Below are 144,179 nucleotides of genomic sequence, written 5' to 3'. Positions count from 1 at the left end.
TGTCATTATTCCTGGGCCTCAGTATCCCCCTCACAGCAGTGACCCCTGTAATGTCATTATTCCTGGGCCTCAGTGTCCCCCTCACAGCAGTGACCTCTGTAATGTCATTATTCCCGGGCCTCAGTGTCCCCCTCACAGCAGTGACCCCCTGTAATGTCATTATTCCCTGGCCTCAGTGTCCACCTCACAGCAGTGACCGCTGTAATGTCATTTTCGCGAGCCTCAGTGTCCCCCTCACAGCAGTGACCTCTGTAATGTCATTATTCCCTGGCCTCAGTGTTCCCCCCACAGCAGTGACCCCTGTAATGTCATTATTCATGGGCCTCATTGTCTCCCTCACAGCAGTGATCCCTGTAATGTCATTATTCCTGGGCCTCAGTGTCCCCCTCACATCAGTGACCTCTGTAATGTCATTATTCCTGGGCCTCAGTGTCCCCCTCACAGCAGAGACCCCTGTAATGTCATTATTCCCTGGCCTCAGTGTCCCCCTCACAACAGTGACCCCTGTAATGTCATTATTCCCGAGCCTCAGTGTCCCCCTCACAGCAGTGACCCCTGTAATGTCATTACTCCTGAGCCTCAGTGTCCCCCTCACAACAGTGACCCCTGTAATGTCATTATTCCTGGGCCTCAGTGTCCCCCTCACAGCAGTGACCCCTGTAGTGTCATTACTCCCTGGCCTCAGTGTCCCCCTCACAGCAGTGACCCCTGTAATGTCATTATTCCCTGGCCTCAGTGTCCCGCTCACAGCAGTGACCTCTGTAATCTCATTATTCCCTGGCCTCAGTGTTCCCCCCACAGCAGTGATTCCTATAATGTCATTATTCCTGGGCCTCAGTGTCCCCCTCACAGCAGTGACCTCTGTAATGTCATTATTCCCTGGCCTTAGTGTCCCCCTCACAGCAGTGACCTCTGTAATGTCATTATTCCTGGGCCTCAGTGTCCCCCTCACAGCAGTGACCTCTGTAATGTCATTATTCCCTGGCCTCAGTGTTCCCCCCACAGCAGTGACCCCTGTAATGTCATTATTCCTGGGCCTCAGTGTCCCCCTCACATCAGTGACCTCTGTAATGTCATTATTCCTGGGCCTCAGTATCCCCCTCACAGCAGTGACCCTGTAATGTCATTATTCCTGGGCCTCAGTGTCCCCCTCACAGCAGTGACCCCCTGTAATGTCATTATTCCCTGGCCTCAGTGTCCCCCTCACAGCAGTGACCCCTGTACTGTCATTTTCCCGAGCCTCAGTGTCCCCCTCACAGCAGTGACCTCTGTAATGTCATTATTCCCTGGCCTCAGTGTTCCCCCCACAGCAGTGACCCCTGTAATGTCATTATTCATGGGCCTCAGTGTCTCCCTCACAGCAGTGACCCCTGTAATGTCATTATTCCTGGGCCTCAGTGTCCCCCTCACATCAGTGACCTCTGTAATGTCATTATTCCTGGGCCTCAGTGTCCCCCTCACAGCAGTGACCCCTGTAATGTCATTATTCCCTGGCCTCAGTGTCCCCCTCACAGCAGTGATCCCTGTAATGTCATTATTCCCTGGCCTGTGCCCCCTCACAGCAGTGACCTCTGTAATGTCATTATTCCCGAGCCTCAGTGTCCCCCTCACAGCAGTGACCCCTGTAATGTCATTATTCCTGGGCCTCAGTGTCCCCCTCACAACAGTGACCCCTGTAATGTCATTATTCCTGGGCCTCAGTGTCCCCCTCACAGCAGTGACCCCTGTAGTGTTATTATTCCCTGGCCTCAGTGTTCCTCCACAGCAGTGACCCCTGTAATGTCATTATTCCTGGGCCTCAGTGTCCCCCTCACAGCAGTGACCCCTGTAATGTCATTATTCCCGAGCCTCAGTGCCCCCCTCACAGCAGTGACCCCTGTAATGTAATTATTCCATGGCCTCAGTGTTCCCCCCACAGCAGTGACCCCTGCAATGTCATTATTCCTGGGCCTCAGTGTCCCCCTCACAGCAGTGACCCCTGTAATGTCATTATTCCCGAGCCTCAGTGTCCCCTGTAATGTCATTATTCCCTGGCCTCAGTGACCCCCTCACAGCAGTGACCTCTGTAATCTCATTATTCCCTGGCCTCAGTGTTCCCCCCACACCAGTGATCCCTATAATGTCATTATTCCTGGGCCTCAGTGTCCCCCTCACAGCAGTGACCCCTGTAATGTCATTATTCCCTGGCCTCAGTGTCCCCCTCACAGCAGTGACCTCTGTAATCTCATTATTCCCTGGCCTCAGTGTTCCCCCCACAGCAGTGATCCCTATAATGTCATTATTCCTGGGCCTCAGTGTCCCTCTCACAGCAGTGACCCCTGTAATGTCATTATTCCTGGGCCTCAGTGTCCCCCTCACAGCAGTGACCTCTGTAATGTCATTATTCCCTGGCCTCAGTGTCCCCCTCACAGCAGTGACCCCTGTAATGTCATTATTCCCTGGCCTTAGTGTCCCCCTCACAACAGTGACCTCTGTAATGTCATTATTCCTGGGCCTCAGTGTCCCTCTCACAGCAGTGACCTCTGTAATGTCATTATTCCCTGGCCTCAGTGTTCCCCCCACAGCAGTGACCCCTGTAATGTCATTATTCCTGGGCCTCAGTGTCCCCCTCACAGCAGTGACCTCTGTAATGTCATTATTCCTGGGCCTCAGTGTCCCCCTCACAGCAGTGACCCCTGTAATGTCATTATTCCCTGGCCTCAGTGTTCCCCTCACAGCAGTGACCCCTGTAATGTCATTATTCCCTGGCCTGAGTGCCCCCCTCAAAGCAGTGACCCCTGTAATGTCATTATTCCCTGGCCTCAGTGTCCCACCTCTTTGCAGTGACCCCTGTAATGTCATTATTCCCTAACCTCAGTATCCCCCTCACAGCAGTGACCCCTGTAATGTCATTATTCCATGGCCTGTGTCCCCCTCACAGCAGTGACCCCCTGTAATGTCATTATTCCCTGGCCTCAGTGTCCCCCTCACAGCAGAGACCCCTGTAATGTCATTATTTCCGAGCCTCAGTGTCCCCCTCACAGCAGTGACCCCTGTAATGTCATTATTCTTGGGCTTCAGTGTCCCTCTCACAGCAGTGACCTCTGTAAAGTCATTATTCCCTGGCCTTAGTGTCCCCCTCACAGCAGTGACCCCTGTAATGTCATTTTCCCGAGCCTCAGTGACCCCCTCACAGCAGTGACCTCTGTAATGTCATTATTCCCTGGCCTCAGTGTTCCCCCCACAGCAGTGACCCCTGTAATGTCATTATTCATGGGCCTCAGTGTCTCCCTCACGGCAGTGACCCCTGTAATGTCATTATTCCTGTGCCTCAGTGTCCCCCTCACATCAGTGACCTCTGTAATGTCATTATTCCTGGGCCTCAGTATCCCCCTCACAGCAGTGACCCCTGTAATGTCATTATTCCTGGGCCTCAGTGTCCCCCTCACAGCAGTGACCTCTGTAATGTCATTATTCCCGGGCCTCAGTGTCCCCCTCACAGCAGTGACCCCCTGTAATGTCATTATTCCCTGGCCTCAGTGTCCCCCTCACAGCAGTGACCCCTGTAATGTCATTTTCCCGAGCCTCAGTGTCCCCCTCACAGCAGTGACCTCTGTAATGTCATTATTCCCTGGCCTCAGTGTTCCCCCCACAGCAGTGACCCCTGTAATGTCATTATTCATGGGCCTCAGTGTCTCCCTCACAGCAGTGACCCCTGTAATGTCATTATTCCTGGGCCTCAGTGTCCCCCTCACATCAGTGACCTCTGTAATGTCATTATTCCTGGGCCTCAGTGTCCCCCTCACAGCAGTGACCCCTGTAATGTCATTATTCCCTGGCCTCAGTGTCCCCCTCACAGCAGTGATCCCTGTAATGTCATTATTCCCTGGCCTGTGCCCCCTCACAGCAGTGACCTCTGTAATGTCATTATTCCCGAGCCTCAGTGTCCCCCTCACAGCAGTGACCCCTGTAATGTCATTATTCCTGGGCCTCAGTGTCCCCCTCACAACAGTGACCCCTGTAATGTCATTATTCCTGGGCCTCAGTGTCCCCCTCACAGCAGTGACCCCTGTAGTGTCATTATTCCCTGGCCTCAGTGTTCCCCCACAGCAGTGACTCCTGTAATGTCATTATTCCTGGGCCTCAGTGTCCCCCTCACAGCAGTGACCCCTGTAATGTCATTATTCCCGAGCCTCAGTGCCCCCCTCACAGCAGTGACCCCTGTAATGTAATTATTCCATGGCCTCAGTGTTCCCCCCACAGCAGTGACCCCTGCAATGTCATTATTCCTGGGCCTCAGTGTCCCCCTCACAGCAGTGACCCCTGTAATGTCATTATTCCCGAGCCTCAGTGTCCCCTGTAATGTCATTATTCCCTGGCCTCAGTGACCCCCTCACAGCAGTGACCTCTGTAATCTCATTATTCCCTGGCCTCAGTGTTCCCCCCACACCAGTGATCCCTATAATGTCATTATTCCTGGGCCTCAGTGTCCCCCTCACAGCAGTGACCCCTGTAATGTCATTATTCCCTGGCCTCAGTGTCCCCCTCACAGCAGTGACCTCTGTAATCTCATTATTCCCTGGCCTCAGTGTTCCCCCCACAGCAGTGATCCCTATAATGTCATTATTCCTGGGCCTCAGTGTCCCTCTCACAGCAGTGACCCCTGTAATGTCATTATTCCTGGGCCTCAGTGTCCCCCTCACAGCAGTGACCTCTGTAATGTCATTATTCCCTGGCCTCAGTGTCCCCCTCACAGCAGTGACCCCTGTAATGTCATTATTCCCTGGCCTTAGTGTCCCCCTCACAACAGTGACCTCTGTAATGTCATTATTCCTGGGCCTCAGTGTCCCTCTCACAGCAGTGACCTCTGTAATGTCATTATTCCCTGGCCTCAGTGTTCCCCCCACAGCAGTGACCCCTGTAATGTCATTATTCCTGGGCCTCAGTGTCCCCCTCACAGCAGTGACCTCTGTAATGTCATTATTCCTGGGCCTCAGTGTCCCCCTCACAGCAGTGACCCCTGTAATGTCATTATTCCCTGGCCTCAGTGTTCCCCTCACAGCAGTGACCCCTGTAATGTCATTATTCCCTGGCCTGAGTGTCCCCCTCAAAGCAGTGACCCCTGTAATGTCATTATTCCCTGGCCTCAGTGTCCCCCCTCTTTGCAGTGACCCCTGTAATGTCATTATTCCCTAACCTCAGTATCCCCCTCACAGCAGTGACCCCTGTAATGTCATTATTCCATGGCCTGTGTCCCACTCACAGCAGTGACCCCCTGTAATGTCATTATTCCCTGGCCTCAGTGTCCCCCTCACAGCAGTGACCCCTGTAATGTCATTATTTCCGAGCCTCAGTGTCCCCCTCACAGCAGTGACCCCTGTAATGTCATTATTCCTGGGCTTCAGTGTCCCTCTCACAGCCGTGACCTCTGTAATGTCATTATTCCCTGGCCTCAGTGCCCCCCTCACAGCAGTGACCCCTGTAATGTCATTATCCCCTGGCCTCAGTGTCCCCCCTCTTTGCAGTGACCCCTGTAATGTCATTATTCCCTGGCCTCAGTGTCCCCCTCACAGCAGTGACCCCTGTAATGTCATTATTCCCGAGCCTCAGTGCCCCCCTCACAGCAGTGACCCCTGTAATGTAATTATTCCCTGGCCTCAGTGTTCCCCCCACAGCAGTGACCTCTGTAATGTCATTATTCCTGGGGCTCAGTGTCCCCCTCACAGCAGTGACCTCTGTAATGTCATCATTCCCTGGCCTCAGTGTTCCCCCCACAGCAGTGACCCCTGTAATGTCATTATACCTGGGCTTCAGTGTCTCCCTCACAGCAGTGACCCCTGTAATGTCATTATTCCTGGGCCTCAGTGTCCCCCTCACAGCAGTGACCTCTGTAGTGTCATTATTCCTGGGCCTCAGTGTCCCCCTCACAGCAGTGACCCCTGTAATGTCATTATTCCCTGGCCTCAGTGTTCCCCTCACAGCAGTGACCCCTGTAATGTCATTATTCCCTGGCCTGAGTGTCCCCCTCAAAGCAGTGACCCCTGTAATGTCATTATTCCCTGGCCTCAGTGTCCCCCCTCTTTGCAGTGACCCCTGTAATGTCATTATTCCCTAACCTCAGTATCCCCCTCACAGCAGTGACCCCTGTAATGTCATTATTCCCAGGCCTCAGTGTCCCCCTCACAGCAGTGACCCCTGTAATGTCATTATTCCATGGCCTGTGTCCCCCTCACAGCAGTGACCTCTGTAATGTCATTATTCCAGAGCCTCAGTGTCCCCCTCACACCAGTGACCTCTGTAATGTCATTATTCCCGGGCCTCAGTGTCCCCCTCACAGCAGTGACCCCCTGTAATGTCATTATTCCCTGGCCTCAGTGTCCCCCTCACAGCAGTGACCCCTGTAATGCCATTATTCCCGAGCCTCAGTGTCCCCCTCACAGCAGTGACCCCTGTAATGTCATTATTCCTGGGCTTCAGTGTCCCTCTCACAGCAGTGACCTCTGTAATGTCATTATTCCCTGGCCTCAGTGCCCCCCTCACAGCAGTGACCCCTGTAATGTCATTATTCCCTGGCCTCAGTGTCCCCCCTCTTTGCAGTGACCCCTGTAATGTCATTATTCCCTGGCCTCAGTGTCCCCCTCACAGCAGTGACCCCTGTAATGTCATTATTCCCTGGCCTCAGTGTCCCCCTCACAGCAGTGACCCCTGTAATGTCATTATTCCCTGGCCTGTGTCCCCCTCACAGCAGTGACCTCTGTATGTCATTATTCCCGAGCCTCAGTGTCCCCCTCACAGCAGTGACCCCTGTAATGTCATTATTCCTGGGCCTCAGTGTCCCCCTCACAGCAGTGACCCCTGTAATGTCATTACTCCCTGGCCTCAGTGTCCCCCTCACAGCAATGACCCCTGTAATGTAATTATTCCCTGGCCTCAGTGTCCCCCTAACAGCAGTGACCTCTGTAATGTCATTATTCCTGGGCCTCAGTGCCCCCCTCACAGCAGTGACCCCTGTAATGTCATTATTCCTGGGCCTCAGTGTCCCCCTCACAGCAGTGACCTCTGTAATGTCATTATTCCCGAGCCTCAGTGTCCCCCTCACAGCAGTGACCCCTGTAATGTAATTATTCCCTGGCCTGTGTCCCCCTCACAGCAGTGACCTCTGTAATGTCATTATTCCCGAGCCTCAGTGTCCCCATCACAGCAGTGACCTCTGTAATGTCATTATTCCTGGGCCTGAATGTCCCCCTCTTTGCAGTGACCCCTGTAATGTCATTATTCCCTGGCCTCAGTGTCCCCCCTCTTTGCAGTGACCCCTGTAATGTCATTATTCCCTGGCCTCAGTGTCCCACTCACAGCAGTGACCCCTGTAATGTCATTATTCCCTGGCCTCAGTGTCCCCCTCACATCAGTGACCCCTGTAATGTCATTATTCCCTGGCCTGTGTCCCCCTCACAGCAGTGACCCCTGTAATGTAATTATTCCTGGGCCTCAGTGTCCCCCTCACAACAGTGACCCATGTAATGTCATTATTCCTGGGCCTCAGTGTCCCCCTCACAGCAGTGACCCCTGTAGTGTCATTACTCCCTGGCCTCAGTGTCCCCCTCACAGCAGTGACCCCTGTAATGTCATTATTCCCTGGCCTCAGTGTTCCCCCCACAGCAGTGTCCCCTGTAATGTCATTATTCCTGGGCCTCAGTGTCCCCCTCACAGCAGTGACCCTTGTAATGTCATTATTCCCGAGCCTCAGTGCCTCCCTCACAGCAGTGACCCCTGTAATGTCATTATTCCCTGGCCACAGTGTCCCCCTCACAGCAGTGACCCCTGTAATGTCATTATTCCCTGTCCTCAGTGTCCCCCTCACAGCAGTGACACCTGTAATGTCATTATTCCCTGGCCTCAGTGTCCCCCCTCTTTGCAGTGACCCCTGCAATGTCATTATTCCCTGGCCTCAGTGTCCCCCTCACAGCAGTGACCCCTGTAATGTCATTATTCCTGGGCCTCAGTGTCCCCCTCACAGCAGTGACACCTGTAGTGTCATTACTCCCTGGCCTCAGTGTCCCCCTCACAGCAGTGACCCCTGTAATGTCATTATTCCCTGGCCTCAGTGTTCCCCCCACAGCAGTGACCCCTGTAATGTCATTATTCCTGGGCCTCAGTGTCCCCCTCACAGCAGTGACCCCTGTAATGTCATTATTCCCGAGCCTCAGTGCCCCCCTCACAGCAGTGACCCCTGTAATGTAATTAGACTGCAGAGACCCGTGTGTCGTAACCAGTGCCTTCCCCCGTCCCACCACTCCGTAATAAAAGATACCAACAATCCTGGATGGGTTGAACAGGTCGGTCACAGTTTTATTAATTGCAAAGTAGAGAAGGGCAATTACACATCGCGACGCACTCATTGCTGAAGGCCCCAGCCGACGACCGCTGGGCCAGCAAGCCGATGAGAGGTTACGAACCTTTGCCCCCCTCTACCTACCGCCACTGTGACGTATATAAAAGAACATCAAAATCTTTTTTTTTTTTTTTTAAATTTAAAATTCAAAACATTTTAACAGTAATTGCACAGGACATTTATCAATTTATAAGGGAGGGAGGGTGGGACAACAGCTTCCAAGGGTCAACCGGGGAGAAAGAGGGAGAACCTGGCCCGGTCACTGGAATTTAACCCCTGAGGGTGTGGCCTGACTCACCTCCTCTCCCCGGTTGGTCCGCTGGGCGTCCCAATCATGACCTCACCTGGGGAGGTAGTGGGAGGGGGGAATTGGGCACTGCACTGATTTCCCCTCTAGCTATCCCTTAGGGGCTCTGCAGTCAGAGGCACGTTCCTTATACAGTGCCGTGCCTACCAGACTGCAGAGACCCGTGTGTCGTAACCAGTGCCTTCCCCCGTCCCACCACTCCGTAATAAAAGATACCAACAATCCTGGATGGGTTGAACAGGTCGGTCACAGTTTTATTAATTGCAAAGTAGAGAAGGGCAATTACACATCGCGACGCACTCATTGCTGAAGGCCCCAGCCGACGACCGCTGGGCCAGCAAGCCGATGAGAGGTTACGAACCTTTGCCCCCCTCTACCTACCGCCACGGAGGATCATGTGTATGACCTACACAAGACTCCGACCCCCACACAACATCATTAGAGCCTGTTCAACACCATCCCGCAAACCCTCCAAGAATATGTCCAGTCCGCTGTCCGTGAGGTGGATGCCATCTGGTCTCAGCAAAGCAAAATTGTTCCCTTCTAACTCCTGGTGTCGAACCACAATGCCGTAATTTTCTCTCACAAACTTCGACATCTTTGTGTTAATCCTTTTTCTTGCGTTTTCGATGGCTTTTACGTCCTTAGCTCCGTGCCAGACCGCTCGAGGTATTATCTCTGACCACACCACCACCATATCTGGTAATAAACAGACAAACCGCTCGATGTCCGTTGACATTACTGTGTACAGCTCGGCCCCTTTCCGCTTGCCCAAATCATTGCCTCCGGCATGTAGCACCGGAACCACCGGCCCCTTGGCCTTCTTAGCGATGTCGACCAACTCCGGGAAGATCTGACGCCACCGAAGCCCTCTGACGCCTCTCCAGTTGACTTCCAAATTCGGGAAGCCAAAATTGGTTCCCCCCGTCCTGAGTTTGGCCCTTTTGCACGCCCAGTAGACAAAAGAATGCCCCACTACCCAAACTGTGGGCTTAAAGCTGCCTGGAAGAGACAAGAAGTGTTAGAGCAGGTCTGGTCTTATGTATCTTGCAAAGCATGCGGATTTCCAGCGGCCCATTCTCTGCACCTCGACTTCCGATACCCCCGCTCTAGCTGCTTCGGTCGCCGCCCCTATTCGGAATGAATGTGTCCCATATTCCTTTGGAGCCACGCCGAGTGCCTCTAGGCACTGTCTAAAAATCGCTTGAAATTGATATTTAGTAAGAGGGGACCCGTCGGTGTGTGAAAGGAGGAATCTACCCGGATGTCTTACTAGCGCATAGTTTTTAACTATTTTTACGGGGCATATAGGGCCGCCTGACGCCTTGACCAATACCCATGTCCCCCTCCCGGTGGGGTCGCACTTGGATCTCCGTACTCTAATGCGCAGAGCTTCGCTGCATATGACGAGGTCTTCATTGATTAAGCCGCCTATTGATGCTGTTTTTGACTGGGGCACTAATTCGCTGATGCGAAGTGCCCCGAAGAAGGCGATTGCGAACGCTGCGGATATCAGCGTTGCCTCGTATTGTGATTTGCACACCGATGAAGAAATTGCAATTATGTCGGCCAGCAGCCTTAAGGAAACTGGGCGTCGGCATTCCTGACTAGGTTGCAACCTTCTCCAGCCTTTAACGGCTTGTTTGATGAAAAAATATTTGGTTACGTCCACCCACCCCAGCAGCTGAAAGAAGAATGCTATTCCCGACAGATGACGTTGCGCTAATGTCCCTGACGCACCTCCCTGCCTGAGCTTTTCTAAAAGTTCTACTAGGACGTCGCATCTCGTCCGGTTGCACCTATCGACTGGTCTTCCTTGCGTTAGCGAGCACCACTCCTCCCACGCCTTACCGTAAACCTGCCAAGTCGCCGGTGTCACCGAAGCGCGGATCAAGGGCATCAATGATTGGCCACCATGTCCAAGAGAGAAGGAGGACACCGCAGGCCCGACGTTCGCGCCCTGGGGAGGAAGAGTTTGAATGCCTGCCAATCGGAAGATAACAAAGAGTTAACAATTTTATCATCGACAGTCGCCGTAAATCTGGCCCGGCACCAGATGTTGTGCTTCAGGCATAATAGTGCTAGGCGGCGCAACAGCGCGAGTACCGGCTGAGAAGAAGAGGACATGCTGTTTAGGGCTTTTGCTGTTCTCAGCTGTTTTGTTGTAAATCTGATGTTTGTATTTTCCAATTGGGCACCCCATAGCTCGACTGATGTTACTATTGCCAAAATTTCCACCAGTGCTGGGTCACGGCCCCATGCGGCCGTGGTCCATAGTTCAGGCCATTGGCCTTTGCACCACTGGTTTTTGTATATCGCCGCGAAACCATCAGTAATATTTCCACCAACCATCAAGTCTAAATCTTTGCTTGGCGTCTCCTGCGCCATAACGCATGTATGCCCATTGTAGGACTCCAGGAATGTCCTCCAGACCAGCAAGTCTGCCTTCAGGGAACGGTTTAGCCTAATTCTGTGGCTCGGCTGGGCTATGCCCTTGGTTGCCAGTGATAGTCGGCGTGAAAACGCTCTGCCCGCCGGCATTACACGACAGGCAAAGTTGAGCAATCCTAGCAGGGACTGCATCTGCTGCAGGGTAACTTTTTTTGCTTCGTAGCAATTTTTAACCATTTGCAGAGTTTTTTGCAGCTTATCAGCTGGTAATCGAAACACCATTGCATTGGTGTCTATTTCAATACCGAGGAAAGGCAAAACGTTACAAGGGCCGACTGTTTTATCCGGTGAAAGTGGTACCCCAAATTTTTTGGCTAAAAACTTAAACTTTTGGAGAAGAAAGGAGCAGAGTCTGGAGTCCCCGGGACCGACGAACAAAAAATCGTCGAGGTAGTGAATCGTTGAGTTGCTACCAGTTTCGTATCGTAATACCCAGTCTAGGAAGGTGCTGAAAAGCTCGAAGTAATGACAGGAAATGGAGCAGCCCATTGGTAGGCACATATCAAAGTAAAATAGCCTGTCCACCTCACAGCCTAATAAATGAAAACATTCCGGGTGAACGGGCAAAAGGCGGAAGGCTGACTCTATGTCGGATTTCGCCAGCAGGGCACCGGGCCCGGCTGCGCGCACGAGCTCGACCGCCCTGTCAAAAGAAGAGTAGGTTACGGACGAGTCTTCCGCGGGTATTGCGTCGTTAACCGATGCGCCTTTTGGGTAGGAAAGGTGATGTATTAGCCGATATTTTCCTGGCTCCTTTTTGGGAACAATACCTAAAGGCGAGATTCTGAGATTTTTAAATGGCAACGAACTAAAAGGTCCCGCCATCCTGCCCAGCTCAACTTCTTTTTGGATTTTTTGCTGTAAAATATCAGGGAATTCGCGTGCCGATTTTAAATTATTTGCAATAGTTGGCGAGGGGCTGGGTTTGAAAGGGATATAAAAACCGTGTTTAAAACCGAAATATAGTTGCTCTGCCGCTTCTTTATTGGGATAACGGCTTAGCCATGGGCCCATTGCGGTTACGTTCACCGGGGTTAGACCTCGCAGGTGCTCTATTTGACTGGCGGGTACATCTGGCCGCAGGGTGTCCTCCTCCGCAGGAGGAGCATTCGTGTCTATATTTACAGGACCCTTGGAAACGGCAGTATCCATCGTTAAACAGTAAGCAGGCCCCAGGTCCGCGTGCGACCACTGTGTTCTGGCCTGCTGCTGTTGAGTGATAAGTGGTCGCTGCCGAAAAGGGGGGCTGCTTTTGGGACAACATCAGTCGTAACCAAACGTCCGTCGCTTTCACCCCCCAGCCCAAGTCTGGTTGCATGGCCAACCGCCTGCGGAACTCCTCGTCGTACCGTTTCCATGCCGCCCCGCTGTGACACTTATATGAATTATATATTAGATCTTGGTAAATAAATAATTCGGAACAACGTTCAGGGTGCTTTTGGCCCATTATACATCCGAGAACCGCGAAGGCCTGGAGCCAGTTATTCATTGTTTGAGCTATTATTGGTTTGCTCCTATCTTGCAACCGCTCGCCAGTCCTCCTTTCCTTGTCTACGGACTGTTGGTCGGCCGATATCAGTGACCATATATCCACATAACCATTTTCCCAAATTTTTTGCTTTGTCTCCAAGTCAACATGCGCTCCCAGTGGGGTAACTCCACAGAAAAATGCATCCTTGTGCAGACTAGCTGCTTGGGTGGTGCTAGCATCAGTTGGTACGCCTGGGCGTGTCAACTGCTGAACTAGGGTCTTAATAGCGGCCGCCAGCTCGCTTTCTCCCACATTTTGCATTGTAGAATGCTCACCAACATCAAAGAACTCACCGCTGTCAGATGCCGGCCGAGTGTCTCCGGACGGAGGTACTCTGGCTCCTGCCGTGGCGCTGTCCTGGTGCTGGCCGCCCGCCCAGGAGGATGAAGATGGCAGGCCAGCAGCCAGCGCCGTGGCACGGGGATGTATTCTCGTCTGGTGCCGAGCGTCCCCTGGAGAGGGAGGTGCTCCGGCGTCAGTTGTCTCCATGGTTTGGTGCTGGCTGGTGGACCGGGGAGGTACGTATGGTGTGTCTCCCTGTGCGTCAGGCCAGGACGGAGCTCGGTGCTGGCTGGTGGACCGGGGAGGTACGTATGGCATGTCTCCCCGTGCGTCAGCCAATGAAGGAGCACGTGACGGATGAGATCTGTCGTGTGCTCGATGATGAGAGGCTATTGGGGCTCCGATCTCTGCCTGGTCGGTAACAGGGGGTGTCAGTGTCTGTTCCCACCGGGTACCCGCTCTGGGTGTCCGGTGAGACCGCCGTCTTTCGGCGTGTGACCGATACCGCCCGTTGTGACTCCCCGATGTTTCTGAACCGGTTGTGGATGGCGAACGCCATCTGGAGGAGCGGGATCTGTGGTGGCTCCTGCGTGAGTGGTGTCGGCGTCTGGAGTGGGAATGGCGACAGCTAGAGGGACAGCGGGAACGGTGGTGGGAATCTACTGATGAGGGTGAGGACGATCTGCGGCATCTATGTCTGCGATCGCCCTGTCTAGGGGTTGTGTTAGGTGCATTCACCTCGGGAGTAAGGGGGACGTTATCTTGGCCACGGGGCGTGAGTGGCGGTGCAGGGGGTAGAGACGGGGAAGGTGCAGAGACTATTAGGCTGGAACCGCAGGGTGAGCGCAACAGGGCGGGGACTGATAGGAAACTGTCTGCAATTAGCGTTTGGGAGCATGGGGGTGTTGGCGGCGCGTAATATATTGCAGCTGTGTTAGTGTTTGGTGCGACTGTGTGCGTGTTTGGTGCGTACATTCCTGGCTGCGGAGCGTGCTGGCTGGTCTGAATAGACCAGGCATCGCGCTCCGCGGCCGTGTTCGTGGCTCTGGCCCCCGACCGCCGCCCGCCTCCCCGCACAGGTAACGCTGATGTGCCTGCTGGGGGGACGCGGTGGGCCAGGGGTGGGCTGGCCAGAGGTCCAAAGTGAGGGACCTGGCTCGGGGAGCTTGTGAGGGCCGTGTTTGAGGCGCCCCCCCGGCCAATTTGGCGGGTTGGGGCCCCGCCGCTGTTAGTGGGCGGTGCTTGGCAGTCCCAAGCCGGCATCAGGGAGAGGGGATTCCCTGACGCTGCTGGGGACCTGCGGTATGCCTGGGCCGGCTGCCCCCCGGTCCCCCTAAGCGGCTGGCGCGCCACCGAGGGGACCGAGGCGGCGGGCGGCCCCCTGCTTGCTCCTGCACTGGAGGAAGTGGGGCCGGAAGTGGGCGTGTCCTGCCCGGCCCGCACTGCACTATGGGAGGCAGGGCGGGCCTGCATAACATGGGAGGGCGGCGGATGATGTGCTAAACGCGCCGGGCCCCGGGTTTCAGAGCGGGGACAGGAAGTGCCCGGGGCCCGGACGCGATCGGCATATGGAGCCGGCACCCGGCACCGGCGGGCAGCGGCGCCAGGGGCAAGCGCCGAGACCTCCGCCGCGCATCCCGGCGCCACACGTGGGGCAGAAGCACGGCGACCTGGCAGCGCCGGCTCCCCCCCAACACGTAGGCGCACGGGAGGACGGGAGGACCACCCCGAACGTCTGCCCTGGGGCGCCGCTGCGGCCCGGTCAGCCGGAGCGCCAGGGGCTAGCAGCTGGAGCCCCGAAGGACCGGAGTCTGCAGCCACAATGAGCTGGTGAGTGGGGGTCAGCAGCGCCGGGGAGACAGGAGAGGACGGGGCCCCAGGAGGGGGGATAAGCCGGGACGGAGCCCTGGGGGAGGACGGAGAGGCCAGGGGGTGAGAAGAGGACGAGGCCCCAGGAGGGGGGATGTGCAGGGATGGAGCCCAGGGGGACGACGGGGAGGCCTGAGGGGATGCCAGGGGGTGAGGAGAGGGCACAGGAAGGTGAGCACCCAAACCAGGATTAGGGGATCGCGACCATTGCTCACCTTCCTGTGCAGCTCCTTGCTGTAGGGCCTCGGTCGCAGGGGCAGCCATGGTGGTCAGGAGATCAGGGACAACAACAGCTTCCAAGGGTCAACCGGGGAGAAAGAGGGAGAACCTGGCCCGGTCACTGGAATTTAACCCCTGAGGGTGTGGCCTGACTCACCTCCTCTCCCCGGTTGGTCCGCTGGGCGTCCCAATCATGACCTCACCTGGGGAGGTAGTGGGAGGGGGGAATTGGGCACTGCACTGATTTCCCCTCTAGCTATCCCTTAGGGGCTCTGCAGTCAGAGGCACGTTCCTTATACAGTGCCGTGCCTACCATTCCATGGCCTCAGTGTTCCCCCCACAGCAGTGACCCCTGTAATGTCATTATTCCTGGGCCTCAGTGTCCCCCTCACAGCAGTGACCCCTGTAATGTCATTATTCCCGAGCCTCAGTGTCCCCTGTAATGTCATTATTCCCTGGCCTCAGTGTCCCCCTCACAGCAGTGACCTCTGTAATCTCATTATTCCCTGGCCTCAGTGTTCCCCCCACAGCAGTGATACCTATAATGTCATTATTCCTGGGCCTCAGTGTCCCCCTCACGGCAGTGACCCCTGTAATGTCATTATTCCCTGGCCTCAGTGTCCCCCTCACAGCAGTGACCTCTGTAATCTCATTATTCCCTGGCCTCAGTGTTCCCTCCACAGCAGTGATCCCTATGTCATTATTCCTGCGCCTCAGTGTCCCCCTCACAGCAGTGATCCCTGTAATGTCATTATTCCTGGGCCTCAGTGTCCCCCTCACAGCAGTGACCTCTGTAATGTCATTATTCCCTGGCCTCAGTGTCCCCCTCACAGCAGTGACCCCTGTAATGTCATTATTCCCTGGCCTTAGTGTCCCTCTCACAGCAGTGACCTCTGTAATGTCATTATTCCTGGGCCTCAGTGTCCCCCTCACAACAGTGACCCCTGTAATGTCATTATTCGATGGCCTCAGTGTTCCCCCCACAGCAATGACCCCTGTAATGTCATTATTCCTGGGCCTCAGTGTCCCCCTCACAGCAGTGACCCCTGTAATGTCATTATTCCCGAGCCTCAGTGTCCCCTGTAATGTCATTATTCCCTGGCTTCAGTGTTCCCCTCACAGCAGTGACCTCTGTAATCTCATTATTCCCTGGCCTCAGTGTTCCCCCCACAGCAGTGATCCCTATGATGTCATTATTCCTGGGCCTCAGTGTCCCCCTCACAGCAGTGACCCCTGTAATGTCATTATTCCCTGGCCTCAGTGTCCCCCTCACAGCAGTGACCTCTGTAATCTCATTATTCCCTGGCCTCAGTGTTCCCCCCACAGCAGTGATCCCTATAATGTCATTATTGCTGCGCCTCAGTGTCCCCCTCACAGCAGTGATCCCTGTAATTTCATTATTCCTGGGCCTCAGTGTCCCCCTCACAGCAGTGACCTCTGTAATGTCATTATTCCCTGGCCTCAGTGTCCCCCTCACAGCAGTGACCCCTGTAATGTCATTATTCCCTGGCCTTAGTGTCCCCCTCACAGCAGTGACCTCTGTAATGTCATTATTACTGGGCCTCAGTGTCCCCCTCACAGCAGTGACCTCTGTAATGTCATTATTCCCTGGCCTCAGTGTTCCCCTCACAGCAGTGACCCCTGTAATGTCATCATTCCTGGGCCTCAGTGTCCCCCTCACAGCAGTGACCCCTGTAATGTCATTATTCCCTGGCCTCAGTGTCCCCCTCACAGCAGTGACCCCTGTAATGTCATTATTCCCGAGCCTCAGTGTCCCCCTCACAGCAGTGACCTCTGTAATGTCATTATTCCCTGGACTCACTGTCCCCCCTCTTTGCAGTGACCCCTATAATGTCATTATTCCCTGGCCTCAGTGTCCCCCCTCTTTGCAGTGACCCCTGTAATGTCATTATTCCCTGGCCTCAGTGTCCCCCCTCTTTGCAGTGACCCCTGCAATGTCATTATTCTTTGGCCTCAGTGTCCCCCTCACAGCAGTGACCCCTGTAATGTCATTATTCCCTGGCCTCAGTGTCCCCCTCACAGCAGTGACCCCTGTAATGTCATTATTCCCTGGCCTCAGTGTCCCCCTCACAGCAGTGACCCCTGTAATGTCATTATTCCCTGGCCTCAGTGTCCCCCCTCTTTGCAGTGACCCCTGCAATGTCATTATTCCCTGGCCTCAGTGTCCCCCTCACAGCAGTGACCCCTGTAATGTCATTATTCCTGGGCCTCAGTGTCCCCCTCACAGCAGTGATCCCTGTAGTGTCATTACTCCCTGGCCTCAGTGTCCCCCTCACAGCAGTGACCCCTGTAATGTCATTATTCCCTGGCCTCAGTGTTCCCCCCACAGCAGTGACCCCTGTAATGTCATTATTCCTGGGCCTCAGTGTCCCCCTCACAGCAGTGAACCCTGTAATGTCATTATTCCCGAGCCTCAGTGCCCCCTCACAGCAGTGACCCCTGTAATGTCATTATTCCCGAGCCTCAGTGTCCCCTGTAATGTCATTATTCCCTGGCCTCAGTGTCCCCCTCACAGCAGTGACCTCTGTAATCTCATTATTTCCTGGCCTCAGTGTTCCCCTCACAGCAGTGATCCCTATAATGTCATTATTCCTGGGCTTCAGTGTCCCCCTCACAGCAGTGACCCCTGTAATGTCATTATTCCCTGGCCTCAGTGTCCCCCTCACAGCAGTGACCTCTGTAATCTCATTATTCCCTGGCCTCAGTGTTCCCCCCACAGCAGTGATCCCTGTAATGTCATTATTCCTGGGCCTCAGTGTCCCCCTCACAGCAGTGACCTCTGTAATGTCATTATTCCCTGGCCTCAGTGTTCCCCCCACAGCAGTGACCCCTGTAATGTCATTATTCCTGGGCCTCAGTGTCCCCCTCACAGCAGTGACCCCTGTAATGTCATTATTCCCTGGCCTCAGTGTTCCCCCCACAGCAGTGACCCCTGTAATGTCATTATTCCTGGGCCTCAGTGTCCCCCTCACAGCAGTGACCCCTGTAATGTCATTATTCCCGAGCCTCAGTGTCCCCTGTAATGTCATTATTCCCTGGCCTCAGTGTCCCCCTCACAGCAGTGACCTCTGTAATCTCATTATTCCCTGGCCTCAGTGTTCCCCCCACAGCAGTGATCCCTATCATGTCATTATATCTGGGCCTCAGTGTCCCCCTCACAGCAGTGACCCCTGTAATGTCATTATTCCCTGGCCTCAGTGTCCCCCTCACAGCAGTGACCTCTGTAATCTCATTATTCCCTGGCCTCAGTGTTCCCCCCACAGCAGTGATCCCTATAATGTCATTATTCCTGGGCCTCAGTGTCCCCCTCACAGCAGTGACCACTGTAATGTCATTATTCCTGGGCCTCAGTGTCCCCCTCACAGCAGTGACCCCTGTAATGTCATTATTCTCTGGCCTCAGTGTCCCCCTCACAGCAGTGACCCCTGTAATGTCATTATTCCCTGGCCTTAGTGTCCCCCTCACAGCAGTGACCTCTGTAATGTCATTATTCCTGGGCCTCAGTGTCCCCCTCACAGCAGTGACCTCTGTAATGTCATTATTCCTGTGCCTCAGTGTCCCCCTCACAGCAGTGACCCCTGTAATGTCATTATTCCCTGGCCTCAGTGTTCCCCTCACAGCAGTGACCCCTGTAATGTCATTATTCCTGGGCCTCAGCGTCCCCCTCACAGCAGTGACCCCCTGTAATGTCATTATTCCCTGGCCTCAGTGTCCCTCTCACAGCAGTGACCCCTGTAATGTCATTATTCCCGAGCCTCAGTTTCCCCCTCACAGCAGTGATCCTTGTAATGTCATTATTCCTGGGCTTCAGTGTCCCTCTCACAGCAGTGACCTCTGTAATGTCATTATTCCCTGGCTTCAGTGTCCCCCCTCTTTGCAGTGACCCCTGTAATGTCATTATTCCTGGGCCTCAGTGTCCCCCTCGCAGCAGTGACCCCTGTAATGTCATTATTCCCTGGCCTCAGTGTCCCCCTCACAGCAGTGACCCCTGTAATGTCATTATTCCCGAGCCTCAGTGTCCCCCTCACAGCAGTGACCTCTGTAATGTCATTATTCCCTGGCCTCAGTGTCCCCCCTCTTTGCAGTGACCCCTATAATGTCATTATTCCCTGGCCTCAGTGTCCCCCCTCTTTGCAGTGACCCCTGTAATGTCATTATTCCCTGGCCTCAGTGTCCCCCCTCTTTGCAGTGACCCCTGCAATGTCATTATTCCCTGGCCTCAGTGTCCCCCTCACAGCAGTGACCCCTGTAATGTCATTATTCCCTGGCCACAGTGTCCCCCTCACAGCAGTGACCCCTGTAATGTCATTATTCCCTGGCCTCAGTGTCCCCCTCACAGCAGTGACACCTGTAATGTCATTATTCCCTGGCCTCAGTGTCCCCCCTCTTTGCAGTGACTGCTGCAATGTCATTATTCCCTGGCCTCAGTGTCCCCCTCACAGCAGTGACCCCTGTAATGTCATTATTCCTGGGCCTCAGTGTCCCCCTCACAGCAGTGACCCCTGTAATGTCATTATTCCCGAGCCTCAGTGCCCCCCTCACAGCAGTGACCCCTGTAATGTAATTATTCCATGGCCTCAGTGTTCCCCCCACAGCAGTGACCCCTGTAATGTCATTATTCCTGGGCCTCAGTGTCCCCCTCACAGCAGTGACCCCTGTAATGTCATTATTCCCGAGCCTCAGTGTCCTCTGTAATGTCATTATTCCCTGGCCTCAGTGTCCCCCTCACAGCAGTGACCTCTGTAATCTCATTATTCCCTGGCCTCAGTGTTCCCCCCACAGCAGTGATACCTATAATGTCATTATTCCTGGGCCTCAGTGTCCCCCTCACAGCAGTGACCCCTGTAATGTCATTATTCCCTGGCCTCAGTGTTCCCCCCACAGCAGTGATCCCTATGTCATTATTCCTGCGCCTCAGTGTCCCCCTCACAGCAGTGATCCCTGTAATGTCATTATTCCTGGGCCTCAGTGTCCCCCTCACAGCAGTGACCTCTGTAATGTCATTATTGCCTGGCCTCAGTGTCCCCCTCACAGCAGTGACCCCTGTAATGTCATTATTCCCTGGCCTTAGTGTCCCCCTCACAGCAGTGACCTCTGTAATGTCATTAATCCTGGGCCTCAGTGTCCCCCTCACAGCAGTGACCCCTGTAATGTAATTATTCCATGGCCTCAGTGTTCCCCCCACAGCAGTGACCCCTGTAATGTCATTATTCCTGGGCCTCAGTGTCCCCCTCACAGCAGTGACCCCTGTAATGTCATTATTCCCGAGCCTCAGTGTCCCCTGTAATGTCATTATTCCCTGGCTTCAGTGTCCCCCTCACAGCAGTGACCTCTGTAATCTCATTATTCCCTGGCCTCAGTGTTCCCCCCACAGCAGTGATCCCTATAATGTCATTATTCCTGGGCCTCAGTGTCCCCCTCACAGCAGTGACCCCTGTAATGTCATTATTCCCTGGCCTCAGTGTCCCCCTCACAGCAGTGACCTCTGTAATCTCATTATTCCCTGGCCTCAGTGTTCCCCCCACAGCAGTGATCCCTATAATGTCATTATTGCTGCGCCTCAGTGTCCCCCTCACAGCAGTGATCCCTGTAATTTCATTATTCCTGGGCCTCAGTGTCCCCCTCACAGCAGTGACCTCTGTAATGTCATTATTCCCTGGCCTCAGTGTCCCCCTCACAGCAGTGACCCCTGTAATGTCATTATTCCCTGGCCTTAGTGTCCCCCTCACAGCAGTGACCTCTGTAATGTCATTATTCCTGGGCCTCAGTGTCCCCCTCACAGCAGTGACATCTGTAATGTCATTATTCCCTGGCCTCAGTGTTCCCCTCACAGCAGTGACCCCTGTAATGTCATTATTCCTGGGCCTCAGTGTCCCCCTCACAGCAGTGACCCCTGTAATGTCATTATTCCCTGGCCTCAGTGTCCCCCTCACAGCAGTGACCCCTGTAATGTCATTATTCCCGAGCCTCAGTGTCCCCCTCACAGCAGTGACCTCTGTAATGTCATTATTCCCTGGCCTCACTGTCCCCCCTCTTTGCAGTGACCCCTATAATGTCATTATTCCCTGGCCTCAGTGTCCCCCCTCTTTGCAGTGACCCCTGTAATGTCATTATTCCCTGGCCTCAGTGTCCCCCCTCTTTGCAGTGACCCCTGCAATGTCATTATTCCTTGGCCTCAGTGTCCCCCTCACAGCAGTGACCCCTGTAATGTCATTATTCCCTGGCCTCAGTGTCCCCCTCACAGCAGTGACCCCTGTAATGTCATTATTCCCTGGCCTCAGTGTCCCCCTCACAGCAGTGACCCCTGTAATGTCATTATTCCCTGGCCTCAGTGTCCCCCCTCTTTGCAGTGACCCCTGCAATGTCATTATTCCCTGGCCTCAGTGTCCCCCTCACAGCAGTGACCCCTGTAATGTCATTATTCCTGGGCCTCAGTGTCCCCCTCACAGCAGTGACCCCTGTAGTGTCATTACTCCCTGGCCTCAGTGTCCCCCTCACAGCAGTGACCCCTGTAATGTCATTATTCCCTGGCCTCAGTGTTCCCCCCACAGCAGTGACCCCTGTAATGTCATTATTCCTGGGCCTCAGTGTCCCCCTCACAGCAGTGACCCCTGTAATGTCATTATTCCCGAGCCTCAGTGCCTCCCTCACAGCAGTGACCCCTGTAATGTCATTATTCCCGAGCCTCAGTGTCCCCTGTAATGTCATTATTCCCTGGCCTCAGTGTCCCCCTCACAGCAGTGACCTCTGTAATCTCATTATTCCCTGGCCTCAGTGTTCCCCTCACAGCAGTGATCCCTATAATGTCATTATTCCTGGGCCTCAGTGTCCCCCTCACAGCAGTGACCCCTGTAATGTCATTATTCCCTGGCCTCAGTGTCCCCCTCACAGCAGTGACCTCTGTAATCTCATTATTCCCTGGCCTCAGTGTTCCCCCCACAGCAGTGATCCCTATAATGTCATTATTCCTGCGCCTCAGTGTCCCCCTCACAGCAGTGATCCCTGTAATGTCATTATTCCTGGGCCTCAGTGTCCCCCTCACAGCAGTGACCTCTGTAATGTCATTATTCCCTGGCCTCAGTGTCCCCCTCACAGCAGTGACCCCTGTAATGTCATTATTCCCTGGCCTCAGTGTCCCCCTCACAGCAGTGACCCCTGTAATGTCATTATTCCCTGGCCTCAGTGTCCCCATCACAGCAGTGACCCCTGTAATGTCATTATTCCCTGGCCTCAGTGTCCCCCTCACAGCAGTGACCTCTGTAATGTCATTAATCCTGGGCCTCAGTGTCCCCCTCACAGCAGTGACCTCTGTAATGTCATTATTCCCTGGCCTCAGTGTTCCCCCCACAGCAGTGACCCCTGTAATGTCATTATTCCTGGGCCTCAGTGTCCCCCTCACAGCAGTGACCCCTGTAATGTCATTATTCCCGAGCCTCAGTGCCCCCCTCACAGCAGTGACCCCTGTAATGTAATTATTCCATGGCCTCAGTGTTCCCCCCACAGCAGTGACCCCTGTAATGTCATTATTCCTGGGCCTCAGTGTCCCCCTCACAGCAGTGACCCCTGTAATGTCATTATTCCCGAGCCTCAGTGTCCCCTGTAATGTCATTATTCCCTGGCCTCAGTGTCCCCCTCACAGCAGTGACCTCTGTAATCTCATTATTCCCTGGCCTCAGTGTTCCCCCCACAGCAGTGATCCCTATAATGTCATTATTCCTGGGCCTCAGTGTCCCCCTCACAGCAGTGATCCCTGTAATGTCATTAATCCTGGGCCTCAGTGTCCCCCTCACAGCAGTGACCTCTGTAATGTCATTATTCCCTGGCCTCAGTGTCCCCCTCACAGCAGTGACCCCTGTAATGTCATTATTCCCTGGCCTTAGTGTCCCCCTCATAGCAGTGACCTCTGTAATGTCATTATTCCCTGGCCTCAGTGTTCCCCCCACAGCAGTGACCCCTGTAATGTCATTATTCCTAAGCCTCAGTGTCTCCCTCACAGCAGTGACCCCTGTAATATCATTTTTCCTGGGCCTCAGTGTCCCCCTCACAGCAGTGACCTCTGTAATGTCATTATTCCTGGGCCTCAGTGTCCCCCTCACAGCAGTGACCCCTGTAATGTCATTATTCCCTGGCCTCAGTGTTCCCCTCACAGCAGTGACCCCTGTAATGTCATTATTCCTGGGCCTCAGTGTCCCCCTCACAGCAGTGACCTCTGTAATGTCATTATTCCCGGGCCTCAGTGTCCCTCTCACAGCAGTGACCCCCTGTAATGTCATTATTCCCTGGCCTCAGTTTCCCCCTCACAGCAGTGACCTCTGTAATGTCATTATTCCCGAGCCTCAGTGTCCCCTGTAATGTCATTATTCCCTGGCCTCAGTGTCCCCCTCACAGCAGTGACCTCTGTAATCTCATTATTCCCTGGCCTCAGTGTTCCCCCCACAGCAGTGATCCCTATAATGTCATTATTCCTGGGCCTCAGTGTCCCCCTCACAGCAGTGACCCTTGTAATGTCATTATTCCCTGGCCTCAGTGTCCCCCTCACAGCAGTGACCTCTGTAATCTCATTATTCCCTGGCCTCAGTGTTCCCCCCACAGCAGTGATCCCTATAATGTCATTATTCCAGAGCCTCAGTGTCCCCCTCACACCAGTGACCCCTGTATTGTCATTATTCCTGGGCTTCAGTGTCCCTCTCACAGCAGTGACCTCTGTAATGTCATTATTCCCTGGCCTCAGTGTCCCCCCTCTTTGCAGTGACCCCTGTAATGTCATTATTCCCTGGCCTCAGTGTCCCCCTCACAGCAGTGACCCCTGTAATGTCATTATTCCTGGGCCTCAGTGTCTCCCTCGCAGCAGTGACCCCAGTAATGTCATTATTCCCTGGCCTCAGTGTCCCCCTCACAGCAGTGACCTCTGTAATGTCATTATTCCCTGGCCTCAGTGTCCTCCCTCTTTGCAGTGACCCCTGTAATGTCATTATTCCCGGGCCTCAGTGTCCCCCCTCTTTGCAGTGACCCCTGTAATGTCATTATTCCCTGGCCTCAGTGTCCCCCTCACAGCAGTGACCCCTGTAATGTCATTATTCCCTGGCCTCAGTGTCCCACTCACAGCAGTGACCCCTGTAATGTCATTATTCCCTGGCCTCAGTGTCCCACTCACAGCAGTGACCCCTGTAATGTCATTATTCCCTGGCCTCAGTGTGCCCCTCACAGCAGTGACCCCTGTAATGTCATTATTCCTGGGCCTCAGTGCCTTCCTCGCAGCAGTGACCCCTGTAATGTCATTATTCCCTGGCCTCAGTGTCCCCCTCACAGCAGTGACCTCTGTAATGTCATTATTCCCTGGCCTCAGTGTCCTCCTCGCAGCAGTGACCCCTGTAATGTCATTATTCCCTGGCCTCAGTGTCCCCCTCACAGCAGTGACCCCTGTAATGTCATTATTCCCTGGCCTCAGTGTCCCCCTCACAGCAGTGACCTCTGTAATGTCATTATTCCCGAGCCTCAGTGTCCCCCTCACAGCAGTGACCTCTGTAATGTCATTATTCCCTGGCCTCAGTGTCCCCCCTCTTTGCAGTGACCCCTGTAATGTCATTATTCCCTGGCCTCAGTGTCCCCCTCACAGCAGTGACCCCTGTAATGTCATTATTCCCGAGCCTCAGTGTCCCCTCATAGCAATGACCCCTGTAATGTCATTATTCCCTGGCCTCAGTGTCCCCCTCACAGCAGTGACCTCTGTAATGTCATTATTTTCTGGCCTCAGTGTCCCCCCTCTTTGCAGTGACCTCTGTAATGTCATTATTCCCGGGCCTCAGTGTCCCTCTCACAGCAGTGACCCCCTGTAATGTCATTATTCCCTGGCCTCAGTTTCCCCCTCACAGCAGTGACCTCTGTAATGTCATTATTCCCGAGCCTCAGTGTCCCCTGTAATGTCATTATTCCCTGGCCTCAGTGTCCCCCTCACAGCAGTGACCTCTGTAATCTCATTATTCCCTGGCCTCAGTGTTCCCCCCACAGCAGTGATCCCTATAATGTCATTATTCCTGGGCCTCAGTGTCCCCCTCACAGCAGTGACCCTTGTAATGTCATTATTCCCTGGCCTCAGTGTCCCCCTCACAGCAGTGACCTCTGTAATCTCATTATTCCCTGGCCTCAGTGTTCCCCCCACAGCAGTGATCCCTATAATGTCATTATTCCAGAGCCTCAGTGTCCCCCTCACACCAGTGACCCCTGTATTGTCATTATTCCTGGGCTTCAGTGTCCCTCTCACAGCAGTGACCTCTGTAATGTCATTATTCCCTGGCCTCAGTGTCCCCCCTCTTTGCAGTGACCCCTGTAATGTCATTATTCCCTGGCCTCAGTGTCCCCCTCACAGCAGTGACCCCTGTAATGTCATTATTCCTGGGCCTCAGTGTCTCCCTCGCAGCAGTGACCCCAGTAATGTCATTATTCCCTGGCCTCAGTGTCCCCCTCACAGCAGTGACCTCTGTAATGTCATTATTCCCTGGCCTCAGTGTCCTCCCTCTTTGCAGTGACCCCTGTAATGTCATTATTCCCGGGCCTCAGTGTCCCCCCTCTTTGCAGTGACCCCTGTAATGTCATTATTCCCTGGCCTCAGTGTCCCCCTCACAGCAGTGACCCCTGTAATGTCATTATTCCCTGGCCTCAGTGTCCCACTCACAGCAGTGACCCCTGTAATGTCATTATTCCCTGGCCTCAGTGTCCCACTCACAGCAGTGACCCCTGTAATGTCATTATTCCCTGGCCTCAGTGTGCCCCTCACAGCAGTGACCCCTGTAATGTCATTATTCCTGGGCCTCAGTGCCTTCCTCGCAGCAGTGACCCCTGTAATGTCATTATTCCCTGGCCTCAGTGTCCCCCTCACAGCAGTGACCTCTGTAATGTCATTATTCCCTGGCCTCAGTGTCCTCCTCGCAGCAGTGACCCCTGTAATGTCATTATTCCCTGGCCTCAGTGTCCCCCTCACAGCAGTGACCCCTGTAATGTCATTATTCCCTGGCCTCAGTGTCCCCCTCACAGCAGTGACCTCTGTAATGTCATTATTCCCGAGCCTCAGTGTCCCCCTCACAGCAGTGACCTCTGTAATGTCATTATTCCCTGGCCTCAGTGTCCCCCCTCTTTGCAGTGACCCCTGTAATGTCATTATTCCCTGGCCTCAGTGTCCCCCTCACAGCAGTGACCCCTGTAATGTCATTATTCCCGAGCCTCAGTGTCCCCTCATAGCAATGACCCCTGTAATGTCATTATTCCCTGGCCTCAGTGTCCCCCTCACAGCAGTGACCTCTGTAATGTCATTATTTTCTGGCCTCAGTGTCCCCCCTCTTTGCAGTGACCTCTGTAATGTCATTATTCCCTAGCCTCAGTGTCCTCCCTCTTTGCAGTGACCCCTGTAATGTCATTATTGCCTGGCCTCAGTGTCCTCCCTCTTTGCAGTGACCTCTGTAATGTCATTATTCCCTGGCCTCAGTGTCCTCCCTCTTTGCAGTGACCCCTGTAATGTCATTATTGCCTGGCCTCAGTGTCCTCCCTCTTTGCAGTGACCTCTGTAATGTCATTATTCCCTGGCCTCAGTGTCCTCCCTCTTTGCAGTGACCCCAGTAATGTCATTATTCCCTGGCCTCAGTGTCCCCCTCACAGCAGTGACCTCTGTAATGTCATTATTCCCTGGCCTCAGTGTCCTCCCTCTTTGCAGTGACCCCTGTAATGTCATTATTCCCGGGCCTCAGTGTCCCCCCTCTTTGCAGTGACCCCTGTAATGTCATTATTCCCTGGCCTCAGTGTCCCCCTCACAGCAGTGACCCCTGTAATGTCATTATTCCCTGGCCTCAGTGTCCCACTCACAGCAGTGACCCCTGTAATGTCATTATTCCCTGGCCTCAGTGTCCCACTCACAGCAGTGACCCCTGTAATGTCATTATTCCCTGGCCTCAGTGTGCCCCTCACAGCAGTGACCCCTGTAATGTCATTATTCCTGGGCCTCAGTGTCCTCCTCGCAGCAGTGACCCCTGTAATGTCATTATTCCCTGGCCTCAGTGTCCCCCTCACAGCAGTGACCTCTGTAATGTCATTATTCCCTGGCCTCAGTGTCCTCCTCGCAGCAGTGACCCCTGTAATGTCATTATTCCCTGGCCTCAGTGTCCCCCTCACAGCAGTGACCCCTGTAATGTCATTATTCCCTGGCCTCAGTGTCCCCCTTACAGCAGTGACCTCTGTAATGTCATTATTCCCGAGCCTCAGTGTCCCCCTCACAGCAGTGACCTCTGTAATGTCATTATTCCCTGGCCTCAGTGTCCCCCCTCTTTGCAGTGACCCCTGTAATGTCATTATTCCCTGGCCTCAGTGTCCCCCTCACAGCAGTGACCCCTGTAATGTCATTATTCCCGAGCCTCAGTGTCCCCTCATAGCAATGACCCCTGTAATGTCATTATTCCCTGGCCTCAGTGTCCCCCTCACAGCAGTGACCTCTGTAATGTCATTATTTTCTGGCCTCAGTGTCCCCCCTCTTTGCAGTGACCTCTGTAATGTCATTATTCCCTAGCCTCAGTGTCCTCCCTCTTTGCAGTGACCCCTGTAATGTCATTATTGCCTGGCCTCAGTGTCCTCCCTCTTTGCAGTGACCTCTGTAATGTCATTATTCCCTGGCCTCAGTGTCCTCCCTCTTTGCAGTGACCCCTGTAATGTCATTATTCCCTGGCCTCAGTGTCCCCCTCACAGCAGTGACCTCTGTAATGTCATTATTTTCTGGCCTCAGTGTCCTCCCTCTTTGCACTGACCCCTGTAATGTCATTATTCCCGGGCCTCAGTGTCCCCCCTCTTTGCAGTGACCCCTGTAATGTCATTATTCCCTGGCCTCAGTGTCCCCCTCACAGCAGTGACCCCTGTAATGTCATTATTCCCGAGCCTCAGTGTCCTCCCTCTTTGCAGTGACCTCTGTAATGTCATTATTCCCTGGCCTCAGTGTCCTTCCTCTTTGCAGTGACCCCTGTAATGTCATTATTGCCTGGCCTCAGTGTCCTCCCTCTTTGCAGTGACCTCTGTAATGTCATTATTCCCTGGCCTCAGTGTCCTCCCTCTTTGCAGTGACCTCTGTAATGTCATTATTCCCTGGCCTCAATGTCCCCCCTCTTTGCAGTGACCCCTGTAATGTCATTATTCCCTGGCCTCAGTGTCCCCCTCACAGCAGTGACCTCTGTAATGTCATTATTCCCTGGCCTCAGTGTCCCCCTCACAGCAGTGACCCCTGTAATGTCATTATTTCCTGGCCTCAGTGTCCCCCTCACAGCAGTGACCCCTGTAATGTCATTATTTCCTGGCCTCAGTGTCCTCCCTCTTTGCAGTGACCCTCTGTAATGTCATTATTCCCTGGCCTCAGTGTCCCCCTCACAGCAGTGACCTCTGTAATGTCATTATTCCTGGGCCTCAGTGCCCCCCTCACAGCAGTGACCCCTGTAATGTCATTATTTCCTGGCCTCAGTGTCCTCCCTCTTTGCAGTGACCCTCTGTAATGTCATTATTCCCTGGCCTCAGTGTCCCCCTCACAGCAGTGACCTCTGCAATGTCATTATTCCCTGGCCTCAGTGTCCCCCCTCTTTGCAGTGACCCCTGTAATGTCATTATTCCCTGGCCTCAGTGTCCCCCCTCTTTGCAGCGACCTCTGTAATGTCATTATTCCCTGGCCTCAGTGTCCCCCTCACAGCAGTGACCCCTGTAATGTCATTATTCCCTGGCCTCAGTGTCCCCCCTTTTTGCAGTGACCTCTGTAATGTCATTATTCCCTGGCCTCAGTGTCCCCCCTCTTTGCAGTGACCCCTGTAATGTCATTATTCCCTGGCCTCAGTGTCCCCCTCACAGCAGTGACCCCTGTAATGTCATTATTCCCGAGCCTCAGTGTCCTCCCTCTTTGCAGTGACCTCTGTAATGTCATTATTCCCTGGCCTCAGTGTCCTTCCTTTTTGCAGTGACCCCTGTAATGTCATTATTGCCTGGCCTCAGTGTCCTCCCTCTTTGCAGTGACCTCTGTAATGTCATTATTTCCTGGCCTCAGTGTCCTCCCTCTTTGCAGTGACCTCTGTAATGTCATTATTCCCTGGCCTCAATGTCCCCCCTCTTTGCAGTGACCCCTGTAATGTCATTATTCCCTGGCCTCAGTGTCCCCCTCACAGCAGTGACCTCTGTAATGTCATTATTCCCTGGCCTCAGTGTCCCCCTCACAGCAGTGACCCCTGTAATGTCATTATTTCCTGGCCTCAGTGTTCCCCTCACAGCAGTGACCCCTGTAATGTCATTATTTCCTGGCCTCAGTGTCCTCCCTCTTTGCAGTGACCCTCTGTAATGTCATTATTCCCTGGCCTCAGTGTCCCCCTCACAGCAGTGACCTCTGTAATGTCATTATTCCTGGGCCTCAGTGCCCCCCTCACAGCAGTGACCCCTGTAATGTCATTATTTCCTGGCCTCAGTGTCCTCCCTCTTTGCAGTGACCCTCTGTAATGTCATTATTCCCTGGCCTCAGTGTCCCCCTCACAGCAGTGACCTCTGTAATGTCATTATTCCCTGGCCTCAGTGTCCCCCCTCTTTGCAGTGACCCCTGTAATGTCATTATTCCCTGGCCTCAGTGTCCCCCCTCTTTGCAGCGACCTCTGTAATGTCATTATTCCCTGGCCTCAGTGTCCCCCTCACAGCAGTGACCCCTGTAATGTCATTATTCCCTGGCCTCAGTGTCCCCCCTTTTTGCAGTGACCTCTGTAATGTCATTATTGCCTGGCCTCAGTGTCCTCCCTCTTTGCAGTGACCTCTGTAATGTCATTATTCCCTGGCCTCAGTGTCCTCCCTCTTTGCAGTGACCTCTGTAATGTCATTATTCCCTGGCCTCAATGTCCCCCCTCTTTGCAGTGACCCCTGTAATGTCATTATTCCCTGGCCTCAGTGTCCCCCTCACAGCAGTGACCTCTGTAATGTCATTATTCCCTGGCCTCAGTGTCCCCCTCACAGCAGTGACCCCTGTAATGTCATTATTTCCTGGCCTCAGTGTCCCCCTCACAGCAGTGACCCCTGTAATGTCATTATTTCCTGGCCTCAGTGTCCTCCCTCTTTGCAGTGACCCTCTGTAATGTCATTATTCCCTGGCCTCAGTGTCCCCCTCACAGCAGTGACCTCTGTAATGTCATTATTCCTGGGCCTCAGTGCCCCCCTCACAGCAGTGACCCCTGTAATGTCATTATTTCCTGGCCTCAGTGTCCTCCCTCTTTGCAGTGACCCTCTGTAATGTCATTATTCCCTGGCCTCAGTGTCCCCCTCACAGCAGTGACCTCTGTAATGTCATTATTCCCTGGCCTCAGTGTCCCCCCTCTTTGCAGTGACCCCTGTAATGTCATTATTCCCTGGCCTCAGTGTCCCCCCTCTTTGCAGCGACCTCTGTAATGTCATTATTCCCTGGCCTCAGTGTCCCCCTCACAGCAGTGACCCCTGTAATGTCATTATTCCCTGGCCTCAGTGTCCCCCCTTTTTGCAGTGACCCCTGTAATGTCATTATTCCCTGGCCTCAGTGTCCCCCCTCTTTGCAGCGACCTCTGTAATGTCATTATTCCCTGGCCTCAGTGTCCCCCTCACAGCAGTGACCCCTGTAATGTCATTATTCCCTGGCCTCAGTGTCCCCCCTCTTTGCAGCGACCTCTGTAATGTCATTTTCCCTGGCCTCAGTGTCCCCCTCACAGCAGTGACCCCTGTAATGTCATTATTCCCTGGCCTCAGTGTCCCCCTCACAGCAGTGACCCTCTGTAATGTCATTATTCCCTGGCCTCAGTGTCCCCCTCACAACAGTGACCTCTGTAATGTCATTATTCCTGGGCCTCAGTGCCCCCCTCACAGCAGTGACCCCTGTAATGTCATTATTTCCTGGCCTCAGTGTCCTCCCTCTTTGCAGTGACCCTCTGTAATGTCATTATTCCCTGGCCTCAGTGTCCCCCTCACAGCAGTGACCTCTGTAATGTCATTATTCCCTGGCCTCAGTGTCCCCCCTCTTTGCAGTGACCCCTGTAATGTCATTATTCCCTGGCCTCAGTGTCCGCCCTTTTTGCAGTGACCCCACTCCAGCCACTTCTGTCATGAGGAGACTAGAATGGAGTGTATGAGGAGCTCCTATGTCGGCTCCATCCTAGTGCTGTCAGTGCTGAGCCGTGTACACTGGTGGAGACCCTCACTAGTATGCACTGTGCAGACATGACGGTCAGCCTGCCGTCTCCCCAGCACCTGTGCCAGCCGGGCTAATGTGCAGCATAAGGAATAGACCCCGGATCCTCAGACGTCCCCATCCTTGGATCCATGTTTGTGTAGCGCGCTCCTAGCTCTGCAGGGATCTTTGCCTCCGAGAAGATGGCGGCCAGCACTTCCGGGATGTCTGGCAACTACTCGCTATAGCGATGTCCCAGGAAGCACAGATATGTCATCAAACACCGCCGGCCACAACAGGAGCCTGAGAAACGGCGCTAGAGCGTGCTGTCTGCATGTGATGTGCCTGCAGAGTGAACGGGAGGACGCGGCCATGTCGTGATAACTGGAAAGCATCAAGGCAAGTATGAGGGAGCGACGACTGACTGCCTGTCCTTCCTACGGAATGTCTGTCTCCATATGCCCCACTGGGTACGTACATGGCATCATGGAGAAGGTTCACAGCATAGAGGGCACATAACTGCCCATTAATTAGCACTGATGGCCTCATTGCAAATAAGGTTGTCATGGCAACGCCTATGGGCTGCTGCAGACAGCTGGAGATGTCATGTCTGGCCCCTGCTATAGTAAGATGGGGCAGAGCTGGCTATGGAAGGGTGAGGGTAGCTGTGGGCAGGGGAGTACAAAGAAAAAACGTATTTATTTGTGTACAAATGTATATGTACGTGTGTGGCAGTATGTGTATATATATATATATATATATAATGTGTACACACACACACACCCGTTGTCCACTGGAGAGGAAAGGCAAAAAAAAAAGAATCCGTTTCACGGCAGATGGATGTGTAGTTGTGGTAAAATGTTGCTGAATATCCGTAGCTGTGTCACGCAGTGGTTTATTTGTGCCATGTGAGTGACTTGTTACTTCTCGCTTCTTGATTTAAGTGGTTGTCGCCTTATTTAGAGGGGAAAAATTGTAAAGTGCTTGTAAAAACAAGTGATCTGGCAATTTATTTGTTATTAAAGAGGTGGTCCACTGCTTGTTAATTGATGACTTTTGCGTAGGATAGGTCATCAATGTCTGATTAGTTGGGGTCTGACACCCAGCACCCCCACTGATCAGCAGATATCGGTGTTGGCAGACGCTGGCCGGATTTATTTATTTGTGGAGCTGGCCGTATTATGATAGTGGCTGATTCTAGGTTCTGCACATTCGCCTCCAAATTAATAAGAGGCGGATGTGTAGTACCCTGCTGCGGCCACCATCAGATGACGGAGCAGCTCCACAAGTATTTTCAGCGACCACCGACACCTATAACAACTGAACAGCGGGGAGGCCGGTTGTCGGACCTCGACCGATTAGACATTGATGACCTATACTGAAGATAGGTCATCAATGAAAAAGTAGTGGACAACTTCTTTAACCCCTTCCCGACCCATGACGCCACGTAGGCGTCATGAAAGTCGGTGCCAATCCGACCCATGACGCCTATGTGGCGTCATGGAAAGATTGCGTCCCTGCAGATCGGGTGAAAGGGTTAACTCCCATTTCACCCGATCTGCAGGGACAGGGGGAGTGGTAGTTTAGCCCAGGGGGGGGGTGGCTTCACCCCCTCGTGGCTACGATCGCTCTGATTGGCAGTTTCACTTTCAACAGCCAATCAGAGCGATTTGTAATATTTCACCTATTATAACGGGTGAAATATTACAATCCAGCCATGGCCGATGCTGAAATATCATCGGCCATGGCTGGAAATACTAATGTGCCCCCACCCCACCACACCGATCAGCCCCCCGATCTGGCCGGTACACTGCTCCGGCTCCCCTCCGTCCAGTGCTCCGCTCCCCCCCCGTGCTCTTGTCCGCTCCCCCCGTGCTCCAATCACCCCCCCGTGCTCCAATCACCCCCCCTGCACTCCGATCCACCCCCCCCGGTGCTCCGTTCCACCCCCCCGTGCTCCGTTCCACGCCCCCCGTGCTCCGTTCCACCCCTCCCGCGCTCCGATTCCCCCCCCCGTGCTCCGATCCCCCCCCCGTGTTCCCCCCCCCACCCCATCATACTTACCGATCCAGCCGGGGTCCCGTCCGTCTTCTCCCTGGGCGCCGCCATCTTCCAAAATGGCGGGCGCATGCGCAGTGCGCCCGCCGAATCTGCCTGCCGGCAGATTCGTTCCAAAGTGCATTTTGATCACTGAGATATAATCTATCTCAGTGATCAAAATAAAAAAATAATAAATGACCACCCCCCCTTTGTCACCCCCATAGGTAGGGACAATAAAAAAATAGACATTTTTTTTTTCCACTAATGTTAGAATAGGGTTAGGGGTAGGGGTAGGGTTAGAGGTAGGGTTAGGGTTTCGGTATGTGCACACGTATTCTGGTCCTCTGCGGATTTTTCCGCTGCGGATTTGATAAATCCGCAGTGCTAAACCGCTGCGGATTTATGGCGGATTTACCATGTTTTTTTCTGCGCATTTCACTGCGGTTTTACAACTGCGATTTTCTATTGGAGCAGTTGTAAAACCGCTGCGGAATCCGCACAAAGAAGTGACATGCTGCGGAATGTAAACCGCTGCGTTTCCGTGCAGTTTTTCCGCAGCATGTGTACAGCGATTTTTGTTTCCCGTAGGTTTACATTGAACTGTAAACTCATGGGAAACTGCTGCGGATCCGCAGCGTTTTCCGCAGCGTGTGCACATACCTTTAGAATTAGGCTATGTGCACACGGTGCGGATTTGGCTGCGGATTCGCAGCAGTGTTCCATCAGGTTTACAGTACCATGTAAACATATGAAAAACCAAATCCGCTGTCCCCATGGTGCGGAAAATACCACGCGGAAACGCTGCGTTGTATTTTCCGTAGTATGTCAATTCTTTGTGCGGATTCCGCAGCGTTTTACACCTGTTCCTCAATAGGAATCCGCAGGTGAAATCCGCACAAAAAACACTGGAAATCCGCGGAAAATCCGCAGGTAAAACGCAGTGCCTTTTACCCGCGGATTTTTCAAAAATGGTGCGGAAATATCTCACACGAATCCGCAAAGTGGGCACATAGCCTTAGGGTTAGGGTTGGAGTTAGGGTTGTGGTTAGGGTTGTGATTAGGGTTATGGCTACAGTTGGGATTAGGGTTAGGGGTGTGGGGGGGTTAGTGTTGGAGGTAGAATTGAGGGGTTACCACTGTTTAGGCACATCAGGGGTCTCCAAACGCAACATGGCGCCACCATTGATTCCAGCCAATCTCGTATTCAAAAAGTCAAATGGTGCTCCCTCACTTCCGAGCCCTGACGTGTGCCCAAACAGTGGTTTACCCCCACATATGGGGTACCAGCATACTCAGGACAAACTGCGCAACAATTACTGGGGTCCAATTTCTCCTGTTACCCTTGTGAATCTAAAAAAATGCTTGCTAAAACATAATTTTTGAGGAAAGAAAAATGATTTTTTATTTTCACGGCTCTGCGTTGTAAACGTCTGTGAAGCACTTGGGGGTTCAAAGTGCTCACCACATATCTAGATAAGTTTCTTGGGGGGTCTAGTTTCTAAAATGGGGTCACTTGTGGGGGTTTCTACTGTTTAGGCACACCAGGGGCTCTGCAAACGCAACGTGACACCCGCAGACCATTCCATCAAAGTCTGCATTTCAAAAGTCACTACTTCCCTTCTGAGCCCCGACGTGTGCCCAAACAGTGGTTTACCCCCACTCATGGGGTATCAGCGTACTCAGGAGAAACTGGACAACAACTTTTGGGGTCCAATTTCTCCTGTAACCCTTGGGAAAATAAAAAATTCTGGGCTAAATAATTATTTTTGAGGAAAGAAAACGTATTTATTATTTTCACGGCTCTGCATTATAAACTTCTATGAAGCACTTGGGGGTTCAAAGTGCTCACCACACATCTAGATAAGTTCCTTTCGGGGTCTAGTTTCCAAAATGGGGTCACTTGTGGGGGGTTTCTACTGTTTAGGCACATCGGGGGCTCTGCAAACGCAACGTGACGCCCGCAGAGCATTCCATCAAAGTCTGCATTTCAAAACGTCACTACTTCAATTCCAAGCCCCGGCATGTGCCCAAACAGTAGTTTACCCCCACATATGGGGTATCACCGTACTCAGGAGAAACTGGACAACAAATATTGGGGTCAAATTTCTCCTGTTACCCTTGGGAAAATTAAAAAATTCTGGGCTAAATAATTATTTTTGAGGAAAGAAAACGTATTTATTATTTTCACGGCTCTGCATTATAAACTTCTATGAAGCGCTTGGGGGTTCAAAGTGCTCACCACACATCTAGATAAGTTCCTTTGGGGGTCTAGTTTCCAAAATGGGGTCACTTGTGGGGGGTTTCTACTGTTAAGCCACATCAGGGGCTCTGCAAACGCAACGTGATGCCCACAAAGCATTCCATCAAAGTCTGCATTTCAAAACGTCACTACTTCACTTCCGAGCCCCGGTATGTGCCCAAACAGTGATTTACCCCCACATATGGGGTATCAGCGTACTCAGGAGAAACTGGACAACAACTTTTTGGGTCAAATTTCTCCTGTTACCCTTGGGAAAATAAAAAATTGCAGGCTAAAAGATCATTTTTGAGAAAATAATTTTTTATTTTTATTTTCATGGCTCTGCGTTATAAACTTCTGTGAAGCACTTGGGGGTTCAAAGTCCTCACCACACATCTAGATTAGTTCCTTTGGGGGTCTAGTTTCCAAAATGGTGTCATTTCTGGGGGATCTCCAATGTTTAGGCACACAGGGGCTCTCCAAACGTGACATGGTGTCCGCTAATGATTGGAGCTAATTTTCCATTTAAAAAGCCAAATGGCGTGCCATCCCTTCCGAGCCCTGCCGTGCGCCCAAACAGTGGTTTACCCCCACATATGGGGTATCAGCGTACTCAGGACAAACTGGACAACAATATTTGGGGTCCAATTTCTCCTATTATCCTTGGCAAATTAGGAAATTCCAGGCTAAAAAATCATTTTTGAGGAAAGAAAAATTATTTTTTATTTTCATGGCTCTGCGTTATAAACTTCTGTGAAGCACCTGGGGGTTTAAAGTGCTCAATATGCATCTAGATAAGTTCCTTGGGGGGTCTAGTTTCCAAAATGGGGTCACTTGTGGGGGAGCTCCAATGTTTAGGCACACAGGGGCTCTCCAAACGCGACATGGTGTCCGCTAACAATTGGAGCTAATTTTCCATTCAAAAAGTCAAATGGCGCGCCTTCCCTTCCGAGCCCTGCCGTGTGCCCAAACAGTGGTTTACCCCCACATATGAGGTATCGGCGTACTCGGGAGAAATTGCCCAACAAATTTTATGATCCATTTTATCCTACTGCCCATGTGAAAATGAAAAAATTGAGGCGAAAATAATTTTTTTGTGAAAAAAAAGTACTTTTTCATTTTTACAGACCAATTTGTGAAGCACCTGAGGGTTTAAAGTGCTCACTAGGCATCTAAATAAGTTCCTTGGGGGGTCTAGTTTCCAAAATGGGGTCACTTGTGGGGGAGCGCCAATGTTTAGGCACACAGGAGCTATCCAAACGCGACATGGTGTCCGCTAACGATGGAAATAATTTTTCATTCAAAAAGTCAAATGGCGCTCTTTCCCTTCCGAGCCTTACCATGTGCCCAAACAGTGGTTTACCCCCACATGTGAGGTATTGGTGTACTCAGGAGAAATTGCCCAACACATTTTAGGATCCATTTTATCCTGTTGCCTATGTGAAAATGAAAAAATTGAGGCTAAAAGAATTTTTTTGTGAAAAAAAAGTACTTTTTCATATTTACGGATCAATTTGTGAAGCACCTGGGGGTTCAAAGTGCTCACTATGCATCTAGATAAGTTCCTTGGGGCGTCTAGTTTCCAAAATGGGGTCACTTGTGGGGGAGCTCCAATTTTTAGGCACACAAATTGGACAACAACTTTCGTGGTTCAGTTTCTCCTTTTACCATTGGGAAAATAAAAAAATTGTTGCTGAAAAATCATTTTTGTGACTAAAAAGTTAAATGTTCATTTTTTCCTTCCATGTTGCTTCTGCTGCTGTGAAGCACCTGAAGGGTTAATAAACTTCTTGAATGTGGTTTTGAGTACCTTGAGGGGTGCAGTTTTTAGAATGGTGTCACTTTTGGGTATTTTCAGCCATATAGACCCCTCAAACTGACTTCAAATGTGAGGTGGTCCCTAAAAAAATGGTTTTGTAAATTTCGTTGTAAAAATGACAAATCGCTGGTCAAATTTTAACCCTTATAACTTCCTAACAAAAAAAATTTTGTTTCCAAAATTGTGCTGATGTAAAGTAAACATGTGGGAAATGTTATTTATTAACTATTTTGTGTCACATATCTCTCTGGTTTAACAGAATAAAAATTCAAAATGTGAAAATTGCGAAATTTTCGAAATTTTCGCCAAATTTCCGTTTTTATCACAAATAAACGCAGAATTTATTGACCTAAATTTACCACTAACATGAAGCCCAATATGTCACGAAAAAACAATCTCAGAACCGCTAGGATCCGTTGAAGCGTTCCTGAGTTATTACCTCATAAAGGGACACTGGTCAGAATTGCAAAAAACGGCAAGGTCTTTAAGGTCAAAATAGGCTGGGTCATGAAGGGGTTAAAGCCCCTTTTCTTTCTTAAGAACATTGGTATTTCTCCTTCGCCTCATTGATGGACACAGCCCGTGGGTGTATGCTGCTGCCACTAGGAGGCTGACACTAAGTTAACACAAAAAAGTTAGCTCCTCCCCTGCAGTATACACCCTCCTGCTGGCTCCCAGAGAACCAGTTTTTGCTTATTGTCCGTAGGAGACACACAGGTCTGGTCTTCAGACCAAAAGATCTTTATTTTATTTTTACAAATTTTTACTTTTTTCCAATTGGAATGAAGGGGCGATGGATCCTTTCAAGGTTCTGATCTCCCCAGACCATCAACAGGCAAGCACAGAGAGTGTCGCCTCTCCGTATCCTCTCCTGCGACGTGGGACGCCAGGCCTGGGCTGAATTTTTTTTTTGGGCAACGGGTCCCTTCTAGGGCACCGATCTCCCCACGCCCCTAACGGACGAGCACATGGAATGTCGCCTCCATGTATCCTCTTCCGCAGCCAGGCCTAATGCTGGACATTTAGCCCTGTCCATCCTAGGAGATTTAACTCCTTGGCTTTTTTTTTGGCATCCGAGCAGCCCCCCACTGCACCACCACTGTTAAAGCGGATGGTACAAGGAGAAGGACGGTCCTTCTCCACCTCCCTTCTAAAGGTATGGTGGATTGAGGGTTTTTTCCCCCTTACCCAGGAACCGTCCAAACCAGCAGCAGCACAGTAGGACTTCAGCAAGCTGCCACGTATCGTGTGTTTTTTTTTTTTTTGTTTTTTTTTCATTCTGAGCATGCGTGAAAGGATTTTCTAGTACTTGAAAAAAACACAAATCTCTCTCTCTCTCTCTCTCCCTCTCTCTCTCTCTCCCTCTCCCTCTCCCTCTCCCTCTCCCTCTCCTCTCCCTCTCCCTCTCCCTCCCTCTCCCTCTCCCTCTCCCTCTCCCTCTCCCTCTCCCTCTCCCTCTCCCTCTCCCTCTCCCTCTCCTTCTCCCTCTCCCTCTCCCTCTCCCTCTCCCTCTCCCTCTCCCTCTCCCTCTCCTCTCCCTCTCCCTCTCCCTCCTCCCTCTCCCTCTCCCTCTCTCTCTCTATCTCTCTCTCTCTCTCTCTCTCTCTCTCTCTCTCTCTCTCTCTCTCTCTCTCTCTTCCCCCCCCCCGACGGATCCGGTCCGTGTACTGGATGCGTTACATCCGTTTGCCAATCTTTTAACAACATCCGTTGAAACGACGCATTCTGACGGCCGCCTGCTGACCGAAGTGTGAAGGAAGCCTAAGACATCTAAAAGTCTATCAAGACTATGGCTATAATTTTTACTTCATGCTCCTCCTGCCAGTCTGCGTTTCTTAAGGCTCTGAGTTTGCCGCTCTGCAATGCCTGTGACCCTGACTGCGCTCAGGAGCCCTTCACCGCCACCAAGCCCAGTGTACCTCGTCACTGTCCAATCCATGGCTTCGCTGGCCAAAGCGATTGAATCCCTCCGTGATCCTTCGGGGGACCGGAGCGTTTGCAGGACTGATGTAGACAGATCCTCCCCAAGCCGGGAGTAATCGGTTAGCAGGGGCTGAAAGCACTCTAGAAGCCGTCGGGCACGTAGAAAACGGATCAGTAGCACGTCTCCTGAGCAGACACTTGCGTTGTCTCTTCAGAGCCCTGTTTCTTGCTCTCCCTCTCCAGAGGTCAGTAGCGAACGCGAATCTGAGTGTGAATCTGATGGTTCCTTAGATCCGGATTCGCCAGATTTTCAGAAAACAGTGGATTTGCTGATTGAGGCTGTCAACCAAGCTTTAAAGGTTGAGGAAGATTCCGACTCTGCTCTAGATCAAACCGTGTCCTTTAGGCTATGTGCCCACATTGCAGAATTTTCCTAATCAAAGCCGGACTCCCCTTGCCAGGAAATACACTTGCGTTTTTTTCATGTATTTGTGATGTTTTTCTCACGTTTTTTTCATGCTTTTTTTTTTTCCATGCGTCCAAATACAATTCTATAGCGGCAAAATCGCCGTGATTCCTCAAAATTAATGAACATGCTGTGTTTTTTTCCGCGATGCGTTTCCGCTGCGGAAAAAAATCGCAGCATGGGCACAAAACTGCGGAATGCCATAAAAATGATGGGATGCGTTTTGTAAGCGTTTTTTAAGCGTTTCCGCAGCAGAAAAACGCTTTAAAAAAAAAAAAAAAAGCAACGTGGGCACATAGCCTTAAAGGGAACCTGTCACCCCCGTTTTTTCAGTATGAGATAAAAATACTGTTAAATAGGGCCTGAGCTGTGCGTTACTATAGTGTATTTTGTGTACCCTGATTCCCCACTTATGCTGCCGAAATAACTTACCAAAGTCGTCGTTTTTGCCTGTCAATCAGGCTGGTCTGGTCATATGGGCGTGGTGACATCGCTGTTTCTTCCCCCAGATCTTGCATATCTTTCCGTTGGTGGCGTAGTGGTTTGCGCATGCCCAACTTCTGAATCCACTGCGCAGGTGAAGAAAAAACGCGCAAACCACTACGCCACCAACGGAAAGATATGCAAGATCTGGGGGAAGAAACAGCGATGTCACCACGCCCATATGACCAGACCAGCCTGATTGACAGGAGAAAACGGCGACTTTGGTAAGTTATTTCGGCAGCATAGGTGGGGAATCAGGGTACACAAAATACACTATAGTAACGCACAGCTCAGGCCCTATTTAACAGTATTTTTATCTCATACTGAAAAAACGGGGTGACAGGTTCCCTTTATGAGGACTAAACGCTCTCATAAGGCATTTGCTATTCATCTTGAATTTAGAGGCATAGGTAATAGGCACAGAGTACGCCCGGATAAACGCTTCACAGGACAAAGGCCTCTTGAAGCAAACACTTTCTCCCGGGCCAAAGACGCATTGTGTCATGATGACGTCATTGTCCCCGTCCCAGAAAGCGAAAGGTTTCAGGGTTTCTATTCAAACCTTTTAGTCTTCCCAAAGAAGTACAGAAAGGTAAGACCCATACTAGACATCAAACAAATTTGTCAAGGTCTGTCATTTCTTCATGGAATCTCTGCGCTCATTTATCACTTCCTTGGAAGAGGATGAATTCTTGGCCTCAATCGACATCCAAGACGCTTACTTACATATTCCAATTTTTTTTTTTCCCCCTCTCAAGAGATTCCTGTGCTTCCCCATTCACGACCTGCATTTTCAATTCACGGTCCTGCCCATCGGCCTTGCTACGGCCCCCAGAGTGTTCACAAAGGTCATGGCGGCTGTCATGTCCATCCTGCACTCTCGGGACGTGATCGTTCTGCCCTATCTGGACGACCTGTTGATCAAGGGTTCGTCTATCCACGACTGTGTGGAGTCTGTTTTCATTACTTGTGATACCCTTTCTCGCCTGGGCTGGCTGATAAACTTATGCAAATCCTTTCCTGTTCTAACCCAACAGATTTCCTTTCTAGGAATGTCCCTGGACTCGTCTCGGGTGTTGGTAATTCTCCCTCTAGACAAATTCTTAGCCCTTCAACGAGGAACCCGTCAGTCTTCCCCCTTACTCCACCCGGTTTGCAATGAGGGTACTAGGAAAGATGGTGGCTGCAGTGGAAGCAGTCTGCACCTTCGTCCCCTACAACATGCCCTTTTGGCAGTTTGGGACAGAAACCCGTTCTCTCTCGACTCCAGGTGCCACTTGTCCTTGCAGGTCAGACAGGCTCTCAGGTGGTGGATGTTGAACTCTTCCCTCAACCAGGGGAAGTCTTTCCTACCCATTCAATGGCTGGTGGTGACTACCGATGCCAGTCTTTCGGGCTGGGGGACAGTCTTCCACCACCACACTGCTCAGAGCCTCTGGTCAATTCAGGAATCGAAGCTAACGATCAATGTTCTGGAGAGCCATGCTATTCGGCTGGCCCTGCAGCAGTTCCATCATCTTCTAGCGGGTCACCTCATCCGTATTCATTCAGACAACGCCACGGCTGTGGCATACATCAATCATGAAGGGGATACCTGCAGCAGGGCAGCCATGTCTGAGGTAACTCTCACATCCTTCGATGGGCAGAGAACAACCACTCAGTGATCTCAGCGGTGTACATTCCAGGAGTGGAAAACTTGACGGCGGACTTCCTCAGCCGTCAGGAGCTTCATCTGGAAGTCTTCAACCAGATCTGTCTTCGCTGGGGGTTCCCAGATGTGGATCTCATGGCGTCCAGACTGAATGCCAAGGTTCCCCAGTTTATAACTAGGTCTCGAGATCCGAAAGCTATCGGGGTCAACGCTCTCGTTGTTTCGTGGCGCCAATTTTGCCTTCCGTACATTTTTCCCCCCTCTACCGTTACTCCCCAGAATAATCAGGAAGATCAAGGCGGAAGGAATCCCAGTGATCCTGATTGCTCCCGATTCACCGCGCGTAGTTCGCAGAGTTGGTACGACTCTTCGCCGACTTACCCTTGAGCCTGCCGGAGCGGCCAGATCTCCTCTCCCGGGGCCCGATCTACCACCAGAACTCGGGGGCCCTTTGTTTAACAGTGTGACCATTGAATCCTGGGTCTTTCCCCAGGCTGGGTTTTCTTAACAGGTCATTTCCACTATGGTTAGTGCCCGTAAACCCACATCGGTCCGTATCTATCACCGTACCTGGAAGACATTTTTTGCTTGGTGCAAGGATCGCAGTTTTCCCCCTCATCTTCTCAGTTCCCACCATTTTAGAGTTCCTACAGGCCGGTCTGGACTCCGGTCTGGCACTTGGCTCTAAGGGCCAAATCTCCACTCTGTCTTATTTCAGAGATGCATCGCGTCAAAACTTCAGGTTAAGACCTTTCTATAGGGGGTGTCACACGTCGCTCCTCCCTATCGCATGATTTAGAGCCTTGGGACCTCAACTTTTTATTATTATTATTATTATACATTTTTATAGCGCCATTTATTCCATGGCGCTTTACATGTGAATACGGGGCAAATATAGACAAATACATTAAACATGAGCAGATAACAAGGCACACGAGTACATAAGGAGGGAGGACCCTGCCCGCGAGGGCTCACAGTCTGCAGGGGGTGGGTGAGGATACACTAGGAGAGGGAAGAGCTGGCTGTACGGCTGTTCAGTAGGTTGAGGATCACTGCAGGCTGTAGGCTTGTCGGAAGAGATGAGTCTTCAGGTTCTTTTTGAAGGTTTCTATGGTAGGCGCAAGTCTGATGTGTTGGGGTAGAGAGTTCCAGAGTATGGGGGAAGCACGGGAGAAGTCTTGGATGCGGTTATGGGAAGAAGAGATGAGAGGGGAGTAGAGAAGGAGGTCTTGGGAGGATCGGAGGTCGCGTGTAGGTAGGTACCGGGAGACCATGTCACAGATGTATGGAGGAGACAGGTTGTGGATGGCTTTGTATGTCAGTGTGAGGGTTTTGAACTGGAGTCTCTGGGCGATAGGAAGCCAGTGAAGGGCTTGACACAGGGGAGAGGCTGGGGAATAGCGGGGGGACAGGTGGATTAGTCGGGCAGCAGAGTGTAGGATGGATTGGAGTGGTGCCAGAGTGCTAGAGGGGAGTCCAGAGAGTAGGAGGTTGCAGTAGTCGAGGCGGGAGATGATAAGGGCATGCACTAGCGTTTTTGCAGTGTTGCGGTCAAGGAAAGCACGGATCCGGGAAATATTTTTGAGTTTGAGACGACAGGAGGAGGCAAGGGCTTGGATATGTGGCTTGAAAGAGAGGGCAGAGTCGAGGATCACCCCGAGGCACCGGGCGTGTGGGACTGGGGATAGTGAGCAGCCATTGACATTGATGGATAGGTCTGGTGGAGGGGTAGAGTGAGATGGGGGAAAGATGATGAATTCTGTTTTGTCCATGTTCAACTTGGTGCTAAGTGCCCTTCAGGAACCTCCCTTTGAACAGCTTCAGGACATTTTGTTGGTTTTTCTGTCCTGGAAGGTTGCCTTCCTTGTGGTCATCACATCGATGAGAATAATTTTGGAAATAGCCGCCTTATCCTGCAGGAGGGCGCCTTTCCTTAATTTCCATCAGGACACAGTTGTCCTCAGGCCATCACCGTCCTTTTTGCCAAAGGTTTTTTCATCCTTCCATATTAATGAGGACATTGTTCTTCCTTCCTTCTGTCCGACCCCTATTCACAGGTTTGAGAGAGCTCTCCACACTCTGGACCTGGTCAGAGCTCTACAAAGGTACGTCTTAAGACCGCGTCCTTCAGAAGAACAGATGCTCTGTTCGATCTCCCAGAAGGTCACAGGAAGGGTCTTGCCGCTTCTAAGGCCACGATAGCCAGGTGGATTCGTTCCACCATCCAGGAGTCATATCGAGTCAGAAGTCAGCCCATCCCAGTGGGGATCAGAGCACACTCCACTCGGGCGGCGGGGGCTCCTACTGTAAAGCTGCGACTTGGCCCAGTTCATATAATATTTCACTCTCAGGCTTCAGCGGATGCGAGTCTGGGCAGAAGAATTCTGCAGGCAGCGGTGGCGCACATTTAGGCAGTTGTTGCATGAAGCCTAATACTTTGTGTTGTTTTCCCACCCAGGGACTTTTTTGGGACATCCCATGGTCTGTGTCCCCCAATGAGGCGAAAGAGAAGCAGGGATTTTTGTGTACTCACCGTAAAATCCTTTTCTCCGAGCCAATCATTGGGGGACACAGCACCCTCCCTGTTAGCGTTATGGCTTATATGGCTTTTGCCTGTTATTTTAAGTTGACATGTTGTACTCTTCTATTTACTGTTTGTTCCTACTGCTTTTGCACCGAACTGGTACTCTGGGAGCCAGCACGAGGGTGTATACTGCAGAGGAGGAGCTAACATTTTTTTTGTGTTAACTTAGTGTCAGCCTCCTAGTGGCAAGCAGCATACACCCATGGTCTGTGTCCCCTAATGAGTGGCTCTGAGAAAAGGATTTTACGGTGAGTACTCAAAAATCCCTGCTTTTAGATTCTAGTAGCAGAAGCCTACCATGCTCAGCGCTTCCAAGCTCTTTTCTATTGAGCTTGTAGTTACTGCCCTGAAGCTGGCCGGATTGCAGGAAGTGCACTGTTAGCTCCCTATCCAGTCAGTTTTAGCACAGTTGCTATCCTCCAATTCTGCAGAGGTAAATTTCCCTATGTTTGTAGCTTGTGAGAATGCACAGTTAGGCCAGGGGACAGCTGTCAATCAAGCAGGAGTGCCCCAGCCCTTTAATACTATTTGATGCTTTCATGGTTTTTTTTTAGTTGCTTTTATTCAATTTACTGGAAGTAATAAGACCCCAATAATTTGTAGAAAAGAATGAAAATTCTATTACAAAGTCATAAACTGCTAGACAACTGTGTTTTTATTCTTAGGATGAAATTTCAAAGTTGACCATGAGGCCTCTTGTCTGATAACAGGCACTTACCCGACTCCTGTCATGCAGCTTTGTGCCTTGAAGATCATTTCCAATAAATAAGCTACTAAGGTAAGATATTGGTATCATCTGACCTTTTGGCCAGGGTCAGCAGTCACTTGCTTAAAGGGTTTCTCCAACAATGTAATCCTGTAATATAATTCAAGCTTCAGCTTATCCTAGTCACATGTTAGGACAGCCTGAAGGTATGCAGCTCTCGAGACGTATCTCAACTGACAGAGGAGCCGTATCACACACATCTCCACTTCTGCCCAGGCAGGAAAATGGTCCGCTTCTAACATCAGATAATTCTGTAATAACTAGCCACTATTAGAGAAGTTTGGGATAAATGGATAGAGAGTCTTCTAAAATTATACTATATTGGTGAAAATGTCACTGTGGATGAACAACTTGTGGCAATCCGATGAAAGTGCCCATTCGAGCAATATATTCTGAGTAAGCAAGCAAAGTATGGCATGAAGATATGGACACTTTGTGACAGCAGCAGTTCATACGCTCTAAACGCTCAGTGTGAGGCAATGACAGGTATTATATGCGAGGGTCGCTATGTGTCCCTCAGGATGTGCATAGAAGCGTATTAAAGGGACTCTGTCACCTGAATTTAGAGGGAACAATTTTCAGCCATAGAGGTGGGGTTTTCGGGTGTTTGATTCACCCTTTCCTTACCCGCTGGCTGCATGCTGGCTGCAATATTGGATTGAAGTTCATTCTCTGTCCTCCGTAGTACATGCCTGCACAAGGAGAAAGGCAAAAAAAAAACCATGTGGCAAAGAGTAAGGCTACTTTCAGATTGCGTTAATGGGACCGCGCTAACGAACAGCGTTGCACGGCGAAATTAACGCCGTGCAACGCGTCCGTTAGCACGCCCATTGGCAGCAATGGGAACGCGCATCGCTAGCGCGTGCCATTTTCGGCACGCGCTAGCGATGTGCCGGTGTTTTGTGACGCGCCTCGGACGCTGCTTGCAGCGTCCGCGGCGCGCCCGAGGTCCGTTCCCCGCTCTCGCAGATCGGGGATCTGCGAGAGCGGGGACGTTAAACGACCCCGAAAAAGACATTGCGTTAGCGCAATCCGCTAGCGCTTAGCGCTAAACGGATTGCCCTAACGCAATCTGAACCTAGCCTAAGCTCCACATTGGGGAAAAAAAATTCCTTCCCGACTCCACATACGGCAATCAGACTAGTTCCCTGGATCAACGCCCTATCAAGGAATCTAGTATATATAACCTGTAACATTATACTTTTCAAGAAAGGTATCCAGTCCCCTCTTAAATTTTAGTAATGAATCACTCATTACAACATCATACGGCAGAGAGTTTCATAGTCTCACTGCTCTTACCGTAAAGAATCTGCGTCTGTTATTATGCTTAAACTTTATTTTCTGCAGACGTAGAGGATGCCCCCTTGTCCCTGTCTCAGGTTTTTGATTAAAAAGATCATCAGAAAGGTCTTTGTACTGTCCCCTCATATCTTTATACATCACCACAGCTAAACAAACCTACTTCTCATCTCTCATATCCTCCCCGTCTCGCAACCCTAAACAGTTATTCAACACCTTCAACTGTCTCCTCCGTCCCCCAGCACCTCCTCCCTCCCTACTCATCTCAGTTGAAGACTTTGCCTCATTTTTCAAGCAGAAGATTGAGAACATCAGAGACAGTTTTAGTCGACAACCCCCAGAGCCGTTCCTCCCAACTACCCAGCCCTCCAAAACCAACTTCTCCACTATTACAGAAGATCGACTCTCCACTCTACTCTCAAGATCGCATGTCACCACCTGTGCACTTGACCCGATCCCTTTCCACTTCATCCCAAACCTCGCCACAGTCTTCATCCCAACTCTAACCCATCTCTTCAACCTATCACTAACAACTGGTGTTTTCCCCTCAAGCTTTAAACATGCCTCAATCACACCTACCCTCAAAAAGCCCTCTCTTGACCCATCCTCTGTACCTAGCTATCGCCCTATATCACTTCTCCCCTATGCCTCAAAACTACTGGAACAACACGTCCATCTTGAACTGTCCTCCCATCTATCTTCCTGCTTCCTTTTCGACCGCTTACAATCAGGCTTCTGGTCACACCACTCCACTGAAACTGTCCTAACTAAGGTTACCAATGACCTATTAACCGCCAAGAGCAAGCGACACTACTCTATCTTCCACCTACTAGACCTGGCCTCTGCCTTTGACACAGTAGACCATTCCCTGTTACTACAGACCCTCTACCTCCTTGGCATCACATACTGTGCCGTATCCTGGATCTCATCATACCTAACTGACTGAACATTAAGCGTTTCCCATTCACACACCACCTCCTCACCTCGCCCCCTATCTGTCGGAGTCCCGCAAGGTTCAGTTCTAGGGCCCCTGCTCTTCTCCATTTACACTTTTGGCCTGGGACAGCTCATAGAATCTCACGGTTTTCAGTATCCTCTCTATGCTGATGACACACAGATCTACATCTCTGGACCAGATATCACCACCCTAGTAACCAGAATTCCTCAATGTCTATCCGCTATTTCATCCTTATTCTCCACTAGATTTCTAAAACTTAACATGGACAAAACAGAATTCATTGTCTTTCCCCCATCTCACGCGACCCCCCCCCCCCCCCCCCGCCAACGAAACTATCTATTACAGTAAACGGCTGTCCACTCTCCCCAGTCCCACAAGCTCGCTGTCTTGGGGTAATCCTTGACACTGATCTATCCTTCAAACCGCATATCCATGCCCTTTCCACTTCCTGCCGCCTTATTTCACGGATCCGTACATTCCTAAACCAAGAATCTGCAAAAACCCTAGTCCATGCCCTCATCATCTCCCGCCTCGACTACTGTAACCTCCTGCTCTGTGGCATCCCCTCGAACACTCTCGCACCCCTCCAATCTATTCTAAACTCTGCTGCCCGACTAATCCACCTGTCCCCCCGCTATTCCCCGGCCTCCCCCCTCTGTCAATCCCTTCACTGGCTCCCCATTACCCAGTACAAAAGCCTAACCATGACATACAAAGCCATCCACAACCTGTTTCCTCCATACATCTGTGACCTTGTCTCCCGGTACTTTCCTGCACGCAACCTCCGATCCTCACAAGATCTCCTTCTCTACTCCCCTCTTATCTCCTCTTCCGACAATTGCATACAAGATTTCTCTCGCACATCACCCCTACTCTGGAACTCTCTACCACAACATATCAGACTCTCACCTACCATCGAAACCTTCAAAAAGAACCTGAAGACCTACCTCTTCCGGCAAGCCTACAACCTGCAGTAATCACCGATCGACCAAACCGCTGCACGACCAGCTCTATCCTCACCTACTGTATCCTCACCCATCCCTTGTAGATTGTGAGCCCTCGCGGGCAGGGTCCTCTCTCCTCCTGTACCAGTTGTGACTTGTATTGTTCAAGATTATTGTACCTGTTTTTATTATGTATACCCCTCCTCACATGTAAAGCGCCATGGGATAAATGGCACTATAATAATAAATAATAATAATACATTCAAATAAGTTCGCCCCTTAGCCTTCGGTTTTTCTAACTAAATAACCCCAAGTGTAATAACCTGTCTTGGTATTGAAGACCCCCACCAGTCCTCTAATAACCTTGGTCGCTCTTCTCTGCACCCGCTCTAGTTCAGCTGTGTCTTTCATATACACCAGAGACCAGAACTGAACACAGTATTCTAAGTGTGGTCGAACTAGTGACTTGTATAGAGGTAAAATTATGTTCTCTTCATCAGCATCTATTCCTCTTTTAATGCATCGCATTATTTTATTTGCCTTTGTAGCAGCTGTCTGACACTGGCCACTAAATCTGAGTTTGTCATCCACCCATACACCCAGGTCTTTTTCATTGACGGTTTTGCCCAGAGTTTTAGAATTAAGCACATAGTTATACATCTTATTACTTCTACCCAAGTGCATGACCTTACATATATTCCCATTAAAGCTAATTTGCTATTTATCAGCCCAAGCTTCTAGTTTACATAAATCATCCTGTAATATAAAATTGTCCTCCTCTGTATTGATTACCCTGCAGAGTTTAGTATCATCTGCAAATATTGAAATTCTTCTCTGTATGCCCCCTACAAGGTCATACTAAATGTTAAAAAGAAGAGCGCACCATACTGACCCCTGTGGTACCCCACTGCTAACCGAGTCCGAGTGTGCTCCATTAATAACCACCCTTTGTTTCCTACCCCTGAGCCAGCTTCTTAACCCACTTACACATATTTTCTCTATCCCCATGATGGCACCACGGAGAGAGGGGTCCGCCCCCAGGGACAGGAAACCTACAGATGAAAAAGGGCATACCTCTCTCCCACATCAGTTGGTTTCCTGTCCCTGACGGGGAACCTACAGCACGTACCTGAAGGATTCTTCGTGGGATTCCAGGGAGCTGGCCGGTCGGTTCCTGACAGGGGGCGCCCTGTCACGGCTGGTTACAGCGGGTTTTCTCCCCCCTTTTATTCCGACCCTGAAGCACCACCGCTGGGGTCGGCGGGCCCTGTGGGTGAGTGTGCCAGGGGAAGGCAGTGAAGAGGTTCCAGCCTGCCTTCCCCGTGGAAAAAAAAAAAAGGGGGAGGAAGGAGGCAGGTGACGGCGGTCACTGATTCAGCCTCTGTACCGCTAGTCAGTACATGGAGGTAGCGGTGGCTATCTTTCCATTGCGGGCACAGGAGCGCTAGAGCAGAAAGCGCCCCACAGCACCGCCACCCAAACCGGAAGTGCGGGGGCAGGCGGAACGAGAGAACGCGCGCACAGGCGTCCCCAATAATATCTTCCCTATAGGACGCCTGTGCCGCGAACCGGAAGTGACGCGCGCGCCTGCGCAGATGGTCGCTTCTGCCGGCGGCAGATTAAAAAACAGCGTTCCCTAAGGAGTAAGCGTGGAAATCCCCTCTTTGCTAAAAAATTGCAGAGTGGAGCCACTATGAGTGGTAGAGAGGAGCAAGAGGCACAGGAGTGTGCACAACTGTCACCTGAACAATTACAGGTGCAGCGGCACCCGCGCTCACAGCATCAGCGGAAGGGAAATGCTTCGTCCCAGCAGCGCAGCAGCAGTGGTCGCTCAGGGTCACAACGCAGCCAAGTCTCTGGGAAATCTACACGACCGGCGACGAATCCAGTGGATGTAGTCCCGAGGCCAGAGACGGTATCTCTCATTCACAAGGGGTGAGTGATCTACGTGAAAGTAATAATGTAATACGAGATTACTTTTTCTTCTAGGGAAGGAAGTGCACAACTAAATCAAAGCACAAAGTTTGTGCGATATGTTCGGAAGAACTACCTTCCTCCTGGGAAAAAAAGCTATGCGGGTCTTGCATAGAAAAAACCATTCAGGAGGAGTCCCCGGCGTTCGCATCAGACCTGAAAACATTAATAAAAAATCAGGTGGAGAGTGCCCTCAAAGGCATTAAAATTCCGAAGGAAAAACGTAGTTCAGGTCATAAGTCTCCTGAACCCAGCATAAACGAATCAGAAAGTGAAACATCTGACTCTAATGATTCATCAACATCCGAGACCTCTTCACTATCGTCAGAAGGGGGACGCAGTTGCTTTCCCATCGAAGAGACAGACGCACTGGTAAAGGCCATTAGAACAACCATGGGTCTGGTAGATGAACGTCCCAAAAGAACAGCACAGGACATAATGTTCAGCGGATTAGAACAGAAGAAAAGAAGGGTATTCCCAATAAATGAGAAGATTCATTCTTTAATCAAGAAAGAATGGAAAAAAACGGATAAAAAAGTTCTCTTGACTCCCAAGAGAAAATACCCGTTCGACGACCCAGCCTGCTCATCCTGGAGCAAGGCACCCAAACTGGATGTGGCCATAGCAAAGGCCTCCAAAAAATTTGCCCTGCCCTTCAAGGACATGGGCACTCTAAAAGAGCCGATGGACAAAAAAGCAGACACTTTCTTAAAACACTCATGGGAAGCAGCAGGAGGTGGTCTAAAACCAGCCATCGCAGCCACTTGCACGGCCCGTGCTCTAATGGTATGGCTTGAACATTTGGATTCCCAGCTAAAGGGAAAAGTCTCAAGAGACACAATACAAAAGTCAGTGTCCATGATGAAAGGGGCAGCAGCTTTTCTGGCGGACGCTTCGGTGGACTCAGTGAGATTAGCAGCCAGGTCGGCCTCTTTTTCCAACCCAGCAAGACGTGCCCTGTGGCTAAAGTGCTGGCCGGGGGACTTGCAAACGAAGACCAAGTTATGCTCAATACCTTGCGAAGGGGAATTCCTGTTTGGATCAACATTAGATGACATCCTCGACAAAGCGGGGGATAAAAAGAGATCTTTCCCCGGGTTCCCTAACCAGTCATATAGACGTTCCTTTCGGAACAGAAAGTTTATGCGGAGAAGACCCCCAAAAGGAAATAAGGATGGATGGGAAGACAGAAGAAATAAAAATAGGGGCTTCTTATTCAACAAACCCCCCCCCCTCCTGATAATAAAAAATCCCAATGAAGGTATTCCCCAGGTCGGAGGGAGACTAGCCGAGTTTCTTCCAGCCTGGGAAAGAATTTCAAACAGCCCCTGGATCTTAAGCATTATACGAGACGGCCTCAAATTCAAATTTCGTGTCCCTCCCGGCAACTTCTTCATGATAACGCCTCAAAAACAGTCACACGAACAGTCAGCTCTCCAGAAGGAAATTCTGAACCTAGTCCAGAAAGGGGTATTGCAAGAAGTCCCATACCAGGAAAGAGGCACAGGTTTCTATTCTCCCCTCTTCCTCCGCAAGAAGCCGGACGGATCATACAGAACGATCATCAATCTAAAAAAATTAAACAGTTTCCTAGAGTTACAACATTTCAAAATGGAGACAATAAAATCTTGCGTAAGAATACTCTTTCCCTTGTGTTTCATGACTGTTCTAGATTTACGAGACGCATATTACCATGTGCCCATCCACAGAGATTATCAAAAATATCTCAGACTGGCAGTGAATATCCAGGGGGAGGTAAAACACTTCCAATTCCAGGCTCTCCCCTTCGGGATAGCTATTGCTCCTCGGGTATTCACGAAAATAATGTCAGAAGTAATGGCCCACATACGGGAGCAGAACATCCTAATAGTTCCCTATCTGGACGACCTCCTTGTAGTAGGGAACTCATTCCAACACTGCGAACAACAGTTGAATCAGGTCATGACTTCACTGTCGAGTCTAGGGTGGCTGCTAAACATAGCCAAGTCCAAGATGGTGCCATCCCAGGTACAGGAGTACTTAGGGATAGTCCTAGACTCGATCACGCAGACATGCTATCTTCCTCAGGAGAAGATTCAGAAAATGACACAGGCAGTGTTACAGCTGACGGTATCCCCAGTCACTACCCTGAGGAAAGCAATGTCCCTGTTGGGCTCCAGGACTGCCTGTATCCCGGCCGTACAGTGGGCACAATGTCATTCCCGGGATCTACAATGGGAGACTTTAGATTCAGGCATATCTCTGCACGGGAATTTAGACGAGCAGTTAAGTATATCACCAAACACAATACACTCCCTAGCATGGTGGGCGGACCCAGGGAATCTAACCAAAGGGGTTCCTTGGGCTCTACCGACAGAAAAATTCTAACGACAGATGCAAGCCACTGGGGTTGGGGAGCACACATAGACGATCAAGTGGCACAGGGGAATTGGAACAGAAGTCAAGAGCTAGACTCTTCCAACATGAAAGAACTGTTAGCGGTAAAGCTGGCCCTAACACATTTTCTATATCTCCTTCACGGGCATCATGTAAAAGTCTTCTCGGACAACCAAGTAGTGGTCGCATATCTAAACCACGAAGGGGGCACCAGGTGTCGAGCACTGATGGAGGTAACCCAATCCATCTTCCACATAGCGGAACACAGTCTAAAGTCCTTGACAGCTCTCCACTTAAAGGGCTCAGAAAACCAGACTGCAGACTTCCTGAGCAGGACATGCTTAAAGCAGGGAGAGTGGGAGCTAAATCAGTTGGTCTTCGATCAAATCGTGAATCTCTGGGGTCTACCAGAAATAGACCTATTCGCGAACAGCCAAAACCACAAAGTGAAAACATTCTGCTCAATAGATCCCCGGGGGAACCCTGTAGCTCTAGACGCACTAACAATTCCTTGGAACTATCATCTCGCCTATGCGTTCCCTCCAATGTCGCTCATCCCCTTAGTGTTGAGGAAAATTCGGGAGGAGAGAGCTACAGTGATGGTAATAGCGCCATTTTGGCCCCGCAGAATATGGTTTTCTTGGCTAAGAAACATGTCCATATCGAGTTCTACCAGACTCTCCAAAACTTCTGTCCCAGGGTCCAGTATTTCACCCCAATGTAAAAAATTTACACATGACAGCATGGCTTTTGAAAGGAGGTTGCTGAGGGATAAAGGGTTCTCTCCCAACTTAGCGTCCACTCTATTACAGAGTAGAAAACCCGTAACCACTAGAATATATGGGAAAGTGTGGAAAAAGTTTATGTCGGTATCAGGGGCAGACCCGTCCGGGGTGATCCCAATAGGGAAAATACTTGAGTTCTTACAGAAAGGTCTGGAAAGAGGTTTAGCTACAAGCACTCTAAAGGTCCAGGTGGCAGCCTTAGGAGCACTATATAATTACGACTTGGCCAAAAATCGATGGGTCATGCGTTTCATTAAAGCCTCATCTAGATCCAGACCCATTCCCCTCCACAACTCTCCTCCATGGCATTTAAACCTTGTATTAAACGCTCTAACCAAACCTCCCTTTGAGCCCCTGACAGAAGTTCCTTTAAAGATCTTATCCCTAAAAACCACACTCCTAGTGGCCCTAACCTCGGCTCGTCGTGTCAGCGATTATACAAGCGTTATCCTCATGTCCACCCTTTATTCAGATACTTGATGACAGTCATTCTTAAAACTGACCCGGCTTACCTCCCTAAAATATCGTCACAGTTTCATAGAACGCAAGAAATCTCTTTGCCCTCCTTTTGCCCCAACCCTAAAAATGAGGGGGAAAGAACACTGCATACCCTAGACGTAAAAAGATGTCTGATCCAATATCTGTCAGCCACTAGGGAGTACAGGAAGGATAGGGCTTTGTTTGTCTGCTTCCAGGGTCCATGGAAGGGACAAAAAGCATCGAAAGCCACGTTAGCAAGGTGGATAAGAGACGCCATCGCCCTATCCTACTCATCCTGCGGGACAGCCATCCCGGAGAATATAAAGGCTCATTCGACCAGAGCAGTGGCATCATCCTGGGCGGAGAGAGCTGGCGCTTCGATACAACAGATATGTAGAGCGGCCACTTGGTCTTCCCAGTCTACATTTTTCAAGCATTACCGCTTAGACTTGACCTCCTCTGATACTACCTTTGGGCGAAGGGTTCTAGAGGCAGTGGTCCCTCCCTAAGAGCTATCTATTCAAATCTCTCCGTGGTGCCATCATGGGGATAGAGAAAATGGTAGTTACCTGCCGATAACGGTATTTCTCTGATCCCATGATGGCACCCGTATATTCCCTCCCTTTTCACACACAGGTGTGCACTTGGTAAGGTACCAGTAATTAGTTTTAGTCACGGTGCCTCTGTTAAGTTAAATAGGTTAAGTTTAATTTGTACAAATATTGAGTTGCAGCTGAAGTTCTGTATAAGGCTCTGTAATCCAACTGATGTAGGAGAGAGGTATGCCCTTTTTCATCTGTAGGTTTCCTGTCCCTGGGGGCGGACCCCTCTCTCCGTGGTGCCATCATGGGATCAGAGAAATACCGTTATCGGCAGGTAACTACCATTTTCCCCTATCCCCATTATTCCCATTTTATGTATCAACCTTTTGTGTTGCACTGTATCAAAAGCTTTTGAAAAGTCCATATACACTAGGTCCACTGCGTTCCCTTGGTCCACTCCGTAACTTACCTCTTCATAGAAATTGATGAGTTTAGTCTGACATGAACGGTGCCTAGTAAACCCGTGCTGATACTGGGTCATGAAGTTATTCCTCTTCAGATACTCAAGCATAGCATCCCTTAGAATTCCCTCCAGGATTTTACCCACATTAATAATAATAATAATAATAATAATTTTATTTATATAGCGCCAACATATTCCGCAGCGCTTTACAAATTATAGAGGGGACTTGTACAGACAATAAACATTACAGCATAACAGAAATACAGTTCAAAACAGATACCAGGAGGAGTGCGGGCCCTGCTCGCAAGCTTACAAACTATGGGGAAAAGGGGAGACACGAGAGGTGGATGGTAACAATTGCTTTAGTTATTCGGACCAGCTATAGTGTAAGGCTCAGGTGTTCATGTAAAGCTGCATGAACCAGTTACCTGCCTAAGTATGTAGCAGTACAGACACAGAGGGCTAATACTGCATAAAGTGTATGAGAACATGATGCGAGGAACCTTTTTTTTTTTTTTTTTTTATTATAAATAGGCCACACAGGGATCGTTAGGTTAATGCATTGAGGCGGTAGGCCAGTCTGAACAAATGAGTTTTTAGGGCACGCTTAAAACTGTGGGGATTGGGGATTAATCGTATTAACCTAGGTAGTGCATTCCAAAGAATCGGCGCAGCACGTGTAAAGTCTTGGAGACGGGAGTGGGAGGTTCTGATTATTGAGGATGCTAACCTGAGGTCATTAGCGGAGCGGAGGGCACGGGTAGGGTGGTAGACTGATACCAGGGAGGAGATGTAGGGTGGTGCTGAGCCATGGAGTGCTTTGTGGATGAGGGTAGTAGTTTTGTACTGGATTCTGGAGTGGATGGGTAGCCAGTGTAATGACTGGCACAGGGTAGAGGCATCGGTGTAACGGTTGGTGAGGAATATGATCCTGGCTGCAGCATTCAGGACAGATTGGAGCCGGGAGAGTTTTGCAAGAGGGAGACCGATTAGTAGAGAGTTACAATAGTCCAGACGAGAATGAATAAGTGAAACAGTCAGAGTTTTTGCAGAGTCGAAATTAAGAAAAGGGCGAATTCTAGAAATGTTTTTGAGATGCAGGTAAGAAGAGCGAGCCAGTGATCGGATGTAGGGGGTGAATGAAAGGTCAGAATCAAGGATGACCCCAAGGCAGCGGGCATGTTGCTTTGGAGTAATGGTGGAACCGCACACGGAGATGGCAATGTCAGGCAAAGGTAGGTTAGTAGAGGGAGAGAACACGAGGAGTTCAGTTTTTGACAGGTTTAGTTTCAGATAGAGGGAGGACATGATGTTAGAGACAGCGGTAAGACAATCACTGGTGTTTTCTAAAAAGGTCGGTGTGATATCGGGAGCAGAAGTGTATAATTGGGTGTCGTCAGCATAGAGATGGTACTGGAAACCAAATCTACTGATTGTTTGTCCAATAGGGGCAGTATACAACGAGAAGAGTAGGGGGCCTAGGACTGATCCTTGAGGAACCCCAACAGTAAGGGGAAGGTGAGAGGAGGAGGAACCAGCAAAACATACAGTGAAGGATCGGTCAGAGAGATAGGAGGAGAACCAGGAGAGAACGGTGTCCTTGAGGCCGATGGAGCGGAGCATAGTGAGGAGGAGCTGATGATCCACAGTGTCAAATGCTGCAGAGAGATCCAAGAGAATTAGCATGGAGTAGTGACCATTAGATTTAGCTGTTAGTAGGTCATTAGAGACTTTAATGAGGGCAGTTTCAGTAGAGTGTAAAGAGCGGAAGCCAGACTGAAGAGGGTCGAGAAGAGAGTTATCTGAGAGATAGCGGGTAAGACGGGAGTGGACCAGGCGTTCGAGGAGTTTAGAGATGAAGGGAAGATTAGAGACAGGTCTATAATTAGCGGCACAGTTTTGATCGAGGGATGGTTTTTTAAGTAATGGATGTATGATGGCATGCTTAAATGAGGAGGGAAAAATACCGGAAGTGAGGGAAAGGTTGAATATTTTTGTTAGGTGAGAGGTGATAGCCGGGGAAAGGGACTGGAGGAGATGTGACGGAATGGGGTCACTGGTGCAAGTGGTCGGGCGCGAAGATGCAAGGAGCCTGCTTACTTCTTCTTCTGTAACTGCTTCAAAGTCAGAGAGTGAACTAGATGCAGTGGGGGAGGGAGGACAGTGCATGGTATGAAGAGATTGGGAGATGATTTCCTGTCGAATGTGGTCAATTTTTTCTTTGAAGTAATTGGCCAGATCGTCAGCACGGAGATCCGTGGTTGGGGCCTGCTCTCTTGGGTTGAGTAGGGACTGGAACGTGTCAAAGAGACGTTTAGGGTTATTGGACAGGGAGGTGATGAGGGTGTTGAAGTAGGTTTGTTTGGAGAGGTGAAGGGCAGAATTGTATGTCTTTAGCATGAACTTATAATGGATGAAATCTTCGGGTAGATTAGATTTTCTCCACAGACGTTCTGCGCACCTGGAGCACCGCTGCAGGAAACGTGTTTGCAGCGTGTGCCACGGTTGTTGCCGTCTGTGCCGAGTTGTTTTATGTATAGGAGGAGCAGCTTCATCCAGAGCACTTTGCAGGGTTTCATTGTAATGCTTCAATGCAGAATCAGGAAATAAGATGGAGGAAATAGGGGCCAATGAGGACTGCAAGTTCATCATAAGTTTCTGGGTGTTAATGGCCTGAATGTTTCTATAGGTGTGGAAAGTGGGGGTGACCTGAGCGGGATGGCAGTTCTTGATAGAGAATGAAAGAAGGTTGTGGTCAGAGAGCGGGAGAGGGGAGTTTGTGAAGTCATCCACTGAGCAAAGTCGGGAGAAGACCAAGTCAAGGGAGTTTCCATCTTCATGTGTTGGAGAGTTAGTATGCTGCGAGAGGCCAAAAGAGGAGGATAGAGATAAAAGGTGAGAAGCAGATGGGGAGAGGGGAGAGGCAATGGGGATGTTGAAATCACCCATGATAAGGGTAGGGGTGTCACAGGAGAGAAAGTGTGGAAGCCAGGTGGCAAAGTGATCCAGGAACTGATGAGAGGGGCCGGGAGGACGATACACCACCGCCACTCGCATGGAGAAGGGGACGTAGAGTCTGACCACATGGACCTCAAAGGAAGGGAAGACAAGTGAGGGTACTTGGGGGATAACTTGGAAAGTACATTTGGGTGAAAGGAGCAGACCAACGCCTCCACCTGCTCTGTTGTCTGATCTTGGGGTATGAGAAAAGTGCAGTCCACCATATGAAAGAGCAGCAGCAGCGGTGGTGTCTGACTGCTGGATCCAGGTTTCAGTAAGAGCCAGGAGATTAAGAGAATTAGAAAGGAAGAAGTCATGAATGAAGGAGAGTTTATTACACACAGAGCGAGAATTCCAAAGGGCACAATTGAAAGAGACAGCAGGCATGCAGGGAATATTAATAAGGTTAGAGGGGTTTCTGGGTGTAGCAATTGGGAGGTTTGACTGGCTATAACATGGGGGGCCGGGGTTTGGAGATATGTCTCCAGCGACTAGGAGAAGGAGGATCGAAAGAGTGAGCAGATGGTTAAGTGATTTGTGAGAGCGTCTCTTGTGTTGGATGTTGGGACTGAATGGATCTGTGCTGTTAAGCAATGTGAATAGAGCATGAGTGCTATACATAGGAGAGGCAAGGACAGAGGGGCCGATATGGATGGAGGTTAAGCTTACTGGCCTATAATTTGAGTTCAGTGTTTGTCCCCTTTTTGAATATTGGCACCACATTTGCTATGTCTGTGGTACAGACCCTGTTATTGAGTCTTTAAAGATTAAAAGTAATGGCCTATCAATGACTGTACTTAATTCCTGCAGTACTCGGGGGTGTATCCCATCCGGGCCCGGAGATTTGTCAATTTTAGTGATTTTTAGACGCCGCCGTACTTCCTGCTGGGTTAAGCAGGTGACATTTAATGGGGAATTTTTGTTATCACTGATCATATTGTCTGCCATGGAATTTTCTTGTGTAAATACTGATGAAAAAAGTCATCTACTATATAAGTGTCTAAGGGTCAGTTCCGTCTTTCTGTCTGTCCTTCTGTCTGTAATGGAAATCCCAAGTCGCTGATTTGTCGCGGCAAAAAGGCCCCGACCAATCAGCGACAGGCACAGTCCGGCGGCAAAATGGCCGCTCCTTACTCCCTACAGTCAGTGCCCACAGTCCGGTGACCGGTCCATGCATTGCGGTCTCGCGAAATGATAACGTAGCAGTCTCGCGAGACCGCTATGTCATCATCTCACGAGACCGCAATGCACTCTTGGGACCGGAGCGTCACGAGAAGCATCGGTAAACGCCTCGGCTGGATCCGGTATATAACTATTTTTTATTTTAATTTTTTTTTAACAGGGATATGGTGCCTACATTGCTATATACTACGTGGGCTCTGTTAGATACTGTGTGGGCTGTGTTACATACTGTGTGGGCTGTGGTGTATACTACATCTCTGTGCTATATACTATATGGGCTGTGCTATATAGTATGTGGCTGTGGTATATATTACGTGGCTGGCCAATATACATCGCTGTGCTCTATACTACGTGGCCTGGGTTATATACTACATCTCTGCTATATACTACATGGCTGGGCAATATACTACGTGGCTGTAAACTACATACATATTCTAGAATACCCGATGCGTTAGAATCGGGCCACCATCTAGGTTAGCATATTGGCCTTTTCCTCATCCTCCTCCACCATTTCACCCAGACTATTTTTAAAGAGGCCAACACTATCATTTTTTAGTTTCTTACTATTTATGTAGTTAAAGAATATTTTGGGATTATTTTTACTCTCTCTGGCAATGAGTCTCTCTGTCTCAAATTTTGCTGCCTTAATTTGCTTTTTACAGAATGTAATTTTTTGTATTTATTTAATGCCTCATCACTACCTACTTCCTTTAATTCTCTAAATGCTTTCTTATTGTCACTTATTGCGCCCCTTACAGCTCTTTTTAGCCATATTGGTTTCCTCCTATTCCTAGTATGTTTATTCCCATACGGTATATACTGTGCACAGGTCCTATCCAGGATGCTAATAAACATCTCACATTTTCTTTGTGTATTTTTATGTCTCAGGATATCGTCCCAGTTAATTGCACCAAGATCATCTCTCATCCATTGGAAATTTGCCCTCCTGAAGTTTAGTGTCCTTGTAACCCCTCTTCTACACATCTTATTAAAAGATACATGAAAGCTTATTATTTTGTGATCACTATTCCCCAAGTGACCCCCAACCCTTATATTTGATATGCGGTCTGGCCTGTTGGTTAACCCCTTTACCCCCAAGGGTGGTTTGCACGTTAATGACCGGGCCAATTTTTACAATTCTGACCACTGTCCCTTTATGAGGTTATAACTCTGGAACGCTTCAACGGATCCCAGTGATTCTGACATTGTTTTCTCGTGACATATTGTACTTCATGATAGTGGTAAAAATTATTTGATAGTACCTGCGTTTATTTGTAAAAAAAACTGAATTTTGGCGAAAATTATGAAAATTTCGCAATTTGTTAACTTTGAATTTTTATGCAATTAAATCACAGAGATATGTCACACAAAATACTTAATAAATAACATTTCCCACATGTCTACTTTACATCAGCACAATTTTGGAACCAAAAATTTTTTTTGTTAGGGAGTTATAAGGGTTAAAAGTTGACCAGTAATTTCTCTTACAACACCATTTTTTTTTTAGGGACCACATCTCATTTGAAGTCATTTTGAGGGGTCTATATGATAGAAAATACCCAAGTGTGACACCATTCTAAAAACTGCACCCCTCAAGGTGCTCAAAACCATATTCAAGAAGTTTATTAACCCTTCAGGTGCTTCACAGGAATTTTTGGAATGTTTAAATAAAAATGAACATTTACCGTAACTTTTTTTCACAAAAAATTTACTTCAGCTCCAATTTGTTTTATTTTACCAAGGGTAACAGGAGAAAATGGACCCCAAAAGTTGTTTTACAATTTGTCCTGAGTACACCGATACCCGATATGTGGGAGTAAACCACTGTTTGGGCGCATGACAGAGCTCGGAAGCGAAGGAGCGCCATTTGACTTTTCAATGCAAAATTGACTGGAATCGAGATGGGACACCATGTTGCGTTTGGAGAGCCCCTGATGTGCCTAAACATTGAAACCCCCCACAAGTGACACCATTTTGGAAAGTAGACCCCCTAAGGAACTTATCTAGAGGTGTGGTGAGCACTTTGACCCACCAAGTGCTTCACAGAAGTTTATAATGCAGAACCATAAAAATAAAAAATCATATTTTTTCACAAAAATTATCTTTTCGCCCCCAATTTTTTATTTTCCCTAGGGTAAGAGAAGAAATTGGACCCCAAAAGTTGTTGTACAATTTGTCCTGAGTACGCTGATACCCCATATGTGGGGTAAACCACTGTTTGGGCGCATGGGAGAGCTCGGAAGGGAAGGAGCGCCGTTTGACTTTTCAATGCAAAATTGACAGGAATTGAGATGGGACGCCATGTTGCGTTTGGAGAGCCACTGATGTGCCTAAACATTGAAACCCCCCACAAGTGACACCATTTGGAAAGTAGACCCCCTAAGGAACTTATCTAGATGTGTTTTGAGCGCTTTGACCCACCAAGGGCTTCAGAGAAGTTTATAATGCAGAGCCGTAAAAATAAAATTAATTTTTTCCCCACAAAAATTATTTTTTTAGCCCCCAGTTTTGTATTTTCCCAAGGGTAACAGGAGAAATTGGATCCCAAAAGTTGTTGTCCTATTTGTCCTGAGTTCGCTGATACCCCATATGTTGGGGTAAACCCCTGTTTGGGCACACGGGAGAGCTCGGAAGGGAAGGAGTACTGTTTTACTTTTTCAACGCAGAATTGGCTGGAATTGAGATCGGACGCCATGTCGCGTTTGGAGAGCCCCTGATGTGCCTAAACAGTGGAAACCCCCCAATTATAACTGAAACCCTAATCCAAATACACCCCTAACCCTAATCCCAACCCTATTCCCAACTGTAAATGTAATCAAAACCCTAACCGTAACTTTAGCCCCAACCCTAACTGTAGCCTTAACCCTAGCCCCAACCCTAGCCCTAACCCTAGCCCTAACCCTAACCCTAATGGGAAAATGGAAATGAATACATTTTTTTAATTTTTCCCTAACTAAGGGGGTGATGAAGGGGGGTTTGATTTACTTTTATAGCGTTTTTTTTAGCAGATTTTTATGATTGGCAGCTGTCACACACTGAACGACGCTTTTTATTGCAAAAAATATTTTTTTGTTACCACATTTTGAGAGCTATAATTTTTCCATATTTTGGTCCACAGAGTCATGTGAGGTCTTGTTTTTTGCGGGACGAGTTGACGTTTTTATTGGTAACATTTTCGGGCACGTGACATTTTTTGATCGCTTTTTATTCCGATTTTTGTGAGGCAGAATTACCAAAAACCAGCTATTCATGAATTTCTTTTGGGGGAGGAGTTTATACCGTTCCGCAAAATTGATAAAGCAGTTTTATTCTTCTGGTCAGTACGATTACAGCGACACCTCATTTATATTATTTTTTTATCTTTTGGCGCTTTTATACGATAAAAACTATTTTATAGAAAAAATAATTATGTTTGCATCGCTTTATTCTCAGGACTATAACTTTTTTATTTTTTTGCTGTTGATGCTGTATGGCGGCTCGTTTCTTGCGGGACAAGATGACGTTTTCAGCGGTACCATGGTTATTTATATCTGTCTTTTTGATCGCGTGTTATTCCACTTTTTGTTCGGCGGTATGATAATAAAGCGTTGTTTTTTTGCCTCTTTTTTTTTTTTTTTCTTTTTTTTCTTACGGTGTTTACTGAAGGGGTTAACTAGTGGGCCAGTTTTATAGGTCGGGCCGTTACGGACGCGGCGATACTAAATGTGTACTTTTATTGTTTTTTTTTTTGTTTTTTTTTATTTAACCCCTTCCCGACCTTTGACGCATACGCTGTGTCATGAAAGTCGGTGCCATTCCGACCCATGACGCAGCATATGCGTCATGGAAAGATCGCGTCCCTGCAGGCCGGGTGAAAGGGTTAACTCCCATTTCACCCGATCTGCAGGGACAGGGGGAGTGGTAGTTTAGCCCAGGGGGGGTGGCTTCACCCCCTCGTGGCTACGATCGCTCTGATTGGCTGTTGAAAGTGAAACTGCCAATCAGAGCGATTTGTAATATTTCACCTAAAAAACTGGTGAAATATTACAATCCAGCCATGGCCGATGCTGCAATATCATCGGCCATGGCTGGAAACACTTATGTGCACCCACCCCACTCCTCCGATCGCCCCCCCAGCCCCCCGATCTGTGGTCCGCTCCCCTCCGTCCTGTGCTCCGCTCCCCCGTCCTCCTGTCCGCTTCCCCGTGCACCAATCACACCCCCCGCGCTCCAATCAAACCCCCCCGCACTCCGATCCCCCCCCCCGTGCTCCGATCCACCCCCCCGCACAGCGATCCCTCACCCCGTGCTCCAATCCTTCCCCGTGCTCCAATCCTCCCTCCCGTGTTCCGATCCACCCCCCCCCCATGATCCGATCCACCCCCCCGTGCTCCGACGCCCCCCCCCGTGCCCTGATCTCCCCCCCCCTTATACTTACCTGGCCGCCCGAGGTCCGTCCGTCTTCTTTCCTCGGCGCCGCCATCTTCCAAAATGGCGGGCGCATGTGCAGTGCGCCCGCCGAATCTGCCGGCCGGCAGATTCGTTCCAGAGTGAATTTTGATCACTGAGATAGGTTATATCTCAGTGATCAAAATAAAAAAAATAGTAAATGACCCCCCCCCCCCTTTGTCACCCCCATAGATGGGGACAATAAAAAAAATAAAGAATTTTTTTTTTTTTTCACTAAGGTTGGGGTAAGAACTAGGGTTAGGGTTAGGGTTAGGGGTAGGGTTAGGGGTAGGGTTAGGGTTAGGGGTAGGGTTAGGGTTAGGGCTAGGGGTAGGGTTAGGGGTAGGGTTAGGGGTAGGGCTAGGGTTAGGGCTAGGGTTAGGGTTTCGGTATGTGCACACGTATTCTGGTCCTATGCGGATTTTTCCGCAGCGGATTTGAAAAATCCACAGTGCTAAACCGCTGCCGATTTATCGTGGATTTACCGCGGTTTTTCTGCGCATTTCACTGCGGTTTTACAACTGCGATTTTCTATTGGAGCAGTTGTAAAACCGCTGCGGAATCCGCAGAAAGAAGTGACATGCTGCGGAATGTAAACCGCTGCGTTTCCGTGCAGTTTTTCCGCAGCATGTGTACAGCGATTTTTGGTTCCCCTAGGTTCACATTGAACTGTAAACTCATGGGAAACTGCTGCGGATCCGCAGCGTTTTCCGCAGCGTGTGCACATACCTTTAGAATTAGGCTATGTGCACACGGTGCGGATTGGCCGCTGCGGATCCGCAGCAGTGTTCCATCAGGTTTACAGTACCATGTAAACATATGGAAAACCAAATCCGCTGTGCCCATGGTGCAGAAAATACCGCGCGGGAACGCTGCGTTGTATTTTCCGCAGCATGCCAATTCTTTGTGCGGATTCCGCAGCGTTTTACACCTGTTCCTCAATAGGAATCCACAGGTGAAATCCGCACAAAAAATACTGGAAATCCACGGTAAATCCACAGGTAAAACGCAGTGCCTTTTACCCGCGGATTTTTCAAAAATGATGCTGAAAAATCTCATACGAATCCGCAACGTTGGCACATAGCCTTAGAGTTGGGTTGGAATTAGGGTTGTGGTTAGGGTTAGGGGTGTGTTGGGGTTAGGGTTGTGGTTAGGGGTGTGTTGGGGTTAGGGTTGTGATTAGGGTTACGGCTACAGTTGGGATAAGGGTTAGGGGTGTGTTGGAGGTAGAATTGAGGGGTTTCCACTGTTTAGGCACTTCAGAGGGTCTCCAAACGCAACATGGCGCCACCATTGATTCCAGCCAATCTTGTATTCAAAAATTCAAATGGTGCTCCCTCACTTCCGAACCCCGACGTGTGCCCAAACAGTGGTTTACCCCCACATATGGGGTACCAGCATACTCAGGACAAACTGCGCAACAATTACTGGGGTCCAATTTCTCCTGTTACCCTTGAGAAAATAAAAAATTGCTTGCTAAAACATCATTTTTGAGGAAAGAAAAATGATTTTTTATTTTCACGGCTCTGCGTTGTAAACGTCTGTGAAGCACTTGGGGGTTCAAAGTGCTCACCACATATCTAGATAAGTTCCTTGGGGGGTCTAGTTTCCAAAATGGGGTCACTTGTGGGGGGTTTCTACTGTTTAGGCACACCAGGGGCTCTGCAAACGCAACGTGACGCCCGCAGACCATTCCATCAAAGTCTGCATTTCAAAAGTCACTACTTCCCTTCTGAGCCCCCACGTGTGCCCAAACAGTGGTTTACCCCCACACATGGGGCATCAGCGTACTCAGGAGAAACTGGACAACAACTTTTGTGGTCCAATTTCTCCTGTAACCCTTGGGAAAATAAAAAATTCTGGGCTAAAAAATTATTTTTGAGGAAAGAAAACGTATTTATTATTTTCACGGCTCTGCGTTATAAACTTCTGTAAAGCACTTGGGGGTTGAAAGTGCTCACCACACATCTAGATAAGTTCCTTTGGGGGTCTAGTTTCCAAAATGGGGTCACTTGTGGGGGGTTTCTACTGTTTAGGCACACCAGGGGCTCTGCAAACGCAATGTGACGCCCGCAGACCATTCCATCAAAGTCTGCATTTCAAAAGTCACTACTTCCCTTCTGAGCCCCCACGTGTGCCCAAACAGTGGTTTACCCCCACACATGGGGTATCAGCGTACTCAGGAGAAACTGGACAACAACTTTTGTGGTCCAATTTCTCCTGTAACCCTTGGGAAAATAAAAAATTCTGGGCTAAAAAATTATTTTTGAGGAAAGAAAACGTATTTATTATTTTCACTGCTCTGTGTTATGAACTTCTGTGAAGCACTTGGGGGTTCAAAGTGCTCACCTCACATCTAGATAAGTTCCTTTGGGGGTCTAGTTTCCAAAATGGGGTCACTTGTGGGGGGTTTCTACTGTTTAGCCACATCAGGGGCTCTGCAAACGCAACGTGACGCCCACAGAGCATTCCATCAAAGTCTGCATTTCAAAACGTCACTACTTCACTTCCGAGCCCCAGCATGTGCCTAAACAGTGGTTTACCCCCACATATGGGGTATCAGCGTACTCAGGAGAAACTGGACAACAACTTTTGGGGTCAAATTTCTCCTGTTACCCTTGGGAAAATAAAAAATTGCGGGCTAAAATTCATTTTTGAGAAAATAATTTTTTTTTTTTATTTTCATGGCTCTGCGTTATAAACTTCTGTGAAGCACTTGAGGGTTCAAAGTGCTCACTACACATCTAGATTAGTTCCTTTGGGGGTCTAGTTTCCAAAATGGGGTAATTTGTGGGGGATCTCCAATGTTTAGGCACACAGGGGCTCTCCAAACGCGACATGGTGTCCGCTAATGATTGGAGATAATTTTCCATTTAAAAAGCCAAATGGCGTGCCTTCCCTTCTGAGCCCTGCCGTGCGCCCAAACAGTGGTTTACCCCCACATATGGGGTATCTGCATACTCAGGACAAACTGGACAACAACATTTGTGGTCCAATTTCTCCTATTACCATTGGCAAAATAGGAAATTCCAGGCTAAAAAATCATTTTTGAGAAAAGAAAAATTATTTTTTATTTTCATGGCTCTGCATTATAAACTTCTGTGAAGCACCTGGGGGTTTAAAGTGCTCAGTATGCATCTAGATAAGTTCCTTGGGGGGTCTAGTTTCCAAAATGGGGTCACTTGTGGGGGAGCTCCATTGCATAGGCACACAGGGGCTCTCCAAATGCGACATGGTGTCCGCTAACAATTGGAGCTAATTTTCCATTCAAAAAGTTAAAAGGCGCGCCTTCCCTTCCGAGCCCTGCCGTGTGCCCAAACAGTGGTTTACCCCCACATATGAGGTATCGGCGTACTCGGGAGAAATTGCTCAACAAATTTTAGGATCCATTTTATCCTATTGCCCATGTGAAAATGAAAAAATTGAGGCGAAAATAAATTTTTTGTGAAAAAAAAGTACTTTTTCATTTTTACGGATCAATTTGTGAAGCACCTGAGGGTTTAAAGTGCTCACTAGGCATCTAGATAAGTTCCTTGGGGGGTCCAGTTTCCAAAATGGGGTCACTTGTGGGGGAGCTCCAATGTTTAGGCACACAGGGTCTCTCCAAACGCGACATGGTGTCCGCTAACGATGGAGATAATTTTTCATTCAAAAAGTCAAATGGCGCTCCTTCCCTTCCGAGCCTTACCATGTGCCCAAACAGTGGTTTACCCCCACATATGAGGTATCAGCGTACTCAGGACAAATTGGACAACAACGTACGTGGTTCAGTTTCTCCTTTTACCATTGGGAAAATAAAAAAATTGTTGCTGAAAAATCATTTTTGTGACTAAAAAGTTAAATGTTCATTTTTTCCTTCCATGTTGCTTCTGCTGCTGTGAAGCACCTGAAGGGTTAATAAACTTCTTGAATGTGGTTTTGTGCACCTTGAGGGGTGCAGTTTTTAGAATGGTGTCACTTTTGGGTATTTTCAGCCATATAGACCCCTCAAACTGACTTCAAATGTGAGGTGGTCCCTAAAAAAAATGGTTTTGTAAATTTCGTTGTAAAAATGAGAAATCGCTGGTCAAATTTTAACCCTTATAACTTCCTAGCAAAAAAAAATTTTGTTTCCAAAATTGTGCTGATGTAAAGTAGACGTGTGGGAAATGTTATTTATTAACTATTTTGTGTCACATAACTCTCTGGTTTAACAGAATAAAAATTCAAAATGTGAAAATTGCGAAATTTTCAAAATTTTCGTCAAATTTCCGTTTTTATCACAAATAAACACAGAATTTATTGACCTAAATTTACCACTAACATGAAGCCCAATATGTCACGAAAAAACAATCTCAGAACCGCTAGGATCCATTGAAGCGTTCCTGAGTTATTACCTCATGAAGGGACACTGGTCAGAATTGCAAAAAACGGCAAGGTCTTTAAGGTCAAAATAGGCTGGGTCATGAAGGGGTTAAAGAAATGTATTTATGGGAATAATATATATATATATATATATATATATATATATATATATATATATATATATATATAATTTTTTTTTTTTTTTTTTTTCATTATTTAGGAATTTTTTTAAAAAATTTTTTTTTTACACATTTGTAATTTTTTTTTTTTTACTTTTTAACTTTGTCCCAGGGGGACTCTGTCAGATCACCGATCTGTCTCAGAGCACTGCAGGCTTCACAGTGCCTCTGCTGCTCTGAGCAGGCTCTGTGAAGCCACCTCCCTCCCTGCAGGACCCGGATGCCGCGGCCATCTTGGATCCGGGCCTGGAGCAGGGAGGGAGGTAGGGAGACCCTCGCATCAACGCGATCACATCTGTTATGATCCGGTGACCTTGGAGCCGCATGAAACTTTCTCTGGAGTAGGTGGTAACTGTACTGACCACAAATCCTGAACTAACACCGCAACTAGAAGTAGCCATGGGGTGTGCCTAACAAACCCTAGACACCTCGACACAGCCGGAGGACTAAATACCCCTATAGATGGAAATAGGAATTCTACCTTGCCTCAGAGCAGAACCCCAAAGGATAAGCAGCCCCCCACGAATATTGACTGTGAGTAGGAGAGGAAAGACACACGCAGGCAGAAAACAGGATTTAGCAAAAGAGGCCACTCTAGCTAAATAGGAAAGGATAGGACAGAATACTAAGCGGTCAGTATTAAAACCCTTCCAAAAATATCCACAGCAGATAATACAAAAAATTCCACCATCTAACTAAAGACGTGGAACGTATATCTGCAACTCCTGAGAATCCAACTAGACTGAGTAAATACTGATACAATCTAAGCTGGACAAGAAAAAACAAATGAATAGCACTGAATTATCAAGCACACAGCATGTGTGCCACAGAAACAAAACCAGACACTTATCTTTGCTGATTTGGCAGCAAGGCAGGAGGAACCAGACAGAGGTCCAACACCTCCCAAAAACCATGGACAACTGGCAAGGACTAGGGTTGAGCGACCTTGACTTTTTTAGGGTCGAGCCGGGTTTCGCGAAACCCGACTATCTCAAAAGTCGAGTCGAGTGAAATCGGCCGATTATGGCGAAAAGTCGAGGATCGACCGAAACACGAAACCCAATGCAAAGGCAATGGGATTTTTTTTTTTTTTTTGTCTCTCTCTCTCTCTCTCTCTCTCTCTCTCTCTCTCTCTCTCTCTCTCTCTCTCTCTCTCTCTCTCTCCCCCTCTCCCCCTCTCCCCCTCTCCCCCTCTCCCCCTCTCCCCCTCTCCCCCTCTCCCCCTCTCCCCCCCTCCGTCCCTGAACTGAAAGGCTGGTGTTACACAGTGCAAATCGCTACAGCGCACAAGAGACAACATGGCGATAGGCGTCCACGCCCCTAAGACCTATGTCATCACTCTGCCCACGCCCCTTCATTGGCTGAAAAAAATGGCGCCAAGCGCGTCATACGAAACGCGACTTTGGCGCGAAAGTCGCGTACCGCATGGCCGACCCCACACAGGGATCGGGTCGGGTTTCATGAAACCCGACTTTGCCAAAAGTCGGCGACTTTTGAAAATGAACGATCCGTTTCGCTCAACCCTAGCAAGGACTAGTGAATCCTGCACACCTAAATACCCCTGTCAGAACTGCAATCAGCAGATACACCTGACCAGGACTGCAACCCAGGGACAACTGCATTGTCACCTACAACCACCGGAGGGAGCCCAAAAGCAGAATTCACAACACACATCGCGTTGCTGCGGGGGGCTCAGGGAAGCCCGCAGGGAGCCCCCTCCCTGCGCGATGCTTCCCTGTACCGCTGGCACATCGCGATCATGTTTGATCGCGGTGTGCCAGGGGTTAATGTGCCGGGAGCGGTCCATGACCGCTCCTGGCACATAGTGCCGGATGTCAGCTGTGATAGGCAGCTGACACCCGGCCGCGCTCCCCCCGTGAGCGCGGCCGATCGCGTATGACGTACTATCCCGTCGGTGGGCATACAGGCCCACCCCACCTCGACGGGATAGTACGTCTGATGTCAGAAAGGGGTTAATATTAGGTCTAGCAGTGCCCCCCTTCTTGTTGGGTCCTGAACCAGTTGGGAAAGATAATTGTCTCTCATAGTTGTCAAAAACCGATTACCTTTGCTGGAACTGCAGGTTTCTGTTCCCCAATCTGTTTCAGGGTAGTTGAAGTCCCCCATAATAATGACTTCTCCTTGAGTCACAGCTTCATCTATTTGCTTTACAAGAATATTCTCCGTTGCTTCCATTATTTTTGGAGACTTCTAACAAACCCCTATTAGTAATTTATTATTTTTTCCCTCTCCCCTTATCTCCACCCACACTGACTCTACATTTTCATTAGATTCACCTATATTCTCACGCAGGATGGGATTTAAGGATGATTTTACATATAGACACACACCTCCCCCTCGCTTATCCGTTCGGTCATTTCTGAACAGACTATAGCCCTGCAAGTTAACAGCCCAGTCATGGCTCTCATCCAGACATGTCTCAAATATCCCCACCACGTCATAATTATGCTCCAACAACATTAATTCTATTTCGTACATTTTGTTGGCGAGGCTTCTGGCATTAGTATGCATGCACTTTATGTATCTCTCTGTACCTCTATTCTTTCTTAAATTATTAATTGTTCTAACCCCACCCCCCATGCCACCGCCACCCCCAACTTCCTTATTTGTGCCCAGGTCTCTATCTACACTATCTTCCCCTCCTATAAATTGAATACCCTCTCCCCAATCCCTAGTTTAACCCCTTAATGACCACCAATACGTCTTTTAACTGACCTGAGATATAAGAGAATAGCCTCCCCATACAGATGACAATCCAGCATCTGTTGGTTGTACACTATAGCTGACAACTTGCTGTATCAGCCACGATCAGTATTTGCACCATCCAAATCTGTTTAACCCCTTAGATGCTGCTATCAATAGTGACTACATCATTATAAATGGTCAGAGTGTGGGGGCTTCTTCTTTATCCCAATTGGTGCCCTTATATCATGATTTTGTTGTCCTGATGTTTGCGATGGCAATTCATGACCAAATAGAGGCCTTAGAGTCTGACGGCTATAGTAATCTGTTTAGAAGTTAGCAACATTTAGGTGGCAAAAATACACATTTTCATTTCTGTCATGCCACTTTGCATTAATTCCTGTAAAGCACCTGAAGGGTTAATAAACTACCTGACAGCAGTTTTCAATATGTCAGGGGGTGCTGTTTTTAAAATGGTATCACGTTTGGGGGTTTCCCAATATATGGGACCCCTAAAGTTACTTCAAACATGGATAAGTCACTAAAAAAATAAATGTGGTAAATTTCTTTGAAAAAATGAAAAATTGCTGCTACATTTTTAAACCTCCTACAATGCTAACAAAATAAAATAACATTTTACAAATGGTGCTGATGTAAAGCAGACATGTGGGAAATGTTATTTATTAATGGTTTGCTGTTGTATGACTATCTGGATTAAAGGGATAATCATTCAAATGTAGAAAATTGCTAATTTTTTAACATTTTCCTCAAATTTTTTATATTTTTTATAAATAAACACGAAAAATGTTGAACTAAATTTACCATTATCATAAAGTATAATGTGTCACGAAAAAACAATCTCAAAATCACTGGGATTTGTTGAAGCGATGCAGAGTTATTACCACATAAAGTGACACTGGTCAGATTTCAAAAATTTGGCTCGGTCACTAAGGGGTTAAACACTCCTCCAACCTTCTAGCCATTTTCTCCCCCAGCACAGCTGCACCTTCCCCATTAAGGTTCAGCCTGTCCCTAGCATAGAACCTGTAGCCAACTGAGAAGTCGGTCCAGTTCTGCAGAAACCCAAACCCCTTCTACCTACTCCAATTCTTGAGCCACTTATTAACCTCCCTAATCTCCCGTTGCCTCTCTTGCATGGCACGTGGTACAGGCAGTATCCGGCATGATTGTAAATGGCCGGTATGTGTCGCATAGGGAGTCTGTGCTGTAAGCCACTATTGTTGTTCTGGGACTTGTAGTTCCATAAGAGTTGTGTTTGTGTAGCTTTAAAGGGAGGCTTACAGGGTTAGTCGGAGACCTGGCTGGATCTGACTAACCACATACCTCCCATCTATGGGAGTGGTTACAGGTACATAATGTGACCATGGTGTAGTCACATGGGAGAGAGTGTATGGACCTGAATGGTCTGTGTGTAAGATCCTGGATGTTTACCCTGGTTACCAGTGAAGACATCATTGAATCGGCGTCACACACGCCAATTCAGCGATGTCTGCGGGAGTCCAGCGACGAAATAAAGTTCTGGCCTTTCTGCTCCGACCAACGATGGCACAGCAGGATCCTGATCGCTGCTGCCTGTCAAACTCAACGATATCGCTAGCCAGGACGCTGCAACGTCACGGATCGCTAGCGATATCGTTCAGTGTGACGGTACCTTTAGGCTGCTTTCACACATCAGTTTTTTGCCATCAGTCACAATCCATCGAATGGTGGAAAAAAATCGTATCTGTCGCAGATTGTGAAAAACTGATACGACGGATCAGTGTTTTCGACAGATCTGACTAGCTGATCCAGCTAATTGAATCCTAAAAAAATCGGAGCATGCTCAGTTAAAAAATAAAAAGGAATCAATCGCCGGATTCCATCATTTGATGGATCCGGCGCCATGGGGTTCCATTTTAGCAAAATTCGCCGGATTGTGACTGACGGCAAAAAAGTGATGTGTGAAAGCAGCCTAAGAATGACAGTAAGCTAAACTGAGCGGACTTGATGCTGCCAGGCGCGGTATTGTCTGCTGGAGAAGAGCCGATTTTCTTTAGATGTTTTGTTAGTGTCAGCAGATTAACCTTTGGTTCCTGCAAAACTTCATTTTCTCTCTGTAGTCAGGCTTCCAGTATACCTGCCAGATTTGAGTTAAGTGCTATTTATCTGCAAATTGCCATATGTTCCTTTTAACCCCTTCACCACCTTGGGTTTTGCATTTGAGTTTTCGGGGGTTTTTTGCACTTCTTCCTAGAGTCATAACTTTTTTTTTCAGTCAATATGGCCGTGTAAGGGCTTTGTGAGGGTTTTTTGAGGGAAGAGCTGTACTTTTGAGCGACACCATTGGTGTACTGGAAAATGGGGAAAAAATTAAGTGCCGTGAAATTGCCAAAAAAAAAAAAATGCAATTCCTCAATTTTTATTATTTTTTTTACCGTATTCACTAAATGCTAAGGGTATGTGTGCATGGGGCGAATTACATCCGGATTAGCTGCGGATTGAATGCTGCGTACAGCCGCAGCATTCAACCCGCATCGTCCAGATGTTACAGCATAGTGGAGGGGATTTTATTAAATCCCGTCTCCACTATGCGTGCGAACACGTATCCGGCATGTCTGTTCACCTTGCGGTGATGCTCCTATGTATGGGGTGCGGCGATTCCAGATGTGTGCAATGAACACATCCGGAATCACCGCACGTACAGAAGGGGGCGGCGCTTTGGGCAGAGCGGGGTTTCCACTTCGTCCAAAGCACCGACAATCCAGACCGTGGACACGCACCTTAAAACTGACCTGCCATTATGATTCTTCAGGTCGTTATGAGTTCGTAGACACTGAACATGTAAAGGTTTTTTTATTTATGTAGTGGAAAAAAAATCCGAAGTTTGTTAAAATAAATAAAATAAAAATAAATAAAAATGCCATTTTTCATGATCTGGGTCTGGGTAAGGGCTTATTTTTTGCGTGCCGAGCTGATGTTTTTATTGATACCATTTTGGTGTAGATACGATTTTATGATCGCCCGGTATTGCATATGAATGCAATGTTGCAGTGACCAAAAAAACCTTATCCTGTCTCTTTGACTTTTATCTCATTATTGCCATTTACCGATCGGGTTCATTCTTTTTATATCTTGATAGATCGGGCGATAAGCATGTGTTAAAAAAAAAAAGTTTTTATTCTGAATGTGGTGAATGTGAGTGATTTAAACTTTTATATTTTTTACATTTAGGGTATGTTTCCACGGTCAGGATTCCAAGTGCTGCGAAATTCCAAAAAAACGTGCAATCCCACACTTGCTTATTGTTTGGCTATTTTGCTAGGTTCACTAAATGCTAACACTGACCTGCCATTATGATTCTGCAGGTCATTATGAGTTCATAGACACCAAACATGTCTAGGTTATTTTTTATCTAAGTGGTGAAAATAAAAATTCAGAAATTTGCTTTAAAAAAAAAAAATTGCGCAATTTTCCGAGACCCATCGCATCTCCATTTTTCGGGACCTCAGGTTGTGTGAGGGCTTATTTTTTTGTGTGCCGAGCTGTCGTTTTTAATTATAACATTTTGGTGCAGATACGTTCTTTTGATCGCCTGCTATTGCATTTTAATGCAATGTTGCTGCAACCAAAAAAACAAAATTCTGATGGTTTTTGAATTTTTTTTCGCTATGCCGTTTAGTGATCAGCTTAATCTTTTTTTGTGTTGATAGATAGGGCGATTTTGAGCACGGCGATACCAAATATGAGTAGGTTTGATTTTCTTTTTTTTTTATTTTTTTATTTTTATTTTGAATAGGGCAAAAGGGGGGGGGGGTGATTTAAACGTTTATATTTTTTTCATATTTTTTAAAACATTTTTTTTTTACTTTTGCCATGCTTCAATAGCCTCCATGAGAAGCTAGAAGCTGGCATAGCCTGATCGGCTATGCTACATTCAGGCGATGCTCAGATTGCTCCTATACAGTAGAATTCCTGCATTGCTATGAGCGCCGACCACAAGGTGGCACTCGCAGCAATCTGGCATCATCAACCATAGAGGTCTGCAGGAGACCTCTGGTTGTTAAGCCAACACACCGCTAACCCCCGGTCACGTGACTGGGATCAGCGGTGCGCACATTTCCGGCCCGATGGCCAGAAGCACTTGTTAAATGCTGCTGCCAGTGTTTGACAGCGGCATTTAACCAGTTAATAGCAGCGGGTGAATCGCGATTCCACTCGCCGCTATTGCGGGCACATGTCAGCTGTACAAAACACCTGACCTGTCCCGGCTTTGATGCGGGCTCATCGCCGGAGCCCGCATCAAAGCAGGGGATCTAGCATCGGATATACGATTCCATCCGATGGCAGAAAGAGGTTAAATGCCACAGTCAGAGATTGATAGTGGCATTTAACATGTTAACAGCCGTGGGTGTATCGCGATTCCATCCGCGGCTGTTAGGGGCACATGTCAGCTGATTAAATCAGCTGACATGTCCTGGAAAACCTGGACAGGGGAAGGCGACTGTGGATGTACGTATATGTCCAAGATTGTAGAGGGGTTAAAATCTGCTCCTCAGGCACTTGTGCTTGCAAACTGAAAACTGCGTGACTGATGCAAATGGCTACGGGGGAACCGATTGTTCATTAACTATGGAGTCTGTTTGGATTTTTGTGTCATGAGGCGCTTTTTGTTTTTCCGCTTTTAATGCGCTTTCTTCTCATCATTCATAGACGGATACATAACGGAATCCAAAGAGACCATTTGGTAATCAGGGGGTCCTCTTCTTCCACTTGCATCAGTTATGTAACTGATCTAATATGGAAATATTTTTCTGTTCCTAAAAAACGGAATGTCCAAATGCCAAGTGTGAAGTGGGCTTCATGTAATGTACTTCTCATGTTTTATTAAACCTTCTAATCCTTTCCATCCCGGGACTGTTGTTTACTGTTAGATTCCAGGATGCCTGCGGAAGCGATGTCGCCCAAAGACATCATGACAAACTCTCATGCCAAGTCCATCTTAAATACTATGAACTCCCTGCGCAAGAGCCAGACATTATGTGATGTGACACTCCGGGTAAACATGAAGGATTTTCCTGCTCACCGAATTGTACTTGCTGCCTGCAGTGATTACTTTTGTGCAATGTTTACTAGTGAGGTAAGTAGTGCCCAAGATTAAGAATGAAAAAGTTTTGTAAAAAATGCAGTTTTCACACTTTTACACCACATGTCTATTATACACACAGGTAATGTATTATTCTAATCTGCAAAAAGAAAATAATACGTTTATATTTGTGTGTACAAATACAGCCAAGAGTTAGTCCCCACCGCTGTATGTCTCGCGGCTGTTAGACAGCCACAACTCGTGCCTAAAATGTCTGTTAAGCAATCCCTGCATGTGTTGAGCTGTTGACAGCCATGAGACATGCGGGGGCGCAAACATATTTTTCGAGCAAGTTGAAGACACTGTTAGCACACGAGCATGCTCAGATAAGACCTCATCTGAGCACGTTCACTCATCGCTTGTGTCCACAACTTCATGTCTGGACATCATTTATGAAAGCTATTGTATGAGATGCTGTCAATCTGTGGTTTCTGAGGCTCCTAACTGATGTATTTATCTTCTGCAGCAGAGGTTATTTAGCTGAGAACCAGTGATGGTGACTCATGGTTTTCATAACTGCCCTTGAGAATACCTTCAAGGTTCTAGCAATTTTCCACATTGGCTGATCTTCATTTCTTAAAGTGATGAACAACTATCATTTGCCTGTACTTATTTGAGTGGTTCTTGCCATATTGTGGCTTTGAACAGTTGAGGAATAGGAATCCGTGCTGTTTTCATCTGTGTACCAACACTGCAAAACTCACTATGGTCACAAACATTTTTTTGGAGACCAGTCATTCTACAAATGAACTCTTGACGAGGCATATATGTTCATAAGACACCATTCCAGGTGACTACCTCATGAATCTGCCTGCGAGAATACCAAGGGGGTATAAAGCTGTCATTAGAGTAAACATTGTACTTGTAAGGAATCTAAGGTTTAGCATACATTCCGGTTAGTTTCACATGTGTTTCCTTACTCTTTGTTTTCATGTGTGTTCCTTCATGATTTTGCTTCCTTCAGTCTAAATCTACATTCAAATACCAGCAAAGAAATTAATGCATGAACAGATGTGTCCAAACTTTTAACTGGTACTGTAAGTGTGTGTATAGATGCATTAAACAAATATTTCACCAAGAATATCTCAGAAGAATTTGTGTTATTCAGTGCACAGAACACGACTGCCATATTTAATGTTAGGTTTGACTCATTTGAGACAACCTGTGTAGCTTGGGACTATTTTTGGGATCAACAAAGCTTGACTCTTCTTCTCACTCCGTCCCTGTCCTTCTTTTGTGTCTTTGTTCTGTGTCCTCAGCTATGCTAGCGGTGTGTGTCAATATCCTAAAGCCAAGTTTGTTTAGCTCCTTTAATAGTTTTTCTTATAATGAAAGTTATTATATAGTCGTGTGAACTTGGTGCCAAGATCTACATCTGCACATGCGTCGCCCCCGGCAGCCATTTTCCGGGAGTCCACCGCATAGTAAACCATGTAAGTGCGGGGGCTCTGGGCTTTCACAAAATGTCGGCAGGGCCCCCGCACCACCGAACATCAGCAGCGGCACACCACACATCCGAACACCCCCCTCATCCCATCCTGTGGCTCAGGAACGCTCCACTCTTGCCTCTTCCAGCAGCGACCCTGCTTCACCGCAGCCACCACCCCCAGTAAGGAGTATGACGCATCTACTATATAATTGTCTAAGGGTCACTTCCGTCTTTCTGTCTGTCCTTCTGTCTGTCTGTCACGAATATTCATTAGTCGCGGCCTCTGTCTGTCATGGAAATCCAAGTCGCTGATTGGTCGTGGCAAAACAGCCACGACCAATCAGGGACGGGCACAGTCCAGCGGCAACATCCTTCTTCCCCGCAGTCAGTACCCGCTCCGTACTCCCCTCCAGTCAGCGCTCAGACAGGGTTAATGGCAGCGTTGACCGCAGTGTAACGCACTCGGTTAACGCTGCTATTAACCCTGTGTGACTAATTTTTTACTATTCATGCTGCCTATGCAGCATCAATCGTAAAAAGATCTAATGTTAAAAATAATAAAAAAAAATAGTTATATACTCACCGTCCGTCGGCCCCCCGGATCAGGAACAGACCTTTCCCACTCCTCGCGACGCCCCAGTGACCGCTCCATGCATTGCGGTCTCGCAAGATGATGACGTAGCGGTCCACGTGGGCTGTGCAATATACGATGTGAAATGTACTGCGCGGGCTGTGCAATGTCCTGCGCGGGCTGTGCAATGTACTGCGCGGACTATGCAATGTACTGCGCGGGCTGTGCAATGTACTGCGTGACCTGTGTTATACAGTCATGGCCAAAAGTTTTGAGAAGGACACCAAAATTATATTTTCACATGATCTGCTGCCCTCTGGTTTTTATTAGTGTTTGTCTGATGTTTATATCACATACATAAATATAATTGCAATCATATTATGTGTACCAATAGGTTATATTGACAGTTAGAATGAGTTAATGCAGCAAGTCAATATTTGCAGTGTTGACCCTTTTTCTTCAAGACCTCTGCAATTCTCCCTGGCATGCTCTCAATCAACTTCTGGACCAAATCCTGACTGATTGCAGTCCAATCTTTCATAATCAATGCTTGCATTTTGCCAAAATTTGTTGGTTTTTGTTTGTCCACCCGTCTCTTGATGATTGACCACAAGTTCTCAATGGGATTAAGATCTGGGGAGTTTCCAGGCCACGGACCCAAAATCTCTGTTTTGTTCCATGAGCCATTTAGTTATCACCTTTGCTTTATGGCAAGGTGCTCCATCATGCTGGAAAAGGCATTGTTGGGCGCCAAACTGCTCTTGGACGGTTGGGAGAAGTTGCTCTTGGAGGACATTCTGGTACCATTCTTTATTCATGGCTGTGTTTTTAGGCAAGACTGTGAGTGAGCCGATTCCCTTGGCTGAGAAGCAACCCCACACATGAATGGTTTCAGGATGCTTTACAGTTGGCATGAGACAAGACTGGTGGTAGCGCTCACCTCTTCTTCTCCGAATAAGCTGTTTTCCAGATGTCCCAAACAATCGAAAAGGGGATTCATCAGAGGAAATGACTTTGCCCCAGTCCTGAGCAGTCCACTCCCTGTACCTTTTGCAGAATATCAGTCGGTCCCTGATGTTTTTTCTGGAGAGAAGTGGCTTCTTTGCTGCCCTCCTTGAAACCAGGCCTTGCTCAATGACCTACTAACTTCCAGGAGCAAGCGACACTACTCTGTCCTCCTTCTCCTGGACTTGTCTTCTGCCTTTGACACTGTAGACCACTCCCTTTTGCTACAAATCCTCTCATCCCTTGGCATCACAGACTTGGCCCTTTCCTGGATCTCGTAATATCTGACAGACCGAACATTCAGTGTCTCCCTCCCCCACACCACCTCCTCACTTCGCCCCTTGTCAGTCGGTGTTCCTCAAGGCTCTGTTCTAGGACCCCTACTCTTCTCCATCTACACTTTCGGCCTGGGACAGCTCATAGAATCCCACGGTATGCAGTACCATCTCTACGCTGACGACACGCAGATCTACCTCTCCGGACCTGACCTCTCCTCCTTGCTTACCAAAATCCCGCACTGTCTGTCTGCCATTTCAGCCTTCTTTTCTGCTCGCTTTCTACAACTGAACATGGACAAAACAGAATTCATCATCTTTCCCCCATCTCACTCTACCCCTCCACCAGACCTATCCATCAATGTCAATGGCTGCTCACTATCCCCAGTCCCACACGCCCGGTGCCTCGGGGTGATCCTCGACTCTGCCCTCTCTTTCAAGCCACATATCCAAGCCCTTGCCTCCTTCTGTCGTCTCAAACGCAAAAATATTTCCCGGATCCGTGCTTTCCTTGACCGCAACACTGCAAAAACGCTAGTGCATGCCCTTATCATCTCCCGCCTCGACTACTGCAACCTCCTACTCTCTGGACTCCCCTCCAGCACTCTGGCACCACTCCAATCCATCCTACACTCTGCTGCCCGACTAATCCACCTGTCCCCCCGCTATTCCCCAGCCTCTCCCCTGTGTCAAGCCCTTCACTGGCTTCCTATCGCCCAGAGACTCCAGTTCAAAACCCTCACACTGACATACAAAGCCATCCACAACCTGTCTCCTCCATACATCTGTGACATGGTCTCCCAGTACCTACCTACACGCGACCTCCGATCCTCCCAAGACCTTCTCTACTCCCCTCTCATCTCTTCTTCCCATAACCGCATCCAAGACTTCTCCCGTGCTTCCCCCATACTCTGGAACTCTCTACCCCAACACATCAGACTCGCGCCTACCATAGAAACCTTCAAAAAGAACCTGAAGACTCATCTCTTCCGACAAGCCTACAGCCTGCAGTGATCCTCAACCTACTGAACAGCCGCACAGCCAGCTCTTCCCTCTCCTAGTGTATCCTCACCCACCCCCTGCAGACTGTGAGCCCTCGCGGGCAGGGTCCTCCCTCCTTATGTACTCGTGTGCCTTGTTATCTGCTCATGTTTAATGTATTTGTCTATATTTGCCCCGTATTCACATGTAAAGCGCCATGGAATAAATGGCGCTATAAAAATGTATAATAATAATAATAAAAAGAGTCTCCGCCAGACAGTGCATGCAGAAGCACTCACCAGCCTGCTGCCATTCCTGAGCAAGCTCGGCACTGCTGGTAGTCCGATCCCGCAGCTGAAACAGTTTTAAGATACGGTCCTGGCGCTTGCTGGTCTTTCTTGGGCTCCCTGGAGCCTTTTTGACAACAATGGAAGCTCTCTCCTTGAAGTTCTTGATGATGCGATAGATTGTTGACTGAGGTGCAATCTTTGTAGCTGCGATACTCTTCCCTGTTAGGCCATTTTTGTGCAGTGCAATGATGGCTGCACGTGTTTCTTTAGAGATGACCATGGTTAACTGAAGAGAAACAATGATACCAAGCACCAGCCTCCTTTTAAAGTGTCCAGTGATGTCATTCTTACTTAATCATGACTGATCGCCAGCCCTGTCCTCATCAACACCCACACCTGTGTTAATGGATCAATCACTAAAACCATGTTTGCTGCTCCTTTTAAGGCAGGACTGCAATGATGTTGAAATGTGTTTTGGGGGTTAAAGTTCATTTTCTGGGCAAATATTGACTTTGCAAGTACAGTAATTGCTGTTAAGCTGATCACTCTGACATCCAGGAGTATATGCAAATTGCCATTAGAAAAAATGAAGCAGTAGACTTTGGAAAAATTAATATTTGTCTCATTCTCAATTTTTGGCCATGACTGTACACTACGTGACCTGTGTTATACACTACGTGCGTGGTACTGCGCGGGCTGTACAATATACTACGCGGGCTCTGCAATATACTCCGCGGGCTGTGCTATATACTCCGCGGGCTGTGCTATATACTCCGCGGGCTGTTATATACTACGTGGCTGTGCTATATACTACGTGGCCGGCCGCGAACAATCAGCGACAGGATTTGAACCACGCTTCACTAATTGGTCGCGGCCGAATCCTGTGTATTCAATGTATTATTCTAAAATCTTCATAAATAAACTACATACATATTCTAGAATACCCGATGCGTTCGAATCGGGCCACCATCTAGTGGATTATAAGAAGCATCACCATTTTATTAAAAAAAAAAAAAAAAATTCATGTTTTTCTCCTCAAAATTTGGGGTGCATTTTATAATCCGCAAAATACTGTACTATTGTAGCATTAAAAACGCGGTAAACTGTATGGCGGAGTGGGAGGGGGAAAAAAATGGACGAAGTGTTGATTGCACTGGGAAAGGTCTTAATGGGGGGTGTAAGGGAAGGGGGGATATTTCTGTAATTTTGTAAAATGAGTATTGTCATGTCATATCTGTTCTAAGTTTTATGTTCAATAACTTGTCTGATTAAAAAAAAAAAAAAAGAATTAGCCCTTTTTGCCCATTAAAGAGCCTTTGATATAATGGTCCAATTACTTTTGGTTCCTTTAGAAAGAGGCATCTGCATATTAAAAAGCTGTCATTCCTAAACCGTTACTCCCAATTAGGATGTGAGGCTTATTTTATTTACAGAACTGTATCTTGAATATATTTTGGTAAGCAAACTAAGAGACAAGTGCATTCTGGCTTACTGACTCAGACTGGACTGACCTGTCAATCAAATGCAGGAGCAAGGCGCTGTGCAGAGAAGGAGGCGTGAGGGTCGGAGAAGTGTAAATGCTTTAACACTCTCCAATGCATTTGCAGCTAGTTTGTATAGAACTTTAATTTTTGTATTTCTGCAAGAAACGTATCGATTAACTTAGAGTAATAATTTCCTTTTAGATCTGAGCAAAATAAGGTACCTTGGATTGTCACATCTTCGGCTTTATTACATTTCTTTATATTACCACTTTCATCCACAGCTATCTGAGAAAGGCAAACCGTATGTGGATATCCAGGGTCTTACGTCATGTACCATGGAGATCCTACTTGATTTTGTATATACTGAGACTGTTCACGTTACTGTGGAGAATGTACAGGAGCTCCTGCCAGCTGCCTGCTTACTTCAGTTAAAAGGTAAGCTGGTTACTTCTCATTACTTCTCAAGCCATTCTGCAAGAATTAGGGTATGTGAACACGATCGTTAAATGCTGTGGGTTGGACACTGTTGACTTGCGCAGCATCCAGATGTTACAGCATAGTGGATGTGATTTCTTGAAATCCCATGTCCACTATGTGTGCACCGACACCTGCAGCTCAGCCGCAGAGACGGACATGCGGCGCGGCTCTCCAGACTGCAGCATGTCTATTTATCTTGCGGAGATGCTCAGTCTCCATAAGATAAATATCACTCCTACAATGTATTGGGCGCTGTGATTCCGCACGGTTCAGTGATCACATGGGGAATCACCTGCGTTCAATAACCAGCATCATTTTGGAGGCAGCGGACATATGCTGCGTCCAAGGCACTGCCAATTTCTGAATGTCTGTCTGCACATATCCTTAGTAATTGCCTGCTATTAATTTTTTTTTTTTTTTTTTTTTTTTAAACCTAATCTGTTGGCAACCTGGCAGTTCTTTCATTGTATGTTTCCATGAGCCATATTACTTTGGGTATGTGCACACGTCAGGATTTCTTGCAGAAATTTCCTGACAAAAAACAGACATTTCTGCCAGAAATCCGCATGCGTTTTTTGAGCGTTTTTGTGCGTTTTTTGCTCGTTTCTTTCCCAATGCATTAAATAGCAGGAAAAATGTGAAGAAAAACGCACAATTAATGAACATGCTGCTTTTTTTACCGCAATGCGTTTTTTTCGCGGAAAAAAAGCGCATCATGTGCACAAAAATTGCAGAATGCATTCTAAATAATAGGATGCATATGTATGCGTTTTTATCGCGAAAAAAACCTGAACGTGTGCACATACCCTTAGGCTGTGTGCACACGATGCATATTTGGTGCAGAAAAATCTGCTGCAGTTCTGCACTAAATCTGCATCTCCTGGCAGAATCTGCAGGTGCGTTTTTTGATGCGTTTTTTATGCGTTTTTTACAGTGCAGTTTTGGTGCAGATTTGAAGTAAGTTTTTTGTGCGTTTTTTGTGCGTTTTTTCATGCAGTTTTGTAATCGTTTTTTAAAGCTAAATTAAGCCCTAACCCTAGACCTAACCCTAGCCCTAACCCTAGCCATAACCCTAGCCCTAGCCATAACCCTAACCCTAGCCATAACCCTAGCCCTAACCCTAGCCATAACCCTAACCCTAGCCATAACCCTAACCCTAGCCCTAACCCTAACCCTATTCTAACCTTAGTGGGAAAAAAAATATATATTTATTTTTTTATTGTTCCTACCTATGGGGGTGACAAAGGGAGGGGGGGGTCATTTACTATTTTTTTATTTTGATCACTGAGATAGGTTATATCTCAGTGATCAAAATGCACTTTGGAACGAATCTGGCGGCCGGCAGATTCGTCGGGCGCACTGCGCATGCGCCCGCCATTTTGGAAGATGGCGGCGCCCAGGGAGAAGACGGACGGACCCCGGGAGGAACGGTAAGTATGATGAGGTGGGGGGGGGGGCACTTCTTTGAAATCTGCAGCGTTTCTGCACGGATTTTTCTGCACCATGTGCACAGCTTTTTTTTTTTTCTATTGATTTTCATTGAATTGTAACTCACAGTGCAGTTCTGCAGCGTTTCTGCTGCAGAAAAAAACGCTGCAGAACTGCACTAAATCTGCATCGTGTGCACATACCCTTAGGCCATGTTCACACTTTGCGGCGTCCCTCTGCGGGTTCTCCCGCAGCGGATTTGATAAATCTGCAGGGCAAAACAACTGCGGTTCTCCCTGCAGATTTATCGCGGTTTGTTCCGCGGTTTCCGCTGCGGGTTTCCGCCTATACTATTGATGCTGCATATGCAGCAATATGCAGCATCAATAGTAATGTTAAAAATAATAAAAATTGGTTATACTCACCCTCTGACGTCCCGATCTCCTCGGCGCTGCACCTGGCGGTCCGGTTCCAAAGATGCTGTGCGAAAAGGACCCTTCGTGACGTCACGGTCATGTGACCACGACGTCACCGAAGGTCCTGGTCGCACAGCTACTCTGACCGGACGGCCGCGTGCAGCGCTGAGACTTCAGAGGATGAGTATAACATGATTTTTTATTTTTATTCCTTTTTTTAACCCCAAATATGGTTCCCAGGGCCTGGAGGAGAGTCTCCTCTCCTCCACCCCGGGTAGGAACCGCACATTAGCCGCTTACTTCCCGCAACGTGGGCACAGCCCGATGCGGGAAGTAAGCGGTTCAATGCATACCTATGGGTGCAGAATCGCAGCGATTCTGCACAAAGAAGTGACATGCTGCAGGTTTTAAACCGCTGCGTTTCTGCGCGGTTTTTCCCGCAGCATGTGCACAGCGGTTTGCGGTTTCCATAGGATTTACATGTAAATGGAAACGCTATGGAAACTGCTGCGGACCCGCAGCATCAAAATCGCGGCGGTTCCGCGGTAAAAACCGCAAAGTGTGAACCCAGCCTTATGGTTCTTGGAAACACACACACATAGATAAACATGTGAATGCCATCTGCAGAAATACACGCACTTACACGCCTTGGCAGCATGTGAAAAATTAGGTTATTAATGGTTTGCTAAGGAATTTTCTAAACATAAAGTGTCAATCAACTCAGCTCACCAGTCCTGTGTTAGAGATAAGTATCCCAGGAGACTTCCAGTGTAGACAATCTGTGGTCTAGGTGTGGTCCAAGGAGTAATCCCTGGTCTGGCTTCCAGGTCAAAGAACGCTCAATGGTCTAGAACAGAGGTGGGGAATCTTTTTTTTTTTTTTTTTCTGCCATGGCCATTTGGATATTTATACCATCCTTCGGGGGCCGTACAAACTCAACCCACAAAGTACATCCTGACTCTGGCACTGGTGTCAGGACGTAATCTTTCATTGCATGCCCTTCAGTGTTCAGTAGTGAACACTGCATGTGTGTGCTCACAGAGCAAGAAGAAATGAATGAGTAGGTGGTGATCAAAATACAGCTCCTTGCCCAAGAATGCGGTCCCTGACAATCTGCTCGGTGGCCTAATAAAAGGTCATCGAGTGCCGGAAATGGACGTGGGGCCTGAGGTTCCCCACCCCTGCTCTAGAAGAACATGTTCTCCAACACCAAAGGCGAGTCAGCAGGGTGAATGGGATCTCTGAGGTTTCATACATACGCTGCTTATTTTTGTCTTCTATATTTGAACCATTGAGACTTTTCTTTGGATCACTCAGTACTTTGTGCGGAGAAAACATACAGAGGAAAGTTTTTTCTGTCCTGCGAAAAAACGCTCAGCGACGCATCCGGCGAAAAACATATGAAACTGAGATGTGAAATGACGAATCTGGCCTCCGAATCCGTTTTTTCATGCATTTTTCCATTGAAACCATGCACATTTTCCGTTCTCCCTCTCTCAAAAAAAAAACGGATCAGTTGCATCAGTTTTTCACTGTTTGCAACAGATCCGTTTTTTCATTAATTCCCCGGATCCTGCCTGATAATCTGGGATTATCTTGACGTTTGGTGGATGGGCTCACATTTTTTGGCCAAATCTTGTGCTAAGCATCTCATGTGTTTTTTCATAGATTTCACAAGACATTATGCTATTCACATTTCATGTATCGCACATTTCCTTGCTTTAGTACAGTTGAGTGCAGCCATTGATCTATTTTCTACTTCAGATTAATCAGTGACTTTTTTCAAAGCTGCAGCAAGCAGCCCAGTAAATGGTAAAATTGCTGAAATCAGATTTTCTCAGTGTATCGTTCCTGTAACTATAAAACTGATAGGCAGCCTATTGGGACCTGCTTTTTGGCTTCTGGGTATATCCCATACCTATGTTATTCATTCACGTCACCTTTCATCTACTATATAATTGTCTAACGGTCACTTCCGTCTTTCTGTCTGTCACGGATATTCATTGGTCCCGGCCTCTGTCTGTCATGGAATCCAAGTCGCTGATTGGTCGTGGCAAATAGCCCACGACCATTGCCACAACCAATCAGCGACGGGCGCAGTCCGGCGGCAACATGGCCGCTCCATCCTCCCCGCAGTCAGTGCCCGCTCCGTACTCCCCTACAGTCAGCGCTCACACAGGGTTAATGGCAGCGCTAATGGACCGCGTTATGCCGCGGTGTAACGCACTCAATTAACACTGCTATTAACCCTGTGTGACCAACTTTTTTACTATTGATGGTGCCTATGCAGCCTCGATAGTAAAAAGATCTAATGTTAAAAATAATTAAAAAAAATAAAAAATCATCATATACTCAGATTCCGGCACCTTTCCCACTCCTCGCGGCGCTCCGGTGACCAGTCCATGCAAGCGGCAGGTTCCAGTGGCAAAGATGGTATGCGACAAGGACCTGCCATGACGTCACGGTCATGTGACCGCGACGTCATCACAGGTCCTGTGCCCATTCCAACCCTGGGACCGGAAGCTGCCGGGTGCACCGCACGCAGGGCCAGGACTTCAACGGAGGGTGAGTATATGTTTATTTTTTATTTTAAGTCTGTATACTACATGGCTCTGTGCTGTATACTACGTCGCTGTGCAATATACTACGTGGCTGGGCAATATACTACGTGGCTGGGCAATATACTACGTGGCTGTGCAATATACTACGTGGCTGGGCAATATACTACGTGGGCTGGGCAATATACTACGTGGCTGGGCAATATACTACGTGGCTGGGCAATATACTACGTGACTGGGCAAAATACTACGTGACTGGGCAATATACTACGTCACTGGGCAATATACTACGTGGACATGCATATTCTAGAATACCCGATGCGTTAGAATCGGGCCACCATCTAGTAGGTCAGGGGTGTCAAACTGCATTCCTCGAGGGCCTCAAACCATGCGTGTTTTCAAGATTTCCTTAGCTTTGCACAAGGTGCTGCAATCATTATGTGTGTAGGTGATTAAAATATCACATGTGCAGTACAAAGAAATCCTGAAAACATGACCTGGTTGAAGCCCTTGAGGAATGCAGTTTGACACCCCTGTAGTAGGTTATAATGTTCTGGCTGATCGGTGTGTATATATGAAATATAGGTATACACTTTATTTCCCCCATCATGACCAATGTTTTTTTTCACTCAGAATACAAAGCAATGTGCCATTTCCAATGTAAATAATTGTGTATAACCGCTGATCGTGTGGTCCACTACACAGGTGTCAAGCAGGCATGTTGCGACTTTCTGGAGTCTCAGCTTGATCCATCCAACTGTTTAGGGATTCGCGACTTTGCGGAGACCCATAATTGCCTGGACCTGATGCAGGCCGCTGAGGTGTACAGCCAGAAGCACTTCCCTGAGGTGGTACAACACGAGGAGTTCATGTTACTGCAGCAAGAGGAGGTGGAGAAGTTAATCCGATGTGATGAGATTCAGGTAGGGTTTGCTGTATACTATATGCGGCTTGGGCCTTCTTATTCTGGGTTGCCAGTTTACTGCATATTATTTCAATTTAACTTATTTGTTTTGTCTTGAAGATTGACTCTGAAGAACCGGTGTTTGAGGCTGTTTTAAACTGGGTGAAACACAACAAGCAACATAGGGAAAAATGCCTTTCCCAGCTTCTTCAGTACGTGCGCATGCCTTTGCTGACTCCACGGTACATCACAGATGTAATAGACACAGAGGTATGTGGCAAATACGTGGATATTCTTTTATCGTCTGTGATTTTCCACTGTTATACGATAACTTGTCCTATTTTTTCCCGTGTTTACATATTTGCAGCCCTTGATCAAATGTAGTTTACAATGCAGAGACCTGGTGGATGAGGCTAAGAAATTTCATTTACGCCCAGAGTTGCGGAGTCAGATGCAGGGTCCAAGGACCCGAGTACGTCTGGGTAAGTTCAGGAATCATTCTTATGTCAAGGTCCCTATGTTAGCGTTGACTCTTCAGTCATCCAGTGTAAGATCTTAGGTGCGGTCCTAAACTGTACAGGGAAGACTGATTAGGACTACCTCCTACTACTTAATTCAAAATATTTAATGAGTAAAATACAAGTTTTATGGAATCTTTTTCAGCTCAAAGCTATGAATTAACCCCTTCCCGACCAATGACGCCACGTAGGCGTCATGAAAGTCGGTGCCAATCCGACCCATGACACCTATGTGGCGTCATGGAAAGATCGCGTCCCTGCAGACCGGGTGAAAGGGTTAACTCCCATTTCACCCGATCTGCAGGGACAGGGGGAGTGGTAGTTTAGCCCAGGGGGGGTGGCTTCACCCCCCCGTGGCTACGATCGCTCTGATTGGCAGTTTCACTTTCAACAGCCAATCAGAGCGATTTGTAATATTTCACCTATTATAACGGGTGAAATATTACAATCCAGCCATGGCCGATGCTGCAATATCATCGGCCATGGCTGGAAATACTAATGTGCCCCCACCCCACCCCACCGATCGCCCCCCCAGCCCTCCGATCTGTCCGGTACACTGCTCCGGCTCCCCTCCGTCCTGTGCTCCGCTCCCCCCGTGCTCTTGTCCGCTCCCCCCGTGCTCCAATCACCCCCCCCCGTGCTCCAATCACCCCCCCTGCACTCCGATCCACCCCCCCCTGCAGTCCGATCCACCCCCCCTGCAGTCCGATCCACCCCCCGATGCTCCAATGCACCCCCCCGTGCTCCGTTCCACCCCTCCCGCGCTCCGATCCACCCCCCCATGCTCCGATCACCCCCCCGTGCTCCCCCCCACCCCATCATACTTACCGATCCTGCCGGGGTCCGTCCGTCTTCCTCCCGGGCGCCGCCATCTTCCAAAATGGCGGGCGCATGCGCAGTGCGCCCGCCGAATCGGCCGGCCGGCAGATTCGTTCCAAAGTGCATTTTGATCACTGAGATATAATCTATCTCAGTGATCAAAATAAAAAAAATAATAAATGACCCCCCCCCCCCCTTTGTCACCCCCATAGGTAGGGACAATAAAAAAATAAAGATTTTTTTTTTTTTTCCACTAATGTTAGAATAGGGGTAGGGTTAGGGCTAGGGTTAGGGGTAGGGTTAGGGCTAGGGTTAGGGTTTCGGTATGTGCACACGTATTCTGGTCCTCTGCGGATTTTTCCGCTGCGGATTTGATAAATCCGCGGTGCTAAACCGCTGCGGATTTATGGCGGATTTACCGCGTTTTTCTGCGCATTTCACTGCGGTTTTACAACTGCGATTTTCTATTTGAGCAGTTGTAAAACCGCTGCGGAATTCGCACAAAGAAGTGACATGCTGCGGAATGTAAACCGCTGCGTTTCCGTGCAGTTTTTCTGCAGCGTGTGTACAGCGATTTTTGTTTCCCATAGGTTTACATTGAACTGTAAACTCATGGGAAACTGCTGCGGATCCGCAGCGTTTTCCGCAGCGTGTGCACATACCTTTAGAATTAGGCTATGTGCACACGGTGCGGATTTGGCTGCGGATTCGCAGCAGTGTTTCATCAGGTTTACAGTACCATGTAAACATATGGAAACCAAATCCGCTGTGCCCATGGTGCGGAAAATACCGCGCGGAAACGCTGCGTTGTATTTTCCGCAGCATGTCAATTCTTTGTGCGGATTCCGCAGCGTTTTACACCTGTTCCTCAATAGGAATCCGCAGGTGAAATTCGCACAAAAAACACTGGAAATCCGCGGAAAATCCGCAGGTAAAAAGCAGTGCCTTTTACCCGCGGATTTTTCAAAAATGATGCTGAAAAATCTCACACGAATCCGCAACGTGGGCACATAGCCTTAGGGTTAGGGTTGGAATTAGGGTTGGGGTTAGGGTTGTGGTTAGGGGTGTGTTGGGGTTAGGGTTGTGATTAGGGTTATGGCTACAGTTGGGATTAGAGTTGGGGTATGTTCACACGTTCCTGATTTCCATCCTTTTTTTTTCAGGACTGTTTTTTAAAAAACTGCAGCTCTTGGCAGAAAATGCAGGTCCTTTTTTTGGTCCTTTTTTTGTCCTTTTTTGATGCGTTTTTTGATGAGTTTTTTGATCCTTTTTTTGATCCTTTTTTTATGCAGTTTTCTACGCAGAGTCTGTGTGTTTTCTAGGAAGTTTTTTAGGGTTAAAATGGCTGAAAATACCCTACCCCTAAGCCTAACCCTACCCCTAACCCTACCCCTAACCCTATTCTAACATTAGTGGAAAAAAAAAAAAATCTTTATTTTTTTATTGTCCCTACCTATGGGGGTGACAAAGGGGGGGGGGGGGGGGGTGTCATTTAATATTTTTTTTTATTTTGATCACTGAGATAGATTATATCTCAGTGATCAAAATGCACTTTGGAACGAATCTGCCGGCCGGCAGATTCGGCAGGCGCACTGCGCATGCGCCCGCCATTTTGCAAGATGGCGGCGCCCAGGGAGAAGACGGCCGGACGGACACCGGGACGCCGGGTAAGTATAAGGGGGGGAGATTGGGGCACGGGGGGGGCATCGGAGCACTGGGGGGGGGCATCGGAGCACAGGGCGGTGGGATTGGAGCACGGGGGGGCGGGATCGGAGCACGGGGGGGGCAGCCACACTCCGCCCACGCACTTCCGCCCGCTTACCCGCACTTCCTGCTGCAGCGGTTCTGCACCACAAACCGCAGTAAAACCCGCAGATATTTTTTTCATCTGCGGGTTTTACTGCGGGTTTGACCTCACAATGGAGGTCAATGGGTGCAGAACCGCTGCGGCTCCGAAAAAAGAAGTGACATGGTACTTCTTTTTTCCCGCAGCTATTCAGCGCGGCTTTTTTTTTTATTTTCCGCATTGTGGGCACAGCAGTTCCTGTTTTCCATAGGGTACAATGTAATGTACCCTGCATGGAAAACAGCTGCGAACCCGCAGCGGGAAAATCGCGGCAATTCCGCATGAAAAAAAGGATCGTGTGAACATGGCCTTAGGGGTGTGGGGGGGTTAGTGTTGGAGGTAGAATTGAGGGGTTACCACTGTTTAGGCACATCAGGGGTCTCCAAACGCAACATGGCGCCACCATTGATTCCAACCAATCTCGTATCCAAAAAGTCAAATGGTGCTCCCTCAATTCCGAGCCCCGACGTGTGCCCAAACAGTGGTTTACCCCCACATATGGGGTACCAGCATACTCAGGATAAACTGCGCAACAATTACTGGGGTCCAATTTCTCCTGTTACCCTTGTGAAAATAAAAAAATGCTTGCTAAAACATCATTATTGAGGAAAGAAAAATTATTTTTTATTTTCACGGCTCTGCGTTGTAAACGTCTGTGAAGCACTTGGGGGTTCAAAGTGCTCACCACATATCTAGATAAGTTCCTTGGGGGGTCTAGTTTCTAAAATGGGGTCACTTGTGGGGGGTTTCTACTGTTTAGGCACACCAGGGGCTCTGCAAACGCAACGTGACGCCCGCAGACCATTCCATCAAAGTCTGCATTTCAAAAGTCACTACTTCCCTTCTGAGCCCCGACGTGTGCCCAAACAGTGGTTTACCTCCACACATGGGGTATCAGCGTACTCAGGAGAAACTGGACAACAACTTTTGGGGTCCAATTTCTCCTGTAACCCTTGGGAAAATAAAAAATTCTGGGCTAAATAATTATTTTTGAGGAAAGAAAACGTATTTATTATTTTCACGGCTCTGCATTATAAACTTCTATGAAGCATTTGGGGGTTCAAAGTGCTCACCACACATCTAGATAAGTTCCTTTGGGGGTCTAGTTTCCAAAATGGGGTCACTTGTGGGGGGTTTCTACTGTTTAGCCACATCAGGGGCTCTGCAAACGCAACGTGACGCCCGCAGAGCATTCCATCAAAGTCTGCATTTCAAAACGTCACTACTTCACTTCCGAGCCCCGGCATGTGCCCAAACAGTAGTTTACCCCCACATATGGGGTATCACCGTACTCAGGAGAAACTGGACAACAAATATTGGGGTCAAATTTCTCCTGTTACCCTTGGGAAAATTAAAAAATTCTGGGCTAAATAATTATTTTTGAGGAAAGAAAACGTATTTATTATTTTCACGGCTCTGCATTATAAACTTCTGTGAAGCACTTGGGGGTTCAAAGTGCTCACCACACATCTAGATAAGTTCCTTTCGGGGTCTAGTTTCCAAAATGGGGTCACTTGTGGGGGGTTTCTACTGTTAAGCCACATCAGGGGCTCTGCAAACGCAACGTGACGCCCACAGAGCATTCCATCAAAGTCTGCATTTCAAAGCGTCACTACTTCACTTCCGAGCCCCGGCATGTGCCCAAACAGTGGTTTACCCCCACATATGGGGTATCAGCGTACTCAGGAGAAACTGGACAACAACTTTTGGGGTCAAATTTCTCCTGTTACCCTTGGGAAAATAAAAAATTGCAGGCTAAAAGATCATTTTTGAGAAAAAAATTTTTTTATATTTTCATGGCTCTGCGTTATAAACTTCTGTGAAGCACTTGGGGGTTCAAAGTCCTCACCACACATCTAGATTAGTTCCTTGGGGGGTCTAGTTTCCAAAATGGGGTCATTTCTGGGGGATCTCCAATGTTTAGGCACACAGGGGCTCTCCAAACGTGACATGGTGTCCGCTAATGATTGGAGCTAATTTTTCATTTAAAAAGCCAAATGGCGTGCCTTCCCTTCCGAGCCCTGCCGTGCGCCCAAACAGTGGTTTACCCCCACATATGGGGTATCAGCGTACTCAGGACAAACTGGACAACAACATTTGGGGTCCAATTTCTCCTATTACCCTTGGCAAAATAGGAAATTCCAGGCTAAAAAATCATTTTTGAGGAAAGAAAAATTATTTTTTATTTCATGGCTCTGCGTTATAAACTTCTGTGAAGCACCTGGGGGTTTAAAGTGCTCAATATTCATCTAGATAAGTTCCTTGGGGGGTCTAGTTTCCAAAATGGGGTCACTTGTGGGGGAGCTCCAATGTTTAGGCACACAGGGGCTCTCCAAACGCAACATGGTGTCCGCTAACAATTGGAGCTAATTTTCCATTCAAAAAGTCAAATGGCGCGCCTTCCCTTCCGAGCCCTGCTGAGTGCCCAAACAGTGGTTTACCCCCACATATGAGGTATCGGCGTACTCAGGAGAAATTGCCCAACAAATTTTAGGTTCCATTTTATCCTGTTGCCCATGTGAAAATGAAAAAATTGAGGCTAAAAGAATTTTTTTGTGAAAAAAAAGTACTTTTTCATTTTTACGGATCAATTTGTGAAGCACCTGGGGGTTCAAAGTGCTCACTATGCATCTAGATAAGTTCCTTGGGGCATCTAGTTTCCAAAATGGGGTCACTTGTGGGGGAGCTCCAATTTTTAGGCACACGGGGACTCTCCAAACGTGACATGGTGTCCGCTAAAGAGTGGAGCCAATTTTTGATTCAAAAAGTCAAATGGTGCTCCTTCCCTTCCAAGCCCTGCCGTGCGCCCAAACAGTGGTTTACCCCCACATATGAGGTATCAGCGTACTCAGGACAAATTGGACAACAACTTTCGTGGTTCAGTTTCTCCTTTTACCATTGGGAAAATAAAAAAATTGTTGCTAAAAGATCATTTTTGTGACTAAAAAGTTAAATGTTCATTTTTTCCTTCTATGTTGCTTCTGCTGCTGTGAAGCACCTGAAGGGTTAATAAACTTCTTGAATGTGGTTTTGAGTACCTTGAGGGGTGCAGTTTTTAGAATGGTGTCACTTTTGGGTATTTTCAGCCATATAGACCCCTCAAACTGACTTAAAATGTGAGGTGGTCCCTAAAAAAAATGGTTTTGTAAATTTCGTTGTAAAAATGAGAAATCGCTGGTCAAATTTTAACCCTTTTAACTTCCTAGCAAAAAAAAATTTTGTTTCCAAAATTGTGCTGATGTAAAGTAAACATGTGGGAAATGTTATTTATTAACTATTTTGTGTCACATAACTCTCTGGTTTAACAGAATAAAAATTCAAAATGTGAAAATTGCTAAATTTTCAAAATTTTCACCAAATTTCCGTTTTTCTCACAAATAAACGCAGAATTTATTGACCTAAATTTACCACTAACATGAAGCCCAATATGTCACGAAAAAACAATCTCAGAACCGCTAGGATCCGTTGAAGCGTTCCTGAGTTATTACCTCATAAAGAGACACTGGTCAGAATTGCAAAAAACGGCAAGGTCTTTAACCCCTTTACCCCCAAGGGTGGTTTGCACGTCAATGACCAGGCCAATTTTTACAATTCTGACCACTGTCCCTTTATGAGGTTATAACTCCGAAACGCTTCAACGCATCCTGGTGATTCTGACATTGTTTTCTCGTGACATATTGTACTTCATGATAGTGGTAAAATTTCTTTGATAGTACCTGCGTTTATTTGTGAAAAAAACGGAAATTTGGCGAAAATTTTGAAAATTTCGCAATTTTCAAACTTTGAATTTTTATGCAATTAAATCACAGAGATATGTCACACAAAATACTTAATAAGTAACATTTCCCACATGTCTCCTTTACATCAGCATAATTTTGGAACCAATTTTTTTTTTTTGTTAGGGAGTTATAAGGGTTAAAAGTTGACCAGCAATTTCTCATTTTTACAACACCATTTTTTTTTAGGGACCACGTCTCATTTGAAGTCATTTTGAGGGGTCTATATGATAGAAAATGCCCAAGTGTGACACCATTCTAAAAACTGCACCCCTCAAGGTGCTCAAAACCACATTCAAGAAGTTTATTAACCCTTCAGGTGTTTAATAGGAATTTTTGGAATGTTTAAATAAAAATGAACATTTAACTTTTTTACACAAAAAATGTACTTCAGCTCCAATTTGTTTTATTTTACCAAGGGTAACAGGAGAAATTGGACCCAAAAAGTTGTTGTCCAATTTGTCCTGAGTACGCTGATACCCCATATGTGGCAGTAAACCACTGTTTGGGCGCATGGGAGAGCTCGGAAGGGAAGGAGCGCAGTTTGACTTTGCAATGCAAAATTGACAGAAATTGAGATGGGACGCCATGTTGCGTTTGGAGAGCCACTGATGTGCCTAAACATTGAAACCCCCCACAAGTGACACCATTTTGGAAAGTAGACCCCCTAAGGAACTTATCTGGATGTGTGGTGAGCACTTTGACCCACCAAGGGCTTCACAGAAGTTTATAATGCAGAGGCATAAAAATAAAACAAAATTTTTTTCCCACAAAAATTATTTTTTAGCCCCCAGTTTTGTATTTTCCCTAGGGTAACAGGAGAAATTGGACCCCAAAAGTTGTTGTCCAATTTGTCCTGAGTACGCTGATACCCCATATGTGGGGGGGAACCACCGTTTGGGCGCATGGGAGGGCTCGGAAGGGAAGGAGCGCCATTTGGAATGCAGACTTAGATGGAATGGTCTGCAGGCGTCACATTGCGTTTGCAGAGCCCCTAATGTACCTAAACAGTAGAAACCCCCCACAAGTGACACCATTTTGGAAAGTAGACCCCCTAAGGAACTCATCTTGATGTGTTGTGAGAGCTTTGAACCCCCAAGTATTTCACTACAGTTTATAACGCAGAGCCATGCAAATAAAAAATATTTTTTTTTCCACAAAAATTATATTTTAGCCCCCAGTTTTGTATTTTTCCAAGGTTAGCAGGAGAAATTGGACCCTAAATGTTGTTGTCCAATTTGTCCTGAGTACGCTGATACCCGATATGTGGGGGGGAACCACCGTTTGGGCGCATGGGAGGGCTCGGAAGGGAAGGAGCATCATTTGGAATGCAGACTTAGATGGATTGGTCTGCAGGCGTCACATTGCGTTTGCAGAGCCCCTAATGTACCTAAACAGTAGAAACCCCCCACAAGTGACCCCATATTGGAAACTAGACCCCTCAATGAACTTATCTAGATGTGTTGTGAGAACTTTGAACCCCCAAGTGTTTCACTACAGTTTATAACGCAAAGCCGTGAAAATAAAAAATCTTTTTGTTTTCCCACAAAAATTATTTTTTAGCCCCCAGTTTTGTATTTTCCCAAGGGTAACAGGAGAAATTGGTCCACAAAAGTTGTTGTCCAATTTGTCCTGAGTACGCTGATACCCCATATGTTGGGGTAAACCCCTGTTTGGGCACACAGGAGAGCTCGGAAGGGAAGGAGCACTGTTTTACTTTTTCAACGCAGAATTGGCTGGAATTGAGATCGGACGCCATGTCGTGTTTGGAGAGCCCCTGATGTGCCGAAACAGTGGAAACCCCCCAATTATAACTGAAACCCTAATCTAAACACACCCCTAACCCTAATTCCAACGGTAACCCTAACCACACCTCTAACCCTGACACACCCCTAACCCTAATCCCAACCCTATTCCCAACTGTAACTGTAATCTAAACCCTAACCCTAACTTTAGCCCCAACCCTAACTGTAGCCCCAACCCTAACCCTAGCCCTAACCCTAGCCCTAACCCTAACCCTAGCCCTAACCCTAGCCCTAGCCCTAACCCTAACCCTAGCCCTAACCCTAACCCTAGCCCTAGCCCTAACCCTAGCCCTAGCCCTAACCCTAGCCCTAGCCCTAACCCTAGCCCTAACCCTAGCCCTAATGGGAAAATGGAAATAAATACATTTTTTTTTATTTTTCCCTAACTAAGGGGGTGATGAAGGGGGGTTTGATTTACTTTTATAGCGAGTTTTTTAGCGGATTTTTATGATTGGCAGCCGTCACACACTGAAAGACCCTTTTTATTGCAAAAAATATTTTTTGCAATACCACATTTTGAGAGCTATAATTTTTCCATATTTTGGTCCACAGAGTCATGTGAGGTCTTGTTTTTTGCGGGACGAGTTGACGTTTTTATTGAAAACATTTTTGGGCACGTGACATTTTTTGATCGCTTTTTATTCCGATTTTTGTGAGGAAGAATGACCAAAAGCCAGCTATTCATGAATTTCTATTGGGGGAGGCGTTTATACCGTTCCGCGTTTGGTAAAATTGATAAATCAGTTTTATTCTTCGGGTCAGTACGATTACAGCGATACCTCATTTATATCATTTTTTTATGGTTTGGCGCTTTTATACGATAAAAACTATTTTACAGAAAAAATAATTATTTTTGCATCGCTTTATTCTCAGGACTATAACTTTTTTATTTTTTTGCTGATGATGCTGTATGGCGGCTCTTTTTTTGCGGGACAATATGACGCTTTCAGCGGTACCATGGTTATTTATATCTGTCCTTTTGATCGCGTGTTATTCCACTTTTTGTTCGGCGGTATGATAATAAAGCGTTGTTTTTTGCCTCGTTTTTTTTTTTTTTTCTTACGGTGTTTACTGAAGGGGTTAAGTAGTGGGACAGTTTTATAGGTCGGGTCGTTACGGACGCGGCGATACTAAATATGTGTACTTTTATTAGTTTTTTTTTTTTATTTAGATGAAGAAATGTATTTATGGGAATAATATTTTTTTTTTTTTTTTCATTATTTTGGAATATTTTTTTTTATTTTTTTTACACATTTGGAAAAATTTTTTTTAACTTTTTTACTGTGTCCCAGGGGGGGACATCACAGATCAGTGATCTGACAGTTTGCACAGCACTCTGTCAGATCACTGATCTGACATGCAGCGCTGCAGGCTTCACAGTGCCTGCTCTGAGCAGGCTCTGTGAAGCCACCTCCCTCCCTGCAGGACCCGGATCCGCGGCCATCTTGGATCCGGGGCTGGAGGGAGCAGGGAGGGAGGTGAGACCCTCGCAGCAACGTGATCACATCGCGTTGCTGCGGGGGGCTCAGGGAAGCCCGCAGGGAGCCCCCTCCCTGCGCGGTGCTTCCCTGCACCGCCGGCACATCGCGATCATCTTTGATCGCGGTGTGCCAGGGGTTAATGTGCCGGGGGCGGTCCGTGACCGCTCCTGGCACATAGTGCCGGATGTCAGCTGCGATAAGCAGCTGACACCCGGCCGCGATCGGCCGCGCTCCCCCCGTGAGCGCGGCCGATCGGCTATGACGTACTATCCCGTCCAGGGTCAGATAAGCCCAGGGCACCTCGACGGGATAGTACGTCTAAGGTCACAGAGGGGTTAAGGTCAAAATAGGCTGGGTCATGAAGGGGTTAATTGAGCTTCTCTTTCTGTAGAACAGTGTTTCTCAACTCCAGTCCTCAATACCCACCAACAGGTCAAGTTTTCAGGATCTCCTTAGAATTGCACAGGTGATAATTTCATCACCTTCTCAAGCAATAGTTCCATCACCTGTATAATAGTAAGGAAAACATGACCTGTTGGTGGGTCTTGAGGACTGGAGTTGAGAAACATTGCTCTAGATCAGGGGTCCCCAACTCCAGTCCTCAAGGCCCACCAACAGGTCATGTTTTCAGGATTTCCTTAGTCTTGCCCAGGTAATAAGTGCATCACCTGTGCAATGCAAAGGAAATCCTGAAAACATGACCTGTTGGTGGGCCTTGAGGACTGGAGTTGGGGACCTCTGCTCTAGATTGATGCTCCGCGATTGAACACAATTTCCAAGCTGGCATGTCATAGAAAACATTGTATACAGAAGTTCGTCAAATGATGGATTTTATTGTTACCGTTCGTGTAGAACCTTTTTGTTAAGGTACCTTCACACATAACGATTTCATTAACGATATCGTTGCCACGTCACGCTTTTTGGGACATAACAACGATCCCGCTAACGATCTTGTTATGTGTGACGGCGACCAACGATCAGGCCCCTGCTGGGAGATCATTGGTCATGGAGAATGATCAGGACCTTTTTTTTGGTCGCTGATCACCCCGCTGTCATCGCTAGATCGGCGTGTGTGATGCCGATCTAGTGATGTGTTCACCTGTAACCAGGGTAAACATCGGGTTACTAAGTGCAGGGCCGCGCTTAGTAACCCTTACCCTGGTTACCATTGTAAAAGTAAAAAAAAAAAAAAATTGTTCCCCTGATCGTTGGTCGCTGGAGAGAGCTGTCTGTGTGACAGCTCCCCAGCGACCACACAACGACTTACCAACGATCACGGCCAGGTCGTATCGCTGGTCGTGATCGTTGGTAAATCATTTAGTGTAACGGTACCTTTAGTCTCTTGACTAATTGGCTCATGAATTACACATGAGCAACCCAAATACGAAGAAGTTATTCTGCGATTGGATATTTATGAGCTTGAGCATGTTCATGTAGCCACAAGCCTGTTTAGTGTCAAATAGAGCTGTATAAAGGCTCCCATCCACATTAGATAAGTTACTGAACCTCTCAATTTCAGTAGGACTACATCTAATGTCTATAAGTGGGGGCACCCGATCTGTCCCCAACTTATTTTGGAAGAGAGGTGAGGACGGGGCAGATAAAAGTGAAATACGAAGATAAGCTGCCACCAGAGGTTTTTGGCAGTGGCTTTCTATGCTCTTCCCTTTGAACGCTTGGTTGAACATTCATGAATGATGAAGTCTGGAGAGCGGGACGTAGGGGCATCTTGAGTCTATTTTTATTTCTTATCTCTTTAGGATACAATATTAGTTTCACCGATAAAGACACTGTGCTGGATGATCAGGAGCTTAAAGGGAACTTGTCATGTCCTGAAATGTTATTTACCTGAAGATATAGGGTAATCTGTAGGTAAATATAAACCCTGTGTAGCCCGCTTACTGGAAGCATGTCTACAGGGAGTCAACAGGGCGGTGTAGGCAGCAGTGACTATAAGCCATCAATAAGATATGACGTAAGTAAGTATAACTGCACAAACAAGAAACATGTCAACATTTTTTAATTATGTTGGCGTTTCCTTATATGAGACAAAAGTTAAACTGGGATCACGTTCGAGAAGAAGGGCTTTGATAGACTGCTTGCTCTACACACACATACTGCAATGCAGGCTGGCCATCAAGATGAGGCATTATTCCATTGCTCACAGTATAGTGAGTGGTGACTGTCACAGATCCCCTGCACTGCCCTGATGACTGGAGACGAGCGGTTGCAGGGATAATAAAACTTAATTTTCTCCCTGTAGCCGCTGCTCCAGTAAGCCGGCTAAAAAAGATTTTAAAATATAACCTTCAGATAATTGCTAGATTCTGGGCATGACAGGTTCCCTGTAATAGGGGTGCAGGTGACAAATGGTAGCTTGGCCCATGGGCAAAACTATTCATAATTTACATTCAAAATACTAAATGGCTAAATTGGTCAAAAGAGCTTTTTGGGGCTTTTCCACATAGTATAGGGGCACTGAGACACCATCAATAAAGTTGTATTACAAAGATAGTACATGTATCTTGGGTGTGCTCGGATAATATGTTTGAGTGCCCGCGGCTGTATGTCTCGCAACTGTTAGACAGCCACAACACATGCAGGGATTGCCTAACAGCCACAATGCATGCAGCCAAAGGGACTTGAACATGTTATCTGAGCTCGCTAAGGACACTCGGTTAGCACCAGAGCATGCTCAGATAATACCTTATCCCAGCACGTTCGCTCATCACTATACATTTGATTATCACATGAATTATTAACCCCTTTCTGACCTTGGAGGGGTAGTACATCTGAGGTCAGAACTCCCACTTTGATGCGGGCTCCAGCGGTGATCCCACATCAAAGCCTGGACATGTCAGCTGTTTTGTACAGTTGACATGTGCCCGCAATAGCGGCGGCTGAAATCGCAATCCACCCACTGCTATTAACTAGTTAAATGCCGCTGTCAAACGCTGACAGCGGCATTTCACTATAGCGCTTCTGGCCATCGGGTCAGAAATGAGCGTTCGCTGACCCCCGTCACTTGATCAGGGGTCAGCGATGCGTCGGCATGACAACCAGAGCTCTATTGCAGATCTCTGATTGTTGAGGCCGGATTGCTGTGAGCGCCATCCTGTGGTCGGTGCTGATAGCAATGCAGTAAATCTACTACATAGGAGCGATCTATGCATCGCTCCTATGTAGCAGAGCCGATTGAGTTGTGCCAGTTGGCAAAAGTAAAAAAAAAATATAAAAGTTTAAATCACCCCCCTTTTGCCCCATTCAAAAAAAAAAAATCACACCTACACATATTTGGTATCGCCGCGCTCAGAATCGCCCCATCTATCAATAAAAAGCAAGGATTAACCTGATCGCTAAACTGCGTAGCGAGAAAAAAATTAGAAACTCCAGAATTACGTTTTTTTGGTCGCCGTGACATTGCATTAAAATGCAATAACGGGCAATCAAAAGATCGTATCTGCACCAAAATGGAATCATTAAAAATGTCAGCTTGACACACAAAAAAATAAGCCCTCACCTGACCCAAGATCGCGAAAAATGAAGACACTATGGGTATCGGAAATTGCTCAATTTTTTTTTTTTTTTTTTTATTTTAGCAAAGTTTGGATTTTTTTTTTACCACTTACATCAAAAATAAGCTAGACATGTTTGGTGTCTATGAACTCGTAAAGACCTGCAGATTCCTAATGGCAGGTCAGTTTTAGCTTTTAGTGAAGCTAGTAAAAAAGCCAAACAAAAAACAAGTGTGGGACTGCACTTTTTTTTGCAATTTCACCGCAATTGGAATTTTTTTTCCCGTTTTCTAGTACATGACATGCTAAAACCAATGACGTCGTTCAAAAGTAAGCCCTCACATGACCATATTGATGGAAAAATAAAAAAATTATGGCTCTGGGAAGGCGGGGAGCGGAAAAAGCTGGGGTCATTAAGGGGTTAATGGATGGCGGACTATAACCATTGTGCATCGGACCTGCCAAAGTAGGAGCCACATTTACAGGCATGTATATTTAATTCTCTTATTTTTATCTATTTTTTTTAAGGAGCTAATGAGGTGCTGCTTGTCATTGGAGGATTTGGTAGCCAACAGTCTCCTATAGATGTAGTGGAGAAATTTGACCCCAAAACACAAGAGTGGGGTTTCCTTCCGGTGAGTTTCATAGGATTCTGGTAGTGGTTTTCACTCCACCTCTTTATATGATTTTTATCTCGTGGTGTAGAACCATATTTTCAGTCTTATATATTTTTCACAATTTTCTTATTTTTGTATTTCACCTGATGCTTCATTTTGCTTATAGTGATATTCACTGTACAGGACACATCGGTTCTAGGTCTTGAGGACACCGCAATTATTTTTTGTAGTTTTTGCATCAGAGTGCAGCGTGAGCCATAGTTACAGTCATGGCCAAAAGTATTGACACCCCTGCAATTCTGTCAGATAACACTCAGTTTCTTCCTGAAAATGATTGCAAACACAAATTCTTTGGTATTATTATCTTCATTTAATTTGTCTTAAATGAAAAAACACAAAAGAGAATGAAGCAAAATGCAAAACATTGATCATTTCACACAAAACTCCAAAAATGGGCCAGACAAAAGTATTGGCACCCTCAGCCTAATACTTGGTTGCACAACCTTTAGCCAAAATAACTGCGACGAACCGCTTCCGGTAACCATCAATGAGTTTCTTACAATGCTCTGCTGGAATTTTAGACCATTCTTCTTTGGCAAACTGCTCCAGGTCCCTGATATTTGAAGTGTGCCTCCTCCAAACTGCCATTTTTAGATCTCTCCACAGGTGTTCTATGGGATTCAGGTCTGGACTCATTGCTGGCCACCTTAGAAGTCTCCAGTGCTTTCTCTCAAACCATTTTCTAGTGCTTTTTGAAGTGTGTTTTGGGTCATTGTCCTGCTGGAAGACCCATGACCTCTGAGGGAGACCCAGCTTTCTCACACTGGGCCCTACATTATGCTGCAAAATTTGAGGGTAGTCTTCAGACTTCATAAAGCCATGCACACGGTCAAGCAGTCCAGTGCCAGAGGCAGCAAAGCAACCCCAAAACATCAGGGAACCTCCGCCATGTTTGACTGTAGGGACCGTGTTCTTTTCTTTGAATGCCTCTTTTTTTCTTCTGTAAACTCTATGTTGATGCCTTTGCCCAAAAAGCTCTACGTTTGTCTCATCTGACCAGAGAACATTCTTCCAAAACATTTTAGGCTTTTTCAGGTAAGTTTTGGCAAACTCCAGCCTGGCTTTTTTATGTCTCGGGGTAAGAAGTGGGGTCTTCCTGGGTCTCCTACCATACAGTCACTTTTCATTCAGACACCGACGGATAGTACGGGTTGACACTGTTGTACCCTCGGACTGCAGGGCAGCTTGAACTTGTTTGGATGTTAGTCGAGGTTCTTTATCCAACATCCGCACAATCTTGCGTTGAAATCTCTTGTCAATTTTTCTTTTCCGTCCACATCTAGGGAGGTTAGACACAGTGCCATGGGCTTTAAACTTCTTGATGACACTGCGCACGGTAGACACAGGAACATTCAGGTCTTTGGAGATGGACTTGTAGCCTTGACATTGCTCATGCTTCCTCACAATTTGGTTTCTCAAGTCCTCAGACAGTTCTTTGGTCGTCTTTCTTTTCTCCATGCTCAATGTGGTACACACAAAGACACAGGACAGAGGTTGAGTCAACTTTAATCCATGTCAACTGGCTGCAAGTGTGATTTAGTTATTGCCAAAACCTGTTAGGTGCCACAGGTAAGTTACAGGTGCTGTTAATTACACAAATTAGAGAAGCATCACATGATTTTTCGAACAGTGCCAATACTTTTGTCCACCCCTTTTTTTATGTTTGGTGTGTAATTATAGCTAATTTGGCTTTAGGACAATTCTTTTTGTGTTTTTTTATTTAAGACAAATTAAATGAAGATAATAATAACAAAGAATTTGTGTTTGCAATCATTTTCAGGAAGAAAATTAGTATTATCTGACAGAATTGCAGGGGTGTTAATACTTTTGGCCATGACTGTATGTGGTCTAATGTGGGTAGATAAAAAAACAGCTATTCTGCAATTCTTCTTAAGAGTAATCATCGGTTTTATTTTGGTTTTTTTCATAAATCAATGTACACATGACAATAAACTTCGTATTATATCTTATCAGAGAAATCTGCTTTTCTCCTCCTGGATAGATCTTTCAGTCTCAATATTCTCAATTGATAAGTAATCTGTCTTCAGTGTAGATAGTCTTTTCCCTTTTAATACTTTTTTTTTTTTTTTAATCAGATATTTTTTTTTTAAGTTTTCAGAACATAACAGAATTTTCACCAAACTACCCCACAATCTTTCCCCCATTCCCAACCGCTTCCCCCCTACCCAACCCTGGTCCAATGATAAAATATATCACAAGAAAAATGCAGACATAGATAAGGCACATATCCCAAACACCAGTCATGGAGTACAACTAAATCTCTTTCAGGGTGATATAAACAGGGTATCACAAGAATTAATTTACAGACGGTAAGCCCGGAACATTCAGCCATCCTGGCCAAATTTTCTCAATCACTGCCGGTCTACCCCGTTTAAGATAAATGGTCTTTTCTCTGCATAGTATGAGGTTTAGCCTATTTACATATTCCTTCCTCGTGGGAACTTTATCTGAGATCCAGTGATATGCTATTAATTTTCTAGCAGTAAAAAGCATTCTGGCAACAGCTATTTGTGATTAATCATCTCCTCCCGCCTCCTCAACATATCCAAGCCCACAGACAATAGGGTCTCTGGGAACATCCTGCTCTGTGGCCATATATATTAAGTTGAGAACCATAATCCAGAATATTTGTATACAGGGACACGTCCAGAACATATGTAGGATATCTGCATTATCGAGCGTACACTTGGGACATTTTGAATTCGGCCTTAGACCCAAATCAAACAGCCACTTAGGAGTCCTATAAACCCTATAAAGGATATATAGTTGAGACAGATGGTTAGGCTCACTGAGGGACAACTTATGGATCATTTGCATTATTGACTCCCATTGATCTACCGAAATCCCCCCCACTTGTTGTTCCCATTTCGCTAATGCCGTCATCGGGTGACCCAATAGCACCCTCGAGAGGAGCTCCCCGTACACGAATGAAATGAGTCCTCTTGTAGATGCCTGTAAACCGAGCCTATTAATAACAGTATCATGATGTATAATAATAGGGTGTTTATGAGTCTGCATTATATAAGCATGTCTTACTTGTAAATACTGATAAAATACAGAATGCTGAAGTCAGAACTCCTTTTGCCTTTTAATCCTTTTTAACGCTTTTTTGGGGGGTAGAGTAGAAAAAAAACAATTATTCCGTTATGAGTATGCTGTGTGGTGTAAATAATAGTTTTATCTTAAGATTGCAATGATGCCAAATAGCCTTTCTATTTTTATATATTTAATTTATTAAAGGGTTGGTCACTTCCTTTCATTTAACAAATTTATTAGGAATGTGATTTTGTAGCATTTACTAATATATTACACTATTATTGTACAGTGGCTTGCAAAGGTATTCACCCTCTTGACATTCTTGCTGGAATTTCACTTCATAACTATTCACCCTCCCTAAAGTCGGTACTTTGTAGAGCCTCCTTTTGCAGCACCTGCATGTTCCTTTTGATAAGTCTCTGAGCTTTCTACATCTTGCGCATTCCTCATGGCAAAACTGCTCCAGCTCCTTCAAGTTAGATGGCTTCCTCTGGTGAACAGCAATATTCAAGTCTGACAACAGATTCTCAATTGGATTAAGGTCCGGGCTTTGACTAGGTCACTTCAGAACATTTACACGTTTCCCCTTAAACCACTCGAGTATTGCTTCAGCAGTGTGCTTTGGGTTATTGTCTTGTTGGAGGATTTACTCAAGAATATTCCTGCATTTTGCCCCACCCATCTTCCCCTCGACTTGGATCATTTTCACTGTCCATGCTGCTGATAAGCATCCCCACAGCATGATGCTGCCACCACCATCTTTCACTGTGGGGATGGTGTTCTTGGGGTGATGGTTTGGCGTTTGACACAGCATTTACCTATGTGGCTAATAAGTTAAATTTTGGTCTGCTCTTCCCACAGCACATTCCCCCATACACTTGCGGAGTTTCCCACATGTCTTTTGGCAGACTCAAAATGAGCCTTACAATTTTTTTTGTGTAAGAAAGGCTTTTTCTGCCCACTTTTTCCATAAAGGCCACTTCTATGGAGTGTACGGCCTATTGTGGTGGTATGAACAGATACTCAACATCGAACAAAGTCCAGCTCACCATGATCGACATCCTTGGAGACTCGGAGCATGGAACCGCTGTGTCAGGGCGTAGGAAATCAAAGAAGAAATGAGGAATCCAGCTCAACGAGGTAGTGAAAAAAACTTCTTTCTTTATTCACTTGAAAATATATTCAGTGGAGGATGAAAACATCAGCAGTTACAAAAGATAAAAAGCAATATCACTTTTTATCTTTTGTAACTGCTGATGTTTTCATCCTCCACTGAATATATTTTCCAGTGAATAAAGAAAAGTTTTTTTCACTACCTCGTTGAGCTGGATTCCTCATTTCTTCCATGAACAGATACTCCAGTGTCTGCTTGGGAACTCTGCAGCTACTTCAGGGTTATCTTTTGGTCTTTGTGCTGCCTCTCTGATTCATACCCTCCTTGCCTGGGCTGAGAGTTTTGGTGGGCGGCCCTCTATTGGCAGGTTTGTTGCGCTACCATGTTCTTTCCATTTGATGATAATGGATTTGATGGTGCTCCAGGGGCTCATCAGAGATTGGGATATTTTTTATAACCCAACCCTGACTTTGTCCCTCACGTGTTTGGAGATCTCCTTGTTCTTCATGGTGTTATCTGGTTAGTGGTGCCTCTTGCTTAAAGGGAACCTGTCACCCCCAAAATGGAAGTTGAGCTAAGCCCACCGGCATCAGTGGCTTATCTACAGCATTTTGAAATGCTGTAGATAAGCCCCCGATGTATCCTGAAAGATGAGAAAAAGATGTTAGATTATACTCCCCCAGGGGCGGTTCCGCTGCGGTCTGATGGGTGTCGCGGTCTGGCCTGGGGCCTCCCATCTTCATAGGATGACGTCCTCTTCTTGCCATCCTGCTCCGGCGCAGGCGTACTTTGTGTGCCCTGTTGAGGGCAGAGCAAAGTACTGCAGTGCGCAGGCGCCGGGCCTCTCTAACCTTTCCCGACACCTGCGCACTACAGTACTTGGCTCTGCCCTCAACAGGGCACACAAAGTACGCCTGTGCCAGAACCGCAGCGTAAAGACAAGAGGAGGACGTGATCGTAAAAAGATGGGAGGCCCCGGACCGCGACGCCCATCGCAGCAGGACCGCCCCTGGGTGAGTATAATCTAACCTTTTTTTCTGATCTTTCAGGTTACATCGGGGGCTTATCTACAGCATTACAGAATGCTGTAGATAAGCCGCTGATGCCGGTGGGCTTAGCTCAACTTCCATTTTGGGGTGACAGGTTCCCTTTAATGGTGTTGCAGCCTCTGTAGCCTTTCAGAAAAGGTGGGTATATACTGACAGACCTTGTGACACTTCGATTGCACACATGTGGACTTCCTTTCACTAAGCATGTGACTTATGAAGGTAATTGCTTGCATCCGAAATTTCTAGGGGTTTCATAGGAAAAGGGGTGAATACATATGCACATGCCAATTTTTAGTTATTTGATCCTTTAAATTTAATTGATTCCTATATTTTTCTCACTTCTCGTCACCAACTTAAACTATTTAGTGCAGAAGCATAACACACAAATCGGATTACAAAAGTATTTAAAACAAGTTGTAATGTAAGAAAATCGGTAAAAAGCCAAGGGAGATGAATACTTACACAAGCCACTGTAGATTCCTTCCTGTAATTGCTTTTGCAAGCTTCCCGCTGCTGTTGGAGCAGCATGTGACCAGACCTGTCCATCAGTGTAACCTCGCTCCATCTCTGTGCTATTCATGAACAACTGCTTCTCTCCAATGGCAGTATGGAGGCAAACCTTAGACAATGCTGACACCACGTGTAATAGACCATAAAGTGAACAGAGCTGGTTGGCACGGCAAGTGAGATCAAGTATTCTGAGCTATTTAAAGGGATCCTGTCACCATGAAAATGCAAGGAGACCTGCAGGCACCATGTTATAGAGCCGGGAGAGTAGATTGATACAGTGCCTTGAAAAAGTATTCATACCCTGTGAACTTTTCCACACTTTTTCACGTTACTCCCACAAACCTAAATGTATTTTATTGGGATATGCCAACACAAAGTAGCAAGTATTTGTAATGTTTAAAGGGATCCAAGAAGTATAGTTTCTACTTGCGGAGAGTGACATGATAAGCATGTCAAGGTGAGGAGACTTAAAGCCGCAATGCTCCTCTGGGAAATATGCAAATTTAAAGGGTCGACATTGGCTGTTAGGATTGCTTCTTCCAATAGGTGGCACTAGAGTTCTAATCCTCTTCCTCTCTGAAGAGACAATTTGCTTAATGTTTAAAGGAAATTATACATGGTTTTTTAAATATTTTACAAATAGAAGTCTTAAAATTGTGATGTCCATTTGTATTCAGCCCCCATGAGTCAATACTTTGTAGGACCAACTTTCTCTGCAGTTACTGCTGCAAGTCTTTTGGGTTATGTCTCTACCAGCTTTGCACATCTAGAGGCTGACATTTTTGCCCATTCCTCTTTGCAACCGCGTCTAACTCGATGAGATTGGATGGGGGGGGGAGCATCTGTGAACACTAATTTTCAAGTCTTACACAGATTCCCAAAGGGATTTAAGTCTGGACTGTAACTGGGCCATTGAAATATAGGAACATGGTTTGAACTAAACCATTTGATTGTTAGCTCTGGCAGTACGTTTAGGGTCATTGTCCTACTGAAAGGTGAATCTACGCTCCAGTCTCAAGTTTTTGCAGCCTTCAGCAGGTTTTTACAGGAGTGTGCTGTATTTAGCGCCATTCATCTTTTCCCATTAACTCTCACCAGTTTACATGTCCCTGCTCAAGAAAAGCATTCCCACAGCATGATGCTGTCACCACCATGTTTGAAGGTGGGGGTGGTGTTTTTCAGGGTGATATGCATCCGCCACACATAGTGTTTTGCATTTACCCTAAAAAGTTCTACCTTGGTCTCATCTGACCAGAAGCACCTTCTTCCATGTTCTAGCTATGTACTCCTTCATGGCTAATTTCTTCATATGTGATCATCTAACAGCTATACTTAGAGATAAGGTACATAAATTGATTATCCTAGGCAGAATACAGCAGCCATATTCCCTTTACCACACCACTCCTACCTCTGCAGACTTCTACTAACTCCGATTCCCCTTTATAAATATCATAATTTTTAATTCTATAATGCCAATATAGTCTGCAGCACTTTACATTTCATAGGGGACTTGTACAGACAATAAAGACAATTTCATCCAATAAATAGAACTCGACTCTCCCTCGGGCATCTATCCTCCTCCCCATCCCACCACCTTTTCTCCCTTCTGACAGCTCCCCTTATTGTTCTGTTTTCCATCATTTTATTCAAAAGTTTGTACTGTTACTTTGATGTATAATAACTGTTTGACCTTACTTTTCATTGAAAATATTAAAAAAGAGAAGGGTACAATGTCATATCTTACATTATCCCGAGCCAACCTGTATCACACCCTGAAAATTCATGTAAGGGAAGAGGCAGAAAATCACATGCTCTAAAAAACAAGAAACTCAAATTAAACCTAGTAAACAATTTCTGCCAAATTTTCTAAACCTCTACATATTTGCAACGTCTTTGATAAATATTTTTTTTCATAAAAGATGTTTTGAGGGACTTTATCTAACCAATACACATTAACTGTTAGTAAGTTTGGTCACCAAAATCGATATGTACCTCTGAAGGGTGACTGATAATGTCGTACTTACTGCTCTTATTATCTCTGCTCTATAGAGTATTACTCGCAAGCGCCGCTATGTAGCGACAGTATCACTTGGGGACCGTGTCTACGTTATTGGAGGATACGATGGCCGTTCCCGCCTCAGCTCCGTGGAGTGCTTGGATTACACCGCAGAAGAGGATGGCGTGTGGTACTCTGTGGCCCCCATGAATGTAAGGCGAGGCCTTGCTGGAGCCACTACATTAGGAGGTACTGGAATCGTGAAATACTGTGGCAATCTTAGAAAACAATGATCATTTATTGGCATGGGTTTGGGCATGGTGCCATGAGCGCTGGACCTTGGTATCTCTAGGTGTTTTTATTGTGAATGATTGAAACGTTTAACATTGATTTATATTTTCTTAGATATGATTTATGTCTCTGGTGGATTTGATGGAAGTCGTCGGCACACCAGTATGGAGCGCTATGACCCGAACATTGACCAGTGGAGCATGCTTGGTGATATGCAGACTGCACGTGAAGGAGCCGGCCTTGTGGTTGCCAATGGGGTTATTTATTGTCTAGGTGAGTGAGGGTAGAGGCGCCCGATTTGCATGGCTGGGCACTGGTTTTCCAAGATTTCACTTTGCATGTGACTTTCAGGTGGTTATGATGGTTTAAACATCTTGAGTTCTGTAGAAAGATATGATCCTCACACCGGGCACTGGAGCCACGTGACGCCCATGGCTACTAAACGGTCAGGTAAATAAGACCACTTGTGTCTTTTGTTTTTCTGTAGCTCCTCAAGGATATGTACCATTGTTTGTTCTGTAATTGCAGGTGCTGGGGTGGCACTTTTGAATGATCACATCTACGTAGTTGGCGGTTTTGATGGCACTGCTCATTTGTCATCTGTGGAAGCCTACAATATCCGTACAGACTCGTGGACAACAATGACTAGCATGACTACACCACGCTGTTATGTTGGAGCCACAGTTTTACGTGGTAGACTATATGCCATAGCTGGGTATGTACATTGACTTGTGAACAGAAAACATTTCTTTGAGGTCATTTCAGCTTAAAGGGAATCCGTCAGGAGGTTTTTGTTATGTAATCTGAGATCAGCATAACGTAGGGCAAGAGAGCCTGATTTCAGCGATGTGTCACTTACTGGGCTGCTTGATGCTGTTTTGCTAGAATCCTTGTTTTATCTGTTGTAGATAAAGCGGTGCTCATAATGCTAAGCTGTGTATAACCCCGCCCACAGCCCTGATTGGCAGTTTCCTGTGACAATCAATGTTGGGCGTGGGGTTACACCAATTAGCTGGCCTGCCGTGCATGAGAGTCCAGTCCTGCAGTGAAAATTTCCTGATAAAACACTGATTGTATTGAAACTGCAAAACACAGCCCAGCAAGTGATACATCCCTTGATTCAGGATCTCTGCTCCTATATACTGCTGCTTTCGGATTACGGTAAGCAGCAAGAACCTGCTGACAGACTGTATTTAAACAGGGATTTCTAGGATCTTGTTATTGAGGGCCTAATCTAGTCATGGCGTGGAGCTTAACTGACTTTATAAAAAGATTTAAAACCTTGGTATTTTTTCTCCAGTACCTACACTCTTGTTCATAAAAAAATCAAATAAAATTGCATGAGTGAGGCTCCGTAGATCCACTATAAATGATGCCAGTGTGGGTAAAATTCTATGACAATCTTGATAAATCATAGCCAAAAACATTGGAATTTAAGGCCTTCACTCCTTTTGGAATAACAATCTTTAGTGAACAGCTGTAATGATGGGGGTGCAGTTGGGGAAAGATGACTAACTTTTTTGCCTGAATTGACAAGCACCAAATCTATCAAATATGTATGGAGTATAAGAAAATGTTTGTTTTTTTAATTTATTTTTGTAAATGGATAACTGTTTTAAGGGTATTCCAGTTACTAGATACTATAGATGGGTGATAACTTGTAGATCGGTGGAGGTCTGACCACTGGACACTTCTGTCCACTGTCTGCTGTACCTCCGCTTCATTCATTCTCTATGAGACTGCTGGAGTAAGCGGAGTACAGTGGTCGCTTTCTCCTGTAGTCCAGTATAGAATGAATGGCCCAAAGGTAGAGTATGTACACTGCCGCTCTATTACCTTGCTTTGGTGACTGATGGGGTCTCACTGGTTGGACCACTACTGAGTTAGGCCATGTTCACACAGTGCGTTTTTTACCGCGGAACCGCGGCGGTTTTGCCGCTGCGGTTCCGCAGCTGTTTTCCATGCAGGGTACAGTACACTGTACCCTATGGAAAACAGGACACACTGTGCACATGGTCCGGAAATTGTAAAAAAAAAAGCCGCGCTGAATAGCTCCCGGAAAAAAGAAGGAGCATGTCAATTCTTCTTCCTGAACCGCAGCGGTTCTGCACCCATAGACCTCCATTGTGAGGTCAAAATCGCAGTAAAACCCGCAGATCAAAAATATATCTGCGGGTTTTACTGCGATTTGATGTGCAGAACCGCTGCAGCAGGAAGTGCGGGGAGCGGGCGGAAGTGCGTGGGCGGAGTGTGGCTGCCCCCCCGTGCTCCGATCCCGCCCCCCCGTGCTCCGATGCCACCCCCCCGTGCTCCGATGCCCCCCCCCCCGTGCTCCGATGCCCCCCCCCCCAGTGCTCCGATGCCCCCCCCGTGCCCTAATCTCCCCCCCTTATACTTACCCGGCGTCCCGGTGTCCGTCCGGCCGTCTTCTCCCTGGGCGCCGCCATCTTGCAAAATGGCGGGCGCATGCGCAGTGCGCCCGCCGAATCTGCCGGCCGGCAGATTCGCTCCAAAGTGCATTTTGATCACTGAGATATAACCTATCTCAGTGATCAAAATAAAAAAATAGTAAATGACACCCCCCCCACTTTGTCACCCCCATTGGTAGGGACAATAAAAAAATTAAGAATTTTTTTTTTTTTTTTTTTTTTCACTAAGGTTAGAATAGGGTTAGGGTTAGGGGTAGGGTTAGGGGTAGGGGTAGGGTTAGGGGTAGGGGTAGGGTTAGGGTATTTTCAGCCATTTTAGCCCTAAAAAGCTTCCTAGGAAACACACAGTAAAAAAAGGATAAAAAAACGCATCAAAAAACGCATCAAAAACGCATCAAAAAAGGACAAAAAAAGGACCTGCGTTTTCTGCCAAGAGCTGCAGTTTTTTAAAAAAACTGTCCTGAAAAAAAAAGGATGGAAATCCTGAACGTGTGAACATACCCTTAGAAGTTATCACCTATGTTATGTATGGCTGAGTAAGACCCTCTGGAGACTAACCTCTATAACCCATACCTGACGTAGGGGGTACTGATATGTTATAGGTCACGTGTGGGTGTGTTGAACGGAGCCAGGAGTTGAGCCTATCCCATACCGGGTTGGATAAGCTAGCTCCAATCACTGCTGCTTAACCATTTAAATGCTGTTGTCGCCCTTTATAAACTGGCACGATTGCAGGGAGCTGATGGTTTGCCATGATAACCGGGAGTCTACTAAAGGCCTCCATAGCCGCCATCTTGTTTCTATGAAGCCCTGGGCTTCATAGGAGAATGGTAATTTTACTATTACTATGCAGTACTTCAGTACATAATACAATTGATCAAACGATCGAAGGTTCAAGACTTAACTAAAAAAAATAAAGATGAATATTTAAAAAAAAAAAAAAAACATATTTAGAATTTTGCTACCTATAAAAGTTTGTTCTATGAAAATATAAAATTACTTAACCCCCATGGTAGTTGTGCTGTAAAGCAAAAAACTTTGGAATTGCTGATTTTTGGTTAATGCCTTTCCCTCCCTAAAACTGAATACTAACCCCCTCACGACGTGGCCAATTTCCGTTTTCATTTTTTCCTCCCTTTCTTCCCAGAGCCACAGCTTTTTTTTATTTTTCTGTCCACATAAAACGATGAGGGCTTGTTTTTTGCAAGACAAGTTCTACTTTTGAATGACACCATTCATTTTACCATATAGAAGGGGAAAAAAAGTTAAATTGTGGGGAAAAAACACAATTCTGACGTTGTTTTCTGTGAATTTATGGTGTACATTGTGTGGTAGAGATGACATCGCGATATGATTCTGCCCATTGGTATGGTTACAGCAATACAAAAATGTCTAGTTTTTTAAATTATTTTAGTGGTGCAAAACACAGAAGTTTTTTTTAAAAAAAATGTTTTCATTGAGCCGCCATTTTCTGAGATTCGTAACGTTTTCATTTTTCGGTCAATGGAGCTGTGTGACGGCTTATTGTTGTTGGGGCGAGACAACATTTTTATTATCCCATTTTGAGATAGAAATTACATTTTGATCACTTGTTACAGCATTTTGTGGTACTGTAGTGACTAAAAAAAACCTTAATTTTGGCATTTTTTTTATTTTTTTTTCCATTTACAGGGTGTACCGATCAATTATTTTTATGTTTTACTAGATCGGACTTTTCTAAATGCGGCTATAGCACTTATGTACGGTATTTTTTTATTTTTAAATATTATCATCACTTATTTTTAATGAGGGGGTGGGAAGGTGATTTGAACTTTGTTTTTTTTCATAGCATTTTTTAAAAACTTTTCATTGTACTTAGGAGACTTGAGCTTGCGATCGTCTGATCACTTATACTATAGACAACAATATCCGTGTTACTCAAAACTTCAACTGGTCCCACAGAAAGCAAGCCCTCATAGAGCTATTTTGGCAGAGTAATAAAGTTATAGCTCTTGAAAGGAGGGTCAGAAGAAATAAAAGCGCAAAACAAAAAAACACTTGGCCTGGAAGCAGTTACATTTGAAAACAACTACTAGATATTTGTGCCGCCATAAAGGAAAATAATAGGTCGGCACGTCCCGCTTGATTAATCCTGCAGCCAGCTTGCGGCACCTTTCGTCAGCTACGATTTCTGACCTCGGTATTAACTCTTAATTCTTTTTGGTTTTAGGTACGATGGTAATTCACTACTAAACAGTGTTGAATGCTACGACCCCGTCCTGGACAGCTGGGATGTTGTTACCTCCATGGCCACTCAGCGCTGTGATGCTGGAGTCTGTGTACTTCGGGAAAAATGACGACCGAGAATGCAATACTGGAGCTAGATTATCCTGCTAGTCTTTACTATGTGGAAAAACGTGAATATAGACCTTGCGTAAAATCTGTAAAATATACATCCTGCCAACCACTGGAGCTTAATGAGACTTTCCGAGATGAAGATCTTTCGAAACTGTGAAACAAAAGGTGCCTCATCGTAGTGCCACAGACGCAGTACAGGTGTGGCTGTGATAAGTTCCAACTAGTACTACCCTGTGCCAAGGCAGTGCCACCTGACACATGCACGAATATGCACTTAATTAAAGCATACATTGTAAATACCAAAGGATGACTTGTTTATTGTTGTATTAGTACAGGAATGCCCTCGTCTCCGCCTGTAAGGCTACTTTCACACTTGCGTCGGTACGGGTCCACCACTAAGCGTCAGCGCAACGTACCAACGCACGTTGTGAAAATTTGGCACAACGTGGGTAGCGGATGCAGTTTTTCAACACATCTGCTGCCCATTGTAAAGTCCTGGAAAGGAGGGGGCGGAGCTCCGGCCACGCATGCGCGGTAGGAAATGGCGGATCCGACGTACGAAAAAACGTTACATTGAACGTTTTTTCGTGCCGTCGGTCCGCCAAAACACGACGCATCCAGTGCACGACTGATGCGACGGATGGCCATCCGTCACAATCCGTCGCTAATACAAGTCTATGGGAAAATGCAGGATCCTGCAAATTTTTTTGCAGGATCCTGCATTCTCAAAAAACGACGGATTGTGACGGAAGCTGAAAAACGCAAGTGTGAAAGTGGTCTGATACTGGTGCAGATGTGGGAATTTCTGGGATATTTATGTACTTCGTTATTTTTAAAATCCACAATACGGTGTCACAAATACTGTCCTTTTTTATTTAGTGCTTGTTTTATGGTCTTTACCAAGAGGCAGGATTCTCTGGGGGGGGGGGTGTAAAGGAAGGATTCTCTAGGGGGGTGTAAAAGCAGGATTCTCTGGGGGGTGTAAAGGCAGGATTCTCTAGGGGGGTGTAAACCAGGATTCTCTAGGGGGGTGTTAAGGCAGAATTCTCTAGGGGGGGGTGTAAAGGCAGGATTCTCTAGGGGGGTGTAAAGGCAGAATTCTCTAGGGGGGTGTAAAGGCAGAATTCTCTAGGGGGGGGTGTAAAGGCAGGATTCTCTAGGGGTGTCTTTCCGCAGCTCTATATTATGCCCAATTAGTAAAGAATAGTGATGAGCGAGTATACTCGCTGCTCGGGTGATCTCCGAGTATTTGTTAGTGTTCGGAGATTAAGTTTTCATCGCCTCAGCTGAATGATTTACAGCTACTAGACAGCTTGATTACATGTGAGGATTCCCTAGCAACCAGGCAACCCCCACATGTACTCAGCCTGGCTAATAGCTGTAAATCATTCAGCTGAGGCGATGAAAACGTTATCTCCGAACACCAACACATACTCGGAGGTCACCCGAGCAACGAGTACACTCGCTCATCACTAGTAAAGAACATCAAAACCAGCACTGACACTGCATAAGCAAAACCAGGTCGTCTTCAGCTGCAACATGATGACATGTGTACTACTCTACACTTATTTATAGTGAAATTTCCTTTTTTTCCTGAAATATACCAACTTCTTGCTGATTCTAGACAAGTCATATCGCATTTTTAAAGCTATAGTGCATTCGCGCAAATATTACTGTAGCATTAAAGCCAGTCTGTCACATTTTCAAATACAAGCTGTATATGTGATAAAATAGACTTGTTGGACCTGAGAGGCTGCTCTACTTTCTTTGAAAATCTCAGTCAAAATGGCTATATAATCCCGATATTAAAATGATCATTTTATGAGCTAATTTGCAGAGAGAGCTCGCAAGTCCAACTCTATTCAGTCTACACCGACTCATCCTGACTGAAAGCTGCTGCTTCTACTAAGCTGTGTGAGAACTCAGCAGGAGAGACACTTAGGAGCTGTCAATCAGGCTAGATGGGAAGACGGAGAGTTTAAGCTTTCCAAAAGGATTATACAGTCATTATGCCATTAATTTCCAAGTACATCGGCCTTCTCAGGTCTCAGAAAAAAGCAACAAAAAGGCAATATGTGCACAGACCCAATGTTGTCTGAGGATGTGTGCAAACATTGCATTTTTGTCACAATTTTTTTCTCCAGTTTTGTCACAAAACCTGAAGAATTTCCTGGTACAAGCAAAGTGAATGAGATTCCTGAAGTCTCTTATCTTTTCCCTGCATATCTGCAGCAGATTTAAATTACAGGTATGTCAATTTTGTTTGTAGATTTCACCCACACTTAGGGTACCGTCTCAGTGGCACTTTGGTCGCTACGACGGCACGATCCGTGACGCTCCAGCGTCGCTCTATTATCGCTCCAGCGTCATAGACTGCGGTCACACTTCGCAATGCACGGCGCTGGAGCGATAATTTCATGACGTATTTGCAATGTTGAAGTCGTACGGGACAGTCGTACGGGCATGTCACACAGGAGGTGCTCTCACAATTCAGAGCACATTTTGCATAATCTATGCGTGATGTTGTTCACGAGGGGCGTGTTGTGCTGCTAGCTAACTACACCTGTAATGTGCTGATTGGTCATTGGTTACTGTGCGCGCATTGGTTGGAAAAATTGTCACCTGAGCGCTATTGTTCCCGACGCCACCTCAGCTTTCAAAAGAATACAGCGCTCGAGAGCTGCGGTTTTATCGGCTGAGAACAATAGTACCACGTCTGTCGAATGAGCGCACAGTATTGTACCGCCCAATCAGCACACAGGAGGTGGAGAATTTGGCGCTCCTACGTATCAAGCTCCTCCACCCATTACATCGTATACAATATCGTGCACACCTTTGTTACACAATGCGATCATGCCGCCACAGCGGAACACTTGACGACATAAGAAAGTTTCAAACGATCTGCTACGACGTACGATTCTCAGCGGGGTCCCTGATCGCAGGAGCGTGTCAGACACAGCGAGATCGTAAGTATATCGCTGGAATGTCACGGATCGTGCCGTCGTAGCAACCAAAGTGCCACTGTGAGACCGTACCCTAAGGGTATGTTCCCACAGTCAGTAAACGCTGCGGGTTGGATGCTGCGTACATCCGCAGCGTCCAGATGTTACAGCATAGTGGATGGGATTTCAAGAAACCCCATGCCCACTATGCGTGCACCAATGCCCGCGGATCACCTGCGGAGACGGACGTGCAGCGTGTCTTTCTAGACCACAGCATGTCTATATTGCAGAAACGCTCAGTCTCAACAAGATAAATATCACCCGTCCAATGTATTGGGTGTGGTGATTCCGCACGGTTGAGTGAACACATACGGAATCACCTGTGTTCAAAAGCCGGCAGCGCTTTGGATGGAGCGGATATGTGCTGCGTCCAAAGCGCTGCCGATTACTGACCGTGTGCGCAGACCCTTACAAGTGAGGAAATATCTGCGGCAAAACATTCATATTTTGCACAGCATTTTTCTTGCCAAGATATGCAGAAATGATGCAAAAATTTCTTCTGCAGATACTTAACGTGTGCACATACCCTAAAAGTGCAAACGTACAGTAGTTTGGCAATGCACCCAATTAACCCCTTTCTGACCTCGGACGGGATAGTACGTCCGAGGTCAGATCCCCTGCTTTGATGTGGGCTCTGGCGGTGAGCCCACATCAAAGCCGCGACATGTCAGCTGTTTTGAACAGCTGACATGTGCGCCCAATAGCAGCGAGTGGAATCGCGATCCGCCCGCCTCTATTAACTAGTTAAATGCCGCTGTCAAACGCTAACAGTGGCATTTAACTACCGCTTCCAGACGCGCGACCGGAAATGCACGCTTCGCCAACCCCCGTCACATGATCGTGGGTCAGCGATGCATCAGGATAGTAACCATAGAGGTCCTTGAGACCTCTATGGTTACTGATGCCGCCTTGCTGTGAGCGCCACTCTGTTGTCGGCGCTCAAAGCAAGCCTATAATTAAGCTACATAGCAGCGATCATCAGATCGCTCCTATGTAGCAGAGCCGATCAGGCTATGCCAGCTTCTAGCCTCCCATGGAGGCTATTGAAGCTTGACAAAATAAAAAAAAATGTTTAAAAAAATGTGAAATAAAAAAAAAAATATAAAAGTTTAAATCACCCCCCTTTTGCCCCATTCAAAATAAAACAATAAAAAAAATCAAACATACACATATTTGGTATCGCCGCGTTCAGAATCGCCCGATCTATCAATAAAAAAAAGGGATTAATCTGATCGCTAAACGGCGTAGCGATAAAAACATTCGAAACGGCAAAATTATTATTTTATTTTTTTTGTCGCTGCGACATTGCATTAAAATGTAATAACGGGCGATCAAAAGAACGTATCTGCACCAAAATGGTATCACTATAAACGTTAGCTCGGCACGGAAAAAAGTAAGCCCTCACCCGACCCCAGATCACGAAAAATGGAGACAAAAAACGGGTATCGAAAAATGGCACAATTTTTTTTTTTTTTTTTTTTTTTAGCAAAGTTTTGAATTTTTTTTCACCACTTAGATAAAAAATAACCTAGACATGTTTGGTGTCTATGAACTTGTACTGACCTCGAGAATCATGTTGGCAGGTCAGTTTTAGCATTTAGTGAACCTAGCAAAAATGCCGAACAAAAAACACCCATGGGATTGCACTTTTTTTGCAATTTCACCGCACTTAATAATTGAACAATTGACTCCAAGGCTATTTCATGGACAGGTGTGGGAAACTCCCTCATTATGTCATTCTCAATTAAGCAGATAAAAGGCCTGGAGTTGATTTGAGGTGTGGTGCTTGTATTTGGAAGATTTTGCTGTGAAGTAAACATGCGAAACAAGCAAGACCTTCCAAATGCAAGCACCACACCTCAAATCAACTCCAGGCCTTTTATCTGCTTAATTGAGAATGACATAATGAAGGGATTGCCCACACCTGTCCATGAAATAGCCTTGGAGTCAATTGTCCAATTACTTTTGGTCCCTTTTAAAAACAGGGTGGCACATGTTAAGGAGCTAAAACTCCTAAACCCTTCATTCAATTTTAATGTGGATATGCTCAAATGAAAGCTGAATGTCTGAACTTCAACTGCATCTGAATTGTTTTTTTTTTAAATTCATTGTGGTAATGTCTATAACCAAAATTAGAAAAATGTTGTGTCTGTCCAAATATATATGGACTTAACTGTATGTCCATCAATGTGCCAGGATGGAGCTACAGATGACACCCAGCTGCCACAGTCATGGACAGTGCTAGCACTGATTGTGGTCATTTGATTACCTCTTAATCTATTAATATGGGCAGCAGTGTCTAGATGGTTAACAGAAGAAGGGAGCTCCTTTTTCTTGGCCATGCAACCCAGAGTGAAGTGCTAAACTCACAAGTCTAATGCACGACATAACAGAAAAAAATGTTCTGCCATTAAAAACTCAAGTTTTATGCTTAAAAAAAATAAAAAAAATAGTCCATATCATTGTTATCAGCGCTTTCGGAATGCCTGTATTCTAATACCATAACAATACCATAACAATAAATATTAAACTTCTCTATTATTTATCGCTCTAATCGTACTGATCCGAAAAGTAAACTTGTCTTATTACTTGAAAACAATTCTTGAACTGCTGTTTATTTGTTCATTCTGCCTCCCAAAAATCAAAATAAGGCAATGTTCACATGTATCTTGTGTTCACACTGAGCACTTGTATTAAAGTTTGGGTCTCCTTTTGCAAAAACGGAATCCTGGCTTGAACCATCCACTGATAGAGAATTCTGTGCCTTTGGGGTGTAGGAAACCAGAGTACCCAGAGAGAACATACAAACTCCTTGCAGATGTTGTCCGCAAAGCTCCCTATACATTATGATTCCACCCACAACCCACTGTATAAAGAATGATAGATTCTACATCCTACCTATTCACAGTATGATGGCCCCATACACCGTATTTAACCCACACCCTGTTAGACCGGTTTCACATGTCAGTGTCTCCAGTACGTGTGGTGATAGTTTTCTCACATACCGGAGACACTGACACATGTAGACCTATGCACATGTCAGCGTGTTTTCACGGACCGTGTGTCAGTGTGTAAAACACGCAGACATGTCTGTTTTCACCCGGATACAGGAGCCGCAAAACGTGCCACACACGTGCACACTGAGAACAGTGCACACTGTCCTCCGTGTGCACAGACAGCCGCCGGGGAAGTAGCGCTACTGTAAGCCGCTGTTCCCTGGCGGTTGGTGCTGAACGTGACTCATCCATTCTCCCTTGCTCTGCCAGCGAACAGCGGAGAATGGAAAATCTGACTTGGGGTCCCCCTATGTTTTTAAACCAACCGAACAAAACTCACAGGTGTGGGCTGCTATTCTCAGGCCAGTAGGGGTAAGGGGCCATGGATATGGGCCCCCCCAGCCTAAAAACGGCAGCCAGCAGCTGCCCAGAAAGGGCCCATCTATTAATGCGCCAATTCTGGAGCTTTGCCCTGTTCTTCCCACTTGCCCTTTAGTGGTGGCAAGCGGGGTAATGGGTTAATGTCACCTTCCTATTGTAAGGTGACATTAAGCCCAACTTAGTAATGGAGAGGTATCAATAAAACACGTATCCATTATTAATCCTACAGTTGGTGAAGGGTTAAATAAACACCACACAGTAAGAATAAAGTATTTTAATGAAATCATACACCACACAGTTTTGCTGTCTTAAATATACAGCTAATCTAAGCGACGCCCTCTCGCCTCATCTCTTGTAAAAAAAAATAAACCAACAATATACCCATACCTGTCCAGCGTTCAGTCCAGCGTTCAGTCCCACGGCGTAATCCATATCTGGGGAATGAATGTACAGTTTACAACCGGAACTGTGCCAAGATGTGACCATCCCGGCTGTAAACTACTGGGGGATGGATGAGAAGCTCAGTAACTAGCGGTGACGTCACCGAGTCTGTGCTCGCTGCCGGCATTACCTCCTGTGACCTCAGTACCGTGGGAGAATGAAAATGACGAGGTCACGGAAGTTCAAGGTCTGTCACAGTGACCTCATCACTTGCATTCTCCTACGGTCCTGAGGTCACAGGAGTTCATGCCGGCAGCAAGCAGACTCAGCAACGTCACCGCTAGTTGCTGAGCTTCTCATTCATTCCCCAGTAGTTTATAGCCGGAGCGGTCACATCTTAGCACCGCTCCGGTTGTAAACTGTACATTCCCCAGATATGAATTACGCCGTGGGACTGAACACTGGACAGGTATGGTATATTGTTGGTTTATTATTTTTATACAGGAGATCGAGGGCGTCGCTTGAATTAGCTGTATAATAAAGATGGCAAAACTGTGTGGTGTATGATTTCATTAAAATACTTTATTCTTACTGTGTGGTGTTTATTTACCCTTAACCAACTATAGGATTAGTAATGGATGGGTGTCTTATTGACACCTCTCCATTACCAAGCCGGGCTTAATGTCACCTTACAATAGTACAATAGGAAGGTGACATTAACCCCCATTATCCCACTTGCCACCGCTACAGAGCAAGTGGGAAAATAGATAGATCCACACAAACAGTAAAGTGGCATACTCAGCCCCATTACACATGGTATAATTCCCCCACAATCCCCTATAAGTACTGATTCATAAACTAAACACATATATTCTCCTAACCCCAGATTTTGGCGAGTCAAGCAAAACAGTCAGCGTCTTAGCATGGGACAAGTGACATGGTCACCTTATCAGCCATTTGCGTGCTCTTGCCGTTCTGTACGTTGCAGGCCTAATGTGAACTGTAGATATAGAATGGAGATTGGTAGGGCAGGAAGACCCTCACTGCTGCAGAGTTTAAAGGGAACCTGTCACCCCCAAAATGGAAGATGAGCTAAGCCCACCGGCATCAGGGGCCCCCGATGTATCCTGAAAGATGAGAAAAAGAGGTTTGATTATACTCACCCAGGGGCGGTCCCTGTCCGGGGCCTCCCATCTTCTTACGATGACGTCCTCTTCTTGTCTTCACTCTGCAGGTCCGGCGCAGGAGTACTTTGTCTGCCTGGTTGAGGGCAGAGCAAAGTACTGCAGTGCGCAGGGGCTGGGCCTCTCTGACCTTTCCCGGCGCCTGCGCACTGCAGTACTTTGCTCTGCCCTCAACAGGGCAGACAAAGTACGCCGGAGCTGCAGCATGAAGAGGATGTGATCATAAGAAGATGGGAGGCCCCGGACCGGACCGCGACGCTTATCAGCCCGGACCTCAGCGGGACCGCACCTGGGTGAGAATAATCTAACATCTTTTTCTCATCTTTCAGGTTACATCGGGGGCTTATCTACTACAGCATTCCAGAATGCTGTAGATAAGCCCCTGATGCCGGTGGGCTTAGCTCAACTTCCATTTTGGGAGTGCCAGGTTCCCTTTAACTGTATTGGCATGCTGCGCCCGCCGATACTATTGTGTGGCAGTCGTTCAGATGTGCCCTAGCGTGTATGCCCAGTGCAGCTGCTACTTTTGGGGTCCCTTTTGGGAATGGTTGCCCTGAGCAATTACCCAGTCTCCTCACCTCCAAAGTGCTGGACCAGCAGACATGTTAACTTTAATCCACATTGGATGGAATGAAAGTGATTCCCTAAACCTTTCAAATGAGCCCCTAATAGTTTTCTCTACTTAAAATTAAATCAAAGCAAACACCAGGGATATTAAATAACATACACTACAAACTGCATTTTGCAATATACAAACTGGGTCACCCCATGTGTCACTATGCCCATCTGTAACCAGGTAATACTTGCAGAAACAGTCTGCATTTAGGATTACCATTCGGTATCTTCCTCCCCCTTTGTGTCCCATTCCTTAGCAAGGCATCTTTTTGATTACTTTTTTTTTCAGAATGAGTCTTCAAAAATAAGATGCCAATTGTTCAGTTTGTGTTAGCCTTCAAATATGTCATTCCATTGCCATTTGGATACTTTGTTTCAGGTGTGAACTGGGATCATCTCTTTATTTCTCAACATATTTTCCTTACATAAACTTGTTTTTTTTAACTCTTGAGGCCTGGTTTACAACTAAAGCACCGTTACTATTGATCTTGTGAAGACCTGAAAGCCACTGCCCCACATGCACTTAGCCTGGCAGAGTGTTTGTGTATGGGGAGTTTGGCTGATCACTATTGGGGGCCTTTAATTGAGAGAGATTTTCTGCCTGCTCATATCTCCAAGCTACCATTACGGATTAGGATACTAAAATCTACTTTGGTGCTTGAAACTTTGTAACATCTTCAGAATTTTCTATATTTCTACATAAGTTTGACCTAAAACTAACTCAAATTGTCATACAAGTCCTAAAAGTACATAAAGAATACCAAAGCAAAGAGGCAAAAATATTACTGTTTTTTTTATAGAGTAATCTAATTCAATATCACATGTATGCGAGTGGCAAAAGTATGTGAACCTTTAAGATTAGTAGGTCATTTCACATTCATATTAAGAAACTGTGTTCTCAATCAATGGGATAACAATCAGGCATGAGTGGGCGGCCTGTTTATTTTTAGAGCACCATTGATTCCATGGTGCTGTACATGACACAGGGTTATATAGAAAGAAATAAATTACAGTGAATAAACTAACGACAGACTGGTACAGTTTTGAGAGAACACCTAGCGTGTTTAAAACGCGTTGCTGCTACTCCTGGTTAGGTGAACTATATCCTGCCTAATCCTGTTTTATCCTTGAACCAATAAACTTTGGAGAAAAATATTTTGGAAGCTGGTTCACCCTTTTCTTGATTTGCTACACGTGAAACTACACGAGTCCCGTGCTTTCTCTCACCACATGCTGCTACAGGTGAGCTTTTTTTTCCCTTTTATCCAGAGGGAAGGACCCAGCCATTGCGGGCTTACATTGGGGGTTTGCAGTAATGGCGGTCAGGTTATTGCAGGCTGTAAACTTTCTTGAAGAGAGGTATTCAGGTTCTGTCTGAAAGTTGAAAGTGATAACATAACTTTTGCCAGGGGTTGTATATACATAAGGATGTAATAATACAATTAATCGGATACAAAAACTTAACAAAAGCAATATACATTCAATGCAAAACAAAGTCCAGATTTCAGCGAGGTATAAATTAAAGCTATAGGATAAATGGACCAAGGTTATGTGCAACAGTCATGCTAGAGAAAACCTACTTTTTTCTACGACATGAAAGGGAGAACAAAGAACAAGTAAGAGGGGAAAAAAAGAGCCCGGTCGTCTGCTTCTTCCTCCACCTACAGAGGGTGATGATGCCTCTCCATGACGCTTCTTGGATTGCACCGCCTATTCCTCTTATATCACGCCCCATTGTGAGCGCTCACTGGTTATTCCACTATCCAGATGTGACACTTTTCCACGATGACGCACGAGCCCATCCCACTCTCCTACTCATACCGTGACCTATTGGTTCACCATTCCCTTCCACTGATTGGTTCTTGTTAGTGAGCAAACGTTCTCAGATACTGTGTTACCCGAACACGCTTGTGTGCTTATTAGGCTAAGTGTACACGTTGCAGAATTGCCGCGGAAATTCCGCAACTCCTGCCGTGGGTATATCGCATGCGGAATTGGCATGCGTATTCCCGCTAAACACTAACGTTTTCCAAGCATAATTAGCTTGCAGAATGCTAGCGTTTTACAAGCGATCTGTAGCATCGCTTGGAAAACTGATTGACAGGTTGGTCACACTTGTCGAGCATAGTGTTTGACAAGCATTAACAACTTATTACTATTGATGCTGCCTATGCAGCATCAATAGTAAAAAGATCTAATGTTAAAAATAATTTAAAAAAAAATAGTTATTCTTGCCTTCCGACGGCCCCTGATCTCCTCAGCGGTGCACACGGCGGCTTCCGTTCCCAGGGATGTGCAAAGGACCTTTGTGACATCACAGTCGCGTGACTGCAACGTCATCGCAGGTCCTTCGCACATAGCATTCCTGGGAACGGAAGCAGCCGCGTGCACCGCTGAGAGACGGGAGGACTCCGGGGCCATCAGAAGGTGAGTATATCACGATTTTTTATTTTAATTATTTTTTTTTTAACAACTATATGGTACCCAGTCCGTGGAGGAGAGTCTCTTCTCCTCCACCCTGGGTACCAACTGCACATGATCCGCTTACTTCCCGCATGGTGGGCATAGCCCCATGCGGGAAGTAAGCGGATCGATGCACTTCCTATGTGTGCGAAATCCCCGCGATTCTGCAAATTAATGAACATGCTGCTTTTTTTTCCGGAATGTTTCCGCTCAGGAAAAAAACGCAGCATGTGCATACAAAATTCGGATGGCATTCTTTTAATAGGATGCTTAATGTGAGCATTTTTTTCGCAGTTTTATCGCGTTTTTATTGCAAAAAAAAGTGAAAAATCCGGAACATGTGCACACAGCCTTAGAGTATCTTTGTTACACTATGTTCAAGTCCCACAGCTGCATGTCTCATGGTTGTTCAACAGCCACAACACATGCAGGGATTGCCTGTTAGAACGCTGCACACTGGCGGGTAACAGTGGCGATGTTGGAAGTCACCCATGATGATGGTGGGAATGTCAGCAGAGAGAAAGTGCAGAAGCCAGGTGGAGAACTGGTCAATAAAGGCAGTGGCCGGGCTCAGTGTATAACAGCCACTTGGAAGTTAGGGGGAGAGTATGTATGGACAGACAGAACTTCAAAAGAAGAGAGGATGACTGAGGGTACACGTGGGATTGGGTTGAAAGTGCAGTTGTTAGGAAGGAGACCCAGTCCTCCACCATGTCTATTGTCAGGTCGAGGAGTGTGGGTGAGGAGGGAAGGCGAGATCATTATTTATTTGGAGAGAGCTGAGGTTTGGGGATAGGGAAGAAGAGTAAGGCTATGTGCACACGATGCGGATTTCGCTGCGGCCCCGCAGCGTTTCCGCAGTTGCGTGTCTGCAGCAGTTTCCCATGAGTTTACATTACAATGTAAACCTATGGGAAACAGAAAACTCTGTGCACATGCTGCGGAAAAAAACGCGTGGAAACGCAGCAGTTTATATTCCGCAGCATGTCACTTCTTTCTGCGGATTCCGCAGCTGTTTTAAACCTGCTCCATAATAGAAAACCGCAGGTGTAAAACCGCAGTGAAATCAGCAAAAAAAATCCGGGATAAATCTGCAGCAAAAATGCAGCATTTTTGCCCGGCAGATTTATCAAATCCGCTGCGGAAAAATCCGCAGTGGACCATGGCCCTACAAGACCATTTAACACGTATGAAAGAAATGATACAACATCAATTATTGTGGATGAAAAATGGCAGTGAGTTTTATTTTGGGTTACATAAATTAAATAAATAACCAAAATCCAATAAATAATCCAAATAAATACTCATTAAAACTGTACCAATCGACCAATCCGCCCAGGATAAGGGCGATTTTCCCTCAAATAAAAACTCACGACAAAAAGGAGAATCCAATCAGGGAGGGAGGGGAAAAGCTTCTTTCTTCTCAGGAAACCGTTAGGTATGAAAATAATCCCACAGCAAGGCTTTATATAGTGCAAAAGACGGCCAAATTATCCCAGACCAATCACAGCCCGTAGAAACGGCGCCAAAACAAACTAGGAATAACTGGTTTGAACTGCTTAACAGGCATCAGCAGGGCTGCCACTAGAAATTTCGGGGCCCCATACTGGCAAAATTTTCGGGGCCCCCTTGAGACTCCGCCCAGGCTCCACCCCAGCCCCGCCTCGAGGGTCCACCCCTCAAACTGTCCACAGTCCCACCGCTCTCTCTTGGAAAATATCTACTTCTCACCTATCACACATTAACAGTTCCCATCACCAGATCGCACATATAGCTGGCAGCTTTTGTTTTGGCCAAAAGATTTTTTAAGCCACCACCAGAACACGGTTGACACTTTTGGCCGGGCCCTACTGTACTGTAACCTACTAAATATTTGTTAAAATATGCAATATAATTTAGGTATATTTTTATTTTTCAATTTTTAAAATGACCTATAATACTACATTGTTGTGAATTCTGTGGCTGAATTCACTCCTGTGGTCACAAGTGGTATTGCAGCCTCTGGGCTTCCTCCCTCAGGTGTTTTGGTGAGCTCGTTGGCTGCCTTGCTATTTAACTCCACCTGAGTCTGTCTTCTTTGCTCCTTGTCAATGTTCCAGTGTTGGATCTGAGCTACTGCATCTTTCCTGTGGCCTGCTGCTCTGCTAGATAAGTGTTACTTTGTTTTTGTTTCCGTTTTTTCTGTCTAGCTTTGCTATTCTCTTTTGCTGGAAGCTCTGAGACGCAAAGGGTGCACCGCCGTGCCGTTAGTTCGGCACGGTGGGTCTTTTTGCCTCCCTTTGCGTGGTTTTGCTTTAGGGTTTTTTGTAGACTGCATAGTTCTCTTTGCTATCCTCGCTCTGTCTAGAATATCGGGCCTCACTTTGCTGAATCTATTTCATCCCTACGTTTTGTCTTTTCATCTTGCTAACAGTCATTATATGTGGGGGGCTGCCTATTCCTTTGGGGTATTTCTCTGAGGCAAGTCAGGCTTGTATTTCTATCTTCAGGCTAGTCAGCTCCTCAGGCAGTGCCGAGTTGCATAGGTAGTGTTAGGCGCAATCCACTGCTGCTTTTAGTTGTGTGAGGATAGGTTCAGGTATTGCAGTCTGCAGAGATTCCACGTCTCAGAGCTTGTTTTATTGTTTTTGGGTTATTGCCATATCACTGTATGTGCGCTGATTACTACACACTGTGTTGCCTGATAGCACAGCATAACACTACATACAAGGAACAAATACAACAGCACTATGACCAGATGACATATTACCACCACAGTGACCGAATAATATCAAACACAAGGAACAAATACCACAACACCATGACCAGACCGCATATTACCACCACATAGTGACTGAATACTACAATACTGATCAGTAATTAAAAAAAAAACCCACAATACTATCACCATCAGTGCCATTATACACAGGAGATCTGTAATTAGTAAGCAGTGTCTGTGTACAGGTAATACAGTGATCACCGGTGACATTATACACAGGAGCTCTGTATATAGTATACAGTGTATAGTGTCAGTGTATAGTTAACACTGACTCACCAGTGACGTCTCTAGGTGAAGTCCTTCATCTTTCATCCAGCACAGACCGCCATCATTTCTTCCAGCCAGGACTCGTCTCTGCAGGAAATAAGTTATCTCGAGTTCCACTTGCAGAATACATTACTTAATTTTCACAGCCTCTACATTACACCACATAAAGAAGGTGACATAGTATCACTCTGCACAGTAACAGGACCTCCCCCCATTTAAAACAGTATACTAAAAAACTAAAATAAATACATCACTGCAATAATAATATCCCTTAATTAGCCCCTATGGTAATATTCGCCATCCTAGCCCCCGTGTGTCTCATTGCAGGCTCCAGCCATATGTTCTCCCATCCTGCTCTCATGAGTATCCATTCTGCCCCATATGATCTCCCCATCCTGCCCCATCTGTCTCCATCGTATCCATCCTGCCCCATCTGTCTCCAATCCTGCCCCATCTGTCTCCATTCTGCCCCATCTGTTTCCAATCCTGCCCCATCTGTGTCCAGCACTCTGCCCCATCTGTGTCCAGCATATCTACCCCATCTGTGAACAGCACTCTGCCCCATCTGTGTCCAATCCTGCCCCATCTGTGTCCAGCACTCTGCCCCATCTGTGTCCAATCCTGCCCCATCTGTGTCCAGCACTCTGCCCCATCTGTGTCCAATCCTGCCCCATCTGTGTCCAGCACTCTGCCCCATCTGTGTCCAGCACTCTGCCCCATCTGTGTCCAGCATATCTACCCCATCTGTGTCCAGCACTCTGCCCCATCTGTGTCCAGCACTCTGCCCCATCTGTGTCCAGCACTCTGCCCCATCTGTGTCCAGCACTCTGCCCCATCTGTGTCCAGCACTCTGCCCCATCTGTGTCCAGCATATCTGCCCCATCTGTGTCCAGCACTCTGCCCCATCTGTGTCCAGCACTCTGCCCCATATGTGTCCAGCACTGAGTCTGCCCCATCTGTTTCCAATCCTGCCCCATCTGTGTCCAATCCTGCCCCATCTCTGTCCAGCATACTGCCCCATCTCTGTCCAGCACTCTGCCCCATCTCTGTCCAGCACTCTGCCCCATCTCTGTCCAGCACTCTGCCCCATCTCTGTCCAGCACTCTGCCCCATCTCTGTCCAGCACTCTGCCCCATCTCTGTCCAGCACTCTGCCCCATCTCTGTCCAGCACTCTGCCCCATCTCTGTCCAGCACTCTGCCCCATCTCTGTCCAGCACTCTGCCCCATCTCTGTCCAGCACTCTGCCCAGCACTCTGCCCCATCTCTTCCCAGCGCTCTGCCCCATCTCTTCCCAGCGCTCTGCCCCATCTCTGTCCAGCGCTCTGCCCCATCTCTGTCCAGCGCTCTGCCCCATCTCTGTCCAGCGCTCTGCCCCATCTCTGTCCAGCGCTCTGCCCCATCTCTGTCCAGCGCTCTGCCCCATCTCTGTCCAGCGCTCTGCCCCATCTCTGTCCAGCGCTCTGCCCCATCTCTGTCCAGCGCTCTGCCCCATCTCTGTCCAGCGCTCTGCCCCATCTCTGTCCAGCGCTCTGCCCCATCTCTGTCCAGCGCTCTGCCCCATCTCTGTCCAGCGCTCTGCCCCATCTCTGTCCAGCGCTCTGCCCCATCTCTGTCCAGCGCTCTGCCCCATCTCTGTCCAGCGCTCTGCCCCATCTCTGTACAGCGCTCTGCCCCATCTCTGTCCAGCTCTCTGCCCCATCTCTTCCCAGCGCTCTGCCCCATCTCTTCCCAGCGCTCTGCCCCATCTCTGTCCAGCACTCTGCGCCATCTCTGTCCAGCACTCTGCCCAGCACTCTGCCCCATCTCTGTCCAGCGTTTTGCCCCTGTGTCCAGCGTTCTTCCCTGGGCCCCCGGATCGCCGCTCTCAGGAAAAAAAAAAAAAAAAAGAAGTTCTTCTTACCTGCCGCGCTCCTGCGGCGGGCGAAGTCTCCACGCAGCTGCAGCGTGCATGCACTCGCCGGCGACTGACAATGATGTCAGACGCCGGCGACATGCACGCACGCTGCGGCTGACGTCAGCGCCTGCCAGCCTCAGATTGGCTGGCGGCGCCGCGGCTGTTAACTATTGACGTGCGGGCCCGCGCCCGCACGTCAATAGCTTTAAACAGCTGCAGCGTCGGCGCTAAGGGCCCGGTTCAGCCTGCGGCTGCCGGTAGGGGCCCGGTGAGCAGATAAGATGGGGCCCGATGCAGGCCCCCTCTGCTCACCGGGCCCCATACGCCAGTCACGGCCGTCATGCCCTGATGGCGGCCCTGGGCATCAGAGAAAAGGTTTAACCTTTCATTAACCCTTCTGTGAGGGAAAGAAACAACACATTAACAATAATAAACTTGAGGTTAAAATGCCGGCCTGTATGGCCATGAGACCCCCCATTTATTACATTTCATGTCCGGGGGAGGGCTGCCATGGCCCTACAAGACCAATTAACACGTATGAAAGAAATGACAACACCAATTATAATGGATGAAAAATGGCCGTGAGTTTTATTTTGGGTTATATAAATTAAATAAGTAACCAAAATCCAATAAATAATCCAAATAAATACTCATTAAAACTGTACCAATCGACCAATCTGCCCAGGATAAGGGCGATTTTCCCAGAAGCCAAGCCTCAAAGAGGCATGCCCCCTCCCCAAACAAACTCAGCCATTTTTCGACCATTGATTATAGATTTAAATTAAAAATGTCGAATCCAATGTCAGACAAATGGACTAAGTCCTGTCTGTAAAACCCTGAAAGGAAACCTTCTAAGTCCTCGTGCCTAAATGAAAAGCCGTTAACCAAAGGAAGAAACTTGTTTAAACTCCTATTAACACGAATGTGGATTTTATTCAAAAAATAACAATTATTCCTCTTCCATAAAAGTCTTGGAACGATTTCTGAGAAAATGAAACCGGTCTGAGGAAAAGACTGCTTTAAAGGGAACCTGTCACCCCGAAAATCGCGGGTGAGGTAAGCCCACCGGCATCAGGGGCTTATTTACAGCATTCTGTAATGCTGTAGATAAGCCCCCGATGTTACCTGAAAGAGGAGAAAAAGACGTTATATTATACTCACCCAGGGGCGGTCCCGCTGCTGGTCAGGTCGGATGGGTGTCTCTGGTCCGCTGCGGCGCCTCCCATCTTCAGCCACGGCTGATCTTCAGCCACGGCTCCGGCGTACTTTGCTCTGCCCTGTTGAGGGCAGAGGATAGTACTGCAGTGCGCAGGCGCCGGAAAGGTCAGAGGCCCGGCGCCTGCGCACTGCAGTACTTTGTCTGCCCTCAACAGGGCAAAGCAAAGTACGCCTGCGCCGGAGCCGTGGCTGAAGATCAGAAGAGGACGTCTCGTAATGAAGATGGGAGGCGCCGCAGCGGACCGGAGACGCCCGTTTGACCTGACCAGCAGCGGGACCGCCCCTGGGTGAGTATAATATAACGTCTTTTTCTCCTCTTTCAGGTAACATCGGGGGCTTATCTACAGCATTACAGAATGCTGTAGATAAGCCCCTGATGCCGGTGGGCTTACCTCACCCGCGAATTTCGGGGTGACAGGTTCCCTTTAAAGCAGAAATATCCGACCTCATAATTGCTAACCAATCTAAGGTCTTCATTTTCCCGATATCGTTGCCACCTACATGAAGAATAACCATATTAGGCAATGGAAACTGAGTAATACATTTTCTAAACTCTAAGGGTATGTGCACACGATGCGGATTTTGCTGCGGATCCGCAGCGTTTCCGCAGCTACGGATCCGCAGCAGTTTCCCATGAGTTTACAGTACAATGTAAACCTATGGGAAACGAAATCCGCAGTGTGCATGCTGAGGAAAAAACGTGTGGAAACGCAGCGTTTTATTTTCCGCAGCATGTCAATTCTTTGTGCGGAATCCGCAGCATTTTTACACCTGCTCCAATAGAAAACTGCAGATGTAAAACCGCAGCGGAATCCGCTATAGAAACCGCCATAAATCTGCAGGAAAAACCGCAGCGGTTTTGCACTGCGGATTTATTAAATCCACTGTGGAAAAATCCGTAGAGGAGCTTTCTACGTGTGCACATACCCTAAAACCAAGCTTGACCATTTCGTTCCTCGAAGGCTGTGCCAGAAAACTTGGACTAAATTAAGATTACATGACAAGTTCTCCGAATAAGATCGTTGACCAGCCCTCTTCTGGGCCCAGAACACGAATGAATGGCCGATGATCCAAACTACCAATGGGCCTAAAATCAAATAAGAAATTAATAATCATATAATTCATGACGAATATACAATTTAAACCTCCTGGATTCCCATCTTCACAGTTGTTTGACTTTGGAATCAGAAAAACCAGCCCTGGACGTTTCAGTAGCCGCTCCGATTCTAAAAGAATGACTAGTTATTTTAAGATTTTCCTTACCTAAAAACAATAAGCATTTCTTTCAAATAAAATTAAATTGGAAAATTGTAGCAGGGGTATGATCTTGATGGAGAAATAAAGGGCCAGGAACATTGGGCCTAATGCGAAGCCAATTCCGGACATTAACTACAGGGCAAATAATATGATTGGGAAAAGAGTCAACTTCCAGCCTAGCTCCCCTACCCATTTGATGTTTTGGATTTTTTTATAAAAAAAATGAGAGTCATGAACTTCCAAATCAGCTAACATGAGGCCAGAGGGTACCAACTTTCTAGATGATAGTAATTCGCATATACGAAGGGCCCCGAGAAAGGAGAGCAAAAACGCCACATGAAAAAGAACTTTCTCGTAGTAATTCGAACAAACCTTAGGAAGGGATAAGCAAAGGTCTCTTAATAACGAAAATGAAACCGGGCATCTAGAATCTGGTTTAAGTTGTTGTTTTTTAAAACCCTTCAAAAATTGTTTAATGGGGAAAAGGGCTGTCAGAGGAGTACTACCACTAGTTTGATAAAAAAAACGAAACACCAGCAAGTGATTTAACCAAACCTGAATACGACAAACCTTTATTAACTAAATATTCAACAAACTTTAAACCAGACGCAGCATTAGCCATCTTTGGATTGAAATCATGCAGGTTACAAAAATTAAACCATTGCAGCCATGCGGCTGAGTGCTCGGCCCACGATCTTTTCGATAGAGTGCTGGATTAAATAGTTTATCATATTGCAATCAAGTCCCAAAATTCTCATGGGCAAGGAGTCGCTTCTTTGTCTGCGTTTGGAACCTGAAAATAAAAATTTGACCACTGACGATTATACAAGGAATCAGTAGATGCATTTAAAACATTAGATCCTGATTTGGCTTTAATCCAAATGTTAAATTTGAGACATAAAAGAACTTAACTGTCTCAACATAGAGGATGCCCATCTATTTAAAAGTTGATAAAAACTGAAGCCAAATCCTGGCATCCTCTTTGAGCTCAGAAACTATCCTAATATGAGAATTGGGAGAACAAAAACCAATTGTAGAATCGTATAAACGTCTGGAAAAAGCCCTACCAATGGGAATAATGCAAAGGGCAAAATTTAGCAACCGCAAAATAGATTGCAATTCTTTAAGAGTAATTTTATCCTTGCTGATAAAATGCATCAACGCATTCTGCAATTTTGATACTTTATCAGCAGAAGAGAACAATCCATCTTAACGGAATCCAAAGTAATGCCTAGAAATTCAATTAAATTACAAGGAAAACCTGTCTTAGTCTAAGTTCACATTTGCGTTGTGCGCCGCAGCGTCGTCGCCGCAACGCACAACGCAAACAAAAACGCAGCAAAACGCATGCACATGCGGCGCCAATATTAAAGATAGGGTCGACACGACGCATGCGTTTTTTAAAAGGTCGGCGCCGCCCGAAAAATGCAACATGTTGCGTTTGCCGCGCCCAGACAGGTGCGCCCTAACGCCGCATGCGGCGTTAAACGCAACACAACGCAACACAACGCATGCACATGCGGCCCCATGCGGCGCCAATGTTAAAGATAGGCCCGCACGACGCATGCGTTTTGTTGCGGCGGCGACGCTGCGGCGCAAACCGCAAATGTGAACGTACCCTTATTGTTGGAGTTTTCAAACAAGCCGAAGATGAGGAGGAGCCCACAAACAAAAAGTTGTCCAAGTAATGTAAAATGCCGACATCATTAGAATTTAATTCCAGAACCCAGTGCAAAAATGAAGAAAAACTCTCAAAATAAAAACAAGAGAGGGAAAAACCCATTGGCAGGCACTTGTCAAAGAAAAATTCATTTTCAAAATAAAACTCCAAAGAATTGAACCCGTCTGGATGAACAGGGAGAAGCCTGAAGGCGAATTTAATATCCGATTTCGCCATCAGGGCATAATGACCAAAATTTCTCAGGATATCAATGGATGTATCAAGAGGCATAAGAAACAGAGCATAGCGATTTGTCGACCTAGTCATTTAACAATGAACCGTAGGGGTAAGGTAAATGATGGATCATCCTAAAAGAACCCTGTTCTTTTTTGGGAACAATGCCCAAAGGGGAAATTCTAAAATTTGAAAAAGGAGGGGAAGAAAAAGGACCAGCGATCCTGCCCAATTCCAGTTCATTCAAAATTTTCTCCCTAGCGATTTCAGAATACGTAAAAAGGGACGGTAGATTCCTAACAATTTTGCAGCCCACGCCTTTAAAAGGAGGGATGTAAAAACCATATGAAAAACCCGCGAAACTTAAATTACTAATCTCCTTGTTTGGGTACGTGTTAAACCAAAAAAGCATGTTTTCCAGTCTCACTGGAGTGTGTGCCCTTTGTGTTATTGTCTTTAGCAATTGATTGTTGGGCAGATAATTTTTTGAAGCACTTTGACATTGGGTGGGAATTACCGCAAAAGGAGCACTCATGCCGAAACCTGAATGGCTCTATTTGCAAACTGATTTGTTGAAAGCAAAACATACTCCCTTCTTAAGGGGGGTAGAAGAGGGCTGCTTGTTAAAAAATTGCCTTTGCGGTAACATCAAGTTGATCCACAACCCAACGTCCTTAACACCCCAGCTGACTTCAGGGTGAACCGCCAATTTCTGGCGGAAAGCCTCATCATAATGTAACCATGCAGACCCACCGAAATTACGGTAAGCCTCAAGGATTATATCAACATGCTGGAACAGTTTACTATAGAGATTTGGGAATTTCTCGCCAAGAACAGACGCATAAATGGAGAATGCTTGGATTCAATTATTAAAAGATTTTAAAGGACCACGTTTCAGATCATCCAATGTTAGGTCCAGGATGCGAGGCTGAGGTAAAAGCTTCACCTAAAGCCTCTGCTACAACATTCTTGATAAGTTTAAATTGAGATTGAGAGACAGATAAAGGGACATTGATGGTCTCACCGTTTCCAGCGCTGTTAATCTGAGTGTGGTCAGCCGCAGCACAGCCCGCGCTGGAGCCTTCCATGTTAGACAGGCGCGGCTGAAGGGAGAAGGCAGCTGAATCTTCTTCATCTTCGCTCGATTGAGGAGTAGCAGGAACAGGTTGAGATGCCCCGGCAAAGGGAGATGGTCCCAGGATGCCGGGTGAAGGAGCCGAAACTGCCAGCGTATTGCCAAGCAAAGACGCCGCAGTGCTTGTATGACCGCGACGCCCCGCTGTTGTGCTGGCGGCATTGGCAGCCCGGTGCTGACGGAGATCTCACGCCGGGCTGCTAGATTTCCTGGACGACTGATGTCCAGACTTCCTGTTCTTCATCTGGACGTGACGGCTTGAACGCTGAGGAGAAGCTGAAGGAAAGATGCCGGGGGTCTCCTGCTTCTTGCGCCGGAGGTAGAAGCCGCTGCATTAACCGGGGGCTGAGCTGGAGCCAAGGATGCTGCTCGGAGATGAGTACAAAGGGCAGAGGTAGGAGGGGTAGCGTCGGATGCTGCTGTAGCAGGTTTAGCCGCCAGGCAACTCTTAAGCCAGTCCAAACCATCTTCTTCGCCGGCCCTCAAAAATAGCTGCTGAAGGAGGCTGTCCATAATGTCAGGAGAAAAACTTCTTTCTTCTCAGGAAACCGTTAGGTATGAAAATAATCCCACAGCAAGGCTTTATATAGTGCAAAAGACGGCCAAGTTATCCCAGACCAATCACAGCCCGTAGAAACTGCGCCAAAACAAGCTAGGAATAACTGGTTTGAACTGCTTGACAGGCATCAGAGAAAAGGTTTAACCTTTCATTAACCCTTCTGTGAAGAAACCAGATTGTATCTTAATTTCCCAGACAACCATGTTTTTTGCAAACCAAAAGAACTGGCTTTTTATCTGTATATTGGCTTGTGAATTTAAGTGTTTATGACTGGTGGGTAAAGAAGACAGACTTGCCAACTGATATACTATCTAACATACTGTGTAAAGGCCCCTTCACATTAAGCGACGCTGCAGCGATACAGACAACGATCCGGATCGCTGCAGCGTCGCTGTTTGGTCGCTGGAGAGCTGTCACACAGACCGCTCTCCAGCGACCAACGATGCCGGTAACCAGGGTAAACATCGGGTAACTAAACGCAGGGCTGCGCTTAGTAACCCGATGTTTACCCTGGTTACCATGCTAAAAGTAAAAAAAAACAAACACTAGATACTTACCTACCGCTGTCTGTCCTCCAGCGCTGTGCTCTGCTTCTCTGCTCTCCTCCTGTACTGTCTGTGAGCCGGAAAGCAGAGCGGTGACGTCACCGCTCTGCTTTCCGGCTCACAGACAGTACAGGAGGAGTGCAGAGCACAGCGCTGGAGGACAGACAGCGGTAGGTAAGTATGTAGTGTTTGTTTTTTTTTACTTTTAGCATGGTAACCAGGGTAAACATCGGGTTACTAAGCGCGGCCCTGCGCTTAGTTACCCGATGTTTACCCTGGTTACCAGTGAAGACATCGCTGGATCGGTGTCACACACGCCGATCCAGCGATGTCAGCAGGGAGTCCAGCGACGAAATAAAGTTCTGGACTTTATTCAGCGACCAACGATCTCCCAGCAGGGGCCTGATCGTTGGTCGCTGTCACACATAACGATTTCATTAACGATATCGTTGCTACGTCACAAATAGCAACGATATCGTTAACAATATCGTTATGTGTGAAGGTACCTTAAGTCTGTAATAGTGACTGTAAATAGGGTGTGTTAAGCTTTGTTTATTGATGTGTGCTTATATGCTAATAGTGCTACTTAATCCCATCACCATTGTTTACCTTATCTTGATGTTGGACTGAATGACCCTGGGTAATTCTAATTATAGCTTACATGCCTTGGGTATAAAAAGACTCAGAGATCACATCCTGGGAGACTGAAGTAAAACAGAGCTACCAGCCGGACATTCTGCAAACCGCACAACAGACAAGAGAAAGGACTGCAGCCAATTCATCATGGCACCATCACGAGGGACACTGATCTATGATTCTATAGGAAACAACCTAGGGGTTTTCGGCTCTGGTTGGAAGGACACAGATCTGATCCAGTGACCATCTCTGAACCATAGATATGTTTGGAGAAAGCCAGGTTTGGGACTTGCTGGTCGCCTGGTACCATGGAGATGGTCAGATAAACCAAGTGGTGACTCTCGTGTCAACTGGCTTTGGACCTTGTATGGACTCTATGGACAGTTCTTGGTCATCTCCCTATGCTTGTCATTACCTCTTCTCTGTGCGTGCATCCACAGATGGAGTAGCGACCCTGGGAGCTCTAACATCAGGTCATACTGGAAATACGTGGAGATGCAGTGATATTTTATATGCGCCCATGTAATCAAGCAATTCCAGCCATGTTGGGATTGTTCTGTTTGCTATTGTGTGCTGTGGTTCAATAAAGTATTGCCACACTGTTTTACCTTAACCCTGTGTTGTCTGTGTAGTGTATTGCCCACTGGGAGATAGAGCGGGCGTTCAGTGGTATGAGCCGTGGTCCATGCAGTCTTGCTAAAGACAGCCAGGCCAGCGGACGAGAGCACCCACTGACCCCGTTTCTCCACACCTTCTGTGATGGAAAGAAACAACACATTAACAATAATAAACTAGGTTAAAATGCCGGCCTGCATGGTCATGAGACCCCCCTTTATTACATTTCATGTCTGGGGGAGGGCTGTCATTCTACGTGTGAACATACCCTAAGGATTAGTGGAGCGATTACTGTAAGGGAGTATGTAAGTTTAGGAATATAAAGAGATGGGGCAGTCAGTAACCAGTTGTAGCGCTTACCGTCTGCTCACTTCTGGGAAATTACTGGTATATTTCTAATGTGCACTTAATAGCTGCACAGACCTATGCTTCTATGGTGGGAACCGAAGGAAGGATCCACAGGGAGACCAGTCACACAACCAAAAGGAGTGGGAGAAATGAGGAGACCAGAGATAAGAAAACTGTTCACAGCAGGGGATGAAAACAAGACCTACCAAGAATAGACATAACCGGTGTGAACTGGGAGCAATGGAGTTAAAGGGAACCTGTCACCCCCAAAGTCGAAGGTGAGCTAAGCCCACCAGCATCAGGAGCTTATCTACAGTATTCTGTAATGCTGTAGATAAGCCCCCGAAGTAACCTGAAAGATGAGAAAAAGAGGTTAGATTATACTCACCCAGGGCCGGTCCCGGTCTGGTTCTGGTCTGATGGGTGTCGCGGTCCGGCCCCTCCCATCTTCTTACAAGGACGTCCTCTTCTTGTCTTCCTGCCACGGCTCCAGCGCAGGCGTACTTTGTCTGCCCTGTGGAGCAAAGTACTGCAGTGCGCAGGTGCTGGGCCTCTCTGACCTTTCCCGATGCCTGTGCACTGCAGTACTTTGCTCTGCCCTCAACAGGGCAGACAAAGTATACCGGAGCCGCAGAGTGAAGACCAGAAGAGAACGTCATCTGATGAAGATGGGAGGCCCCGGACCACAGCGGGACCGCCCCTGAGTTAGTATAATCTAACCTCTTTTTCTCATGTTTCAGGATACATTGGGGGCTTATCTACAGCATTGCAGAATACTGTAGAGAGGCCCCTGATGCCGGTGGGCTTAGTTCACCTTCGATTTGGGGGGTGACAGGTTCCCTTTAAGGGGTATTCTATTTGGGAGACATAGCCGTGAATGAGAGCTGGATGATCCCATCACGGGCGGTGGGAACACGGACAGCTATATACCGCTCCCGGGCCACTTCTAGGGTGCACTTAGTAACCTTTACACCACGCAGGATTCGGAGGCCATTGTGAAATAACACTGCCCGCTGAATGCTCCAGCAATCCGATCCACCCCGGGGAGAAGACAGCGCGGCTATTACCGGCTCAGAAAGCAGCACGGCATACAGAACGATTATTGCAAATTCATGTCACTTATGGAGCCTAAAACAAGTTTTTAATATTAAAAAAGAAAACCCTACACAGCTAAATCAATGGAAAATAGAAAGTTCTAGAAATAGATCTTCACCAGATAAAGCAGTGATTGTATCCAAACTGCAGCAAGCAGCCCAGTGAGGGACATCACTGGAATCAGGGTCTCTGCCTATAGCTTGGTTCCCTCAGGTCTGTGGGAGCGCTATAGACGGCCATATAGACGCTTATACCGCTGCATCTCTTTCAACTACTCTAGGAGCCGCGCGTTGTTTTTTATTAAGCCATTCACGTGCCCCAATGACGTCATCTCACTCGATCACATGACAATGACGTGGAGGCCCTGAGTCCGCAGAGCGACAATGGACGAGCCGCTGGTGGCTGCTGATGGAAAGAACCTGCGGGCGGTGCTGTGTCAGCGCTGCGGCTGCCGGGTGTTATCTGCCGGGACAGCCACACTGGCCACGAGAGAGGTATATGTAGGCCCTGCTTATAGCCCGGGGCACGCCCGCCTATACCCGGGGCTCCGGCGCATGCGCGCAGTGCACCCTGTGCTATGCTCTGGTCACAGACACACACTGCACTGGCTCTGCAATGTCAGGCTAGCTGGATGTCTAATGGCTCTTCCACTACTGGACAGCCCTTAACTGCCATAGAAAATGAAATGTTGGCGTCGTGTCTCACAGACATGCCCGGCCGGAGCTGGACTAGTCTTGGCTCAGGCTATGGTCCCCTGCCATGTTTTCTCTGACTCGTGTATCTACCTGACTGTGATGTGTGCAGCATGAATTGCTTGACAGTTCCCTTTAAGAGGATGGTGAAACATCCCTTTAATGCTGAATCGTTTGTGGCGCACTGCTCTGTGGGCTGGGACGGGGCAGGGTGGTGGGTGCTGTGATAATAAACCAAGGGGGAATGTTTCCTGAGGAGCGATCACTGCTGCAGACAATCCTGGAGACTGTGTGTTTCCCCTTATGTTACCATCTCCTTGTTACCATGGCTGTTATTGTCACAGGTCCTTACCGGTAGCAGGCGATCAGCACCATAGAAGTTAGTGGGGCTCTCCGAGGCTGATCTTATTTTTGCTGTGGTGCAGATCTCTGCCGGGTCGGAGTAGTCGCTGACCGCTTCTGCTGGTGATTCTGCAGCTTCACTGACGTCACATTGACAGAGCTGCCTCTTCTCTTCTGCTCTGCTCTGCGGAGCTTCTCTGCCAATGTCATGCTGATGGACAGTCAGCTCCGTGCTGCCTAACTGCGGGGAGCAGACGGTCAGCATGAAGTTTGCAGTGGCTCCCATCAACTGAGCGGGCAGGGAAGAGAAGGTTCTGCTCTGTTGACAAGAGGTGAAATGAGGCGGCAGAGATCGTCCCCTGGCAGAACAGGCCGGTAGTTAGCGATTACATGCCTGTTAGTTCAGATAACCCCTTTAATGGTGTCACAGAAAGCACCACATTCTGTTTGTGATTCGCTGCTACTGGTGGGAATACGTTAGGCCATGTTCACATGTTCAGTATTTTACCTCAGTATTTGTAAGCCAAAACCAGGAGTGGAAAAGTATAATAGAAACATATGCACCACTTCTGTATTTCTCACCCACTCCTGGTTTTGGCTTACAAATACTGAGGTAAAATACTGACCAAATACTGAATGTGTGCACGTGGTCTCACAATAAGCTTCATCATAACATGGATTAGCAGGAGCAGCTGCTCTTCATACTGAATTATGCTCAATATTAAGCAATAATATAAGTCTATCCTGTTGTCTAGAAGTTAAGAATCCTCTGAAGGCCTCCTTCACATGTCAGTGTGTCTTGTACATGTGGTGACAGTTTTCACCCGTACTGGAGACACTTGCATATGTACTCCCATTCAAGTGACTGGGTCTGTGCACATGTCATTGTGCTTCCTCCGACCGTGTGTCCATGGGCAAAACATGTCCATTTATTTTCAGCAGCACAGGCTGCAAAACATCCCACACACGTGCACACTGCTGACACATGGATGACATCCGTGTGTCATTAGTGTGACACATCCTGGCACCTGGGAATCAGCGGTACTGTTCACACTTATCCCCAGCGCCAGCTGCTGGAGACAGCGCAAGCGTTGTAGTCTGCCCCCCTCTGTCTACATCGAGTGTAAAATCAAGAATGACATAAAACACATTCTACTCGCCTTAACACCTAATCCCCTGAAGCCATTGTCCCCTGTAAATAAAAATGAAAAACGGCAATATCCCTCACCTGTCCGAAGTAGAAAGAATCCAGTGTCCCATGCCACAATCCATCCGTGTGACATTTGCTCATCAGCGTAAGCGGTGGCCAGAGGCAACCGATCATGCTGAAGCGCAGGAGAAAATGACTCGTGAGAACAGGCCTCACAGTTTGCTCACTGAGGTCAGCACAGTTCATGCTCTCACTGCAGCGGGTCATTGTCTACAATGCTCATCAGCATGATCAGTCGCCTCTGGCCACCGCCTACGCTGATGAGCAAATGTCGCACAGATGGATTGCGGCGTGGGACACTCTGGATTCTTTCTACTTCGGACAGGTGAGGGACGTTGTTGTTTTTCATTTTGTTTATTTACAGGGGACAATGGCTTCAGGGGATTGGGTGTTAGGTTGAGTATAATGTGTTTTATTCATTTTACACTCGATTTCGACAGTGGCGGCTGACTACAACTCTCAACATTGTCCGCTGATCGCAGGGAGCGCAGGGGACAATGATGTGAGCTGTCTTCAGCACCCGGTGCCTGAGAACAGCGCAAACTGTGGCGGCTCTTCTCAGGCGCCGCTACGTGTGATACCGATGCTGCACATGGGTGCCAGACGTATGGGACACACGGACACCGATATCCCTTTTGTGTATATAGATTTTGATCCCTTTTTTTTGTACTAGGAAAGTAAGACAATAATTTGGAATTGTTTTTAACCAGGTGATATCACAGGCAGTTTTTAGACCTTTTCTTTTTTTATTGCTGCAACCATAGCTTTTCTATTTTCCCTTTGCAGTCATATGAGGGCTTGTCTTTCTCCTGGATGAGATGTGTTTCTAAGTGGCATCATTTTGAAATACATATAATTTGTTAACAAACTTTTTTAACTATATTGAAAGTATTTTTTTGTTAAAGCACAGCAATTCTGCCATTGTCATTTATATATTACACTATAAGCTGTGCTACACAGTGTTAAAGGGATTGTCCACTACTCTTCTTAAATATTACAATCCCCGATGTGAAATAGAAACTCCTGCCGTGCCGCTGCCGTTCTGGCGAAGATCCTGCCGGGGCTCCCGACGCTTGTATGATCTCGTTATGCCATAATGACAGCAGCATGAGGTGTAAAAGTGCTGGGATCTAAGCTGCGCTGGTCCCAGCACATGTAGCACCAGCTTGTCTGTGTAAAACGCAGCTTTTGCACCAGAAAAAAAATCACTTTTTTCAATAAAATCGTAGGTTGTTTAAGTCATGTTTTAAGAGCCCCAACTGTTTCATTGTTCTGTTTACAGAGAGCTTCCAAGAGCTTTTTTTTTGTGCAACAAATTGTCATTTTTACTGTTGATACATACGACTTTAAAACTTTAATTAATTTTTTGTGAGACGAGGTGAACAGAAAGAACAATTATGGCATACTTTTTCATATGTTTTGTTCTGTTCTGAACAAATAATAAGGTTTGATAGAATGGGTTCAGGTAATCAGCTGCCAGATGGTGGAGGAGACTCCTTCTTTCCAGAACTCGCTCCCAGCAGCCAAAGGAAGACACAAAAGATAATGACAGTTACTTTTATATGCTACAACCAATGATAATTACTTATAACTGATATTTACTCTTTTACAGGCGTTTTTGTATGCAATAAACCCTTTAATTCAGAAATGTTGC

At 47.2% G+C, this 144,179-nt stretch overlaps 2 protein-coding genes across 6 annotated transcripts in view; both read left to right on the top strand.

Moving 5' to 3' along the window:
- The first annotated feature begins 31,154 nt into the window (after nucleotides 1–31,154).
- KLHL12 (kelch like family member 12) lies at nucleotides 31,155–115,341 on the top strand. 5 transcript variants are annotated; one of them, XM_069756411.1, is made up of 14 exons: nucleotides 31,490–31,627; nucleotides 45,099–45,211; nucleotides 54,818–54,891; nucleotides 75,788–75,993; nucleotides 82,316–82,469; nucleotides 87,619–87,836; nucleotides 87,938–88,087; nucleotides 88,185–88,299; nucleotides 102,106–102,212; nucleotides 110,034–110,229; nucleotides 110,386–110,544; nucleotides 110,623–110,721; nucleotides 110,800–110,986; nucleotides 114,910–115,341. In XM_069756411.1, the coding sequence occupies exons 4-14, from the start codon at nucleotides 75,796–75,798 to the stop codon at nucleotides 115,034–115,036; spliced, it is 1,710 nt and encodes a 569-aa protein (XP_069612512.1). In that variant the 5' UTR covers nucleotides 31,490–31,627; nucleotides 45,099–45,211; nucleotides 54,818–54,891; nucleotides 75,788–75,795; the 3' UTR covers nucleotides 115,037–115,341. The 5 variants fall into 5 exon arrangements, with proteins under 5 accessions (XP_069612514.1, XP_069612516.1, XP_069612515.1 ...); XM_069756412.1 differs by having other exon boundaries at nucleotides 31,578–31,698; XM_069756413.1 differs by lacking the exon at nucleotides 54,818–54,891 and having other exon boundaries at nucleotides 31,155–31,627.
- A 25,274-nt stretch (nucleotides 115,342–140,615) lies between these two features.
- The window catches only part of RABIF (RAB interacting factor), an 8,673-nt gene continuing 5,109 nt past the window's right edge, over nucleotides 140,616–144,179 (top strand). The window contains exon 1 of the mRNA XM_069756410.1: nucleotides 140,616–140,775. Coding sequence (XP_069612511.1) covers nucleotides 140,665–140,775 — 111 coding nt within the window. The 5' untranslated portion in view covers nucleotides 140,616–140,664. The remainder of the gene's footprint in view (nucleotides 140,776–144,179) is intronic.

The sequence above is a fragment of the Ranitomeya imitator genome, chromosome 3, assembly GCF_032444005.1.
Source record: "Ranitomeya imitator isolate aRanImi1 chromosome 3, aRanImi1.pri, whole genome shotgun sequence".
In the NCBI taxonomy this organism is placed as follows: Eukaryota; Metazoa; Chordata; class Amphibia; order Anura; family Dendrobatidae; genus Ranitomeya; species Ranitomeya imitator.
This window is presented reverse-complemented; position numbering and strand designations above follow the sequence as displayed.

Coding starts and splice junctions, on each gene's coding strand:
- KLHL12 (XM_069756413.1), top strand. CDS start 75,796: ATGCCTGCGGAAGCGATGTCGCCCAAAGACATCATGACAAACTCTCAT. Junction 87,837..87,937: donor TCCGATGTGATGAGATTCAG/GTAGGGTTTGCT, acceptor TTTGTCTTGAAG/ATTGACTCTGAAGAACCGGT. Junction 110,722..110,799: donor CATGGCTACTAAACGGTCAG/GTAAATAAGACC, acceptor CTGTAATTGCAG/GTGCTGGGGTGGCACTTTTG.